Below are 144,179 nucleotides of genomic sequence, written 5' to 3' on the forward strand. Positions count from 1 at the left end.
TCAACAAATTCCTAATGTTATTGTCAACTGTATTTATTTACATGAATACGAAGTAATATATTTATCCACGCACAACGTTTTTATAAAAAAACACATCGAGTGATAAAGGCTGCTGCAACTGTGTGGAGCTACATACATATGTCATCAAGCGAAAGTTACTGGCCAGCAATTAATTCACTATATTTACATATACCTTACGTAATTATGGAAAACTTGGTGCACGAACTTTGCCCTTCATGTAAATTTATATAAATTTGCAGATTAGTTGGCACATACATATGCCTGACGGGTTTCCATCATTGTTCAGGTTTTCCATCGCCAAAATTTTACTTTTCATCTGCCAATAGATGACCCCTCGGCGTTAATCCCGAATCAGAATTATTTAGTGGTTTCCATCCGACATACATAGTTCACCTTTACCTTTACCCTACGTGATACAAATTAAAACCCCTTCAAGTAATCCGCAGATAATGTGAATCATCACGGTGGGAATTTTATTGACGAGGTGTGAATATGACGGAGCAATAAAGTCTGGCCACCTGGTTATCTTTTCACTTTAATGGGATCTCTGCTGATAAAATTACTCTGTATACATATCAAACCGTGTAAAAATCGTATGTCGAATTCTACACAAGCTGCAGGAACAATGGTTTGTGCAGAAAAAGTATGAACGATTGTGCATAAAACTTCTGACAGGTATATTCCACAGAAAGGTCGAGCACAATTATGCATAATTTTGCATATTTGGTGTGCACAAATTGTTTCGGCATAAATTTTTCTGCATAAACCCCAGCCAAATTTCTTAAGTTTTTCGCCCGGGAATAACATGTAAATTTTGTGTGCATATTTACATACATCAAATGGTTGCAGTGCAAATAATTCTTTACGCCATTTTTGTTTCTTATATTGCTAAATATTCGCTTCAATTGATTCGAGAATATGTAATAGATGAGATGAGAATTGGATAAGTGATGACGAAGTCTATCTACTTTATGTACATATATCCGTTCCATTAAAAATTTGAAAATAAAATATTTTGTCATTAAAAGTTTCCATACCCACCCCTGAAGTACATATCCAGTTAGCTGACTTACATATATATGTACACCCCACCCGTCACCAAAATGGGCATAGAGTGACCAAATGTGACCAAGAGTGACCAAATTTATGCAGGGAAATTTTGTTACATTGCTGGACTACAATTAAAAAACGCGTATTTAGAATGTATATAGTGGAATTCCTGGGTCTATGACATACTTGCGTAATCTCCCTGGTTAGTACATAAACATAAAATCACCCTTGTGCAAAACGATTAAATTTTTTTATTTACCCTTTTAATCTACCAATCTTTATCTAACTTTTCATACTATTCCAATTTCATTGTTACAGTTGCATGGATGCCGTGATTACGTAGAGATTAAGAGTACTTTGTACTAGTTTAAACTACAGCATAAAACTTTGCGTCCCACCCACCACAATAAATACACGAATGACCTCGTCTTATCCCTTTTGGGTACACGAATTATTGAGCAAGGTGAAGGTTGCCATAGTACATAAATACAGTTTCCCGTTCATATGTACCACCTTGGTTAGCATTTGTGTCCAATAAATGCAACAATTATGAAAAACATTAATATTGAAATGAGATAACATACCGTGTCGTATTTGTTACCTGGTTTATCACATCCTTAACTACTTTTCGACATCATCCTTTTAGCGGATATGAATTGTTGTGGACAGAAATAATTTCATTCTTTTTTAAATAAAGGTCACACAAATACTTTGTCACGCCAGAAATGTAATTTTATTTCATACTCTACTGATAGAGCCATCATTGTATATAACTGCCTTGGCCGGGTAAAATCTTAACACGTTGCTATACAATTTTGATAAAATGTATACAACCGTAAATAAATAATGCGGTTAAAGGTCTTATTACCGGCGGTAACTATATCTGACCCCACCGTGGTAATAAATTGATTACCGACCGGTAGTAAATTTGTTACCAAATCTATAATATTTGGCATCCATAGGAAAAGATATTATCGGTCGATAATCAATTTATTACCACGGTGGGGTCTGTACATACATGCTCACATTCATTCATTTAATGATGAATGAATTAGTTAGTCATTCAATATTCAAAATTTGAATGAATCTTAAACGAATATTTTATTCTGATTTTTGACTAAATGAATCTTAAGTGAATATCTATTCAAGTCGTGTGAATTAATAATGAATCAATATTTCTTCATCGTTCATTTTTAACTCAATACTTAATACATAGTGAAAGTTGAGAAATTCATCCAATACTGAATTTTGAATAAAATGAATAATTAAGGAATCGTGAATAATGAATAAATGTTGAATAATTAATGAATATGTTTTTACAAATTATGAATGAGTGAATAATGAATGAATATTTTTTTCAAGGCTTTGAATGAATAAATATTTTTTGAACATGTATGGGTCAGATATATACACTCAAAATAAGGTAGTAATGAATCATTACCATGCGGAATGACTATGTGGCTCTACCAGGTCGGTTACGATTTGTCGTAGAAATGGTAATAATAAGTTCAGGGAAATTCAAATTTAATACATAATGGTATTGACTTCCTTATTATTTGGTAATAAATTTGAATTTCCCTGAAATTATTATTACCATTTCTACGACAAATCGTAACCGATGTGGTTGAGCCACATAGTCATTCCGTATGGTAATGATTCATTACTACCTTATTTTGAGTGTATAAATAGTTACCGCCGCTAATAAGACCTCTGACCGGATTATTTTATAAATTCATCACTTTACGCAAAAATCTTACGGTTCGTCAGGCACGGTGGGTTTGTCCAACAAATCTTTCGAATGACTCCACACCATCCAATAGCTGACCACATCTTCCACCAAGGTGACGTAAGGGTGGTTTTCTTGCTGACCCCAAATCCCGTATGAATGTACCAAAGGGACCAACTCGATGGCAGTTACGGACACGTGGATCACCATCCAAGTCGACATCGTGATGGTGTCCCTCTGCAAAATAGTTTGAAGGTCCCAGTAAATATGCTAAAATTTACAAATGTTTAAATGTTTACATGCATTGGTAGGAAAATAATTCGTCAACTCGAAAAGCGAAGACGCCAGCGGTCTCGCTCGGATTTTGACGAAACGTCGATAATTTTGTAGCCTTAGATAAGTAATTAAACACGTGTTTCAGGGTTTTTCATCATGCGCAGTTTAAACGAAATTAGTGAGCGCGAATTCGCATTTTTGACGTGATATTTTTCCCGCGAGGCAGGGTTTTCATACCCTGCCCGCATGTAAATAAACCGTCGTAAACGCACATAAGGAAGTAGCTACGAACTCATTTCGCCCCAACCACTCCCACGACATCGCGGGAACACTTAGTTTCCCTGTATTTCATGTATAGGTTCAATTTTTGGTAAAATCGCATTTTGCCCCAACCACACCCCCTGACGCCAAGGGGTGTGGTCCGATTGGCCTCAAAATTTGATAGGATCCTCCCCCTAGGGTACGGTTATGTATGATGGCGAAACCCGATTTCTATTATCTCGATCCGTTCTCCCGTTTTATCCTGCTGACAGACGGACGGACAGACCGACAGACGGACAAAGTCCTTGCATAAAGTAGCTGAAGCTACTTAATAAAAACGAATAAATATGTTTGGATGGTGCCAAGTGAAGGTAAGTATGAAATCGAACCAACCCCCAAATTAAACAATATCAATAACACTATATTCTATGAATCTATAAAAATCTTACCTCATACAATGCTCGGGCCAATTGAGTTAAACAAATAAGCAAATAGGAGTCCTATGATAATCGTCACCTAGGAAAAAAATGTATTAATTATTGTTACCAAATTTTTCACTATTTAGGAAATGTGTACATAGTATTTGAATAACAGAAATTCAGGCATTATTATTAAGGTCCATGAGGTTCAAAAAATACTGAAAGTGGAGGTCTCCCAGCGTATGCTCACCGATTTGGACCAACTTAGCGTCAATCGATCACAAATATAATTAGCATGAAATTTGCAAATGGAACTATCTGCCAATGCGCAGGTTTAGCCGAGATATTTGCATAAAAAGAGGACAAAACGCACCCCCAAGGCTGGCAAATTTTTCATTTTCCAAATTTGCTACGCAGTTTTCCCGCTTTGAATGCAAATATCTCCGCCAAACCTGCGCATTGGGAGATAGTTTCATTTGCAAATTGCATACTAATTATATTTGTGATCGATTGACGCTAATTTGGTCCAAATCGGTGAGCATACGTTGGGAGACCTCCATTCTGAGTTCACCCCTATATTTCTTTGAAGTCTAATAAATAAATTCCTGTTACTTGGTATGGATCTTTTCTAGAATTTTGTGTTTTACTCATTACAATGGTACATATACTATTTGTTAACATTTAACAATACAGCTCTGCCGCGTTGGCAATAAATATATTACCGACATTGAGACGACAATTTGTTACTATTCGTAAGTAAATTGCTACAATACGTATTATGTACCTGCGATGATAAATTAGTACCATAGCTGTGGCAGTATAAGAATCTCCAAGGGTAACAATATTTTCCAAAAATTATTAAGAATTGTTAAATCTATCGCAGTTTAATACAATATGGAATATGTAAAATTCATAAAAGAATGTATTCTTCCATAATCGAATATTTATTAACACCGATAAAACATTTATATTAAATCCCAAACCCTATTAAATATCTGCTATTTGGGGTCAAGAAATTTCTGTAATTTTTTATTTATTTTGGGTTGGATTTAATTATTAATCTGATTTTTTTACACCATGCATATCTATGTACAGGGTGGTTAAAATGTCACGCTACAATGGAAAATTTTTCGATGGGAAAAAATCCTAAATTTCTATTAGTTACCGAAATTTTGTCTCTAAAATTCAACATTTCAAGATTTTCGTCATCAGTGTTCCATCAGTTTTTAATAAGTTTACAAAAATCTCAACCAAAAATCTTGTAACCTAATGGAGATTTAGGGATTTTCCCAGTGAAAAATCTTCCATTGTAGCGTGACATTTAAACCACCCTGTATACCGGAACTAAATTTTATCAAAAGTTTAAATAAATTCTATTTGGTAATGAAGGAGCAAAAAACAATTACCACACGTTTAATTGCCATGGTGATAAGGACCCATTCCATTGGGGTAAAAGGGGGGTCATCATAGTGAGCAAGTGGAGCGTTACTTGCCCTTAGTGAGAAATCCATCGCACCGTTTCCGAATGGAATTTATATTATTTCTCAAGTTGAGAATCTTTCCTGGATAATCTGTTTTGGTGAAGTTCCTCTCAAAGACTGTTAACGAAAGTTAGGCTGGCACAAATATTTAGGTTATTTTTTTAAAATTTAGGGTCACTTTTGTCAATAATACGAAAAATCTATATTATAATTTTGAAAAGCCCGTCCCGTGAAATTTTCCGTGACATCCCAGCATTCTGATTGGTTGTCAGCTTTATGAATCCGCCAATCACAGCACGCATATATTTTCGGGTACAATTTATGTAGCTTACAACCATGCTACAACCGATGTTACAATCGATGCTACAACTTATGTTCAAACAAATTCCTTCGCAACGTAAAAACATTACCTTCGAAACGTACAAAAAATCCATCATCAACGCCTTGAAAATTCCATCGTAATACAAAATTTCCTTCGCAAAGTTCAATTCCTTAGCAACATAAAAAAATGTCCCTAGCAACATAAAAAAATTTCCTTAGCAACGTCAAAAAATTTTCTTTGCAACGTCAAAAAAATTCCTTAGCAATATCAAAAAAATTCCTTCGCAATGTCAAAAAATTCGTTAGCAACAAAATGTCCCTAGCATAGTCAAAAAAATTCCTTAGCAACGCTAAAAAAATCCTTAGCAAGGCTAAAAAATTCTTTACCAACGTCAAAAAAATTCGTCGACAAAATTTAAAAAATTCCTGTGATACGTCAAAAATTTTACTTAGCAACGTGAAAAAAATTCCTTAGCAACACAAAACATTCCTTAGCAACATAAAAAAATTCTGTAGTACCGTGAAAAAAACTTCCTTAATAACGTAAAAAAAACTCCTTAGCAACATAAAAAGATGTCTTGTCAACATAAATAATTTTGCTTAGAAACATAAAACAATTTCGTTAGCAACGTCAAAAATATTCCTTGGCAACATAAAAAAAATCCTTACAAACGTCAAAAAATTCTTTAGCAAATAAAAAAATTTCCTTGGCAACATAAAAATTTTCCGCGGCAACATTAATGAAATCCTTATAGGAACCTCAAAAATCCTTAGCAGAATAAAAATTACTGGATCATTTTGGATGTCGATAATAAATATCAAACGACTTTAGTGACTTACTGACTTAACTACATTTGCTGTTTCTTTACTTAGAATTATAATTTTCTTCGAGCTTAGTGCATCGCGTCTATTATGTACTGGCTTAGTTTAATATTCTTGCAATGATCGTGAATAATAATTGATGTGGCCCGTCTTGAGGACGGGCTTATAGGCTAGTATGTATATAATATTCACATTGTGTCGGAATTTATTGCCCACTTCTAACCTTTTTAAGTTATTTTTTAAGAGTTACTTTTTACCAATAATTTTGGTCAGGTTGTAAAAAACTTGAGTAACCTTTCCACCAATGGTGGAAATACTTAGTGGGGGCAGGCTAAGTGTTAATAGAATGAATCGCAATAACTTCAACAGTTTTGTGCTACAATTTTCAAGTTCCTTTTATTGAAAAGCCAGTTAATTTCTGAGTAGAAAGCAATTTTTAGTTTTCGAAATTTCCTCTCCCCGCACTAACGCAGCGCTGAAGACACCGCCTGCAGTCCCCTTCCGAAGCACGCACTCAATTTGTGGACATAGTGTTCCATTTCGTGGTCAAAAATTTTTTTTGACCTCTACACTTCTACGAGGCTTAAAACACACATTTGCCCCTAACTTTGACCACATTTCATATTCCGGGGATTTATATCCAGCAAGGAGGATGATCATTCCTAAGTGGAGATAAAGTACGGAATTTGGGTTTTCAGTCACGCTTTGGTCATTTTTCACTATAAGCTCGTGCTGAATCCTACTGAGAGGTCTACTCGATTCCATTGAATTGGATCTCATTTAGGGGACGAACCACAGACTCGAAACATATTTTAATAAATTTTATTCCCCCACCTTCCCCCCATTTTCAACAAAATGTAGAGGAATTATCCCAATTAGCTCCAACTTGCCAAAATCGTCACAAAAGCTGGATAATTTGACTTTCTGACCTTTTGACTATAATGGGGAATGGCTTTGACCATCTCGCATAGAGTAGGCCAACTCGTTTGTTAAAAGATTCTTCCTATGTGAAAATCTCCTTATCTGAAAAAAGAAGCCTCCTCACTTTTTTTCAGCGTACCGCTTGAGGTGACTCCTGCATTTCTCTAATCTGGCTTTCCTTTGAGGGATGGTCACTTTGTGACAAGTACCAGATTTCAAAGCCTTATACCTAAGCTTTAATTTGAGCACTCGTTGGATAATCTACTTCTACACTGTCAGCTGTTAGGCTGGTTTCCGTTGGAATTTCGTGAATTTTTTCGGATTCCAGCCTTCAGCGCCTTCAGCCTGGGTGGGGTTCTTGTAGGTGTTTGCAAAAATGTTTCTTCGACTGTCATTAGTCTATCCAGTCCCCATGAACATTTTAATAATCCATTGGACTAAATTAAAGTTCCCGTTAGATTCCTGTCATACTTTTCAAATTCGTTATTTTTCTTAGCATTTTTATGGTGAAAAATTATTGCCGCCCGCGTTCTTTCCATATTTTCCCTGCTGGTATGCTTTTCAAGTAGTTACAAATTGATTGGTGTTACTTATGCAAAATCGCATGAGGAATCTAATGCGCTTATCAGATTTTGATTATCTCCAGCGGTTGTAAAGTTATTTGCTACTAACACTTAGCCTGCCCCCACTAAGTAATCCGGTAAAAGGTCTTCTTACCGGCGGCAAATATCTGTATGTATCTTCGACTCCACTGCTACGGCAATGAATTTGTCAGCGCTGGTAATATTTTTTTTACCAAGCTGATAATATTTGCAACCAGGGAGTAAAATTAATTACTAGAGTGGTATTTTAATGTATCTATTTAAATATGTAGTTGCCGTCAATTTTTCATCTACGCGTCAGTGTAAAATTTTTCATACGATCAAATATTCCGTCGTTGAATATGTCAGCCACAATTTGATTGATTTATGTACACTCTAAATAAACTAGTAGAATTCAAATACTCAAAGCCGACTAAAATTTCTTTTGTCCAAAAATTTAATTTACACAAAGTTGCAGGATTTTTCGCTACATAAAGCTTATGAAAATTTTGTATGTATAAGCGCTGTTTCGGTGCAAATTTTAGTTAACCTAGAGTAAATTCGACCCAAGTTGATTTAGAGTGTACGTATATTCCATGGTATTCGTTCTTTTGGACTACGTAAAATAATTTGAGTATGTCAAATTTCCTTGATATTCCACGCATGAAATAAGATGGTAAAATATGTATTTTTAAGGGAGTGCATTCAAAATTAATCAGTAACCCGGTCAAGGTCCAACACCGGAATGTGCGAACCTTTCTCATGTAGAATTCAAGTGTTTCCCTTAGTTCATTGTTTATGTGTGACCGATCCTATTGTTACTTACTGACTTACAATGGAACCTTTTTTCAAGCTACACGAGATAAGCTTAGTGACCTATGCTAAAAAATCAAGCTAAAAATTAGAAATGACGTGGTACTTATCTTTCCGTTGAATGGGCACTTGGAGGTCAAATATTTGAGGGCAAAGTTCACAGTAGCGGCCTGTTTTTTTCTCAAGCGGGCGGGCGGAGGAGTGAAAATTTTCCCCTTCGAGGTCACTCCTCTCTCTTCACTCTCGCGTTAGTTTCGTTACTAGTATGCAATCAATATCCATTTCCAAAAATATACAACGAAGTGTGGCAATAAAATTAAGTCAACTTTAAGGATTATGATTTCTAATTAATTAGACGCACTAAAAACTTATTGAACCCATCGTGACTTTTTATTACGGATCGGTGGATAGTAGGATTTTAAAATGCAAATATAAAATTATACGAATGTATACACCAATTTACCAGATTGTGAAATTTTATCAAAAATAATATGCATTGAATGAAGTGCGAACGTGCGAGAGTGAAGGGAGCGGAGTGACTTCGAAAGGGCAAATTTTCACTCCTCCGCTCGCCCGCTTGAGAAAAAAACAGGCCGCTACTGTGAACTTTGCCCTCAAATATTTGACCTCCAAGTGCCCATTCAACGGAAAGATAAGTACCACGTAATTTCTAATTTTTAGCTTGATTTTTTAGCATAAGTCACTAAGCTTATCTCGTGTAGCTTGAAAAAAGGTTCCATTGTTAATGATAAAAGGTTAAAGGTCCAAAAAAGGTTAAAGGTTAAAGGTCCAAATAAGACTTGAAGTGGACTTGAAATTCAAGAAAAGACTGACTTGAACAATCGATCACAAAAATCACTTCATTTTACACTAAATCTTAAGCCCACTGACCACTCACATTGCTAGTTATTTTAGCCAATTAGAAAACGAACACGTACACAGATTTCTAGAACTTGGAGAGACTTTTTTATCAATAAATTAACATATTCACAATAAGAATAAAATCATAAGAATTCATAAGAATAAAATCAGACACACAAAATCATGAACAAATTATCCACACAAGATCATGAACAAAATCGTAATTTAAATATTAAATTCTGCTACGAATACATTCATAATTTACAAATCACTTGCGATTGAACGAAATAAACAACGCATTTCAAATTACCTGCGACGACACCAATTCCACACGAACCTTATAGATTTACAAGTAGAGGTGTTACTGCTAAAGATTTTTACATCCATCCATTCGGAATTTGCCCTTTTTATCCTATGAAAATACTTGCAAACCCATATCTCAAATCTGCAAAGTGTTTTGATCAGAGGTCAACGCCGCCGATTATACGCCGCCGCGCCGCCAGACGCCGAACCGTTTTGACGCGCCGCCGGCGCGCCGACTTGATTTTCGCGGCGGCGGCCAATATTCGGCCGCCGATTTGCGTTTAAATCTGATGAATTTTTTCATTTAGTGTATTTTTTATTACCACATTATTACCACATATTTTTTTTAAGTTTCTTAAAATTTTAAGTTTTTTTAAAATATTATTTTTGTTTAATTTTGAAAATTGATATTTTAAAAATTTTCGTATTGAAATTTACCAGATCACATTTACGATACCATCAAATTCAAGTTAATTCAAATTCAAGACTACTTGACGTTCTAGGCAAGAAATACGGACAAAGACTTATTACCAAGTTTAAACACCTAAAATAGGGATGCATCATAAATGATATTATGTAAGAAATGTTACAACCAACTGCGTGAAATGAAAAAGCCGTGATCTTTGACACAGTTTTAATGAGCACCTAAAATGGTCAAAATTTGACCGTCAAATATAACATGTTCAATTTTTCTCTAATGCTTGTCTAAAGTACATGAATAAAGAGTTATTGAAAAGATACATTCTCCAAGAAATATTGCAAATTTTAGATTATTAGCAATGCAAATTTAGCGTGTTTCAGATCCTTCCTATTTAGCGTAGATACGTTTAGTAATATATGTAGGCGCCGCCGAAGATATTTGATCACCGCGCCGCGGGCGCCGCCGCCGCCGACCAATATATATTTTCACGCCGCCGCCGCCGCGTGAATCGTCGGCGTTGACCTCTGGTTTGGATTCTTTCAAGGTAATGAATAGGTCGAAATGGGCTAGAAGATCTTGATATCCATCGAAGTTAACACTGGGAGAGATGAAAATTACTTTGATAAAACGACTTCCCTCGTAATTTCGAAGAACATTGTAGACATTTTTGGTGATGTAAATAAGTTTAGTAATTAAAAATTATTAATGTTGCGAAACCGGAGGATTTGTCGAAGCTTCTAAGGGGACGGTCGTGTCAAGCATTTTAAGCCAAGATGAATTTATTGTAAAAAAAATTATGTGCACATACCTATGTATGCATATTGTTTTTCGATATAATAAACCTCCACACCTTACCCGACCAAGATACATAGCTATGAAACTAAATATGTATTCTGTACCGAAATGGAACACTCGTCGTTATGAGCTAGGTACCGAAATACGAGTATTAGGAGTTAGAATTTGGCACCTACTATTTAGTTACCTGGTACGCATTTTTCACGTTGATTATGGAGAGCGAACATGCCATCCTAATAAATTGACTTTGGTGGAAGCTAGAACCATGTATTCCTTGAACTCCCAAACTGCTTGTCATTTACAAGTGTTTCTTTTCGTAGCAAGTAAGATGAATCCAAGATCCATAATAGCAGACTTAGCTATTATTATTGCTTTCTAAAGTCACTTCATACATTTGCAATGTGTATTAACAAATATACATATATTATTTATCAAAATTTAAATAAATACAAATCCTTGATTGGTTTTAAAATATAAAAATTTTACTTCCTGTCAACTTGCTCCAGATTCCCTAACTTTGTTTAGAACACTGGTAAATATTAACTTTACATAATTCTTCCCCTATCAAGACTTGTGTCACATATTTTTAACACTTGCAACAATTCAGCGAATGGCATAGAGGGTGTTCCGGAAGTAATGCAACTTTGGTCAAATGCACATATAAACTCAACGAATGAATTTTTTAAAGCGAAATTTTGGTCAGAAAGGGACAAAGGTTAAAGCTAATTAAGTTTTACTTCCAATGGTCCGTACACCCCTTCCGCCAAATTTGGAGACGTTTTTGTTGGGCGCTCACAATTAGTGCTTCGCCACTGTTTTTGGTCACCTTTTTTGAGATTTTTGGCCACATGTGTTGAAATAAGTTCAAATTTTTGACTGAAGTTTTTCGATTACAATATTTTTTCTAGGATAGGAACTATAATTTTTCAATAGGTCTTGTATTTGGCAAATTTGGGAACGTTCACCTCTCCCATGTTAATTGCATTTGATCCGTTTTAAGGCGGAGCGTGATACTTTGGCTTATATTTAATTTCCAGTTTTGCATAAATGGTTTTCTTGAAGGTGGGAGAGTTGTACTATGTGCAAATAAAAGCATTTTGATAATCTGAGCAGTAAATCGTCTTGTACAGGACGATCAATTTTGGTTAATTTTAATTACTTCAGGTCAAGGATTTTTTCTGCCCTCCTGCTTGCTACTTTTATTTTACTCTTGACTATATTTATAAGGTTCTAGAACCTTCTAGGATTTGATGTCCAACTTCTAAGCTTTCAAATAATGTATGGTGTTCGGTGAGAACTTCAAGTACTTCAGCGAATTTCGCTCCGACATAACAAATTTCTATCTACACGAAGTTTATTACTTTCGGGGCTGCCACACGAATGTACCGACCAGATATTTTTTGCGATTAGTCGTTTTTTGCAGCTCATACCTTAGTATAACACAACAAATCGTCACTTTTGGAATTTCTTATTTTTTAAAGTGAACACAGCTCAATTTCTTGGAGCGCGTAACCACTTTTTCGAGGTAGTGGCAGACGATGGTTGCGAGTTGCTTGGTGGTATTTGACCTCATTTTGGAACGGATAGAGATATCGACTTCTGGTTTTCGGATTCTACTAGATAAATGTGTGGACTACAATATTCACCCAATTTCGAATTTGGGGCAAATTGATACCCTTGCATATATGCATTTTACCAAAGTTGCATTACTTCCGGAACACCCTCTAGATGTCTGTCCATTAGCAAATTGCTAATAGCAATACATAAACTTCATAACCCCCCAAAATCCCCGTGATACACATCGCAGCGCCCCAAAGAGCAAAGAATTTGGTTAAACTTGTCAAAAAAATAAACTGCTCAAAATTCTGGTTATTTTGTTTTTCTTTCTCCAAATAAAACATTATCCTCATATATTCAAGGTAATTGTAAACCTCCGTCCTCCATCCCGTCCTTAGGCCAGATCCCCATAATAGACGTTCCATAAAACCATCAATCTCCCTCAAGTAATCCGCAGAAATTATGCTGTACGCGTGAATAGTACCGCCAATCGGAAACGTTCCGCACTTAATGTCTTCCCCTTGCTCGGCCTCGAAAGAAGTTTGAACCCGCGCCTCAATTGTGGCTCGATATATCTCCTGGGTCTTGTATCCTTCCTGTTGAGAAAAGAATATTCCTGCAGAGGAATTTCGCCATGTATGAATTTTAATTTGATCCAGTAAAATTAAGGTTTCTTTAAAAACTTTGGGCAACTCATCGATAAGATTGTACTTGATAAATTCTGCCCGAATGTCTAAATCGTTAAGTGTCACATCGTAACCAGGGTATGCTACCCCGGGTTTTTGGAGTATTGGGGTATTGCGGATTTTGGTGGGTTTTGGGGTAGCAAATTTGAGCAATACCCACGGGTAGTCGGGGTAGTCGGGGTTTTCAAATTTTACAAAATGTGATAACAGGGCATTGCTAGCAATTCTACATATTAATTACTTATTAAAATATAATTAATAAGCAGTTTTGTTGCGAAATTACTGAAGAACTGAGTTTTTCAGTCATTTCTGAACTTAATACATGAGACACTGACTCAGGTTGCCCCAAAACCCCGACTACCCGCAAAACCCAGGTAAAACCCCGGGGTATGGGTTTTCAATAGCAAAACCCCGGGGTTTTCCTTACCCTGATCATAACCGTGACCGTCTCGGGATCCGTCATAAGCAATAGTGCTGTAACCCCTGAGTTTGAAAAATTCGTGGATATTTTCTATCTTGAATAATTCCGTGGGTAGAATTAGCTTCATGGTGATGAGGGATTCATACCCGGACGATAAAATTATCACGGCCATGACAAATCCCAGATATTTATAGGAATAAGATCTAATGGGTTGTCGGAAGGCGAGAGACGTTAAAAAATAAATTTCATTGAGATAATAAAACAACCATTTTCTGAAATTTAGCCGTATCATCCAGAATATCGGGAGGAGTGAGACCGTTATTCCGACAGCCGTCCAACAATGGTAATCGTACGGGGTGAACCATACGGTCCAAGTGGATTCAAACTTTTTAACCGTCCTACAATAAAAGATGTGATTATGAATTACCGAATCTAGGAGTGGAATCCTCAGGGTAAGGAAAGCCCCAGGGTTTTGCTATTGAAAACCCATACCCTGGGGTTTTACCTGGGTTTTGCGGGTAGTTGGGGTAGTCGGGGTAGTCGGGGTTTTGGGGGCAAACTGAGTCAGTGTCTCATGTATTAAGTTCAGAAATTAATGAAAAAATTCAGTTTTTCAGTAATTTCGCAACAAAACTGCTTATTAATTATATTTTAATAAGTAATTAATTTGTTGAATTGCTAGTAATGCCCGGTTATCATATTTTGTAAAATTTGAATACCCCGACTACCCCGACTACCCGTGGGTATTGCTCAAATTTGCTAACCCAAAACCCATCAAAACTTGCAATACCCCAATACCCCAAAAACCCGGGGTAGCATACCCTGGGAATCCTTTCAAGATAACTCAGGTAAGATAACACCTGCACATTCACGTAGATCGTGTTGTATTCTGCTTTCCAAAACTCGTCATAAGGGAGACTATAGGATATCGAAATATAGAAATGTTTTTCAAGAAGGAAAGAAAAATTCTTGCTTATCATCACAAGGATAAGTGTATTCCTCTACTGTATTTAGATAACCGCATTTCATTCTGCTCCATACAGACCTCGGGATGCAGGCATGATCAAAATCATTCACTGCAAACATGGTCCATTTAACCGGCACCAAGGTCAAGGATGGTCGCCACTTTCGCTGAAATATGTCCCAAGTTTGAACGTGGGGTGGGATTGGGAAATATTCGTAACCCCCACCGCCATCTTTGGAGAGGAAACAGTCCACCATTTTGGCAGACGAGAAACTGAGGTACACCGAGGCGGGCGATTTACCTCAGGGGATTGACACGTGTGGGTGCAAGCATATCAAGAAAACGCCATCCGATGATTTGTAATAGTGCGAAAATATGGTTTGCTGATCGACTCGGAGGTTAGGGTAGGATCTGGTATCAGTTAGAAGTAGGAAGATTATGAGGCAATTGTCAGTGGCGCAACTATATTTTGGGGGCCCCTAGGCAAATGACCAAAAAACCTTTGTTTTTACATTCGTGTCTTTTTGCATTTTAGCATGTACGATAATTTTTTTTGACATTCCAAAATTCGGAATGACATATGCAGATTTTGGCAACAGAAACTAATTAAACGTTTTAAAATTATGCTTCAGATATTTTTTTTACATAAAATATGTCAAAAATCTGCATACTTATGTAGGTATATAATAACCGTTTGATTTAAACTTCAATCATATACATATATATCAATTTTGACAAAATACCATAAAACTTACAATGAAAAATCTAGGACCAATTAAATTTATCGATTAGGAGTTTCGTTAATTGATAAAATTTTTAGATTTGAAAATTATGTATGATTAGCAGCCGTGGGGGCCCTTAATGTCTCGGGGCCCCTTGTTCTTGCCTACCTTGCCTATATGCTAATTGCGCCACTGGCAATTTTCCCCATGGTGGGGTTGGTTTGTAAGGAGGGATGTTTGATTTTGGGGAAACGTGTGGGAAGTTATGTTCCAAGTGATAAGTCCATCAGCAGTTTCGGGTAGTTGTGATGTTGCCGTGAAATAAATGAAGGAACGGAAGTTATCGTCGGGTTTGTAATCGCGGTATATGAAGTGGCAGTTTTGGTATTTATCTTGGTTTAGATTAGCAGTAGATATTTGAAGTAATGTAAAGTGGGTAAGAACGAATGTTATGGCTTGGCGAAGGTTCACCATTTTGGAGAAGTTTGTATTGAAAAACAAATGTATGAAAACAACCAGTGATGTACTCTGATCAAAACGATAGAAAAATACAATTTACAGTTTAAACTATGGATGTATTTATTAGTGAAACAACATTTTGTATCTAGCACAGTGTATCTAGTGTTGAATAAAAAAATCCTATTATATTTAATGCAATACAATAAATAATTTAGGTTTGTGAAATACATATTATGATATTCATCATATAACATTTCATATTCAACAACTTATATAAGTAACTTTTAATGCACTAATGGTATCCAAATTGAAAATGTTGATGGTCACGAAGTCTTTTGTGAAAACAGGGTTAACTACAGTGTTGGTCATAAGTTCGGCATTTGTAATTCCACCCCCACCCCCGCCCCAATCCACCACCACTCCGACCCAAAGCCTACGTGAGTGGCGGACGGATTTGTTTTCAAACGCTGTTTAGCGGTTGTTTTTGATTAGAATTTAAAACGCATCCGTAACATTCTGATTCTGCACAGGGGTACGGATGAGTTTTAAATTTTGTTCAAAAATGACAGTTAAGCATACTTTTGAACAAATAAATGTTTTCCCATCTCCCACACCCTCTGAACGCTGAATAGTATCAAATTGTTTCCATAATATCATGTAGAGGACGTCAGAGTAAGACATCATAATTGCATAACCCTGGCAACCCTGATTTTATGTAAGTACGCGTCAAAAATATGTACATTGAATGTATTCAGTATCCTCCCTCAATGCCGACTTCATGTTCTCGATCATGCTAGAAGAAGACATTTAGAAGCATTTTAAATTTCAATATGCGTCCATAATTTCCATAGGAAACATTCAAATATTACGTCATCAAAAAATCTCCTATTTTCTATCACCCACACCCCCTTCTCCTATCCTACCAATGTTAGGTGTAAAATGTGTAGGATAGGCGATCCAAAACCACCCAACTCAATTTTTGATTACGTAATATCTGGACGTTCCCATACAAGTCATGTAAATTTAAAAATAACTAAAATTTTAGTTTTGTATGCATCCGATGCTTACGTATGTACATATCTCCTTGTTTATCAGACTTATGCATCTCGTGCACTTATGTTTAAGTCTTTTCTGAATTAAGTGTCGATTGCACTTTTCATAGGTAAATCCTTTTCATAATTAATAGGCAGTTTGCGTAGTTACGTTTTTAAAATTTCCGTAACTTTTCCGTAGCTTTCCCTATCTTCTAGTTTGAAAGGTAACGCAAATATTGCACATAAGTGATAAAACGTTTGACAACATATTGCCGTATAGCAAAATTGATGTCACTCTATAACTAAAAGTATGAGAAAAATAGTAATTAAGGTACGAATCTAAGGAACCAGGGGCCCGGTCAAGGATAACGATGTAATCGGGATCTTCATTAAATGCTGCCATTCCCCACATTCTTGTCAATGGGTTCACAGGTGGCGAAAATATAAGGGCGACGTGACAATTGGAGAAAATCAGGTTAAAGTTGTCCCCTTTAAAGGGGAAATTCGGAATAATTCCGAATTCATCGTGGCGGCTGGCTTCGGCCATAACGTATCTGTTGTTTGTGGCGTCTACTTCGTCGATGACGAAATTCAGGTTGACATTTAGATTTTGGAGGTCGGAAATAATATGCAAATTCTTGTAGTCCCTTCGAGCATAAAATACTTGGATGGTACAATGTGGGAGGGTTTTTATAAAAGAAGTCCAGGTGATTGTGGGTGTGGTTTTATCAGTGTCGTTTGCCATGCAAAACTTGTTATGGTTCGAGAATATTGTAAGTAGTAGAATTATTTTGGCGAACATTTCGAGCTTTAACTTTTAAACAATAGTTTTGTTATACTTATTTTGTGAATGTGTCAAGAATAAATATTTGACGAATGTGATATGTTTATTTCCAAATCAAACATACACACACTGTATTTGGAACGTTGTATCTAAAAATTTTGATTGCTTGAAATAGTGAGGTACAATTTATTGAGAGGAGATTAAGAAGCGATGCTTATTGCAACTGGCGACATTAACGATACTCAACCAACATATGTATTTAACATACATATGTAAATACTTGTATAACTGGACAATTTTCAGAAGTTATTAAACCGTATTGGTTTCCTGTCTACATTTTTCATAAGTAAACACTTCGCCATAACGTAATTCAAACGTAACTGTCTACATACCTACACGTGTATCGATACATGAGTAAGTAGAAGCAAGGTTGTAGATCTACAATCTGATTGTAGATCTACAATCAGCATACAACCGTGCTTAATTTTATAAAATATATTACCGGTGAAACTAAAGAAAAATGCATTATGGCATAAATTATGCCGGATAATGATGTGAAATAAATCGAAACAGATTAACATTTCTTGAGAAAGTTCCTTAAATAGATGCATATGTATATATAAGTAAATACATAAACATAATACGTGCATATTATGCATATTATGCTTATTTTAGGCATTTCTGAATATTGGAATTTATTGGCACAAATAATATTTACCAGGCTGCTTATATTGTATCATGTTTAAATGATAACGAGATCAGATTGTGAATATGTATTATCTAAATATGTATGTATATATTAAATTTCATATGTAGTTATCAATGAGAACTTCTGAAAAATTTGGTTCGCATTTTGTAAATATGGTTTTCTGTAAGTATGCAATATGTACGTACATATATATGTATATGTATTTTATGGTAAAAAAATTATTAGATGAGAAAGTATCACATACATACATATTTATCTAAGGTGGATAAAAAACACTCATGCAAAACGTAACAAAAATGTTTATGATTAGATATATTGATTACTTTATACAAAAAGTAATTTGCACAAAAATCTTCAAGAACATACATATTTAAGTATATGCAAATATCATTTTTCTAGGTTCACATAATGGTGCTAAACATTCTATCTGGTTTTAAGATATTTGTTCCAATTTGATATTTTACTACTTCAGTGTTGACTAAACTTGCAAATACTGTAGCCCGAGCATTTCTTCTATATTTACTGATATTCTTAATGTATGTAAATAGGTAATTTCTTAATGAAGAAATCCTGTAAAATATGTCCGGCCTTATTTTTTGTGAAACTGGTAAATCCGTTAAGTCATAAGATTGGAAACCGTGGAAATTTAGAAAATTACACGTTACCTTCACCATTTTTGTGTGGTCACAAAATTGTAAGTGATTTGTCCTGCCTCAGGTATTGCGTTACTTTTAATATCAAACTTATAACACATGAATACGATATAAGCCGAAACTTATTTGTCATGGATGGATGCCCACGTATCCAAATCAATAAGTCAAGATGAAAAAATTATGGACAAACCAATTTCCTTAGCACAAACCGATTTTTACTAGATACATACATGCCATCCATCAATTTCGTAACTCAAAAATCTCCAATTTCCAGACACCTTCCCCTCTCCCGTAGCGTAATTTATGGGCGTCGCCTTATCCAAAATTTTTTTTGACTCGTTTGACGAACGTTACATATTTAAATAGTTGCAGCAAATATTTATATCGACAAAAGTCCAGTGAAACAATCAGTCTGTCGACATTTATTTCCAAATTTTATCGCTCTTACAAGGGACACTCACGACCTGTCGTTTGAGTCCAGGGTACCCACTATGTTTTTTAGAATCTACTAGGACCCCAGATGAAGGATTCATTCATATTTCCGTGTAAAACTCATATTTGGCGACGTGGCGTGGCGCCAAATTCGCCAAAATTGAATGTTTTTATTTTTGAAACCGCCATAACTTTTGAAATCCTGGACGGATTTTCAAAATTTTTGGCAGAAATCATGACAAAGAGTTCAACTTTCTTATTCCATGAAATTTTTTCTAAAATTATCGCTTTTAACTTTTCGCAAAATTTCGTAATTTTCTTCGAAATGGGGGTTCGTCGAAAAAATCCTAAAAATATTGCAAAAATTAGAAATTTTTTATTTTTATTTTTTTGTCAAAAATTTCGACTTTTGTGATCATTTTAAGCATAAAATTTTGAAAATCCGACATAAAATGCAAAAGTTATGGGGGTTTGAAGTTGGTCGAAAATGCAAATTTTTAAGTTTGGCGCCACGCCATGGCGCCAAATATGAATTTTACACGGAAATATGAATGGATCCTTCATCTGGGGTCCTAGTAGATTCTAAAAAACATAGTGAGTACTCTGGACTCAAACGACAGGTCGTGAGTGTCCCTTGTTAGATTTTTTCAATGGTTTTGCTTGCAAAAAAGTAAAAAAAACTCCAAAAAGGCAAAATTACAAACAACTGAGTAGCAAAAAATAATTGATGTATTCTTCATATTAAGTTGCATCTTTTACTTTTCAGAGTGCGTACACACGACAAAGTCTTATTCCGCATCGCAACTCATTTAGCAAACTTACGAAGATCAAAATACTTCTATCTTCTATCGTTCGATTCGCAAAATATGACTTCTCAAATCTTTCCAATCTCGCAAATCTACTGAATAACACATATTTTGGTACTATTTCCATGGATATCTTTAATTTCCCCTCCTGGCGATGGTAACGATGAGTTTTGCGAAATAAGAACATGAACAATTGCTGGGTAAATTTGCGAAAAAAATCCCATGGTTTTCCACTTAAATTTTTGCGAAATCTCGCATATCTCGCAAAACGTCGCAAGTTATGTTGATATGCTCAATTTGCGAGATATGCGAAGGTCGACGTGAGTACGCACAGAGATTAATTCCTACATTCAATCCGCATATTTCACATTCGTTACGTTGGTAATTACCTTATCAGTTCCTCCACTAACCCATTTTTTATTTAGCACGTATTCATTACAAAATTCTGAAGCAAATGATACACACATGGATACAAACTCTAATCTCCATTTAATTCAGTCCGTGCATACATAATTTCAACATATTCCAATTGAACTCTGCCCGAATAATGGGCCACATCACAATGGAAGGACGCATGAAGATCCAGGTGTCAATCATTCGGTTATCTTGCAGATATGTATCCCATTCTAAACATTATCTTCCAGCTTAAACTTCAGATCGTACCGTACATCATAAATCTTCGCACGTAAAATAATTCGCATTCGTAAATTTCTCCACAAATATTGCAATTATAAAATATTCGCGAAATGGGTTTGAAACAATTTTTCCGAGACGGTTCCGTCATCAAAGGTGCGGCAGGTTTCATCATTGGGAACGCGTTCATAGATGTCGTCGCCGTTTTCACGTCCGCCTTTGTGATCCCGGTTTTCGGGATATTTGGCGGCATCCCGGAATTTAAGGGGTCTACCTTCACCATCAACAATTCAAAATTCTATCACGGCGAATTTCTTGATGCCATAGTAACCTTTGCGATCGTTGGGTTGGTCCTATACCTTTGTATCATCCTTCCATTTGACCTGATAAGAAAGTACGTCATCTCTGAGGATCCCCCCGAGGTGCGAGACTGTCCTCGATGCTGGGTCGAAATTAATAGCAGGGCCAGCAAGTGTCCCTTTTGTACGGCGGATATTGAACCACTTTGGGTAGTTGGGGATGAGGAGGAGGTAATATTTCGTCGTACTAATTAATAAAAGACCTAAGTACAGTCGATGCTTAATTCAGAAAAGACCTAAGTGCAGTCGATACTTAATATAGAAAAGACCTAAGTGTACCGAAAAAAGTTGAAAAAAGACCTACGAACAAGTATGTATTTACTTACTTATGGCTACATCGTGCGATATATAAAGAATCGTTTTTGCAAGATATAGCCATAAGTAAATACATACTTGTACGTAGGTCTTTTTTTACTTTTTTTCTGTATACTTGGCTCTTTTCTGAATTAAGCATCGACTGCACTTATCTCGTTTCTGAATTAGTACGACGATTTGTAAAACGAGCGTGATTAAGAGCATGCTACTAATGAAAGTGTTAGTTGGTTTGTTGTCTGTAAAGTAATGAATGGTATGTAACAGGAAATTTAGTGAAATTTAGATGGGTAGTGTAGCTAATTAAAATTGTCCAGTATTCGGTTAATTGTGTTCCGAAGCATTCCTCAATTTAGAAAAAAATTGCGAGTGTTTTTTCGATCCTTGAAAATTTGTTTTCGTACGTTTGGAAAACACGTTTTACGATTTATTGCTCTCATTTTAAAACAAATAGAGATAACAAATGTTTGTTTTCGGATCCATTAAGCCTATTAAATTCCGGATGAGTCCTTACAAGATTTCAAAATTTAACATTGTTCCTAAGAGAATTAAGCGAGCGGAGATAACTGACACTTTCATTAGTAGCATGGTCTTTCTTGCCATATCCAAGTTAATTAAAGTAACTTTTAAATTAACGATTAATAATATTTAATAGGAATCCACCAGTAAATGTTCATGTCATAAGAAATGGGATTGTAATTCTACGTCGAATTGCAGCAAGTCTTCTGCGTTATGCTGCTCAAGAATTTTTCTTCTTGAGGGAAAGGATTCCACTCTGGCGACTCAAACCAATCTGAATCCAATTGTTCCAAGTTCCCAAGAAATGGCGAAAAATCAGGATACGAAGGAACTTGAATTCCGTGAAGATGTTGACCCTGCGTCGTTAGGACGTAATGAGATTAGAGGCTCAAGCTCGAGTGATGAGTATTCTGTATAACTATTCATTGGGTCAGTTGGAGACAAGTCGAGGCCCGTTATACGATTTTGTTTGGATTATCGGTAGTTTTATTATTTGCAGTACAAAACATTTCGGAACATACATATATATAAATTACCAGATAAACATGTTGTATTCATATATCATCTCTAAATGTTAACTAACTTGTGCACCATATCGATAAGGCGATAACCATACCATTTGTTATACAATAAGTTGTGCCACAAGTTGTACCATTAGTGGTACCATAAGTTGTAAAGTAAATTATAAATGAAATTGTAGCCTAAATCGTAGAATGCAGGAATGTCACGGAAACTTTGACCGGACGGACTTTTCGAAATTATAATATAGATGTCTAAACTGCACAAGTGGACCGATCTAGGGCATGTAATATCGATATCGGTTTCGGTATTTCGGTATTTCGGTATTCGATATTCAAATACCGAAATATCGATATTTCGGTATCTAAATACCGAAATTAAAATCTTGTAATTTATGATTGTAAATAATTAAGCAAATCTTCGGTTGGTTAGCAATGATATATAATTTCAAATTTTTTACCCCATTGACGAAGCAAGGTCACAATGTGATAAAATGATGACATCTCTATACTTCTTTAAAAACATCGTCTCAAACCTTATTTGAAATTTCGAGACCACATAATGTTTACAGTAATTAATTTCGAGATCACACGAGTGGGGGAGTTACAAAAAAGACCCTGAGGTCACGAAAAACATTGTGGGCGTGGCAGTGGGTGGGGAAAACTTAACTTATATTCAAATTAGTGAGGTTTTCACCCTGTGGGTCTGCCAGAATCCCAAGGTCACACGCTTCGGGCATGGCTGCATTACATGACAAAATACCTCAAGCCCCACCCATAAGGGGTGTGGCCATCGGTGCTTTAAGCGTTAGGCAGTCAAGTCAATTACATATCGCGAGACAGATAATTTATCGGAATAGAATAGGGACTACAAATATGACCCCCAAATACAAAAAAAGCATAGCCTCGAGTGGGCGTGGCCTTCACCGCCTTGGTAGTCTCCTCACATAGGATGTCATGCGACACGAATAATTTATCGGAACAGAATAGAGACCACAATTATGACCCCCAAATACACAAAAACACCCCCCGAGTGGGTGTGGCTTTTAGCACCTTGGGTAGTATCCGGATATAGGTCATGCAACACCAATAATTTATCACCAGCGAAAGGTACTTTGGAAGGTAACCATACTATGGCATGTACATAATACCCAATATGTTTTACAATTAGATATTTCAATGTGGAAATATCTAAGTTGGAATCGTAAAAATTATGAATTAAAATAGTTAAGAACTATGAGTAATGCTTAGAATAACATCAATAAATTGAGTAGTTTTTTAATGTTAAAATTTTATTCTCCGTCACCTGTTGTTCTAATGACTAACAAGTTTTATGTGTTTGCTTTAAATTTTAACATTTGGTAATATGATCTCAAAAAACACAAATTATCAATGGTATCATCGTTTAGACTGGCACGGACTTTGCTAACCAGATACCCGGCTGAAGAGAATGCTCGCTCGGATTCTACGCTTGTTGGTCTAATTGTCAGCAAACTATCATACACAATTTGAAGATGAACTCCCCTTGTTCCCCCATTTTGAAGTAGAGCAAGTTCCTTCTTGATCGTGGACAACAAATTTTGTTTACCCTGCGATTTCTGTGAGTGTGCAGAAGATATAGCCCTTTGTATTGCTTCTTGAAGTTCCATTTCCAACGCTGTTTTTTCCTTATTTTTTTTCTTAGGCGAGGTTAAGTGAGATGAGGTGTCTCCATCGAAGTCATCCCGAGAATCATCTTGTGGAATTTCATGAAGCCGTTGAATTAAGTCACGAACATTGTTTGCAATCGAAGTGATGGACGGCATTCCGAATGGATTATCTTGATTTTTTGGGACAGATTCATGCTTCCCCGTATGTAAAAACTTCAGCATACCAGAGTAATTGGTTCGACGCTGTTGTATTCGTCGTGTCAATGCTGCAGCCAATTGCGCTGCCACAGTTGAATCTTGGACTGCAATATAGCGTCAGCCGTATGCAAATTCGTGTCTCTTCGACATAAGGCTTCAACTGCAAGCTTAACGGGCTCAAGTGCATCTGAGAGACTTGAAAGTGTTCCCCATTCTTGTTCGGAAAATGAGATTTCGGAATTGATGTCAATCAAAGATTTTAAAATTGAAACTTTCAGGGTGACAAATCGCTTAATCATGTCGAATAAACTGCTCGATCGAGTCCTGGAATCAAGCTGCAAATGTAACCCTTTTCCTATATCGTCCAACGTGTGCTTTTGTAAAACTTCGTCATTTTTCTTAGGTGACTTTCTGAAAATTTTCACGATACGCCGAACTTTATCAATTAAAGGTCGAAAATTGTCGATTAAGTCCCTTGGCGTATCTTCATCCGCTTCGCGGGCGTCAAGCTCAACGGTGAGCAAATCCATCTCTGAGCCTTCCCCATCATCCACCTCCGGAAGATCGATATTGTTGCTCTGTTGCTCTTCATTGCTCTTCTTAGGCTTCGTATAAACAACGTCCATAACTCCTAACTGGATTGCATGTGCCAGACACTGCTGCTGAAGAGTGGGGGACATATTTCCGACTTTGGTCATTACTGAAGCTCCGTCCGTGCAGATGCAAATGACATCAGTTTTCAATGACAATCCGAATTCTTTCAGTCAGTCGGCGACTAGCTCCAGACATTTCTCCGCAGGTGCACCTCCGTGAATCCTGACCAATCCCAAACTCCAGAAAATGTCGTCACGATGGACGTTCACATTTATGTACTTACAATTTAAGTTTTGTTTACTGAACGTCAGATATATTTACATATGTATACACATAATTAAGAGGGGAATATTTACAAACCTTCTGTTTCGTTTACTCGTCCATTCATCGAAAGTTACAGAAAATTTCTTGCCCAAATTTTTAAATTTCCCGATCTCACTTGTTACATGGCCACGGATTTTTTGAGCGTGCTGGATAACATTGTTTCGAATAATCTGAGGTGTTTTTGGAACGTCTATGTAGCCGCTGCTTGTGAACAGGTCGCGTAAATCCACTGACGTGGAAAAAACAGCGAACGGTAATCCATCCAGGGAAATTAATCGAGATAGCACAGCCTCCAATGATTTGTCTTCCAATGTAGGAATCAATTCAGAAATTTTCTGCTGTTTACTTCTGGGAATGAGGTCACCATTTTCTGTGGAGGTAAATGTAAATTTAGTAAAGCTCTGATTTTATCTTTAAGAAATGTGATTACCTGTACTTTTGTCCCCAAGCTCCGTTCTTTTCTTGATAAAAATTTTGTGTCTGGTTCGCAAGTGGACATGCAGTCCAGAGGTTCTTCCTCGTGTATTTTTTAAAACTTGGTCGCATGTCAGACACTTTGCGTCTTGAGTTCCCTTTATTTTTGAAAATAAATCCCAAAGTGATCGGGTTTCGGCAGTTTCGTCGGACGGAGATGTTTGTTGTGATTGAGATGGCGATTGTTCCTCCATTTTAGGGATAAATTTAAATGTTGGGAAAACTTATTTTGGAAAGTATTTTTAGAAAAAAAAACACGTATGTATATGTGAAGCAAGTTCAACTTTCCCGCTCGTTTTCACGATGCTGGACAAAGTAAGACTTGTGTTAAAATTGCGAATGTTCGATTTTATAATGTCGATTTTATAACAGCTATGACCACTTGGGGGTGTGGTTCTTGGTCGTTGGAGGTGACGATAAAGACCTCCATTCCACCCCAATATTTTTATTGTACCGCACGACACGCATATTAGGATCTTACCCAAAGCGCCGTAAGTCACACACACCTGGGGGGTGTGGTTTTCTTGTAATTGGAGATTTTCATCGGGGCCCTCATTCTACCTCAATAATTTTTTTGTGTCGCACGACACGCGTATTAGGATCTTACCCAAAGCGCCGTAAGTCACACCCACCCAGAGGGGTATGGTTTTTTGAAATTGTAGATGCTCATCGGGGTCCACATTATACCTCGATAATATTTTTGTGTCGCACGATATACATTATGAGGATAGTATTCAAAGCGCCGTAAGTCACACCCACCCGGGGGTGTGGTGTTTTTGTAATTGGAGATGTTCATTGGGGTCCTCATTCTACTGTTACGCCGATATAAATAAATGAAAGAGCATAAATGAAATTTTGGGAAATTTCGTTTTTATTTTTTATAAAAATTCGTCTTACGTTGAACATATGGATAGTAAAGTGTATCAAAGCCGTTGGTTATGCTGTAGCGCAAAGCTAATGGTTATGAGGAGGAAGAGGGATTCGTTGTGTACGTTTTCTGGAAATCTTGTGGGTTTTTATACCCAAGATTTCTGCTGCAGAATTTGGGACTTGAAGGGTCATCATGCATCCGGTGCGTGACTGTCCAAAGTCCAGAGTTTCTGTGAAGAACTCTTTCTTGAGAAGTCCTTGAACTTTTGTTATGTGTATATTGGAATATATCTATTAGTTTTTATTTGTACATACATATGTACCTATTTGAATTATTGGATATATTTCTTAACAATATCACCTATTAGTTTAAACACACATGTACGTATTAAATTATGTGAATTATAAAATATGCATAACAATGCGTAACATATATCTCCCCTCCTTAATGAAGATTTGGTAATCGTTGATATTTTTACATAATTCATTATTTTAAAAAAAATTTTAATCGTAATAACTAGCTAAAAACTTCTAACCTATTATAATTATTATAAATGTTTTACAAAATTTTACTAGTAATAGCCTTTTTAATTTCTTTTCGAATTTGACACATGTCTTTCTCTTTAAAATCAAAAGTCTTCTCTCTTGAAAGATAATCCACAAATGTACATACATACGGTCCACAATCATAAAAATTATATTGCATATTCTTTTCATGTAATATGTACGTATTATACTTCCATGGCTGTTTTGCTACGTTATTATACATATTATCGACACGATTTAAAAATGTACATATCAAATCTAGATCATTTATGTCCTGGAAATAGTGTAGAGAATCATACAAAGTAATCATATTCTTTTTTCGATCTGCTGCTATTAGTGACCAATGACCCCGGATGCATCTTGGGAAAATCATAAATCTAGCCATTGAGCTGTTCTCATATTTTTGAATATTTTCTAAACCCTTTTTTAAAGAATATAAAAAATAAGTACCGAAATTTACAATATTATCGTTACAATGTTCCTGTCTTTCGGATATTAATTGTATATAACCATCAATAATTGCATCTGAAAACCATTTTTTAGGTAAAAGTGTAGTAAGATCGTTGTCGTATATACTTACATTTCCAATTGTAATCACATTCTTTTTAGGAATTATTGGATGGCAAAGGGATGGAGATGAGATAACTGGCGGAGATGTGACATCAACTGGCGGAAGTGTCAAAATTGGTTGTTGGGTTATATTTATCCCTAATTTAGTTCGCAATTTTTCTTCGAATTGCCGAATATAATCGTTTTGCTCCAGGATTTGTAATTCGATAGATTCCATTTCGGTTGAAATCGGAATTAGTTCCTGATCGGGTCCAGTTAAATATGATGGGTCAATTTTATCTATTTCGCTAAAATTTTGCGCAATTTTGTTGTCGTCGTTTTCTATTGGATTATTAATTTCTGGTAAATTAATTGCATTATTCATTTCTGGTAAATTATTTTTATTATTCAATTCTAGTAAATTAATTCGATTATTCAATTCTGGTAAATTGAGTGGATTTTTTGATAATGGTGCTACTGGAATTATGTAATCAAAACTGTCGTTGTTTTTAATTGGTTGCAAATTCACTAATAATTTTATTCTAGTTGCGATTGGAATGATTTCTTTATTTTTTTAAATATGGGGTTTAATTTTTTGTGGTGCTGGAAGCTTTGGAGGATGTCTTGATGGGTCATCCGGATATTTTTTCTTCATTTCACGTGTGTTCCGTGTATATAGCTCTCTGTCAGCTTTAGCCTTGGTCATGGCAATTGAATTACAGTCAATACTTTTTAAGTTGGGGACAAAAGGAGGCGGTTTTATTTTTTGAAGTTCACTTATTTTGTAATTGGTATTGTCCATTCCAATTTTTCTCACATATTTCATTTGTCCATACGATAGAGGTTGAGTTTGTGCAGGGATTCCCAATTTTATTTTGGGAAAAGAATTGCAAATTTTTTGATACGTTTCCAGGTTTGAAGGACGAAATTGATTTGGGGCCGGAATCATAAATTTGTGTTCTATCGGGGTATTCATAATTAATGGTCGGTTCATCAAGTTCTTCTCGTGTTGTCTTTTAAGTCTTTTTACCGTACTTGCCTTCTTCGGTCTTTTATTCCGCTTTTGAGTTTGCGATAATCCAGTTTTGCCATTACTTGGGTTTGGGGACATTTTGAATGTGATTACTCAACGAATGCAAATATTTTACTTATGAAAGGAGACTTTGTTTATTTTAATTTAGAAAAGAAATTTATTTTAATTTAGAAAATTAGAAAGTTTCTACTAAACCAGTAATATTATTTTGGGCTAAAAATATATATACAAAAAGGAAAAATTCTTAGGTGATAACTTTTGCTTATATTCTTAAAATTAATATTCAAATAATAATAGTTAAGTTAAATTGGTTAATTTATTTTAAAAATCCTCTCAAAAGTTTACTAATTGTTGATAAAATTTCCGAAATCTTAAAATTAGTAATTTGCAGTATAATATATTATAAACAAGGCCCCAAAAAATGGGAAATCTTAGCGAGTCAGCGCAATCACAGTTAATAAATAATTTTAGATTGAATAATTTTTGCATCACCGCTCTCGGTATGATTTTTCCTGGAAGCATTAATTAATCATTTAGAATAATTGCCCCCCCCAAAGGGTCCAGAATAAGAATTAATAGGATATCCAAATTTATATGTCGAAATTGTAGATTTTCAACTCTTTCTAAATTTAAAATTCGCAGTTCACAATTATATTTCATACCGATTAATTTAGCCAACTTCTCGTTCAATAGTAAAAACGTCATCTTGTAATCTCAATTAATTTAATGAATGCAAGCGTTCATGCGTTTGCAAAACTAAATTTACAGTGGACCCAGTAAAAATTATCCCGAGAGCGGTGATGCAAAAATTATTCAATCTAAAATTATTTATTAACTGTGATTGCGCTGACTCACTAAGATTTCCCATTTTTTGAGGCTTTGTTTATTTAAAACTTGTTGTCAAAGACATTGAGGGTATTCATTTTGAGTTCGCATCGTTAGCAACGTTCGCAAAAAAATAAAGTTCGCAAGTTCGCAAAAAAAATTGGCTTGAAAATCATTTTGCGAACTTGTGCATCTCCAGGGCTAGTATTTAGTTCGCAAAATCATTTTCACAATTTTTGCAATGGGAAAAACTCGTAAATCTCCATTAGTTACCGAAGTTTGGCATTTTGAAACTGTGAAATTTTGTATTTGGTAAATTTCAGACGCAAAACTTCGGTAACTAATGGCGATTTACGAATTTTTCCCATTGCAAAATTAAAGGCATTTGAATAAAATTTTCCGAACTTTTTCATTTGCGAAGTGTCTTCACTTCGTTGCTTCGCAAAATTCGCAATTTCGAAAAAGTTATGTTGCGATGCGAACATGCGAACTCGTAATGAATGCCCTCATTATTTTTACTGCACAACCGCCGTTATTATCGGCACCCTGAATATTTTCATTAAATTTTTGATTTTCAAACTTGAATAACGCCGTTATTTCTCAACCGATTTAGGTCATTTTGGCTTAAAATGTCCGGAACGACCTTGACTAAAATATTTTCAATAAGCGAGCATGCTGAGATACACTACTTATAAATCATAAAAATAAATATGTTTTCAGGGGAAAATTTTTGCACATTTTGGCAAATAACTTGGGTAAAAATCAAAAATTCGCCAAGTCGACTAGCACACCTTTTCTAAATTACCTAGCAATGATCTGTGCAAAATTTCATTTAAATCGGTTGAGAAATGGCCGAGAAATCGACTTATGTCACTTTTTTTGAGTGGGGTAAATGCATACTTAGCAATTTTTTTCGTTGTCAGGTATTTGCCTCACTAAGAAAAATTAATAAAATTCGTAAAATTTGAAAATAATGTATATTTATATCTAGTTTAAGGAAGATTATTATTTAAAAATTTTTATTCTTAAGTAGGGCGCTAAACTATGTTAATAAACTTCTTATTTGTTAAGATCCTCCCAATATTTTTCTTTGCTGCAATTAAAAATAAATTTGTTTAAAAATCAATTTTTCTCAAGTAATGTATTTCTTTTGCGACCTGTCGCGAAGGGTAAGAAGGAGCAGAAGCATTAGAAGTGGTAGCATTAGTTTCAATAGTGATTTGATTTAAATTATCTAAATTCTTATTTTCTATAATCTCTGAGTAAGTTGGGTCTTTCTTCATTTCAGTTGTATCTAATTCAATATACGAGTCGTATTTTTTGTCATTGAAGTATTTTCCGAGCAAGAATAATTTACGTAATTTAGGAAATTTTCGTCCAATAAAATGTCGATTTTGTGTGATGAGAAAAAAAGTCAATATAAGAAATGCCGATAAAGTTATAAAGAATATTGCAGTGTTTTTGTATTTAGAAATTGGATCCCATGTAATATCTTGTAAGAGTCTAGCTAATCTTAATTGCTCTGAATTAAAAGATTGTCCGTTTTGTTTTAGCCTTATCATTTCGTCAATTCTAGTTTTTTGTTGAAGTTGCTGCATTAAATTAATTAATGTTGATTCTCCTGATATGTCTGATACAGAATAAACTCCTGCTTGATCAAATGCCAAATCTCTAATTATGTATTGAGAATCGGTTTCTCTTGGAGACGGTAGATATGGGATGTTGGAGGCCGGAAGAGAATGGTTGGATAGTTGAATCACTTGTGATCCCATGTCAAAAAGCCATATAGGCGGAGGGCATGCGCTAAATGTTGGTTTGTCTAAAATCTCATGGCTGAGCCCTTGCAGCCAGCCTTGTGATTGAACATGTTGATACATGTAAACTACTGGATACTCTAAAGTACAGTTAGTTTGCCTCAAAAACATGTATTCCCATATTTCAACACATTTTGTCACACTTACTAAATCTCCACGTAGATTGGATCGGTAGCGTCCATCACGGGTAAGAGCACGAACTGTTATTGAACTTGATCCTGTTTCAGCCATAGCACGCAACATCTCGAGGTCTAATTGCTGCGATCTACAGGTATCTCTATGTATAGTCTGTAACGCGTACGTAACATCATCTCGAAGCACATCATATAAATATTGAAGTTCTCCATTTATTTGTTCGGAACTTTTAAACTTTGGTTCTTGGAGTTCTGGCATTTCACTTCTTTTCAATCGTTCTGTTCCACGAACCGCTCTTCTAAGTGTCTCTGAGACCACGGTTAAAAATTCAACTTGTCCTTTCTCAGTCGGGGTAAACGGAAGTCCTTGATCTGAATAACCAACCGTTCTTTTGCAGACTCTAGTTGAATACGGGTTAGAAATGGCTAAATTCACACCAGGACACGAAATTCTCGTATCCGTCATTACACATTTTGTGGTTTCACCTTCAGCTAGTCTACAATAATCCACTTGGCTTGGTATCCAAATCAAAATTCCCTCGGAAGTTGTACAGTGTCCTTGATTAGCTTTGCACGAATCTGTCACTTTTGTCATAGTTATTATCGTGTCATCTTTATTGTTAATACTAATCTTCATCGCAGTGTAGTGGTAATTAACTGTTAACACTTCCGTAGTTTTCGGCCAAGAATAATCTGGAACAGTGTGCTCGTTATTTGTCCAAAAATGTCCATCTGCAAATGCTTTGAGAGGTTGTCCATTGGGTGCCTTATCTTTGAAGACCATGTTGTGGCAATCATGGACAGAAACAGCTTCCCTGGTTGACCATTTATCACTACTATAAGTTCCAAAGAAGAAAAAACTACGTCTGTCGTAATTTGTCTCTTTGTAGCACTCATACGCTGATATTAATTGTTTAGTTATGTCTTGCCACCAAAAAGTAAACTCAATCACTTTAGAAGGTTTAGTAACGTTAAGAAGTGGACATTCTATTTTAGGTGGTAATCTCCATAAAACTCCCTCGCTAAAACCATTGCATAAGATAAGTGGTACTTCTTTTCTGTCCATGTTCAGAAAATAGTCTTGAATTGGCACTTCCGCTGTCACATTGTTTATTATGAAGCACAAGATTCCCAATCGGATTAAATTCGTCATTTTAAAGGTTAAATTCATAATCGTTATGCCAAACTGGTGTATAACGTATTCGTTTAGTTCGTCGGGAAGGAGTTATTATTGGACTTCGTTCTGCCTGTTCTGTAGTCTCGTCGTCGTCGTCGTCAGATTCAGTTTGTTCGATTTGTATTTCGTAGCTTTGTCGTATTTCATGTAAGATATTTTTTGAAATTTCTCTCAAATCTTTAAACGAAAATTTAAAATATTGCAACCACGAAGCCAAAAATAATGTTAAAACGGGGAATAAGTGAATATCAGTGTAGATAAAAATTACATATTTACATAAAAACTCCAAGATATCGAAATCAGATCCGAAAATTAGTAGTTTTGTCTTATTTAGTTTGCTTTTTAATTGCAAAATTATCTCTTTCGAAAAAGGGGAATTGATATTCATCTGCGTAATTTTCTTTCCCTCAATTTCTGTAGATGATTTTGAAATTAAGTCGTGAGATGTATTTGTTTTAGCAAATGTAAATACAAGAATTTAAAACTAATAAATAACTTGTCGGTTCCTTTTTTACAAAATTTAAAACCTCCTCTTCGCTCATCAAATTACCGATACAAATATCAAATGGAAGATATGGGATTGTGTTAAATTTACATTCCGTAATTGGTTCTATATTCAAATTTTTTAATGTGAAAATCATATTATCAACATTTTCTAATTCTTTCATAAGCAGATTTAGTTGTTGAAAATTTTCGACATCCTCATCGTCCTCGATTAAAAATATCTTTACAAGACGCATTCTATTTACACCTGCCTTAATTATTCTATTTGTTTGTTTACATTTTACAGTGTAACTGTGGTCATTAATTTTTCCGATTACTTCGTATTCGCCCAGATATATTGGAATAAATTTCATTGATTGACCGATCCGTTTAGTCTTCTTGGGATATTTTAATTTAACTATGTCTCCAACGTTAAGTTCGACTGGTTTTCTGTACTTATCTTCTCGTAGTTTATATCTCAATTGTTCTTTTCTTAAAATACGTAAAACATCAGTTCGTAATGCCTGCAATTCTTCATATTTTAAATGAATAGAACTTGAATCATCAGGATTGTATTCATATAAAAAATTTGGTTCTCTTCCATTCATAATTTTAAAAGGAGATTGCTTAGTACTTTCTTGAGTAGTTGTGTTGTAAGCCATATGAAGTTGGACTAATTTACTATCCCAATCGTCATGATATTCATTTACGAAGTGAGAAATCATTCTACTAATTGTAAAATTTAGTCGCTCTGATAGACCATTACTTCTTGAATTATACGGGGTTATAAATTTGTGCTTGACTCCAAATAATTTTGTATGAGTATCTAACAATTTTGAAACATACGACATTCCATTATCAGACAATAAATAACTTGGAGCTGTGTGTCGTGAAAATACTTCGTCCAAGAAACGTGCAATTTCTTCAGAAGATTGATTAGGAATTGCTTTGCATTCCATCCATTTTGAAAACATACAAATACAATTAACTATGTATTTATTGCCTGATTTTGAAGTCGCAAAGGGCCCCAAGATATCTGTAGATACATAAAACCAGGGTCGATCTCCCGGAGGAATATTCATTAACATTCCTGGTCTTTTATCGTAATTTCGTTTAAATTTTAAACATGAATCACATGCTGAAATAAAATTGTACAAATCTATTTTCATAGTTTTCCAATAAAATTTCAACACTAATTTATTGTAACAACGACTGAACCCAAGGTGTGCGGACATCGGAATTGAATGTATATCTGACAAAATTTCAGCTCGTAATACTTTGGGAATTACCGTTCTTGAATATCCTTTCGAGACATTACATAAAATATTATTTTTTATTGAAAATTTTGATTTTAATTCTGGCATATTTTTTATAATGTCCTGGCATTCTTTATCGTTGTGCTGTAATTCTGTGAGATGTGAAAATTCAATAACTAATACGGGAATATCTAATTTTTCGTCATTAACAATTGGTAAACGAGATAGTGCATCGGCTAAAGTATTGTCTTTTCCTTTTTTGTAAACAATTTTATAATTATAGTCCTGGAGAATGAGTGCCCATTTAGTTAATCTGCTGGAAATTCTCTCAGTATGTACTGCGAATTTTAGTGCTGTCAGTGGTTCGTGATCAGTGTGAATTGTAAATTCTTTTCCATATATATATGGATGAAATGTTCTTAACGCGAAATAAATTGCAAATAGTTCTCTTTCAATTGTACTCCATTTTTGCTGACTTGCGGATAAGGTTTTGCTCGCATAAACAACTGGTTTTAATTGAGCTTGCTCATCTAATTGTAGTAGACTCGTACCTATGCCGTAGAGAGAACTCTCCGCAAAAATATGACAATACTTTTCTATAAAGTAAGGACGGGAGGAGAACAAATAGCTTGTTTCAAGTTTAAAAAGGCTTGCTCTTGTTCTTCTCCCCAAATATAAGGCTCACTTTTACGTGTTAATTTTGTCAAAGGATATGCCAAAAAACTATAATTTTTGATATATCTGGACAAATAATTACACATACCTAAAAATGTTTGTAATCTTTTCATTTCAGTGGGTTTTTTAGGCGCAGGAATATCCATAATTGGTTTAATTTTCCTAATGTCTGCCCTAATTGTACCATTTCAGATATAATGACCTAAAATATATGTTTCAGGTTTTAAGAAATCACATTTTTCTATTGACAATTTTACTCCATGTTGTCTGAAACGTTCAAAGGTTTTTCTCATGTTTTCAATATGTTCTGATATAGTATTATCAGCTATAAAATATGTCATCTATAAAAGCTAACACATTCTCCCATAGTAACCCACAAAGAATAATAGACATGGCCCTTTGATAGGCTGCCGCCCCATTGCAGACTCCATAGGGTAAACGTGTAAACTCAAATAGCCCCAATTGTGTAATAAATCCAGTAAGGGGAATAGATTCCGGATCTAATAACATGCTCCAGAAACCACGCGCGACATCTAACGTTGAAATAAATTTTGATCGTCGACCAATCCAATCAATGACCGTGTTTATGTTGGGCAAAGGAAAAGAATCCTTATGGACCTGTTTGTTAAGGGGGCGATAATCTATAGCTAGTCTGGGGGAGGAGGAGGGGGAGGAGTCATTTTTTGACCTATGACCATCCAGAACGATGACCACACCGCAGCCCCAAGGCGAATGAGATGGACGTATAACTCCTTTTTCTAATAATTCTTTCACTTTTTCGCGTTCAAACTGTTCTAAGCTAGCTGGTTTTCTATATGGAGACTTCCTAACAGGTATAGCCCCTTCTAGTAAAATAATTTTGTGTTTATAACAATTAATTTCACCTATCTCGCCTGGTTTTGCAAAAATATCGTTATATTCTTTTAATAAATCTGCTACTAATTTTTTATTTTCTGTGTCAGCTTCTGAATGTATTCTAGATAAAATTTTCTTAATATGTTCCTCATCATTTGATGTGTTAACGTGTTCTTGTTTAGGAGTTTCTGTGTTTAAGTGTAAGGCAGTTTCCTCGATTGGCAAATTTTCTAAACATTTTATTTCTGCAACATTTGTGTTTCTTGGAATTATAATCTTTTTATTGGACAAATTCATAATTGGAATTGTAATATTTTCGTGATATTCTTTTCTAACTAGTATATCGGGCATGTGCAAATTTAATTTGATTAATTGATGGCTCATTTCAATTATATTTAGTTGGTTAAGTTCACCCTTAAATTGTACTTTGATTCTTTTAATTGTATTTGCTGGGATTCGTTCATCCTTCTTTGAAAACACTTTAATTAATATTTGCGGGTTTTGTTCCTCGCCTTCTTTTTGTAAAAATTCTGATTTAGTTTGACCCCCCTCTTTATGTGAAAATTCTGTGTTAGGTTGAGCACCCTCTGTATGTAAAAATTCTATATTAGGTTGATCACCCTCTGTATGTAAAAATTCTAAATTAGGTTGATCATCCTGTGTATGTAAAAATTCTCTATTGGGTTGATCATCCTCTGTATGTAAAAATTATCCATTAGGTTGATCACCCTCTGTATGTAAAAATTCTGTAATGGGTTGGTCCCAATTTGTGTAACTGTTCATAAAATCTAAATTGTCTTGGTTAAGTTCGTTATGTTGTACTGTATTTAAAATCTCATTCATTTTAAAATCTGCAACATTTAATGAGTTGTCCTGGTTCATTATACCAATATCAATCGGCTCCATGTTTACGTGTGCATCATTAATTAAAATGTCATCGTTTTTGAAATCTAATAATACCCCGTGCAATTTATGAAAATCAGTTCCCAATAGGAGATTGAGTTTAAAATTAGGAACTACATATACTTTAAAATCTATTTGTTCAGCGTCCGGGCCAATTGTTTTAACATTTGAAAATCCTATTGTTTGCATGCTTGATTGAGTCACTCCCGTGATATTCACAATATACGGCAATGGCTCAATTGTATCGCAATAGGCCGCATCTATAATAGAGGCACTGGAGCAAGAGTCTAAATGTATATATGCAAATTTGTCATTAACAAGACCGGGCATTTTAGTTAATTTATTTGTGCCGATATTCATCGTGTATTCATCATAGGTGGGTTCCTCCCTTGATTGTTCATCGATTGATTCTGTGGGGCTGAGTGGCTCGTTTGACCTGAAGTCTGAGTATTGGGATTGATTTGCGAAGGCGAAGCTCTCTGATTGACGGTCGTCGGAGAACCCCGCCCCTCGGCGTTTCCCGATCTACAATTATTTGCATAATGTCCATGTCTTTGACATTTATAACAAAGAACTTGAGCTCTGCATTTACTTGCAGTATGACCTTGGCGTCCACATGACCCACAATTTCCTAAACGACATAAATCTTCTGTGTGGCCAAATTTGGCGCAATTTCCACATTGAATATTTGCCCTGCAAACATCAAATGTGTGGCCAATTTTATTACACTGAGTGCATTGTGCTCTGGGAATTGGATTTTAAAATCTTTGATTTTGCTGATTTGGTACAAAATTATTATTTTGCAATCCTTGCCTTGGTTGGTTTTGTGAATAATTTTGGTTTGAAAAATTTTGATATTGATTATTTCTAGGAGTAAATTGGGGGTTTTGAAATTGTGGCCGGTTTTGTGGTTGAAAAATTGGTTTGATATTATTTTGAACCGATTTTAAATCCAAAATTTGCTTATTTTGTATTGCCAAAACCTCTAGAAGTTTATCCAATTTCACTTCACTTTTCTTGCTTTGCATATCTAATGCGTTGGTAAAATCGTTCAATGCCTTATTTGTATGTGATTCCGTAACATTGATATCTTCAAATTTGGAAATTAAAAATTGCGTATCTGAAATACGTCTCACTTGGTTTAAAACTTCGTCTACAGTAGTAAACGCCATCGGATATATTTTTTCGAAAAATTGATTTTGATCCAAAACAAATGCTTGTTTTCTAGCTAAATCTATTTTGGCAATTTTTGGTTCTGCTTGTTTTGATGTGGATGCTGTGGCCTTCCACATTATGAAAAAATGTATGATAAAACACAAAAATTTACAAAAATGTATAGATTTTATTTAATTTCATCAAAATAATGTATCATTACACCATCCCATTTGTTTTCCTCATGAATTAATAACTCAATAGTATTATATGGTAATACATTGATATTCACCAATTTTCTTCAAATTTTGAAAAGGAATTGAAGCTAACTTTTGACAAAATGAAATGGGTATTGATCATTCTTATTCTCAAATAGTTGGATTGAGATTAATAGTTGATCAATAAAATATTTAATACAAATATCATTAATTTTAGAATAAAAATCCCTTGATTATAAACTAATGATATTTGTGTGATATCCTCCTTCTTGATTTCACAAGCTGGGAAGATTATATTCAAAGTCTGCATTTGAATGGTTGCAATATTTTTGAGATGTTTGTAAAATATCTTATAAACAATTTGTATTTAAATTTATAAAGAAAAGTAGATTTAAAGTTGAAATATTAGGTTATTTGGAAATAGGTTGATGAGGAAGTTTAATTGTTAGTGCGTAGAAATACGTTATTGCGTAGAAATACGTTATTGCGTTTGTGAAATATGTTTAGTGTCAAGGAATATACAAATATTAAAAGTTTATTGGCTGCATATTGAGTACGTCGAAAAATAAGAGAAAGTTGTAAGTAAGCTATTCAGACATATGTATAAAGGTATAGTGCGTAAATAGGAATATTGGCTGGTTGAAGGTTGTTTTCATTAATACGCCGTTCCTAAATAGTTGAAAGTTTCTGAAAAATATAGTGTTGTTGAAAGTTAAATTCCTGAAAAAAATGTTTTTGAAATTATTGGTAAAGTGTGAAACAAGAGTGCATATATAGATTTGCTGTTATTTTAAGCAAAAAAAAATTTTGAAAAAATTAGTGGGAGTTATATTTTTAGGAAATATTAGACTGAAATTTGGTTAGTAAATCCCGGGTTTCGGCACCATTTTATGTTACGCCGAAATAAATAGATGAAAGAGCATAAATGAAATTTTGGGAAATTTCGTTTTTATTTTTATAAAAATTCGTCTTACATTGAACATATGGATAGTAAAGTGTATCAAAGCCGTTGGTTATGCTGTAGCGCAAAGCCAATGGTTATGAGGAGGAAGAGGGATTCGTTGTGTACGTTTTCTGGAAATCTTGTGGGTTTTCATACCCAAGATTTCTGCTGCAGAATTTGGGACTTGAAGGGTCATCATGCATCCGGTGCGTGACTGTCCAAAGTCCAGGGTTTCTGTGAAGAACTCTTTCTTGAGAAGTCCTTGAACTTTTGTTATGTGTATATTGGAATATATCTATTAGTTTTTATTTGTACATACATATGTACCTATTTGAATTATTGGATATATTTCTTAACAATATCACCTATTAGTTTAAACACACATGTACGTATTAAATTATGTGAATTATAAAATATGCATAACAATGCGTAACATCTACCTCAATAATTTTTTTGTGTCGCACGATATACATTATAATATGAGGATGTTACCAAAAGCGCCAGAAGTCGCACCCACCTGGGGGTGTGGTTTTTTGTAATTAAAGATGTCCATTAGGTCCCCAGCCAATTTTAATTAGTTATTTATTGATTATATTATTGAATTACTCTAAAACTAATACTTGGGAAAATTTGATATTATAATACCGAAATTTCGGTATTTCGAGATCTCGAAATATCGAGATTACATGCCCTAGACCGATCGTCAGATAAAACTTCAGTATATCTCAAACATAATTTGAAAAATTATGTACGGAGACATCGATTTCAAAAATCAATCCAAGGGAAAGCCTTGCATTCTCTGTCAACACGTACATAAACACGGATCAGAAGGTTTGGAATTCAATTTTTTAAATTTAAATATGTGATATTTTCATGCTGTTTCTGAATTTAAAAAAATGCAAAACACCATAATTATGTGAAAGTTAAAAGTTAAAAAAACTGAATTTCTATACTTTCAGGGAAGTAATGGTGAGCAAAAATAGTGTTTAATTTTTGAAATCGGGTTAAAATTCGAAAAGTTACAGCGTTTTTAAAGCGTTACAGCGTTAAGAATCCGGATTTTGGCTGAAATTTGTTTTGAAAATTCCGATACAGTAATAAATATGTACATACGCCCTTTCAGAAAAGCGCAATTATACGGGTTCACTCATTTGTGAATGTAAACAATTTAAGATTAGTCCGGTCGATATGGGCCATAACCACCTCGCACCATCGCATTGTAAGTACGCTGTGGAGGGAGCATCCATAAATTATGTCCCGCAAACATGGTGATTTTTCAAATATCCCCTTTGTAACTTGCTATTCCAATTTTTTCAATGTAGCGCTAATCTGATTTGTACGCAAAACTTTGATATAATTTATGCCATGAATTTTATGGACGTCCCTATTCTTCAAAATTACGAATTGTCGTACAAATTAGTGCTTACCGAACAGACCTAAATTAAGTAGCACGCTATTTGGCTCTCCTTAATTTGCATATTCACTTATGTATAAAATACATATTCATACAGTAGAGAAAATCTCATTTCCTACAGGAAGTAATTTCGACCCATCATACACATGCTCCGAACTCGATACATAGCAAAAACTGCTTTCCCTGAATGCATGCTAGCTGAAGTGTGGAAGTACTTTGCCAACAGCTCAGCACATTTATACATCTCCAGTATTCAAGTAGTCATAATATGTACAAGTTTTCATCTCTGGTAATGTTACACCAGGTGGTACTGTTTTGCAAGAAGTGGTGAACACTTATTATGAAATAGGTAATAAACGAAAACACGTTGTACCACCCAATTTCCAAATTCCCGTAGGTAAAGAATCTATCATAACATGCAAGCATGCAAGCATGATTATTTGCATACTACATATAAATACGGTTATAAATTTTTCATCCACAATGTATTTAAAATTTGTCTTCTCTCTACTACTACTCCATGTGTCCTCAAGTTTCTGCTGGAAGAATTTCCCAAACGGATACTTTGGACACTTTGGACCCTGCATTTTGATATTTGTAACAGTCAGAAATACCTTTGAGGACGCCGACCTAACTGAAAACCTCATCCACGCGAACAATCCCAACAAGCTCGTCTTCACAGTCACCAGTCGATTCAACTTCTCCGACCAATCCTGCTCGATGAAAAGAACGCACTTGATTTCACATTCTATGAAATCTGCACGGTCACAGTTTTTGTAAATTTCGCCCTCAAGGATAACACCTTCCGCATATTTTACTCAACTTATACTCGCGACGCACACAGGGGGAGGGACCATGCAACATTTCTCCTGATCTGTAAACAGCACCCAGAAAAAGTAATATCGCTCCGATATGTAACTGACCTCCAGGGGTCGTATAGGACTTTCGTCCTTCATTTAAAACAGGATGGCCAAAATTCCCAATCGGCAGAGATCGAGTGGTTTTTTATCTGCTTCTACTGCACAAATATCTATCACATGGTCAGGTACACCGACAAGATTAAGGGTTTGACCATCAGCATGCTTCAAGAGGATTGGCGCCCTCGCATGCGTATTGCAGTCGATTTGGGGCGGAATTTATGGAAGGTATACCATGTTCCAAAGGGCAATACTATGTGGCACACCAGAGCAAAGAATGTGATCCCGAGGAGACTCAATATCTAACCATCGCAGACACCGTCAACGTTACTCAGCGACAATTTGGTTGGGGCTTTTACCACCAAAATTTGCGCCTATTACGGTATTGGTATTCTCATATTAGTGTTTTGTACTCTTTCCGGTACCATGGGTATCACTCGATATATTGTAATTTCAATGTGTGGTCGGAAAATTCGGATGCTGATGTTTGGATGTCTCCGTTTACTTGGGAGGTTTGGCTAAGCAATCTAATAATCGTCCTGAGTGTAGTCCTCGTAGGGTTAGCGAAGAATATAAGTCAGCGCGACAATTCTACTAAGAATTTTTATAATTTCCTAAAAATCATTGGAGACTTAGGTTTTTCGATTTGTGCGCAGTATTTAAGACAGTCGTCAGGTAATAAATCTCTCCCCGTGTGGATACTGGTATCCCTATTTTTCACAGTTTTCATGCTTCTGGCCCAATACGAGTTCTACTTGGCCACCAACGTGATAGCGCCACCGCCCTATGTGGTGCTTCGCACTCTGAGCGAATATTTTGACAACGGTTACACCTTGGTGTACGAGTCTGAAGATATTTACCGTGGGATATCTATTAAGGACGAATTGGAGATGGAGTTTCGTCTCAAATCATTAGGCAATTTCCCCCATTATAAAACCATCATTATTAAGTAAGTACTGTATTGATTTATGAGTTTTGTTCTTGTGTGACTATGCATATGTATTATGGTTTATGTTTTAAATGGATAGCCTTTTCTGTAAGCACTACTTTTGGACGGTGGCAACACTTTAAAATACAGATTATAGTAACATATCTTTTAATATATTTCCTGGGAAAAGATTACAGATACTGCATACGGTCTACATATCTAATTCTACCATGGTGGTGATAATTTATGGCTGAAGCGTAATACGGACGTGGAGAGTAAATTCTTCAATGATTGCATTATCTAACTCGCCTAATAAAAATTTTTATACTTTCTACATTTTTCTACACTTTGGCTAATTTATTACTCCCGGCATATAAATTGTTACTATAAAAGCCACCTGCGTAAAAATTGATAGTTTATCTAGGTTAGTAATCTTATCACTGGGTAGGTTCTCACTGGATAGTCTTTCCGAACATATATGTATACCATTACCAGCGATTCTTAATCCTTTTGCAAAATATGAAAACACTTATTTTTTATATTTTAAGTCCCAACTGGAAGAATGAATCCGCCTACATCAGGAAGCATAGCCCCAGGAACGTCGCCTTAGTTGGAAACAAGCTCCGTGTTTTGGTATTATTGGTGCAATTGGAAAATCAAGTCTTGAAAGGAGAGTATAAATGCTTTGCCATTTATGATATTGCCTTGAACGAAGGAAGACTTGCTATTGTAAATAACAAGTTAAGATTTGAGATCGGGCAGACCATTGAAGCCCTTGCTCGGGGAGGATATCCCACTTTGTGGGAACGACAATTAAAACATTTCCACAAGTTAAAATCGAGCAGGTGGCAATCATTGAAAGAGGCATCTCCATACATATCTATAAACACACTGTCACCTTTCTTCAATACGATGGGAATTACGATTATCGCTTTTGCTGTTATTTATTTGCTAGAGATCGTGTCCAGACAGCTTTAACCATCTGGTGAGAGCACGTTTCTCAAACTATCGTAAGAAGTGCCTTAATAGGGATTCGCTGCTGAGTTAGAGCCGTCGACGGATTTATGCCAAGAACATTCTCTCTCCTCACCCCTCTAATTAAAGTTCGCTGATCGTGTCATGCGGTCAAAGAGCATGGGGATGGCTGAAGTTGTGACACTCTTGATAAACGTAAGCTCGGCTGTGGATATTCTAACTTGTGCAAGTGTTTCGAAAGAAGGAGATTGAGTGGTGAGACCAAAGCTGGGAGCATATGTGATGTCAAAGAACGGATGTCTTAATACATGTGTAAAAGGAATTTCTGTACAAAGCATTGCTAGTGATATCATTTATTCAAAAAATTAATAACATTCTCAAAAGTAAAATGAATGTCACCATCGACAATATTTGTTCCTTTTCATAATAAAACAGGCTATTGAAATGCTAATTAGATTTTACTGCATACACCGTAAACGCAACAGGGGGTAAATAAAGCGGGTTAAACTTTCGAACAGACGAGCACATTATCTTCAGAAAGGTGTGTGCAAAAATTCAACTCTCAACTTTCAAAAATGGCTTCCCCACAGCCTCTAGAAGTTGAGTCACTCGATTTAACACTTTCCAAAGTCCGTCTAAAAAATAGGGTATTCACAAAAAAATACTTGTTTTCGAGTATCCGACCCAAAAAAAGCCCATTTGACCTACATCGAGGCTTTGTACGGGTATTTCTCTATATTCCAAACTATATTCAATTATTTAATTCTCAGTAATAAATTAAATGCTATTCGCTCCCCACCATCAGAAATGACATTCATTCATCAAATAAATCGTTAAATAAAATAATTCTTAATTCTCCATTAAATTGATATTCCGTCCATAATAGCAGTGGAATTTTAGAATTTCGCCTAAACATTCAATACAAAATAATTTTGCTTAGGTAAATTGCTTTTGCCTACATAAGCATTGCCTGACGTCAGGGTATGCTACCCCGGGTTTTGGGGGTATTGGGATATTGCGTGTTTTGGTGGGTTTTGGGGTAGCAAATTTGAGAAATACCCACGGGTAGTCGGGGTAGTCGGGGTTTTCAAATTTTACAAAATATGATAACAGGGTATTAGTAGCAATTCAACAAATTAATTCCTTATTAAAATATAATTAAAAATAAGTTTTGTTGCGAAATTACTGAAAACCTTATTTTTTCATTAATCTCTGAACTTAATACATGTGACACTGACTCAGTTTGCCCCCAAAACCCCGACTACCTCGACTACCCGCAAAATCCAGGTAAAACCCCGGGGCATGGGTTTTCAATAGCAAAACCCCGGGGTTTTCCGGTAGGGCATCAAATTGACCCCGTCAGATTGACCCGCGACAGATTTCCCCGGTCATATTGACCCCTGACCATATTGACCCCTAACCATATTGACCCCGCGACAGATTGACCCCTGACCATATTGACCCCTAACCATATTGACCCCGCGACAGATTGACCCCTGACCATATTGACCACGCGACAGATCGACGCCTGACCATATTGACCCCGCGACAGATTGACCCCTGACCATATTGACCCCGCGACAGATTGACCCCTGACCATATTGGCCCCGCGACAGATTGACCCCTGACCATATTGACCCCGCGACAGATTGACCCCTGACCATATTGACCTCATACTAAATTGACCTCACACACTACATGAATTCCACTCAATAGACAACCTGTTCTTCTTGTTCTAATTTATCATTAGTATGCAATTTTACTTAGAATTAGTTAGAATGTGTGTGAATGTGTTTGACTGTACCTAGTAGGGCCAATTGAAATGACCAACGCCTTCCGCGCGCCAAAAAAATTAGTAGGAGCTATGCTAGACAATTGTGCTATTGTTTATTGAAATCCTCATGCAATTCTCTATCAGAAACCATGCTTCGAAAGCTTTTGTGACCCAAGGTTCCAAAATGACAGGTCGACCAAACCGATGTGTTGCAATTTTACATAAACATTTTGGTAAACATAAAAATCCGGCATTTTTCAATAGTTCATTAAAAATCGGAAATAATCGCAAGATGGTCGACCGCACCATAAAATGATCCACTAGGTCTTTACAACCGACAAACGGGTTGAAGGGAACGGTTAAAGAGGTCACAAATAATCACGAAGTCGCGCAAAACCCGAATTCGGCGGAATTCATGCCGGACCCAAAGAAAAAATTTCCCTACAAATGAACCGGCCAAGTAAAACTACGTCCCAGGCTCCTGAACTCGACCTTGGACTCATGTCTTTAAGATATGAAGAGAAACACCTGTTAAGTTCACGCCAAGCAAAAATAGAACCCTCAAAAGCCGGGCACTGATCATGCGGTACGCGCTTTAAAAATCGAAATAAGTATTTTTAAAAGATAAGTAAACTTTCACAATTGAGGCCATATTAAATTAGCAAAAGCACTTTGTCGACACCTCACCAGTCCATATTATTCATAAAAATTTCAAAAATAGTAATCGGATCCACCATCCAGATTCTGTGATTTTTTTACTCGGCATAGATTGGATTTGCTCGAAAACGTGATTTTTCTTCCTCTGGGGGTGAAATGTTTTGTCAAAAAATATTTTGTGAAGTCATCGAGCGAAATGGAAAGCCACTGGACCACACCCCATTCAAAAATAGCTACTAGATATTCGAGTAGGGCTCAGATCCTCGTCATAAGGCCAAAATAGTAAAGTGGGGGTAGAATTCCAAAATTTATGACTCCATTTCGGACCAAGAATAAAATTCACTGTCACCGAACCTCTACCTTCTGGAATACGATATATGGTCCAAACAGAAGCTAGATACATGTGTTAAACCTAAAGCAAGTTTGGTATCCTACAAAAAATCTATCGCCTAGAAATTAGACCAATATCCCTTGGAATGAGTGCGTACCGCGAGCGAAATGAAGATATAAAGACTTCGGGATGGTTCTGCTTCAAGAGAAGGAAATTTTGAAAACTGGTTGATATATTTTGAATGGAATTTAATGAGCTTTCTCGTGATATCGTTAGTTTTTCAAAGTTCCATAAACTGAGTTCGCTACCTTAATTTGTGTGTTGGTCATAACAATTGGCCATACTAGGTAGGACTAGTTTTGTTGGTGAGTTGAAAAGTTGGCCCTAAATGCATTATGAATATTTCCCAACTTGTTCAAAATTTAATTATTAAGAATTTTTGGTCTCCCAGATAAATCTGGGAAGAAGTGGTATAAGTTTTAGATAACAGAAAAATTATGACTTTTTATTTTAGACTGTGAATCAGTTGTAAACGAGTTTAAGGCGAGGTTACCCTAAAATTACGAATTTACAACTTTTTTTCCTTCGTTGTTATAGCATTTGTACGAATGCATCCGAAATATATCTGGGAGTCCAAAAATACTTATCGATTAAATTTTGAGTAACTTCATCAATAACTATGTATGACCAAAGTCCCGTTTTACCTAGAGGTGAGCTGGATCGTCATTTTTTGAGATCCAATCCGTCCAAATCCATTTGGCCCAAAAAATTTCAGATCCAATCCATCCAAATCCATTTGGCCCAAAAAAATTCAGATCCAATCCATCCAAATCCATTTGGCCCAAAAAATTTCAGATCCAATCCATCCAAATCCATTTGGCCCAAAAAAATTCAGATCCAATCCATCCAAATCCATTTGGCCCAAAAAAATTCAGATCCAATCCATCCAAATCCAATTGGCCCAAAAAATTTCAGATCCAATCCATCCAAATCCAGTTGGATCGGATCAGGGCATGGATTATCCAAAGAATTATATATATAAACTCATGGTTAGTGTTCGGGATAAATCTGATTGGACAATATATATGTCACAGTGTGTGCCATGCAACAAAAGTATGGCCCAGTTACTGTCAGGATGAGATCGGAGTGTTAAAAAGAACACTTCCTGATATTTTTTATGGTGACGAAATTTATCCAATTCGACCAAATCCAATCCACCCAGATCCTATTCATCCAAATCCATTTCACCCAAAAAATTTCAGATCCAATCCATCCAAATCCAATTCACCCAAAATTTTTCAGATCCAATCCATCCAAATCCAATTCACCCAAAATTTTTCAGATCCAATCCATCCAAATCCATTTGGCCCAAAAATTTTTAGATCCAATCCATCCAAATCCATTTGGATTGGATCGGGCCATGTATTATCCAAAAAAATGGATATCCAGCTCACCTCTAGTTTTACCTCATGCTTTGCGGGCCACCGCTTCGCGGGGGCCAGGTTTCAGCTTCCCAACCTTCCCAACTCACGCCGCTGCTCGGCGAAGCGTAGAGTAATATAGTCTATGCACTACAATGCTCGACTAACTTTAAATTTGTGATTATTTCATACTCTATCCAATCAAATGAAAGGTGGTTTACAAAATCCAAGTAATTAAATATCTGCAGTTATTTATCTTGCTTTTTATTTGAATATTGATAAAATTGTTTACACATTGTGTACAGATTGTACTGGGGATACAATAATTTGTGTTCATTTTTATATTCTGTTTTTAATTGATGCTGATGTCCGCACAGTTCCGGAAGGTTTGGGCTGGAGCTGCAGTATAGCAATTGTTCCAGTCTGGGGAAATACGGACAATTATACAAAAATAAACTCACACTTAAAAACATACAATTTATGATTTTTTTGTAAATTGATGGGAAGTACATCAGTTAGAATGATAATCTTTCATTCTTTCTAATGATTTGTTGTATAAGTAATTTCATGAATTACCTGGTGCTCCATTAGGATACGAGGTCCTGAAAAAATTATGTGATTAGTATTTTTAAAATTAAAAAATTTATGTGTCCGCAACATGGATCAATTTAGGTCTAAATTGACTCATGCATATATACAGTTCACGCTAATTAATACTGCAGTCTAACATTTTTGACCCTTATGATAATAATTTTTTATGTTATTTTCGGATTTATTTAAGGGTGTTCAAACCTGTAGGTCCACCGGAGGGTACACCTACTGCACCTAACTCCGGCTGGGAGCTGGAGGCGGACGGTGACAATGTCATTAGGTGGTGCAGGGTTGTCGAACGGGATGCAGACTTGGTATTCTCCTCTCAACGGCTGCGAGGCCGAGACGACTGGAAGGAGGTTGAAGCAGTTGTTGGTCTCTTGCTCCTGGGCGCAAAGCTCCATTTGAAAGTGACCTAAACACAAGAAAAAATGATTGCTAAACATTAGTCCAGGCACCTTGCATTTACGTATTTGCATACATAAGGTGTTCACTGATTTTGTGGAATGACAAAGGCACGGGTAACATGCGAACGCGTCGCCCAATTTAAGCTAAATTTTAAGTACACTATTTCGAAGTCATTTTGTACCAATCAGGCGAAAGTTTCGGGTTCAAATATATAAAACAGAAGGCAGGCTAATTTTGAGAAACTTTACTTTTAATAGCGTTATAACATAATGTTCTTACCAAAATGGGCGTTGTCAAGGCCTGCTTTGATTTCAATTATCTAGAAAAATATGTTCGGTGAACTTATGATCGTATGGTATTAGTTGAATTTGCTAAGCTTAATTTTTAACCGGCTTTCGCTAGCTATCTACTATAAATTGAAGTTACTGCTTACAGATCCCGAAGTGTAATTGCCGGTAAGAACCCCTTTGTCGTAAATACCACCTTGGGAAGCGTCGTAGTTACCAGCGGCCTCTCCACGCTAATTTTTGTTATACCAATATTTTCAACAGATTATAGAACTTCATAACCGGAAGTTTCTTATTTTAGAACGAATGTTCGATAAGCTCCTACTCACCTTCCACACTGACTATATTGGAGATCTTGATGAACATTATTGCACCAGACTCCTCTGAGAGATAAATTTATTAATTAACCAAAAATATAGTGAGTACAGTTCTGACTCAGTAATTCAAATTCAGCGAAAAATCATTGCGACTAATGCAATTTATTTTAAATAGCATAATTTGTCACTAGTTTACTTACTTGTTGTCATACCAATAAGGTGGGTTGTATGGTTGATTGGGGTCCAAATGTATGGAGGTCCTGGCCAAGGGTTCCATGAGGTAGCCATGGGGTTCCACAAAGCCAAAGGCAAGAACGACAGCAATTGCAACAAGCTTCATTTTTGTAGTATTTAGTCACGACGTTTTTTTCTATTTATTTATGATATAGTACGAAATTTATGGTACGTATGATGCAGTATTTATACCAGGTTGTTTTAAGTGGTTGTTATGCATATCTGTAAAATTTATTATTCTTCTGTCATTCATCATGTTGAAAGTTTATTCCGATGTTTCTTAGGTGGAGCTTTGGTTACGAAAAAAGGAACCATTCAGCTACGGTTCCACCACTTTGCCGTTGCTTGACAGATTTTTATTAAATACGTGTCCAGACTCAATTATGAGAATGCTGAATCCGAATCGGCATTCGCACACAAGGAATCCTCTCCGTTCCTGTGCTATGTTTTAAAAAACCTCATTGAATTTGATTTATGCTTGATTAGTCAAAAATTGGGGGTTTAATTGAAAATTCTGTTCGAAAAATAGATATTTTTAGCTTCACTAAAAACTTTACATGACCAACAATGGATGAGAAATAACAACGCTCCCTCGGTAGTATGAAACCAGGCAGCATTGCTGTGGGGTTGAGTGTTTAAATATGAAAATAAATCACCTCCCCAACAATCAGAGTAAGTATTCGAATTCCTGGCGTCGCAGCCCTGGGATTAATTTCTTAGTGCAAATCCTAAATAAGTTATAAATATAAATAAATAGTTAGATGACTAAACATACAAACAATCAAATTTGTAAAATTTCTCAGCTTGCTTAATATTCCCGTTATTTTCTAACCATTAGGTAATCATAACCAAAAAATTTAGTAAAACATTTTCTTCATACATACTATTAGATTCAAATTTGTATAATTACGAAACCCAATGAATTATTCCCAAGGCGGTGATGTTAGGAATACGAACACTTTCTCTGATAGTGGAGGCGACGGTTTAGTTACAAATCTTAATCGCAATTCTAGTCTCACCTAAGCAATTTTTTAAGTTTAGTTTATAATTATAACTTGCACTCAGTGAATTTGCACACGGTGCAATGTTTACAAAACTCAAATGGCGTCATGATCTGGCATTATCAATCTTGTACCAAGTTGTCATTTGGCACTTGCTTGGCACGTCGTGTCGGACTGATAAGTATTTCAACACTTGGTTCACACTGCCTTATTGGTGCAAAGCCGTGTGCAAATTTGATTATTTTTTTATAAACTCATCCATCAATCGAGGAATATTCCAATCCAGCATACTGCGGAATGCTGTTGTGGCACTTGAATTAATTGAAACGTCAGAAATAATCATTTACACACTGCATGTGTGTGTACTGCATTACATACTTGTTTAGATTAAATATTTGTGAGTTGAATCGCAATTTAATTCTTATCAAGTACCTAAACATCAGTTTAATTGTGCCATGTATATTTAACCAACTGCAAGTAATCTTTAGGGAAGTACATACGTACGCGTAGGGATTAAATTTGCATGATCACACTTTCCAGCAGTGTAATGACAGGTATAAAAGTACGGTGTTGAGTGTGTATTACACCATTCGTTTGCAGACGGTCCTCCAGCTTGCCTACATACTTATTTAGACAAACTAATTGGAAAATGTTTTCAGGAAACATGAAGCTCTTGGCAATTGTACTGCTAGCCGTGGTGGGATCTGCGTTGGGGGGAGTCGTTAGCTACGAGAGATGCGGCGGCGTAGGAACTCTTACGCAACTAAGGGTAGAAACATGCAATGGAACAAGTTGCCGTCTGGTAAGCAAAAGGGCAGTCCATTTATGCAAATTTTGGCAATTTTTTAACTTAAACAATAGCTTTGAAATTTTGCAGTCACTTCACAACAAATAAGAAGCGTTGAAATTTGTAATTTAACTTATGGCTTTCTAGTTAATTAGTCAATCTAATTAATTATCTAATGAAATACCATCTTTAAACTAACTATTAATTACTATAATTAACCTTAACTGGTAATACCGAAGCTAATTTTTTAATTCATAATTAATTAGAGAATCACTAGAAACCACCAATTGATTGGTCAATGTTCTAATTAATTAGCTAATTTAATGGGCTGAATTACCAACCTGAGTTCAATTAACTAATTACTAGGGTTGCCGCGGGTAACGGGTCGGGTACCCGTTACCCGCATACCCGCACGATTCTTGCGGGTACCCGTTATCTGCGGGTAGCGAGAACTACCCGCACGGGTAACGGGTAGTTCAGTTTTTATTTAATTTTCGTCAAAACTCAGTTCACAAAGAAAGTTAGCAGCTAGTTAGTCCATTTACCAACAAAAGCGGCAATTTATTATTTTTCCATTTCAAAATTTGTCATTTGTCAGCAACAAACGTTTATAGCCGGAGTCTCTTTTCGGAAGCCACAGAAGCCTATGCTAGCCTCAAATATATTTGACGTCCAGAAACTGCGGAGCAATTATTGTTTCTCAAGCATACTTTGCCTGCTCTAAATATAGTAATAATTTGACTTGTATTTGTGTGTATTTATGTATGTAAGACTGACGAGATTTTAACATGTTCGAAGGTGAAAAACCTGAATCCGATTCAAAGCAAAAAATTTATTTGTAGATAATATTTTCGAATGAAAACTTAATTCAAATCAAAATTTGAAAAAATCAAACTAAAAATTGAACCTTTTTCAAGCCATACCAAGATTGCCCAGCGAGTATATAAAAAATTCAGGCCACAAATTAGGAATCGCGTGATACTTATCTTTCCGTTGAACGGCCCCTTCGAAGAAAAATATCGGCGGCAAAGTTTAATTTTCAAGTAAATGTTCCGTATTTTTTCCTCCATTAAACAAATACCATGGTGGACTTTGAGCTCTCTATCCCATCCCAATAGTTTCCATTAAACGGGTCCTTCAACGGAAAAATAGGTGTCATGTAATTCCTATTTTTTGGCTCAATTTTTTGATATATGTGCATAAATCGGTTTAGCTTGAAAAACGATTCAATGCAAGCCAAAATTGTTGGTTTCAAAAATAACGAGTGATATTTACGAGCAAATTATGGCATGCGTTACTTGCATAGCATTATCTTAAAGTACATATCAACCCAAATGAACAAATAATTGATCAAATCATATTTATTCTGAAGTTTGGTTAGTTTTTAACCTAATTCTCATAACGGGTAGTGGGTAACGGGTACCCGCACGGGTACCCGTGCGGGTACGGGTAGTTGTGCTGCGGGTAGCGGGTCGGGTAACGGGTAGCATTTTCGCTACCCGCGGCAACCCTACTAATTACCAATTAATTAGACAAAATATTTTCTTTGTAATTATCAATTACTAATTAATTCTGCTTTAACTCTCATTCCGTTAGAATCCGGGCACTCCATACCTAGCTGAAGGAGACCTGATCCCGAGCACCGCCTCAAGCCAAATGCACCTCAGGGTCACAACTACTTATTTCACTGGAGAACTAGTTATTATCGATACCGACCTGGACAACTCATCCGTGCAGCCGGGACTAACTTACGTAATCAAATTCACAATTGTTCCAAATGATGTCTTGGCCGGAAGTACGCTTCCCATTCGTGCGTCAATTTCAGACGTAGCTTCTGGCCGTGTGGAGATTTGTGCTCACTTCCAAGTCTTTATAAATTTTCCCTAATAAATACATATGTACCTAAAAGATATCATCCTGTTAGTACTATTAGTTATGAAATTCCAAAATACCAAATGCCTTATTTTAATTAGTAATTAATGTATAAGTAATGCATGTTATAAATTTAAATTTATAACTATTAAAATATTTCTCGACAGAACTAGTTCTCAAATTGACAAACTTGGCTCCCTTCGATGCTACCACAAATATTTTACTTCTGTTATTTCACTTATGTTAATTGTGCATAAAGGCCATGCAGGTACTGCTTATGTATTGCTAATGGTGGCATAGATTTCAAAACTGATATCTTTTGACACATATGTAAATAAAGGCCGAAATGAAATGCTTGTGGAATTTGGCAAATCTAATGAATAGTTGGCAATGAAAATAACGAGAGTAACGATAAATAATGAAAATAATTAAGATTATTACTACGTTTACACATATCCCTTTCTTGTAATTCTTGTGAGCCAACCGAAGTTCGTATTCACATGGGGTTTTGATATTTATTATCCTCATAATATTGTTTAAAAACGATTTGAATAAGAAGTCGAGACGTGCCCTCTTTGACCTAAAATTTGACCTTCATACAAAATTTAAATCTAACTAGTTAGATTTTACAGCATGCACCGCATACGCAACCGGCGTAAATAAATCGTTCCAGTGCCACACGTTAAGGAGCGGGTTATACAAACTGCCTCGAATCTCCTTTATCTCGCAGTTATCTACAAATAAATATTAAATTCTATTAATTTCAAGATTTCAAAGTAGGAATTAAATTGGATGCCTTACTCTCTCTGAGCATTGCTAGGGTATCGTTCAAATCTATTAATTTATCGTAGTCATGGGTTCCCACGGGAAAGATTCGTAGCACGTGCTCCATCAATAGGATCAAAGTCATCCAAGAAAATACTGATTTTCCTGGAGTTGACAAATATATCGATCCACCTGGCTAAAACACACGTGCTCAAATTAATTCAATACAAAGCAATCAGGGTACGCTGCTCCGAGTTTATAGGGTATTGGGGTTTTGCGGGTTTGTGGTTAGCAAATCTGCAAATTATATTTAAACAAGTAATTGATTTACCAATGAGTGAAATTAACAAACGCAAATCTGTACATTAGACATACACCGAGTACCGAAAAAGTCGACTCGGCCGAGCACCGAGTCCTCGGCTTTATTTTTGCCGAGTACTCGTTTCTGCTCATTTGCCGAGCACCGAGCAAAGCCCGGCAATCGAGTACCGAGCAAGGCTCGACCAGCGAATAAATTGTTAAAAACATCATCAGTTTATTAAATAATATAACCACAGGTCTCAGAACTGCTTAACAATTATAGGCGAACTTTATTATTTTCAAAACGGGAAACTGTTTACATTATAAAGCTTTCAAAATTGCATTTAAATTAAACAATCTGTCAAACAAATAACCCAATATCAACGTATCAAAGTATGTTCACAACATTTTTACATACAGACGTGACCTGGTTAATATAAGAATTCGAGAAGTGGCAAGTTGTAGTATAAGAAAATTAATGTTTCAGCAATTTCCGTAGAAAGTCTTGATCGATTATCTTCGAAAACTAACCCGGCTTCAGAAAATAAGCGCTAACTAAATACATGCTGTACTAGCAGGTTCCTTTAAATATTTAAACCTGGGTCGAGACAATTAGAATTAACAAATTTAGTGAGTATGTTTTTAAATTATGTATATAAGTATGATTTTGATTGCAAAAATTGCATTCTGGATAATTTGAACTGTGTAAGTACCGGGGAATGTTGTACTGGATCTATAAAAAAAAATTTAAAAATACTCGGTCGAGTCCGAGTAGTGACAAGACGGCCAAAACCTGCCGAGTACTCGGTGCATGTCTACTGTAAATATGCACAATTGAAGCAGAATCTCAACTGCTGAATGGAAATATGCATCAAGTAGTTAAATTATTCAGGGGTGACAGCCCTTTATAAGATCGTTATGTTCGTCGGTTCGTCCGTCCATACGTAGCTCCGATAACTCTTGAAAGGAAAGACATTTTGAGACTCTAATTTTTGAACGTAAGCTCCCAACCTCAATAGAGAGGACGAGTTCTAAGAAGGATATTGTAGGTGACACCCTTCAAGGTGAAAAGGTCACCAAATATCATTTAAAGGTCAGATTGCATACATTCATGAATTGAACAAGATTTGAATGAATTTAACTGATGAATTTAACTGATGAATTTAACCCCTAATTGAATGGTGACCTTCATTTTGGCCTAAAAGGTCCGGAAGGGTCACAATAAACTGTTAAATTTGACACATCTTTGATACATAAGAAGTGTCAATTTTAACAAATTTCCGAACGTAATATGATTCACTTTGACCTATGACACACTTCTTTCACCCCTTGGTTACATCAGCTGCAACGGTTGATTTATACTGTAAATAATGCAAATTCAAATTCCTACTTTAGTAGGAATTTCAGGAATTTCAGATTTTTTAGAAAAAAATCTGAAATTTTAGTATCAGTAATTTACAACCATCCCATATTCGAATTACGTTACATTAAATGTTTATATAGAATTCATGGCATGCAGGGATGTCAACGGGCCAGCCGGACTCCACCAGTCTGCCGATAATTTTCCAAATTTTTCCACTTCTTCAGGATTTAAAGTGCTTATGGTTGTTTCCAAGTTCAGATGATTATAAGGCTTCGTTTGTTACGTTGTTGTCGTCCTTGAATAATTATTTGCTTGCACTGTTTCCTACAAAATAATCAATACACCAACACGGCAATGATTGTTGCCTGATTTTTTTGCTAATGTGATAAAATTGGCTAGATTGCCCATCTAGTTACATAAACCGTTGTAACGTTAGAAGAAGCTCACACTGTAATATTAAGTAGGATATGTGCAACTCTGCCCTAAAAGTGCAGACTAAGCGCACAAAACAAGTATAAAAATTACTATAATATGCTAATTTAAATATTGCACTAATGTTGCATTAAAATGGGAATATGTAGATATATATTTACTTATTATAGATTTAAGATTATGTGGATGCTGAGCTGGAAATTACTTTAAAGCTAATTATTGTACTGGGCTTATTTCCTATTTGTTTTATAAATACTTATTTATTACGTCTACAAATCGGAAATCGTTTCATAAATTAAAATCGAAATTCACTAAGCGAATAAATCAATATTCGTAGAAAGGATTTTTAAAAACTCTTACCATAAAATATCGAACTTGGAATAGTTGTACGACTGACTTTAAAAAATTGGTGCTTGATAAGAATTAAATTTCACACCGGTCAAGCCAACATGTTTTTGCAGATATGCGAAATCCCAGGTGAAAATCGTATGTCGAATTTGACATAATTATACAAGTGCCCGGAAAAACTATTTTTGCAGAAAAAGCATGAACTATTCTGCATAAAATTTCTGACAGGTATTTTCTGCATAAAGGTTTAGAACAATTATGCATAATTCTGTATATTTTGTTCACAAATTGTTTCGCCATAAATTTTTCTGCACAAAATACAGCCAATTCTCTGCATTACAGTAAAAATTTCTGCATAAAATCCCTTAAATTTTTCACCCGGGATAATTGCATGCTTTTTAAATAAAGGTTACAAAAATATTTTGTCAGACGAGAAATGTAATTTTATTTCATCCAGTATTGATATAGCCATCATTGTTTTATATTATCGCCTTGGACGGTAATGGTTTTATTAGGTTGCTATAAAATTTTGATAAAATTTAGACAACCCTACACTAAAAAGAATGCCGTAAGACATAGTTATTACCAGTTGGTGATTATGTTTATGTGACTTAACCATCATTTTAACAAATTGATTACCGACCGGTAGTAAATTTGTTACCGAATCTATTTATAATATTTGGAACCCATGGGAAATTTTTTTTACCAGACTGGTAACAAAGTTACTACCGGTCGGTAATCAATTTATTACCTTTGAGGGGTCCGATATAGTTAGATATAAATTAAAATATCTCTCTAGTAATTTAGTTTACTCCCTGGTTGCAAATTTTAACGACTACGTAAAAAATTTATTACCAGCGCTGACAAATTCGTAACCATAACAGTAGAGTCGCACATACTGTATGTAAATACTTACGTCTAACCGGATTATTTTGTAAATTCATCACTTTATGCAAAAATCTGTGAGTTTGTGCTTTTCCAACAAGTCTTTCGAATGACTCCAGACCATCCAAGAGGTGACCATATCTTCCCCCAGGGTGAGGTAAGGGTGGTTTTCTTGATAACTCCAAATCCCGTATGAAAGTACCAAAGGGAAAAACTCGATGGCAGTTACGGACACGTTGATCACCAGCCAGGTCGACATCGTCTCGGTATCCCGCTGAAAAACATTTTTAAGGTTCTAATACAGGCTCAAATTTACATAAATACATGGGGCGAAGCAAAAATGAGGTAAGATAAATGAACTGAAATTAGCTTGATAAAAATAAGTGACTGAATGCGAATGATAATCTTCACTCGGAAATTTGGATGATTGAACTGTGTATGAAAAAAAAAGTTTTTTTGAACAGGTATTACTTTATATTCTATAACTCTTAAAAAATCTTACCTCATACAATGCTCGGGCTAATCTATAATTCCAATACAGCATTACTCCTTGATAAAGCCGAGATGTTTCAAGGTTTAGATAAATATCGTGATTAATTTGAAGAAAGCGGGGTGCACTATCTGTAATTGATTATACATTCAATTAAAAATTTAAATCTATATAATCTTGACTAATTTGGGAGCGTCCATAAATCACGTGATCGATTGGAGGGTGTAGGGGGTCTGAAATTTGTCACCTTTTATAACCAGGGAAGGGAGGGTGATGGTCAGAGGGCACGTGACCTAAGTAAGTTTTTGTTTTAATTTTTGGATGAAAATAAACGACAGGGGCTAACAAAAATGAATTATCTACTATTTGTGTGCTATTACTAACCTGAGCCACGTGACGCAGGGGGGGAGGTATATTTCATTAGTCACCAAAGGGGGGGGGAGTGGGCTAGATTTTTCAAAATCGAGCACATGATTTATGAACATTCCCTTTGGGATAAATTGTTCCCCTCACGCACATAAAAGGGTTGCCGTACAGCCCCTCACAATGCACGGGCCGCTAAAAATGCCTCCGCCAATTGAGTTAAACACAAACGCAAACAGAAATCCTATGATACTCATCACCTAGGAAATTTAAGAACAAATTATTTTTACTAAATGTATCACTATTTATGAAATGGTACATATTTGAATTTAACGAAAATTCAAATAACGTGGGTATTGCTCATATTTGCTACCCCAAAACCCACTAAAACCCGCAATACCCCAAAACCCCCGATACCCGGTAGCATACCCTAAATCTACATAGTGGGATCGCTGTACACTCAAACGACTAAACTAGTAAGATAAAATTACATTTGGTAATAAAGCAACAAAAAATAATTACCACACGTTTAATTGCCATGGTGATAAGGACCAATCCCATCGTGGTAAAAGGATCCCCATAGACTTCTTTGTTACCAAGTGGAGCATCGTTTAGTGAGAAACTTTCCATCGTACCGTTTCCGAGTGGAAATTATATTGTTTCTCAAGTTCAAAATCTTCTCTGGATACTCTGTGTTGGTGAAGTTCCTCTCAAAGACTGTCCACCAAATCAGAGTGGTACCAGGTTTTTAGGTTATTGTTTAAGGTAACGTCCATATTTATATTACGGAGTCATTTTTGATTTAGGTCTTCCTATCCTTCGCATGTTAAAATTCCCTATCTCTTAATGTTTACGTTGAGTTGGTGGATGCTAAAATGATGATGCAATATGTGGATGAACCCTAAATCTTTCTGTCACTTTTGTCAGCATATATATATATATTTAAATACAAATAAATAATACATAGTAGTCACGTTGTTTAGGAATTTATTGCTCACTTTGTGCCTGTTTAAGTTATTTTTTAAAGGTTACTTTTACCAAGAATTTCGGCCATAAGGCATAAAAACCTGAGTAACTTTTCCAATCACCTCCCTACATAAATACACCAATGGTTTACACAAAAAATAATCCGTTAAAAGGTCTTATTACCTGCGGTGTGACTCTACTGCTAGTTTAATAATTTTTTTTACCAACCTGGTAATATCTATTTGCGAGCAAAGTTAATTACCAGAGTGGTATTTTCCTTTGTTTCCGACTATTTTTCACCTATCCGTGTGCCTGTCATTCTATACAGGATGGTATTGTATATAAGTATATTTATTTCTAGATTTTCTTAACCTATTTATGTTTTTTTTATTAAGAATATTACTAAACTCGACGAATATGTATAAATAAAATAAAAACTCTGTATTTATTTGTTTCATTGTAAAGTTTTTTTTATTTTAAAATTTAATTTGTACATACACAAACATAAATTAAGATACCGAACAACTCCCACTTATTTTTCTAGGGTGTGCATCCGCCCAGAATGACCAACCAGATCAGAAAAAGAGAAAAATTTCTTTCCACAGAAGTAGCATTCGTTGGTCCTCAAACCCACGTGCACCCGGGCCACGTGTCTAGCTAAGCTTTTCTTTACTCTATTTGTGTACCCGCATTGGTCACAGGAATAAATCGGCATCTCATTGGTCGGATGTTTCGCCTCCACGTGATACTTTAAACTGTATGCTGTCACTAATTTCTTGTTACAAATCGTACATTGATAGTCCCTCCGATTTTCGTGGTAAGTCCTCTCGTGATACCGAACCCCGGAAAATTCAAAAAATCTCTGAGGACAATACTTAAACTTGAACGATTCCCGTGAAGATTTATCGTCATGTATACGCTGAAAGAGGAAGGAACATTTTAAATTAAATACATAAAGATATAAACCCTATAACGTTTATGATAAACAAGAAAATGCAACAATTCGGGGACGCTGTAAGAATGGTGTGGTCATGGCGAAAGGAGGAAGAATTCAAGAATTCAAGAGTTTTAATAAAACTCTAAAAACTGAGAAATCAAAAATTTAACATTGCGTTAGATATTCGAGTCCAAAGTTTGACCGTGAACGTTTCTTGCATTCACTTAGAAAATTTGTGATAACTTTAGACACAAATATCTCAAAATGGGGCAAACGAAATGACGTAGTTAAAAATTCAAAAATTACAAATTGTTTGCTTTTACCTTGTGAATTTTCAATGTCGCCTCGTCTACGTAGCTATGTCCACATACTTCACACCTGAAAGTTCTCTCTCTCGTATGCGTGGCAATGTGTCTGTTGCGGTTTTGTTTTTCTTTAAATTCCCTTCCACAAAGGGTGCACCGAAATCGAACAGGGCTCTGGGCATGTTCCACTTTAGCGTGTCGGCCAACTGCGTACTTGCCAAGAAACGATTTATCACACTGTGGACAAGGGTATCTTTGTCGTACTCCGGTGGTGTGCACGCGGCTCATGTGTACCTTAAGGTTTTCTGGGCCGCTAAATTCTCGAGAGCAAATTGTGCAGACTTGTTTATTGTGCTTGCGATAGTTATGCCGGGACAAGGAGCTGGGATTTTTCAACGTTTTCGCGCAGATCTGGAAATATTTTAGAAATGGATTATAGCTTCAATTATGTACAGGTAGGGTTGCCGCGGGTAGCAAAAATGCTGCCCGTTACCCGACCCGTTACCCGCAGTGCAACTACCCGTACCCGCACGGGTACCCGTGCGGGTACCCGTTACCCGCTACCCGTTATGAGAATTAAGCTAAAACCCAACCAAGCTTCGGAATAAATTTGGTTTAATCAATTATTTGCTCATTTGGGTTGATTAGTAGTTTGAGATAACGTGAAGCAAGTAACGCATACCGTAATTTGCTAGGTAGATGTCATTATTTATTTCCATTTAATACATAACATTTTTCTTACAATGGAACCTTTTTGAAGCTACACCGGGTTTCTTAGCGAGCTGTATCAAAAAATCAAGCCAGCAATTAGGAATTACATACACTTATCTTTCCAGTTAATGGCCCCTTTGAAGAAAACTATGTGGGGGAGGGCAGGTCAAAGTCCAGCATGGTTTACGTCCAGTGAAGGAAAAAAAAGAACATTTACTTAAAAATTGAACTTTGCAGCGACATTTTGCTTCAAAGTGACTAGTCAGCGAAAGATAAGAATCACGTGATTTCTAATTTTGACTTATCTTTTTGATATAACTCGCTTAACAATCCTGGTGTAGCTTGAGAAAAGCTTCCATTGGTAGTTTGATTTTTTGAAATTTTGATTTAAATTCAGTTTTCATTTTAAAAAATTGCCTCAAATTTTGCCTTCAATATTATCGACGATTTTCACCCGAAAAAATTAAGATATCGTCAGTGTTACATAAATACGCAGAAATACAAGCCAAATTAGTACCGATATTTAAGAAAGGATGAATTCTGCTTGAGAAACAATAATTTCTCTGAATTATCTGAACGCAAAAAGTGTTTGAGGCTGCCGTAGGCTTCCGAAAAGACACGCTCGTTACAAACTCTAATTGCTGGCAAATGGCAAATTTTGAAATGCATAAACAATAAACTGACTGTTGTTGGTAAATAGACTAACTTGATGCTACCTTTCTTTGTGAACTGATTTATGTCCAAAATTAAATAAAAACTGAACTACCCGTTACCCGTGCGGGTAGTTCTCACTACCCGCAGATAACGGGTACCCGCAAGAATCGTGCGGGTATGCGGGTAACGGGTACCCGACCCGTTACCCGCGGCAACCCTATGTACAGGGGCGATCAACTTGCAATTCGTTGGTGTGAAGCGTAACCCTTCGATTTGGTTGAAATTTTGAAATTATGTGGTCCAAGTCAATACAACCAACGTTTCTTCAGGCAGTTTGTGTGATGGTCAGAATTTGTCAAAATATTTGAGGTTAATGTTTAAAAATGGGCGATTTTACCAGGCGGATGAAGCAAACTCTACTTTCATTCTTCTCGTGCTAAAAATTGGATATTTTTTAAACACTAACCTCAAATATTTTGCCAAATTCTGACCATCACACAAACTGCCTGAAGAAACGTTGGTTGTATTGACTTGGACCACATAATTTCAAAATTTCAACCAAATCGAAGGGTTACACTTCACACCATCGCATTGTTAGCTTAAGGCACCACAAAAATTTTAGAGGAGGGCTGTGGTACACACTTCCGGCATTCTCTAAATTTAAATTTGCATATGTCGTACATAACTACTTAAAGAAAATTTAGCACTACTGTTCATCCAGTATTAAGTATTAGTCGCAAAAAATTCTGATAGGTTATCTAGCAGGTAAAATTAAATTTTGTGAATAGAAATTTGTACACCGTCTCATTCTATTAAATAGAATCTATTTATTTTCCAATAGTTTTACTTTTGTTGCCAATGACGAAATTATTTAAATTATATATTGCCAAATAACTTCTCAGACACATTTACATACACCTCCTGTAATATGGATTTGCTAAAGACATAAGTACAGATATTTTGAATTTATTCCGGCCCTGTCCAAATGTGGTTTCACTGCGAAAATGATGACAAAATGTGTAGGATTTTGCAAAATGTCGATCACTTACCCCGCACTTAAATACTACATCCGGTTCATGAGTGTGGATATGCTTGTCCAGATAGCGCTTCTTTTTGAAACTTTTTCCGCAGTGGGGACAAGCTAAATTAGTGTGGGAGCTGGAATCCATTTGCAATTAGGCTGATTTCCTACTCCTCTGATGACGATTTCCCCTACGTAAACTAAATCAAATGTACTTTTAGGTTCCTGGTAAACGATAAAGTAAATTTGAATCCATGCATGCACTCTAAGAAACCCGGTAACTAAGTTATTACCAGGCGGAATATCTATGTGACTCTACCGCATGGTAATTAATTTCTTATTGAGTCGTAGAAAATTAGTTACCAACTGGTAATATTTTCAAATTTCACGACCGGGGTTATTGCCGGTTTGGTAACAAAATGTCTACCACTCAATAACAAATAAATTACCTTGCGGTAGAGTCACATAGATACTTCCCCTGGTATTAATTTAAGGGTTACCGGGTTTCTTAGAGTGTGGAAGTATTACATATTTATTTAATACCTCGGTAATTTAAAGAGGAATATATTGACAGGATTTTTCACACGAGTTTTACAAAATTGTTGAGTAACTGGATATTCTTTTTAATACATACATTTCCGAAAACACGATTCGTTTACAAATATGGGGAAATAATCATAGTGTATTTAGGGTGGCTTGTGGTGGTTTTACTAATAACCATTCTGCACTTCGCTGGGAGCAAGACTGAGTCAAATGAATTGAGTCAAAAGTGTGGAAGACAGGGTTTACCTGAATTCTAAGAAGGGACGATTTGTATGCTTATAAGCACTGTAGCAAACAGTCGAACCCTCGCCTTTAGCGTATGCGTTTGTGATTCGCTTGTTCATGTGTCTTGTGGTAGTCATTTATAATCTGAATTCTAGAAAAAGGCTGGAAAGGGTTCGATCCTATGAATGAAATATATGTACATACAAATGTATTTACTATGGATTGGTGACGTAACATAAGCCCACTGGGTACAGCATAGTTTCCTATAATCTTTATCATATCCTATGTATTACCGAACTTAGATAATAACAGTCGACGCGTTATCATCCTCGTGCTTACAATGCAATGACGCCAGCAGTCTCGCTCCGATTTTGATGATACTTCGATAATTATGTAGCCTCAGGTAAATAATTGAGCACATGTTTCAGGATTTTTCATAATGCTCAGTTTAAACAAAGTAATGTATGATGGTAGAAGTGGCCGAAAATTCGCATTTTTCTCGTGAAGTTTTTCTTTTTTTGTTTTTGAGGGAGAACAATGCGAATTTTCGGCCACTTCTACCATCATACATTACTTTGTTTAAACTGAGCATTATGAAAAATCCTGAAACATGTGCTCAATTATTTACCTGAGGCTACATAATTATCGAAGTATCATCAAAATCGGAGCGAGACTGCTGGCGTCATCGCATTTTTAGTATCACCTCACTTCTCTGATAAATAGATTACACATACATATATAATCCACCAACTTAATGAGTAAATATTGTATAAAGCCTATTATAAAATCTCCAGAGTTTACAATTGATTACGAATTTCTCCTCAGGCTCGAACTTATTTCAATATACAAATTCCATTAATCATTACGCTCAATTTTACACACGTGCACAAATACACATGTACAGCGTATTTAGCAATGCTGTTGCTAATTTTGACACGATTTGGTTGATAAAGTATCAAAATTGTCACAATTTTTCATTTGATATGTGCACATCTATGAGATCTTCTGTGGACAATTGATTTATTGATTTTAGGATTTTTTTGTCATTTACATAATTGCCTTGTGTTAAAATATTTTATTACCTCAATCATCCTGGAAGTTTTTGATTTTTCTACCCCAATTTTAAATTTTAGATTAAATAAGATGATTAAGGCTCTGTACCAACTTTAAACACCCAAATATATTTTTGACCTTAGTTACCCAATTAATTCTAAAATTATATGCAACCTCCCCCCTCCCCCTGGTAAAATTGGAGAAGCAAATTTGGAAAAATTAGCAAGTTAAAAGTCAATGAACTAGGAAAAATAAATAAGAAATAGACCCAAACTTCCTTTTTACCTTATGAATACGAACATTTTGATGAATTTAAAGTTTCAAGGTTCGAAAATTCGAGGTTTTTTTAAGTACATAAATCTTATATACTACTTGACAACTAGCCGGATGTAACTTTTCCAAAGACGTTCCTGCCGATACTTCCGTATTTTACACGAAATTTTGAGTTAGAAGTTGTAGCTAATATTATGACCGAGGTGGATTAATCAGTGAGAGACTCCAAAACACTTCCAAAATTTTGATATTTATGAAATAAGAGTGCGTAATTGAGTCAGTGCTACGTTTTCTGAAGGAAAAACTGTCCACCACCATTTTTCTGGGTCTATGACCTATTATACCATCTGCGCCACACTATTCTCCACCGCTATAAATAAGAATTGTTAAAGTAGAACTGCCCCCAAAATTGTGAACGTCTTTTGAAATCTCTAAAACATTAATCACGGTTTTATTTTTTTCGCAAAGTTGGTAGTACTGGGTGGCTACATTTTTCATTAAAAAATATGTTGATAAATTTACCACCAACGGCTTTTTTCCAAAACGTGCTATCGTGCTTCAGTCCCAAGAAATTTGGGTAGTAAGGGTACTTGAATACCTTGGTGAATTACTGGTACAGAGCCTTAAATTGGATGAAAAATGAAATAAGTGGTACAATGATCTGCAAATGACGGATGACTGCTACTGTAAATATGTTTAAATTGTCTCACTTTTCGTTTAATGATTGCCCTTATCTGTTTGAAATGATTACAATTAGGGTTTCGTTTTTCTCGTGCAAAAACCTGCAAACGTGCAAAACTACTGTTTACCACGGCAGGTGGGAAAAAGTGGGAAAAGCGGTTTTTACCTTGCAAAATGGGAAAATATAGGGAAAGCTAACGACTTTAATCTAATCATAAATATTTTTCTAATTGGACTTCATATTCATCGTCTCCGCAAATTTATGAAAATTTGGATATGTAATAATGGCACTTTTGAGTCAAACGTTTCAACCAATTTTGATTGTTTTGCCAATTTTTCCATATATGTAAATACACCTTAATTTCAGGGATTGTTCGAATTGAACCATATCACCAACTTGTTTTCTCAGAATTTGACGCAGAAAACGAATATGAAGTCAAATTTTGAAAATCTTAAATTTTAAACAAGTTATTTCGAATTGCTTCAAACCAGAGTTTTTCCCATTTTTCCTACTTCCCAACTATTTGTGTAAAAAGTGCGTTTTTCGCACTTTTTCTCGCTGCCTTAGCCAATTTGGTTTTATTTTTTACTCGAATATAGTTGTTTTCCCATATCCAATATTAAACTCAACTTTTTTTTAAATTAAGGTATTCCTTTGGTAACAAATTTTCTAAAATATTTGAAACATCTAAAAATTGAATTTTGATATTGGGTATGATAAAACAACTATCTTGAACTACATAAATGCAAGAATTTTGCATGAATGATTGAGGTACATGCTAAATAGACCAAATAGTAAGGTATCCTTGAAAACAAATTGGCCTTCTTGGTTATACCCGTAGTTTCTAAAAACGAGCATTTTCCTTTTAGTAAAAAACGTGATCGAATTAAATCAACACCCTTTAAATACAACTCTAAAAAATGTGACGCAATTAAAAGATATGTAAAAACGCTGAAATTATTCCCCACAAATTTTATTACTATTACCTAAATTGTTCCATATTTATTTAACCCTTCCTAGTGTCAGTACCGCTCTAAAAGTTCCCTTGATCACGGCTCTCATAAATTTCAACACGGTCAACCGCTTGATCGTGAAAACGCCCTCTTTTCCAATCTGCAGGGGGCGACATCCCCTCCGAAACTTGGCCATGTACCGTTTCTCTTCAGAATTTCTAAATTTCATCATCTTCCAAGATTTCACCATTTTCCCAGCATCGGCCTGAATTCTGCCGAATAACTCAAGCCCAACGGTCCAAATGGCCTGGGAAGAGAACGACCAGACGACCAGGATTAGCTAAAAAGGTAATTATTAGTTAGATTTATTTATTTATTTAACTACACTCTAATAAACCCGGTAATAAAGTTATTACCAGGCGAAGTGTCCATGTGACTCTGCCGCATGGCAATTAATTTATTATTGAGTGGTAGACATTTTGTTCCCAAACCGGTAACAACCCCGGTCGCAAGATTTTAAAAAATATTACCAGTTGGTAACTAATTTTCTACCACTCAATAATTAATTAATTACCAGTGTGGTAGATACTCTGCCTGGTAATAACTTAGTTACCGGGTTTCTTAGAGTATAGAACTGTTCCATAATTCTGAGAAAATTACAATCACATGAATTTCCAACGATTCTCGGTACAATATCAGGGTCACATTAGCAAATAAAATTAATTGTCCGAGAGCTGCATGCAATCCTAGTAATAATCCACCAAAACAATCCATCATTTGGCGATGGATCAGTTCCAAACATCTTAAAATAAAAGTTAATTATGACAAGGAAAATTAAAAATTCTGATAAATGTCAACCTGTACTCTCCCGGTAAAACCCACGCGGTCTGGAAAGACGGCGCACATTTTGAATTTCTTGCACCGATCCGAAATTCACCGTTTATCAAGCGCAGGATCGAAACTGTGAGAGTATTGCGGTATTTAACACAATAACTGACAATTTAACCTTTTTTCAAGCTACACCGGGATCGACTAGGGGATTATTTTAAAAAATCAAGCCAAAAATTAGGAGTCACGTGACACTAATCTTTCCGTTGAATGGCCCTTTGAAGAAAAATATTAGAGGTCAAAGTTGGCACTCCTCCCTGGTTTTAGTCCCGTGGAGGAAAAAGCGAGAGATAATTTGCTCAAAAATTGAACTTAACTGCCCATATTTTTCTTCAAAGGGGCCAGTCAACGGTTCAATAAGTGTCATGTGACTCCTAATTTTTGACTTGATTTTTTTCAGATAACTCTCTAGTCGATCCCGGTGTAGCTTGAAAAAAGGTTCCCTTGTAAGAGAGAATCTTAAATTTGCACTTACAAATATACAACGTCACCAGGGTGAGAATCAGCAGTAAGTTGTGCCAACAAGCGTTGCAGTAATACGCGACGACTAACGAGTATCCCCAGTAAATCAAGGTATGATTTGCCCATGCCGGCGGAAAAATGGTCGGGAGATAGATTGGCGTTTGCGGATACACCAAATAATGCAGCACAGAAAACCAAGGTCCCGTCGAAAATGAAAGAATCCCCAGAACAAGCAGACCGTCCATAAAAATCCCAGTTAATGATTTACTTGGGTCATAATTTTGCATCCATTGCCCTACCAGAGCGAATTTTTTTCAGATAAGCAATCACACATAAAATAATCTAGGACAAATTACAACCCAAATGGTTACTCTACCTCAAGGATAACAAGTTTTTTACCGTTCTGGCTACCGCGAGGTTAAAAATTCTAACCAAAAACGAATTACCATGGAGGTTGCGCCACATATTTTTGCAACCTAACCAATTACCGCATGCGTAAATCGTGCTACCAGATTATATTATGTGGATGCTTTAATTATTCAAAACATCGAAAGACCCGCAATTTCAAAACAGTAAGGATTGAATAATGAAAAATTCCTCCAATTAACCACATATCGTCAAACTAATTCATAAAATACCAAAGATAAAAGATAAAAGTGCAGTCGATGCTTAATTCAGAAAAGACCTAAATGCACAGAAAAAAAGGAAAAAAGACCTATGTGCAAGTATTTATGTACATATTTACTTATATATATATTTACTTATTGCTATTTCTTGCTAAAACGAGCCTTCTTACTTATATCGCTCAAATAAGCCATAAGTAAATACATATGTACATACATTCTCGTATCGAAAGTCTTGTTTTTTTTACTTTTTTTCTGTACGCTTAGGTCATTTCTGAATGAAGCATCAACTGCACTTAGGTCTTTTATGAATTAGTCCGACGATATGAATGTATGTACCTTCAAATTAGCGACAATATCGCACCAATCTGCACCCCACTTGGCAGAGATCACTCTGATACAGGTTCACGAACACGAAAGCCCCACAACACACGACAGAGATATAACTGAAGGCGTATGAAATGTGGAAATATTCATTTGAATTGGCCCCTCCGCATAAAAAGATTTCCAGAGTTCTCCAAGAAATAAAAAGTCCTATGAAAACCATGATAACGGTCGCAATTAAAAGTCTCCATCGTGATAGTTTGGTAGTGTAAAACGTTTTAGTTTCTGGATTGAAATAAATACTATTCGATCCTAAGAAATATGATGGGATGATGGCGAAATGGACGAGTTTTAGACCGAATTTTGAATACATTTCTGAAGAAAAGTTTCCTTTCTAAAAGAACTAAAGTATATATTCTAAGTTATATGAGCAATATTTTGCTTAAGTTGCAGGTTAAATATATTTACAATCTAACTTCTAAAATATGTTGTAAAATAAGCTGGTCCGCTATTTTCTAACGTTCAGTGCAGGAGTAAAGTATTTGAATTAAATGGATTTCCGTACTCTGTAAAAATTTAGGTAAGCGAACAATAATTTGTGGAAAAGGAAATGCCATAACATTTTGCGATAAGTATATGTTTGTTTCAGATTCTCGAATCGAACCCAATTTTGTATAATTTGTATCGAACATGCACAAAGCATAGGTTTGAAACCACTTATAATTTTTGCAAAAAAGAATGGTATCGACACAAGCAATTCCACTCCATTAAAAACGTGCCATTTTGTTTAAAATACCAATTTCCTGTATTTACATATACCTAAAACTCGTTGCTATTTATTAAATTTTGTGCGCAATACTGGTTGGGCTTATGAATGTAATTGCATATCGTGCTACTACATAATTCACAAAATACGGATACCTAAGTACAGTCGATGCTTAATTCAGAAAATACCTATTTACATAGTTGATTCATAAGTTCCCGCACAAAGATTTCTGATTATAAACCCCGAAGTATTAGAGCTATCGGTTAGAAATTTTTATGGATGAACAAGGTTTTAATATGGTTTAAAAATCATAACTTCTTTTTCAAGATTTCCTCCAGGGCCACTCTCAGAGCCCCGCTTAAGCAAAAAAATCGACTTTAACATAATCCGATTTTTTTCCGTCCCAGAAAAAAGTTTAAACTTTTTCCATTGTTAAAATCCGCTTAAAATCTAATCTGATCCGAAATTTAGCCGGGGCACTGGACACGGATTGAAATGGTGTCCCGGGGCTTAAACAGAAGATATAAGTCGTGACGACGGCTGCTCGATCGCGGCACGCTCCGTTTTCATGGGAAAAGCGCCCAGATCTTCAGTACGAATGACCTCCTGCCTTCCTCGCTTTTATGAAATTTAGGACATACTTGTATCTCTAATTTTTACCACCAGTCATGACACAGGGGATTAATGTCTGCATATGCTGAGGACTGTTCTTTCAGCGAAATAAAATTTAAAAAATGCATCCAAACTGTTTTGGACATTTTTTGCACTATACTCACAATGGAGGTCTCCCAACGTATGCTCACAGATTTGGACCAAACTAGCGTCAATCGATCACAAATATAATAAGTATGGAATTTGCAAATGGAACTATCTGCCAATGTTCAAGTTTAACTGAGATATTTGCATAAAAGAGGAGAAAATGCACCACCAAGGCCAACAAATTTTTCAATTTCCAAATTTGCTACGCATTTTTCCCGCTTTTTATGCAAATATCTCTGCCAAACCTGCGCATTGGGAGATAGTTCCATTTGCAAATTTCATACTAATTATATTTGTGATCGATTGACACTAATTTCGTCCAAATCTGTGAGCATACGTTGGGAGACCTCCATTGTAAGTAGCAGAGCATTTTTGAAAGTCAAATCCTGATTTTCGAATAGTTCATGGTCCAGGAAAAATGTGCAATTTTTAGCACGGAAGAAAAATTGAAATTGAGTCTGCTTCCCTCGCCTGGTAAAAATCGCTCGTTTTTCACCTTTAACCTCAAATATTTGGACAAATTCTGACCATCGCACAAACTGCGTGAAGAAACGTTGGTTGTATTGACATGGACCACGTAATTTCAAAATATCAGCCAAATCGGAGGGTTACACTTCACACCATCGCATTGTTAGCAGTTGCTTTATGAATAAATAATGCCCCCATCCCTCCTTCATCATGTTTATATAATTTATTACTTGTATCCCTAACCAATTAAAGCAGAAGGACAATCAAGTTCATTTTCATTTTAACAACAACAACCATCAATTAAACACATTTTAGCCCAGGATTTAATTCACTACTCCAATTACAGGGTTCACCACATTATTTAGTGTATTCAATACTCTGCAATAAGCATCATACTTCAAAATTTTGCACGCCTGTAGTTTATATTTCAAACTGCATTCGCCCATGACCAGGTCACACGAGCGTTCGGCTTCCATATCCACGCAAACAGCGGTCCAACCCGCGCATATGCAATCTGCCCGTATCGCAGCCTCCTCCGCGGTTAGTTCTCGATAGCAGTACCACTGCTTGATGCCGTTGGCCTTCTCTACCCAACGTCCACGAAAACCGTCAGGACAATTGTTATTCCAACCAGTGCATGACACCTCGATAAAATCGTGGTCAATATCACTGCAGTCATATGCAGTGGATGCTAAATAAATTTTAAGACAGTACATTTACATAATTTACTTCAAGTTATGTGGTTTAAATGTCAGGTTACAATGGAAAATTTGTCAATAGGAAAAATTCGTAAATTTCCATTAGTTACGGATTTGGGATTGCGATGTTTAATAATTTTTATCAAAACTTTTGACAAAATTGTTAAAATATTGAATTTCAGAGGCAAAATTTCCGTAACTAATGGAGATTTGCGAGTTTTTTCGATTGAAAAAATTTCCATTGTAATCTGACATTTAAACCACCCTGTGTTTAAAAATGAAGCCCGTTTTCATAACCCTTGCCATTCTATTCTAATTAGGCGATGAAAACGAATCTGATTTTAAGTAAAATATGTACAATCCCTACCTTGCAGATTAAAGCCAAGCAGTAGCACGATGATGAAATTGGTGTATCTAAAATTGAGAAACGACATGATTAGTCTGATTTAAACTAAATGCCGAGTAATATTCAGTACAAGTGGTTTGATTCTCTTCTTGTTCAGTTTGAGTAGAATTCTGCAGTTTATAAATGGACATGGAGCGTGACTTTGTACGAAAATTGGACAAATCTTGACATTTAATTATACACTGAATAGAAATAATTGATCTCTTGCCATACCGGGTGGCCGAGCGGAGTGTGGTTGTGCATGAATTAATATTTCTGGAATTTCTCCAACAAAATGTTTCCATGTTTCGTTTAAACAAAACTGAAGAGTTCTGCTTAATTTATTCCTTGAAGACCGCACGGGATGATATCCTTATATTTTATTGAAGTTTAATCAAATCGCATAATAAATTAAATTATTGATGGACAGCATGGTTGAAAAACAAGCGTCATCGTTACACAACCACATCGTTACACAAGTTAAATATTAACATTAATTTACTTATTATTCCAAGCAATAAATATTCTTTTATGCATCGTAGATTTTAAAATTTATTATCACAATCCAGCTCGTGAAAAAAATCTGGGAGAAATTGTTTCCATCACGAATTGAATTCTGAGATCATAATTCAATTATATATAAATCAATTAATCAATCAATCAATTTATTAAATAAAATACGGCCTTTGGCCCTCATCATACGTAGAAAAATATTTCATTATATTTCAGATTTAAGGTATTTCGCTAAAATAATTACATAGGTCGAAGAGTTTAAAAATGTTTACAAAGGTGATTAATATATTTTTATAGAATTCTGTATTGTTATAATTCTCGTTAAGATTTGCACAGTTTGTCGAGGTGATTTTTGTTTTTGCAATGGTACCAATACTTTGGTTCAACTCCGCCCCTTCCCCCTAGGGGAGGGGTCGAAAGTCGCAAAAATTGTAAACGGGGCAGCGCATTTCACCTTGATGGGTAAAGATATCGAAATGCCACTTTCACCAAAAGATTCGTATTTTTTTTTCTCTACAACCCAACTCATACGTTTTTCGAAATTCGAAAAATAAAATTTTCAAAAAATAACTTTGCATAAAAATTTCAAGTCTCACATCACCGCATAAATGTAAAAAAAATTCCTCGTTCCCTAAAACATCTGGGGTGGTCCCCGACCCAACAAAGTATATATATTCAAATTCCACTAGACGAGAACTTACCAGCGATACCCAATTTATGTGGTCCTGTGAGAAATTTTCATCCAGAATTTGTCAGTTTTTTTCGAATTTTCGGAAACTGTCGATTCGGGATGTGGAGAAACAAAATTAGGAATCCTTTGGTGGAAGCAATATTTCTATATCTTTTTCCATAATCTGGAAATCCGCGGCCCGGTTTACAATTTTGGCCACTTTCGGCCCCTCCCCCTCGGGCAAGGGGTGGAGTTGAGCGATACCGTTGCACTCACAAAAATCACCCCTACAAACTATGGAAATCTTAACAAAATCAACTTTTTTGAGATTCCGGTCTTCATTATTGTGACTCTGTAACCGATGGTGACGATTTCCTATAAGAGGCCCCATATTCCTAACAAGATGAGGAAAAATGAGTTTTTTAATGCGACTAGGCATGAAGCCCGTCTTCGCAAAGAGCGAGGCTACAAGCGTACAAGCTGAAAAATGTTCCTAGTCTAAGAAATTTCTCTTTAAGAATTTATTTTTTTAAATCAGGATATAAATTCAGGCAACAAAATAAATAAATCCTTAATTTCCCTGCAGTAATGGTTAATTAATACTTGATTTGTAAACTAATATCTAATAAATAACCTAATAATTTAATAATTGATACATGGTATAGTTTTGATCAAGCTTTCAATATACATTTTAATATTTTACGATTCTCCAACCCCACATGTAAAAATAACAAATCTTTTATACAATCATTAAGGATAGATATCCTAGATTTAGAAAATTTTGAAACAGAAACCTTCACAAAGTTATGATTCCTAAATAGTTATAATTAGCGATATTTATTAAATCAGTATATGTATAATTAATTCACGCAATGCGCACAACGTATTAAAAAACCCATTCCAGACATTTACATTTACAATTTTCTTTTTGATTGCCAGTATTTAGAATATTGATCCATCAATCTGCTAAGTTTCGCGAATAAGAGGTTTCTCGCGTCCCGATCGACGTCTCCCAAATCTTCAACTAGGCGCAAATACGGAATAATATCTTCAAATCTCAGCGCTGCTGCGTTGTGCCACTTATAATTTTTTTTCTGGGTGTACAACCCATTAAAATAAAACCTCAGGTTTGGGTTCGAGGTTTCAGCCTTTAACCAATTCGTGACAGCGTCCCGTCTCAAATTGTGTATCCTGATAAAAATAATCATATTTTTTGTTACTATTACATATTTTAACTCTTCCAATTTTCGAAATTCTTACCATAAATAGTTCCCGTATAGATAGTAAATCGTCCCGACTTTCATTTTCCCCCAGAGATTTTCTCCATATTCTGTACAATACTTTTGGAAAATTTCGTCAAGTTTTTTTTCCCTATCGGGAGAGCTCATCAGGCGAAAAATAAGGTCGCTGAGGGCCACGCAATTCGTTTCGCTGCACGTAAATGCTTCCTCCAAACACTCCAAGCCCTCTGGGTGCTGCTTCAGCTAGGAAAAAATTATTTTTATTGGAATTGTTGAAATATATGCAGGGTAAGGCGGGGTTAGTGTGGACATTTTTGAGCGAATTAGTGTTTTTTGTGCGAATTAGTTTTTTCAAAGAAAAGAAAAATTGCTATCTGTAAGAAAAAATTATCTTCACTAAATTGTTAGCTGATCCTAACTATTCAGAATTATTTTACCACAAGAATACTATGAAAAATATAATTGGAAATTTTTGAAAAAATTAAAACAGGTATGCACACTAGAATCTGTTAACATGAGATTCTACCGTCCACACTAACCCCGTTTTGATAAAAAACAACATAAAGTTAGAAAAAAATCTCTCGAATTAATTCGGGATGAAGGTGATTTTTCTACTTTTTTCAAATTTATACATAACTCAGGACAAGCAGGACGTAAATTTTTTTGTTTCGGAAAACTTTGATATTTTCTGGTCGAAAGGTGTACTGCCCATAATTGCTTCGTGTCCACACTAACCCCGGAATTTTTTGTGGGAACTCACCTTAAACAAAATTTTTGCTTTGCGGTGCCACCCCTTGCTGTAGTTGGGGTACTGTTGCAGGGCTTTATTAACGAGGGCCAGTGGCGTCACTATGTCTGGCTGTATTGCAAGCTTTGATGGAAGAAGGGACGAATGTATCTCGGCTAGCTTGACGTAAAGAGGGGCAGCATGCAGGTCCTGAGTCCAGATTTCTCTGCCGGATAAATTTGAAACTAATCAATATTAATGTCGAATAATGAATTTTGAAATATTCTTTGTAGGGGACAACCATCGGTATGTGTTGCGCTTTTATCGACAATTATAATGAGCCAAAAATATAAAAATTGTTAATAATGTTTGTTTGTATTTTGCGAGGAGGACTCCTCCTATTGGAGGAGCCCACTGCTCAGATGGTGTGCTGATCTGTGCCCCCCATTATAAGCTACCCACGAAATGCTACCCATTACATGCAACCCGAGATGATCTGCCCCCCATTATATCCTACCCCACCAATTTTCACTTTCTTCCTGCAAATTAAACTAATACCCCGTTTTGCGTCGTAGTGCAACATAACAGTTACTGTTTATTAACGCAAAATTAGCCAAACAATAAATTCTCAAAAAATGAATCAAAACAAAATCTCAGAAAATCAGTCAATTAATAAATTCTCAAAAAACGAATCAAAACAAAATCTCCTTGTCATTTAATATTTTAATTTAATACATTTTTATCCCTTCCCAATGAGGATCTAAAAAAATTGGTATATTTTTAGGGACCCACAATCACCCTACAAGTTCCGTCAATGTCAATGTTTTGATTCATTTTTTGAGAATTTATTATTTGACGAATTTTACGTTAATAAACAATAACTGTTATGTTGCACTACGACGCAAAACGCAACTTTTACACCATATGAAAGTGGCTACCTAGTTGCTCAGGTATAATCCCCATCTCTATTGATGAGATATAAGGATCGAAAAACCATTTAAGGATAGTAAGATCAGAAGAGAAAACAATGTATGGGAAATTACGATTTTTTTCATTTCTTGCGCTGCAGAGCAAGAAAGTAAATGTGATAGGAGACAAAAAAACGAAGAAAGTATGAATCAACTGGCGATGTGCCTTATAAATAAACTATCTGTAACGGCAATTTCCTGCCCGTTGAATTTCTTGTCGTCTCAAGAACTGAAAGAAACTACGTTCTTTCTTGCAATTACTTCTTATTGATTTTTACTTGTACTTGAAACAGCCCCTATGCAAATGACTTGTACAAATTATTACTTACTAGAAGACTTACCTAGTCCGTCCATTAATAAAGCTAGAAATGACACCCTCATCGTCAAACCACATTCTGTTTTGGTGCAACATTAATGGATAATTTCCTTTCTTCTGCTTATCAGCATTTTTTACAAATTGTGCCAAACAGTAGCACAACTCGATAGCGCTGATATGGTCCTCTTTATTTTTCAAATATCCCTCGGCTAACAAATCCATCTCTTTATGACTTGGGGCGGACATTTACGTCTCCTTTTTGCGTTTTTGTCCCAGGGTTTTGGATAAATAAAGGCTCGCCCAGGTATCACTAGGGTTGAGGCGGCGAATCTGTAAAATTATAGGACGTGTACAGGGTGGTTTTAATGTCACGCTACAATGGAAAATTTTTCAATGGGAAAAGTCCTGAAATCTCCATTAGTTAAAAAGATTTGGTATTTGGAGAGATTTTTGAAATTATTATCAAGACTGATGACAAAATTCTTAAAATGTTGACTTTTAGAGACAAAATAAGGGAAATTTAGAAATTTTTCCAATCGAAAAAATTTTCATTGTAGCGTGACATTTTAACCACCCTGTATGTATAATTAATCAATTTAGTATCATTATTTTGCATAAATTCAATAAGAATAAATAATCCTTTTTTAAATAAAACAGTCCTCTGACCTCCAATAATTCGATACGGTAGTCAATGGCGTCGAAAAATGGTCGAAAAAACTCCGGTAGTTCAGTTTTATTTAATTTTTTGCCATAAATTGACTCACAAAGGAAGTTTGAAGCTCATGAGGCTGTACATTTACAGAAGTATGATTTTCTTCTTTATCCACTTCAAAATTTGTCATTTGCCAGCTGCAACGTTTATATATCGAGCGTGTCTTTGAAGCCTATGGCAGATTCAAATACTTTTCACGTCCAGAAAATGCGGAAATTTATTGTTTCTCAATCATAATTTGCATGCTCTAAATATAGCACAAATACTACTTATAAGACTTGTATTTTATTTGTGTGTGTGACACTGACGGTATTTTAACTTGTGCTCCTCTATCCGATTGAAGGAAAAAATTGTAGTTGTGGACATATTTTTCAATGAAAACTTCATTTAGATCAACATTTTAAAAAATCAAACGAACAAACAATGGAACCTTTATTAAAGCTTCAAATACACCAAGATTGTCTAGCGACTCATATCAAACATGCAAGCTCAATTCCAAATAATAATTCCAAATTTTTGTCCTGATGTTTGCATCAAACATTGCATCAAAACCTTGTTCTGACCTAACAACTCATGCCAAACTCGCTAGGAACAATCCCGGAATAGCTTGAAAAAGGTTCCATTAAAGCCAAAAATTTTGGTTTCAAAGACACCTAGTACCAAATTATAAGTTGCGTAAATCGCATAGCATTAGCTCAAACTACTTATAAGCAAATAATTGATTAAATCAAGTTTATTCTGAAGTTTGCTTAGTTTTTAACCTAATTCTCATGAGTCATGACGGGTAGCGGGTAACGAGTACCCGCACGGGTACCCGTGCGGGTACTCGGGTAGTTGTGCTGCAATATTTATTTGTAAGAAATTGATGCAAACTTTAACCACTCCCACATGCCTTGGGTGTGGTCGGAGAGCATAAGCGATAAGGACTAAAGTTGAAGCCCTTGATATTATCGTTCGAATGACACTATTTTTGAGGGGGGTAAAGAGGACACATTTGTCGTCCATATGACCTGTGACCTTGAAGGTCATGACCTAAGACCTTACACCAACATTTTCTTACAAGTTAGTATTTTATATAAATTTTGGAAGCAACTTCAAAAATACGAACCCTTATGATTGCTCCCACGTGGGGTTTGAGTCATGTAGTACATGAACGACCAAAATTTGGGGGTTGCTTCGTTGCATTAGGACTGAGTCCCGCAACACCCATGGAACCAAGTCAAAAACGGGGAAGACAGGGTTGACCTGAATTCTAAAAAGGGAAGGTTTGTATTCTTGTACTGCAAGCAGTAAACCCTCGCGTTGAGTTTGTGGCTCGGTTGCTCATTTTCTTGTGGTATTCGTTTATAACCTAAATTCTAGAAAAAGCTGGAAAGGGTTCGATCCTATGAATCGAATACAGTAAATACCTACTCAACATATTTAAAGCCCTATTCTAATTATAACCGGTCTCCAAATATGGCGGGTCAAGAGATCAAGATTCCCAAATTTTAGACTGGTCCCTAATTATAATTATAGCATGTATTTATTGTTCACTATGTCCCCATTCAGAAAAAATGCTGCACATTCGGTTAATCTAGACAATGTCCCCCTGCTTCCGTTGCCAGTGCATATCGCATCCACCTCCATCCGCCTCGTTTGCGTGAGCTCACCAATTGTGATAAATTCTTTACAAAGACACAAATAAATACCATGGGAATATGTTTATCTCCTCGTTATTAATCTTAACCATTCAAGGGTCTTCTAATTATGGTTTGTTTTTTCCCCTAAGGATAATTTTGGTTATGGATTCGTGCTTTTTCGCAATCATAAACAGACAAAGAATGCACAGCACGATTTCCTACCATCTTTATCATATTCATATACATTTATTTACCTACGTATTATTACCAAACTAGGGTAATAATCGTCGACACGCAGGACCTCGTGCTTAGTACTTACATATATCACCTCACCTCACTTCCACTGATATGTAGATTACACATGTGTAATCAACCAGCTTAATGAGGAGAACACAGTTAAAATTTTTGCATTTATATGAGGTAAAAAATAACTTCAAACGGAGTAATAAGTGCAGTGATGCTACATAGAGTATATTTAGGGAAAAATATCATGGGGTAATCCGTTTTACTACATCTTTTGAGGTCGGTGTGCTTTATATAACGTTAGTTGCAGTACCCGGTATAACCCACATTTCGTACCCCACATGAAGTAAAAAGATCTAGAGCTTAGTTCATATAGTACAATATTTATTATCACATATCATGCTGGAGAGTAACTATATGAAGTTAATAAATTGCATATATAGGGTATTGCTTTTCATTTGTATTTATTGTAACAGCATATGTCAATTCATCATTACAATTAAACCATATTTATATTAATAAGATTATTTAGCTAATTATTTAATACAAGTCTGTATACGTCCTAAGAAATTCTTGACATAATTTGCCACTGAGTGCCTGCACCACCGGAGGAAGATGCCCAATCTCATACGGCATGCCACAAACTCCACTCAAAATAAATTTCCAGTGATCGCAAGATTCCACTGGCGGTGGGATGTTGAGAACCGTGAAGCACTTCATGCCTTCGTGTCTAACGCCTTGAGGAACTTTTGACCGCATGGAATAGCACACTTAGCGATGACAACGAAAAATTCTGCAAATTCCATGTTGCATGTTGATCCAACGGCCAGAATAAATGGTGCAACTTTGCGATTCCCTTGCATTACTTCACTAACATGAGTAGCTCGCTGAAATATAAACAAATTGAATACATAACTGATTTAAAAAAATATAAGTTTAAAATGGTACTGGGAAATTTGCACTCACTGATCGAAACTGAATCATGCTAGCCATTGAATCCTTATCCGATCCTTTAACAACTTTCGCTTGTTTTCGCGTTCCCTTCTTCGCGGGCGCGACTGCATCAGATTCTTTGTCGTCAATAGTTTTTAACTTTTTTCCACATGACGGTAAAATGTATGGCAGCAAAGCGAAAGCCAACAATTGAAAATCATCTTAAAAATTATAATCAATCATAAATTTTCAAGAATATATTGATTAAAATAATTCCTTATAAAATTAAACATTTGCAAGTTTCAACAACGTACCATCCAACAGTTCGTATCTTGATTTTTTAACTCCAAGCTTGTCTGCAAAGTCAATGCCACACTCCTCAGCGTAGTCCATCAGTAGTTTAGAAACCTTTGGCCATTTATCGTACAATATCAAGGCCAGTTTGGGATGTCTCACGTCGAAATCTTGAATTATCTATAAATGCATGCAATAAAAAGGAAACTGTTTTATTATTTCAAAACTGAATGTTTTATAGTTCGAAAATGGACATTCCTACCATTCCTTCCGTATCAACCAATCTCGGCATACATTTGATAATGCTCAACAACCCGTCCACTCCTGTCTGTTGGCGAATGAAAGTTCTTCTTTGAAAAACTGTCTCTTTCATCTTTATTTTGATTTCCTGGCCGTGATTTTGACGCAGGAACTCCAACTCTTTCTCGTCCGGCGTAGGATTTTCTAAGTAAGCAAGTAAAAAATCGTTCATTAAATAAACAACCGGATAATTAATATAATTAATAATTCGAGATATGAAATTGCTAAATATTTTGGTTACTAAATATTATCTTAAATAACACCATCTTACCATCTTCAATTTCTGAAGACCAGTCTAAAAAAGTTGCGTCCAACGACTCAGTATTTAATTGAGTTTTCTTATTGGAAGTAACCTTTTTCCTTTGATTCTTGAGCCGGTCTTCCAAAAATCCTGATGCCCCAAGTCCGTGATGGGAGTGGAAAAACCACATCTCATATCCACGGCCTTCTTTTCGAGGGTCCCCTAGGCCAGGAAACAAAAGAACCAGGTCCTTCGCCAGTTGCTCTAAAGCCACTTTACTTGGGCTGGCATAAAATAACACATAAGGACATTCATTATTTGTACATTAATTAACTTGCAACATGTCTCTTTAATCCGACTCACCTTGTTCCAAGAGTTGAAATAACTTTATCTATTAGGGCCGCAGCAATTGCTCGACGGTCGGTTGAAATGATTAGTTTCTTCTGTGGAAGTTTGGTCGTTAACACCTTTGAACCAGCAAAGCCTTTGAGAAGAACCTCCTCGATATTCTGCAAAATTAATCAGAAATTACATTTTTTTAATTTATTACATTGCCAAAGAAAAAGTACGGAATAAAACGACGAAACTTACAAATCCGTAGTATTTTTTTCCCTGTACTTCTGTCAACCTATCTGGCTCTGGTTGCGCCGCGGCCCCAGTATCTTGAATTATTTCGTAGTGGATTACCTCATGCTCGTGGCAATTCGCATTTTCACTTAAATTGTCCCCAGCAATATATATCAAGGGCTGGACCGGCGTGCCGTCAATCTGGGGGACCTAGGCAGTTTTAATTTAGTAAAATATTGACCTCATTGAGGAAAATCTTACCTGCATAAATTTTGATTGCGGCGTCTGAATAGTTGCAGGGTTTTGTTTGAAGCTTTTCACAAGTTCCGGAGGAAGTTGTAATCCGCGACAACGAGCTTCATTACTGCTTATCAATGATCCCTCGAAAAGCGATTCCACCTCTTCACCGCTTTCACTGCTTGGTACATTCCCTGTCTATACTCATAAAAACGTATGTATAATAATTACATATTTCAGATTTACATACGTAGCTAACGGAATAGAACGTATTAAAAATCTTAATTAGCTGCTAAAATATTTAGATAAGTACACTTAAAATTATATTTATGCATATTTAGTTGGAGGGACGACATATTTGTTGACATTATTGAATTCGAAGGATTCGTATGTATATAAAGCTTGATAAAATAACAGAGAGCTAAAATCAATACACAAGCTTTCGCCATTTTTCCCAAGTTTAAAACTATAATATTTTTCACAGAATTCACTCTCATAAGTCGTTACTATAAAATGACACTCATCATCCTCTAAAATAATATTCTCTATTACGCCAAATGTCGGAAAAAGTGGACAGTATTTCAATAAAACTAAACTTCCTGTTCTGAATTCGGAACCATTTGAAATAATACAATTCGACACTTTCACTTTTGCTTCAGCACTAACGGAAAACCGGTTGATGACGACTTCGGGAAACTTCGTTTTCATAACTTCAATGTATTCATATTGTGGGATTTCGAATGACCACTCAGTAAAACAATCTTTTGCCAAGAGCCGAAAACATTTTAAAACTTGATGTCGGTAAGTGACAGTTTTTGGCAAATTACGAAAGTTGCAAATCGCATGAGCTGCGGTTTTAAAAAATTTATGTCTGGATTCAAATGCCATACTCCAGTATTGCTTTAAAGGTCCAATTTGCTCAATGGATTCTGAATAATGTAACAAATGATGATGTTTTGGTTTTAATCGCTTCGAAAAAACTTGCTGATAATTAGAGCAGAACTCGGAAATCAGACTATTTAATAGCGTTGTTCCTCCACGCGATATTCTATTAGATAAAACTAGGTCGATCAAGCCTCGAAGTGTTGCCAATAATGCAATGACAGGGTCAGTTTCCTGTGTTAAATCTCCAACGAGGAGAGGTAAAAATAAAACTAAACACAAATTTTGAGATGCATTCTGGCATGATTTCGTTTCTCCTTTGAGAAAGGAAGTTTTAAGCAAGGAGGGTTTGCTCGCCGCATAATGCCTTCCATAATTAAATGACTCTAACCGGAAATTAAGCGTATCTAATGTGAAATACCTTTTTTTAATGCAATGGTTAACAAACAAAACTACAAAATCTGGAACAACGCCTTCAAAAATATCATGCATTATGTCAAAAACGAACATGTTTGTCACATGATGGTACGGGAGCTGATTAATTACAGTTTCGAAGTTTATCCCCGTTGCAGATAGATTGCCAACTTTCACGTCAAGATCATAGTTTTCTTTTGACCTAAGCTTTGTGTCGTCGCACACAAAAGCCTTTTGGCAATCAACTTTGCGCATTCTGCACCTGCGACAAGGATAATTCGCTGTAAAGCCCTCGGAAAAGCCTAATATTCCATGCAGGCCTAAATTATCGCCAGAGAGTTGGGCAAGTGCAACTTTGACATTTATAAGTGTGCCATTGTAAAAAAAAGTTATGCCGTTATCCCACAAATCTTTCAACTCATTTACAATTACCTGGAGTACGGCATTTGCAGAAGATAGCTTTAGATCATCATGCTTTAGCGAACATAGTAACACGACATTATCGACGGACGACAAATAATGTTGCGGCATGTCTAATAAAGTATAATAAAAATTTGCTAATTTATGTTTACCGCTTTTGGAACCAAGTGGGTTCGCCATTTCGGCATCGTCATAATAGATATTCAGAAAAATCGTCTCCTTTGGAAATTCTGAGGATTGAAAAAACTTTGAATCTCTAAAACAGCTGAAAACCTCGTTATTACAAGAAATATTTGTTTTTAGCATCTCATAAAATCCTGGTTTCGTCAAAAGCTGCGTAATGGAATCTTTGATTGGCACATAGTACATTGGCTAGAAATTGGTTCGTAAATTTGTCTTTGGTTATTTTCCTTACCGACTCGGAAACAAATGTCAGTATCCAAGACTATTTTTTTCCCAGGAATCAATAATTTCTTTGAAGAAGAAATTTATCTAGCTTGTATTTAGAGCTAAATTTATCGAAGCATGAGCTAAGCCGTTTTACTTGTAATAGTTGTTCTATCTTGTCATTTTTGTCTCGACTGGGATTTAAAGTGTCTGTTGCAGTTTCAAATGATTGCGATAAGAACTCACAAACTAATTCTTTAACCTTAGCCATTATTTTATCACAAGTACTATACGGAACTTTGCCTGACTCTAAGGAGGGGAGCTTGCGAGGTTGATAATAACAGATCCTGATGCCCTTTGGATATGTGGTAGGGTCCTATGAGTGTACTAAAACCCTGAAGTGGTTTGACTCCATGGCCACATTTGCGCCCGCCACACCCACTCAAAAATGCCCAAAAAACGCTTTCACTCCAGTTTTCACTCACTCAAATCCACGTCAAAAATCCAATTTTACTCGGATTTTGAAATTTCTTTCATCATTACACTCCCAGATACTTGCTTTCTTCAATCCAATATCAAACCCAATTTTTTCGAAATTTTTAGTATTTTTAAAATTTGAAATTCTGAATGAGGATTGTTGTAGTAATCAACAACTCAAATTACGCCTGCGAAATAATCATCAGCAAAATTGAGTTTGATATGGAATTGAAGAAAGCAACTATCTGGGAGTATAATGGTGAAAGAAATTTCAAAATCCGAGTAAAATTGGATTTCTGGCGTGGATTTGAGTGAGTGAAAACTGGAGTGAAAGCGTTTTTTGGGCATTTTTGAGTGGGTGTGGCGGGCGCAAATGTGGCCATGGAGTCAAACCACTTCAGGGTTTTAGTACACTCATGAGACCCTATCACATATCCAAAGGGCATCGAGATCTGTTATTATCAACCTCGCAAGCTCCCCTCCTAAGATAGTCCCAAATAACTCAACAATTAACTGATCTAACTTTGAAATCGATGAATTAGCAGTGACGTCATTATTTAAGTCATCTTGACATGTATCATCTTCGCATGCCTCATCTACTCTAGGTTCCACATTATTAAGACAAGGAGCTAAATTTTTATGGAATTTGAAAACATTTCGTAAATGATGGAGGTAATTTTTCCTTTCAAACAAACTATTACAGTGGCAACATACATATTCATCGTTTCCCTTCAATTTGTGACTATTAGTTAAATGTTTAGCGAGACTAGACAAAGAATTATGCTTATCATTACACATAAAACATACATAGATATCCCCTTTCTTTATCTTGTCGATGGCGGCACAAAGTTTTATCTGGTCTCCTATTCGAGGAAGGAGTTCACGAACGTGGGAATTGTCCAGTTGTAACAGTGTGTCGTAACTTATATTGTTTTCTAAATCAAAATTATAAGTACGTTTTATTAGATATTTGATAATTTATACATTTTAAAAAATAAATGAATACCTTCAAATGTTTTAATATACTCATTCAAATCCAGTTGCGTTAAAAGACGCTTGACCTCCGCCGAGTCCATTTTTAATTAATAATTGTTAGCGTTTAATTAATTTTACTAAGATTTATATACAACACTGAAATCTTGGATGAATTGGGAAGGAAACTGACTGAAAGTAAAAAATGCTGGCGTTTAACTCAATGTGGGTGATAGACCATGCCGAGTTCTGACTATATGGGGTAGCCTTGTTTCATGTAGGGTATTGCGATCTGGCATGTACGCTATGTATGACATCGCTCCTTCATATGAAGTTAAACGTGCACAATGTTGGGGTACTTTGCGTCACTTTCTTTATCTAGAGTTACTTTTCCCAATTACTTTGTGATGGGGTAGGGTGATTTACGTAATATGCAGTTAATAAAAATTTTACTTGTCGAAGAGTAAACGTCTTTTCTAACTGAAAAGCCAATCATAAAATTTCCAAAGTTTACTATACAAAGTTTACAAAGTTTAGTATACTTTACTATAAAGTTTCCAAAGTCCAATTGATTACAAGTTTCTCATCAGACTTGATCTTATTTCAGTATACAAATTCCATTAATTATTACTACACTCTGAGAAACCCGGTAACTAAGTTATTACCAGGCGGTGTATCTAGATGCAAATGTGACTCTACAGCATGGCAATTAATTTACTATTGAGTGGTGGACATTTTGTTACCAAACCGGTAATAACGTCGTTTGCGAAATTTGAAAATATTACCAGTTAGTAACTAATTTTCTACCACTCAATAATAAATAAATTACCATGCGGTAGAGTCACATCCATATGTAGATATTCCGCCTGGTAATAACTTAGGATTAGTTACCGAGTTTCTTAGAGTGTAGAAATTTGACACACGTTACGTACATAAATACACATACATATACAGCTTAATTGGAAATGCTGTTGCAAATGGTGACACGCTTTGGTTGACAAAGTACCAAAATTGTCACAATTTTTCATGTAATATGTACACATAGTAAAACGCTTATCAAGCAGTCTCGTCTTTACATACTTAAGAAACAATTCTCTCCTAGATCTTCTGTGAACAATTGATTTATAGATTTTAGGATTTTTTGTCATTTAACTCCCTCCTGTTAAAATATTTAATTGCCGCAATCATGTGGCAGTTTTTGAATTTTCCACCCCAATTTTAAATTGTAAATTATCTAGATAAGATGAAATTGGATGAAATATGAAATAATACAATGATAATGTATGCGACCGATGACTGCAACTGTATGTTCAAATGGTCTCGTTTGTTCGTTTAATGATCATGCTTATCTGTTTGAGATTATTACACTTAAATAAGTAAGAGCACCTTCACCACATCATTATATGTATATATCAGTATATAGAAAGGGCAGGTAAATCGGCGTCCTTCTATAGATAAAAGCTGAATAATGATTGATATGATATCTAAACATTCGTACCTTACGTGGCATCACAAATACGCATTTGTAACTGTTTTCAGACTTCATACATTTTTTATCCTCAGTGTTATTCATCGCCGATAAGTTTGCCAAGAACATATGTACGCCCATCCACAGAAATATTCCCTTTCCCATATTTTTCGAAGCGTGTTATTGCTTGAGTAATTTTTCGCAGGAAGAAAAATGGAAAAAGTTCTTCGTCGCAAAATAAATCAAGGAATCGAAGTCGTCTTGTTGGAACAGGACAACTTCATGGCAGAGGAAACGTGGACTAAAACTGGAGTCAAAATTAATTATGATGAGACTTTTAAAGGAAAATATCAACTCGATTCGTACGTACTTAGGGTGAGTATCGTCTTGTTAAAACGAAATTTACTAGTTCCCCCGTAATTAGGGTTTGCTACCCCGGGTTTTTGGAGTATTGGGGTTTTGCGGGTTTTGGTGGGCTTAGGGGTATTAAATCAGAGCAATACCCACGGGTAGTCGCGTAGTCCGGGTTTTCAAATTTAAGAAAGTGTGAAATTAAGAAAGTGAATTTCAAATTGAATTAGCAAGCAGTTTTGTACCTAACTTGCATACAGAGAAACCATATTCTTTCACAACTTAACACATAAGGCTCTGACTCAGTTTACCTGACTACCCGCGAAACCCAGGTAAAACCACAGGGTATGGGTTTTCCTTACCCTACCTGTAATTCTTTTTTACATTTTTAGGTAACCGAGCATGCCTTGGTGGGCCCGGGAAATCCAAAACTTCGAATTGCATCCAGTCTTCATATCGATGAAGTCACAGCAGAATACCAATTTTTCGAGTCTTGGTTCCTCTGTTTGTCAAAAACTGGTGAATTTAACTCCAACTTTGATCAGGCGTGGAATAAATTTAAAGATTTGGCCAGAACCCATAAATCTGGAATATTCTCCGGCGACGAACTTGCCCAATGTTTCGCTGGGATTCGGAGCTACACCAAGGTCACGCAATTTGCTATTGGTGTCCTGACTAAAGCAGTCGTACTAAAAGATCCTGAAAGACAGAGTGTGCCATTTTCGGAGGTCGCAAATTTGCTAACTTTAGCCATAACGGTTGTAAAGAACAGGTTTATTTTGTGAAAGTGATTGTTGCACATTGAGTGCAACACAATCAAGGAGAAGGTTTCCTTATGTGCAATCTTAATCAGATACATTTGTCACATTCTAGTTTTATATCGTGATCGCCTCTGGGCAGTGAGGCAATTATTGCAAGTCATCTCATTGTTATCTCTCTCACTCTCTCTTTCAATATGTAGGTTAGAAATAGGTATAGCAACCATATATAAACACGGCAGTCACGGCAGTACACGACAGCAATTGGAGAACAAGTCTTGGGGAGCCTGAGAGATGGGCTCAAGACGAGTCTTGTTGCTGCTGCTGCTGCTGCCCTTACCTCGCACAACCCTGCCAATCTGAATTGAATAAAACCTGTCCTGACTTTGTCTCACCAAATCTCACCTTGCCTCCAAGACGCAATTTATTTCCATGTACAACAACGACGACGATCGTCTCATCTGCCTCACCACCACCATCAATGCAGTGAACCCCCCCCCCCCCCATAAACGGAACTTCACATTGGTACCCACGGCGGGACAATGTGATGTGAGTCAGGTATGAAAAAAAGAGCTATAACTACCAACACGCTAAATGAAACGGAGGATGCCCTAACGGCTGGAGAGAACAACGGGGTGCGTACGACTTACTTTCACAGGGTAAATGATTTTCAAAATATATCGGCGCCCCCTCGGAGCGTGAACCGATAATTAGAAAAATTATTTTTTTTTTTTTACTTACCTTGGTGATAGTCTATCACACAGGCGTCGTGAAGATGGGGGGAAGAGAGGGAATGGGGCGTTTTTGTCGTTGTGACACTTCGTCACACTGCAGTCGTGAAGATGGGGCGAGTTGAGTGAGGCGTCCTTCTCTCCTTCTGACAAGGAGAGGCCGCCGTGGGTACCAATGTGAAGTTCCGTTTATGGGGGGGGGGGGGGTTCACTGCATTGATGGTGGTGGTGAGGCAGATGAGACGATCGTCGTCGTTGTTGTACATGGAAATAAATTGCGTCTTGGAGGCAAGGTGAGATTTGGTGAGACAAAGTCAGGACAGGTTTTATTCAATTCAGATTGGCAGGGTTGTGCGAGGTAAGGGCAGCAGCAGCAGCAGCAACAAGACTCGTCTTGAGCCCATCTCTCAGGCTCCCCAAGACTTGTTCTCCAATTGCTGTCGTGTACTGCCGTGACTGCCGTGTTTATATATGGTTGCTATACCTATTTCTAACCTACATATTGAAAGAGAGAGTGAGAGAGATAACAATGAGATGACTTGCAATAATTGCCTCACTGCCCAGAGGCGATCACGATATAAAACTAGAATGTGACAAATGTATCTGATTAAGATTGCACATAAGGAAACCTTCTCCTTGATTGTGTTGCACTCAATGTGCAACAATCACTTTCACAAAATAAACATGTTCTTTACACGGTGGTCAATGTTAGAAGAAATAAGTATGAAGAGGCGAAAACAAAAAATCGCGCGGATGAAAGACACAAGCTTCAAATTAGAGATTGGGCAAGCATTGTTGCATATTTGGGAATGTTGTTACAAATGTTGACACGATTTGATTGATACAAATGCCACAAAAGTGTATAAATGTCACAGAGCTTTTTAGTTAACCACATTCCTAATTAATTAGTAATTGATAATTACAAAGAAAATATTTTGTCTAATTAATTGGTAATTAGTAATTAAACTGCTATTTAAACCAATTAATTAGCTAATTAATTAAAATATTGACCAATTTATTGGTAATCTTTAGTGATTTTCTAATTAATTATTAATCAAAATTAGTACCAGTTAACGTCAATTAGTAATTAATAATTACTTTAAACATGCTATTTAATTGGATAATTAATTAACCCTGGTATATCATAATCTTGGCATTGGTTATTGTTTTGCTTAGTTGTTCTAGACATCTTATCCGTCGATGTGGTACTGACGTGCACACGAATTTAAATATATAGTTGAAAATATATCATAAAAATATATTTTAACACTTTGATGTGTCCGTGACGTGCGTAATGAATTATAGCTTTGCTGAAAATTTATTTAACAAATAAAAGCAGGAGCCGGATAAACCTTCCAGATTTTTATCTGTTCTAGCCGCATGAGTAGCAATTAATCACTAGGAGTAATTAAAAAAAATCAAAATTGTACATTGATTGACACCCTTAGCGTAATAAATACTTAATAATAAGCGAAACTTAATTCAAACATTACGAGGCCTACTTAATAACAAATTGAAGTTGTTAATAACTCGCATTCATGTGCATTTTTGCGACAGCATGAACTCCACGCATATTTACACTCTTAGGCAAGTGGTATTGAATTATTACGAATCATTACCGGACGGAGTACATATATGACTCTACCGGCATCGGTAATATCGATCGTTGCGGCATAGTAATGATAATGGTGGTGGTGGTAATGAAATCGTTACCACTCATAGTCCAACTATGGACTGTTCGGTGAAGTTAAGTGTCAAGCAATTTTTGACTGCAAATGATGAATGCATGAATCAAATATAGCGAAACTTTTGTGGAATACTAACGTTGAGCATACCAAAGTTTTGTAATCCTTCAGCTGCCCAAATACCCCTTACGTACCGGTGGAGGGACGACTTTGTCGATAACCTCTCATGAGCGATTTGCCACTCGTTTCACCAACTTCTATGCTGACTTTCTCCGTAACCTGACGAAATTTTTTGAAATTTGTTGGTGTGCTTTTTTCTAAGTATATTGTTACGCAATTAGTGCCCAAACTCTTTCAATGGGCCAACATTGAGGTACGTTTGGACCGATGTCTTTTTTCTTGATGAAATCAGTTTTTTTCCTTCTATGGCACCCTGTCAATATTTTGGCATTCTAGTACATACCAATGTTAGACCAAAATAAAACACGTTTGTTTTTGATAGAGGGGTCAATCTTTTGATGATACACCATTTCAAAGAAACTTCGGAGATCGTATTCTCGGTGGAAGCGAATGGATTTGCGACGTTCCAATTTTTGTCGATCTCCGGCCATTTTGTGCATTTCATTGGCAACTTTGCTTGGTTTTGAATTTATGTATATTTCGGACGAACGTCATTTTTACTTCAACATGAGTAGAACTTTACCCGATTGATGCTTCGAGGTCCACGGGGCGGTAGTTTTCATCCACGACGACAAACTTTTGGGAGTCGATCTCGACATTTTCTCGACAAGTTTCTGACAATTTGTTTTAGTTCTGCCATTTTTATCTTTTGCGTATTTTGGTGCGGTTTTAGTGTTGTAAGTTTTAAAGCCCATCTTATTGGCTTTGATCCTGCGAAGATAGGTTTTTGAAATCTTTGGTTGTCTGGGTGCAACCCTCACGGATATGTTAGGGTTGTCTCCAAAAGATTTTTTCACGTTTCGCGTCAGTATATTGGTCTCCTAGCGGACAGGTTGAAAAGACTAAATTTTATATTTTGCATTTTCACGATCCCTAGACATGTCTAGTGTATGACTAATTTTGTACGGGGCATCCCTTCAAGAATAAAGTGGTCACGAGCCCTTTTCCAATTCGAGAAAAACACTTTTTTTGGCATAGTGGCAAACTAATTTTTCTATCTCCTCTACATTTTGTGCTGTAATTTTCTTACGAAAAGAGATAATCAAATTCTGTTTTCGGTTATAAGAAGCTTATCAAATGTGGCATTTTTGATGCTTTTTTATATACCAAAAATTAATTTTCAAGTGGTTGAAAAAATAGGGGGAACCTTAGCACTTTTTTTCACCGGACAATCCATATAACCAATCCGGTAGAGAATTATTACCAAATAAATACCAGTACGGTGTACATATACCGGATCTAACTATCAATGTGGGCAGATGTATTTAGTATGTCCCTAGTAAGGAAATTTATCAATTTGCCATGACATTTTGCAATACACGACATGCTTAATTGTCAATAGGGCGCCGATATTATCCGTTACTTGTAAAAAAATATTTACATACATGACGAATATTTGCAAATGACCGGTTACAACGCTAGCATCAAATTAAATTGTTAGTTCGTTCAGATAATTGAGACATCGTTCTAACAGGATGTCGAATATCTAAAAAAAATATAGTTTACAATTCTCCAGAAGCCATTATTTGTTTTCATATGTAATTTCACCCGGAACGCGTGAAGTTAGTGTGTGGGAGGTGTAGATTTCGTTCTATGCATGTTCGGTTATGTTTTGGGCTTTCTACAATTAAAGTAATTACCGAACTTTGAAGGCTACAAACAATCGATAAGACCTGCTATGTTTATGTAACTAGATACAAAGTTAAGTTATAATTGCTAAATTGTGCTATTTACTGGAATTCTGGTGGAATATAATTTACCTTACAGCCTACGTCATTTGGCCAATGATGCGATAGTTTTTGGCCAGCTAACCGTATAAAAATACAGTTGAACGAAGATTACAAAAAATATATTTCGATTTGTTTTTACTGAAAATATGGAAGTTATTAATTAGATAGCAAGCCTACAACTCGTAGAAAAGTTTCTCCTCTTTTTCATAAAAATTTGATCTAGGTCGATAGATTGAATACTAAACAAATAATTGGAGATTGACTACTCCTTAATCAATTCTAATTCCAACTAAATCAAAGACAAACAATAATTACAACCATCTTTTTAATTTAAATCAACATAATTTAACTTAACATAATGGTACCAGGTAACCTAGTCCATACCATACTTGCCATTACTGCACAACTTCTGGCAAAACCCTCCTTCTCCAATGCAGCTAACTCGGCAATCATCAATGTTAAGGTTGCAGACTACTTAGTTCCATTTGAGAACTGTACAACAATGGTTTTCGCGCCCAACAACTTTACCCGCGTAATTTTTTCCGGGTCGCCGACTAACGGCCCAATAATATCATTAGTTTACGATCCCAAGATAAGTTCCGTGACCGGGAAGATGCTGCAGGACAAATTTTCGATGGTGCGAAGGCGCAACCCTGCGTCGCAATGTTGGGCTACATTTGCCATTCTACCAGAACCTAAGGGCTGGTACACGAGGGGAAATAGAAATAGAAAACGTTTTACCCTGGTTACGCAACCCCACTTCATTAACAATACTTGGCAATCGCATTACTTCATCGTGATGTCAAGCTTTAAACTTGACCCCTTGAAGACCCGCAATCTTGCCGACGATCTAAGTTTAACTGAACTTATCCACGTAAACGTTGCCAATCAAGACAATTCAATATTAAGGTTTGAATACCTCAATATACACCACATTAAGAAACCTGCCATGGGCATGGAGCCCTCTGAGGCTTGGTACCACATAGATTGCTCACCAGCTGATTGTTTTGACATGTTCATCCAAATTGGTAAATATGTGTCTTCGCTGGGAAAATACCTTTGGTCCATGTATCGAATGGATCCAAAGAAAATAACAGACTTTGAAGACTTCGTTGATCAAACTAATCCAGAGAGCTTAAGATATTCCCGACTTGCGTATCAGCGACTTGCCAATGCAATCACGCTTCATCAGTTCGTCTCCGTTCTGATTTTGAGAGACCTTTTCCTTGATGGTTTTGCAGGCCATAAGCCATATCGTCAGTTTGAACAACTGATTAGAATGCGCTACTATGCACGTGGTGGAATTGGTTTATATATGCGTGATGAGCTACGGTACGCCTACGTATCATGTTACGGAATTAGGACGAATTCTGCAATTCTTGGCTCCCTATACAGTCCGTTTGATAAGATTAGCTGGACATTCATCTGCCTAGGTTCTATCATGGTGGTCTTAATTTTGACTCCAGTCCTTAGAAGATATCATTCCGATGCGGTGTACTTCATTGCTGCAATATCTCTGGAGAACTCTATACTTTCTATTTACGAAGTTAGATTAAGGCGATTGAGGAATCCTAGGATAGGTGTTTATATGATAATCGCGATCTGGATTATTTTGCCTGGGACAATTATGACGAATTGGTTCAAAAGTTTATTCACAATGGAAATGATCGTCCCAACAGCGTACAAATCACCATGGACAAAATTGATGGGTGTGGAAGGGGTACGGGTCCTTATGCCGTTTGACTTCGTTTTGGGAAATGCGTTTGACGTAGAACCGGATGCGCTTTCTCGATATAAAACGTTCTACCGTGTACTTCTTAATATTTTGAAACATATTCGCAACGATACTGTTGCTGACAGTTTAGTTAAGAAACTTAACCCACATTTTAGGAGAAACGGGGGTTTAAACACCGGACGAAGAGGAACCTTTTCATCTCGGCTTGGATTAAATGTAGTAACTTTTAATAGTAACGTTTTGATAGATTATCCTATTCAGCCAGTGGAATATGATGAACAGGATAGCTATGGGGTGCTAAATAGCTTGATTACATGTGGGAAAGTGGCGTTGATGGACAAAAAGGAAAAAATCGCGGCAATCACAACTTTCTTGAACCAGCATCAACAAAAAGTGACGTTCATTCAAGGCGATGGAGACTCCTTCTTTGCGAAAAGAAGGCCAGACGTTAGGGGATGGCCCGTAACTCCGATAAGAAACAACTACTTTGAGAACCGTCTCAAAGCGTTTATATCCTCGGGTATCTTGTCGCATCTGAAATTAATGTACAACATATGGAGACCGCCAAACCTACTGGGGCACGGTACAAATTGGACGGGTCCAAAAGTTGACACTGTTACAGGACTGGATTTTAGCTCTAAGGTCACAACTGGTTTTTACATTTGGGGGATTTGCGTGATAGTTTGTATCTTACTACTGATTGGAGAAGTTGCTCTGCCTCACCTAAAATAAGTGTTGTCTTTTCTAGTTTATGTCTAGTTTTCTAGTTCTACTATATGGGATGTTCCTATGCCCACCACTGGAAAATCTCCCAAGAATGTCCCAAGCGTTCCGCCAATTTTTCCAATGCATTGCTGCATTGCTATTCAGATTGCACTTTCTTTAGGATGTATTTTAAATATGCATGGTTTGTTTAGGAATGAATTGAACAAATTGCATACGCATAGATAAAAAAGCGATAATTTAAAAAAAACTATGGTCAAAAGTGATAAAGATAAACTAATCTTTTGCTTTGAATGGTCCATACACGATAAACCTTCCTACGTCCCATCTGGAGAGGGTCTTGTAGAGACTAATATCCCTTGCTACGTTCTAAATACAAAATCGTACCATAATACTGAATCTAAGAAATCCGAAGCTAAATATGTTAGGGATAATTAGCCTCACACTAAAGTACCACATAAATATTAGGTGTGCCTTTGAAAATTTTCAAGAATGCTTAGTTTGAGCTAAATTACATTAACAATATGTCAGCTAGAATTTTCGTTTTTCTCATTGCAAGTTTGTTGCATGCCAAAAGTAAGGTGCTGTTCGCTCTGGCATCTCTAATCGGAAGGTGCTGTCAAATAGACCTATGTTTTCAAAATCTGTCGATGATGAATTATACGTTAATACGCTTATACCTCCTTGATTTGCGACAACTAGAGGACCAAATAAGGCATGGTTGAGATTGGGAGGAATTCTGTTTACCGAATATACAATTGCAGCTCCATGTTGAGGTGGATGAGCGGCATAAGTTTGTATGTGCAGGGAAAGTTCTGGTGCGTCTAGTTCGACACCACATCTACCGCATTGGTGTTCTTTAATGTGCAGCATGCATGCTGCCACTGTACTGAATCCGATTTCACAATTTGAGAATATGCATACGAATACTCTTGACGCTGGCGCGTTTATTTGAGATGGATCGAATGAAGTCTGTATTGCCGGAATCCGACGATACATGGTTATTGTTCAATTGATGACACCCACTCCTCGTGTAAAGCACCATTAATGCCACTATAATGTAATGCTTTAATAACCTGGAAGGGGTTTAATTACCCATAGAAAAGGATGCTATTGTCTTGAAGCACTGTACGCTTTAACGAGGTATATTCTGCGGGCATCTATAAATTAATTTCTAGTCTTTAAAATGTAACGCGTTCTTCCTTTATTTGCCTATTTCGCAATGCATTGAAAAATTTGTTAAGGTCATTGACGTGTCTGTAATTTGTAATATGCAATTTGTCATTTCAATTCAGTGAAATGGAAGCATCTGAACGTGACGCCCCTCTTCGATAGTCTGCTAATTCAGATAGGCTGGTGTCAATAATAATGCTAGAAATTGGCCCGAACTGCCCCAAATAACCAGCTATTATTACAATCGGAACATAACCATAATGAACGTTAATTTTTTCGAAGAAATTGCAATGGTCTATCCATGAAGCTAAATAGCTCTAGAGATCTCATCTTTGAATCTCATCCAAGACCAACACTTGTATTGCATTTTCCTTTTGTTTAAGTGTTTGGCTAGCATGGCGAAAACTGAGATTGCCAAAATCCTTTCCATTGTATTTGCTTAGCTCGGATAAGCTAAAGATTGTTTGCCCACCAATTAGAAACGACGCAGTTCCATTGAAAGAAAGGACGACAAATTTATCGTTCGCAGATGTTATCCATATGCTAAATTGTATGAAGTTGAACAGTCAACAAGACGTTCCCGAAACTCATTGTAAAAAAAACCTCTCTGTTCCACTTTTCCACATCGGAATCCATCTGAAGATTTCTAATGAATGAGTAATGAATTTCTGCAGAATGAGAACATGCACTCCTAATTCTCCAGCAACAGCGCTTGCAGCAATATTCGTTACTGTTGCTTCTGCTGTCGTCTAGTCATCGTCTTCGTCCGCGTCGTCATCTGAGCAGTCGAAATCTAAATAACTTGTCTAAATTTGTTATGTAATATAAATATGTTGTAATCTATGCACTCCTAACTATGCACTCATAAATTCATTTTTAGATGCGACGGGGACGATCACGATACCAGCGCTCTCTCTTGGATAGTCTCATCGTGGTGTTTAATAAATAAATTCTTGTGCAGTAATGAACATGTATCGTGAATTGCAATGTGAGCTTTATGTGAGGATAAGTCGTATCTTATTGATATTATTAAATGTAAAACCTCGAATAGTTAAAAATTAGATTTTAACATTTCCAATAAAGCATTTGTAGCTGTTTAAGTTCAATATTGGGTATATTATTGTAATCATTCACAATGAACATGCAGCAATATCTTTCTTTACATAGTTTGCATGTGTCATGCCGCATTTTACGTTGGTGGCATTTTATTTTGTCAATTTGTCCGTATTGCAGCTTTAACCCAAATAGATATATGGACAAATTGTATGTAGATATTATTTAAATGGCTAAGCTTTAAAATCCGACTTTTAATTTATTTTAAGTATGTTTATACACGGCAAAATTGCTACATGATATGGTATTAAAATCAAATTGAAGTACTCTACTTGAAATCTCCATCCGTGGAAATAAAAATTTGTTTCAAATTGGTAGCTGCTGAAATTGGTTTGTCAGTCCCAAGGTCACATTTACCTCAAACAGCTTGTAATGTTTGGCATTAGTTATATAGAAACGTTTGGGTTGGCTAAACTTAAGAAATACGGGAATTAAGATTCCTTTCATCTCAACGAGCAGCCCTTTAAATAGATCCGTCTCACAGTGCTTCATATCGCGTCCGGTATCGTTTTTTCTGTGCGTGTTGATTACCAAGCTTGAAGTTTAAATGCATGTGGGAATAAACAAATTAACATATTAGTTAAAATATGTAGATGGATACTTTTCCGAAAAGTCAATTAAACAAGTACTTGTCGAAAATTTGTACATTTTCGACACTTTTAATAATATACTGCCATTTAACAGAGCTTAATAAACCACCCTCTATTGTTTTATATAAATAGTTATGAACCATTACCAAGGTTTTTGCATAAATATATGCATACTCAATCTACATGATTGATGTAAGCCTGCACATGAAAACATACCGGTCGGCATCTGGCGAAAGACTACACGAGTTGTGGCTCTTGGAGGGCAATTGGGGAAGCATTTTTGAGGTCCTGCATGCTGGGCGCATTACGATTTTGTCTTTTCTTCAGAAGCGTAGATACTTAATTCTTAATTCCCCTTCCATCTGAAGCATTCTCTACCTATCTACCCTGCGAATGATTCAACCTCTTCTCATCTCCTGGCATGCATGGCTTGCAGCGAGCTGAATAACGGAAACATTCACATTGTAACTGGCTACGTCATCATTAAGAGCTGGATGGGGAGTGGGGGATGTTGCTGGTGGTGGTGGTGACGGTGGGATCACATTCGGATTTCTATACTTTGCAGTTGTCGTCGTTTTCGGTCTACACGGGATGAGAAATTCAAAGAATTAAATTCTGCATAAGCTGCTATTATTAGATTAATTTTAACATGCTTTCGCTAATTTTTAATTGACAGTAGTGGTATTGTCGGCGGCAGCTGCTGTGCACTCCTTACAGTTGTGGTAGTGGGTGCGGCTGCTGGTTGATGTTTGCATCAATTATAATCACTTATATGAAATTAATTAAACTACTATTTTTGTATTAATCTTTTATTGATCTGAGGGTGATGGTGGTGGTCGTGGTTATGGTGACATACATATAATTTATTTGAATAAAATACTCACATGGACATGTAAGTATTTTCTTCAAATATATATGTATCTCTCCCATGCATGAGAGAGATGAATGTTGGTGATGGTAATAAGTAGAATAGCATTGCCCAGTCATTTTCATCTACACTATCATGGATACTCCAGGTTGGGCGTGCTTCAGAAATAAGAAGGCACTACATGGTTTGTTGACTGTCTTTACATAACTAGATATGTACATATGCAAATAAAATGTTGCGAATTTATATACTTACAAATTCCTTTAATTATCTGATTATTTAAGCATCATTGGCAACAAGATGACTCCAAAATATATCCCCACGATTTAATTGGAGGAAGAATATAATATACATAAGTAATATGCATGTTTGCTTATGGTTTTACTCACAAAAGGTTTAAAAATTCTTCATCGTCGCACCGAATAATTCTAAAAAGACTAACAATGGAGGTTTCCCAGCGTATGCTCACAGTTTAAACCAAACTATGTAGTATCAATCGATCACAAATATAAGTAGTATGAAATTTGCAAATGGCTGCCATTTAATGGCACTATCTGGCAAAGTTCACGTTTGGCGGGGATACTTGCATTAAAAGGGGAGAAAACGTACCCTCAAGATAGAAAAATTTGTCATTTTCCAAACTAGCTGCACATTTCTCCCGCTTTAGATGCAAATATCTCCGCGTAACCTGCGCATTGGCCGATTCTACCATTTGCAAGTTTCACACCAATTAAATTTGTAATCGATTGACGCAAGCTTGATCCAAATCTGTGAGCACACGTTGGGAGAGCTCCATTGTAAGTAACAATACTCTATACAATAGTACAATATAGTATTATAGTGAAAAGAAACGATTGCACTTTCAATTAATATCTCCTACAAATTCGGATGTCTCTTAATCAAAACTCAAGAAAGTCATTACAACTTAGTCAATTCCAGTGCTAACCTAGAAGAACCAGTTTCTTATCATAGGTACATAATTTTCGAAAAATAGGAAACCATTTTATACGTACGCTTATATACGTGCTTCTCTATTAAATAACCAAGCGCAGAAATACCAGCACATATTCCATAGCACAAATAGCATTCTCAGTTTGTCCACTCCAATGGGCTCACCTTCCTTTGCAAGTTCTGCTGAGTTACTTTCTCGTCCTGAAGAAACCGCTTTCTGGAAATAGGCTTTATGATTCTTCTCTGGGATCCCAAGTTGCGCTCTAAAATCATGAAGCAATTTCACCCCGTTAAGAAAGTTATATTTTTGAAAGTTCTTCCCCCAATAATTTAAAATCCCACTTTGTGTCAAGAAACTAATGATTTCTTCGAATATCTGTATTTTGCCAAACGGGTTTCTTGCAGTCACCCAAGGTAAAATCTCTGCATCTGATCGTAAGTGCTCCTCCTCGGCATGTAATTTGCATTTTGGGAGAATGTCGTGCCTACTTGGGCAAAATGGCGGGGGAAGTCGGGAGATTGTGCGGTGTAGTTTTCACAGGGATTAGAATCACGGTAAAATTATAATGTGGTAGAAATTAAGTAATAAAAATATTTAATATGAATAAATATCTCTAGATATTCCCACGAGAAAAATGTGTGCTTCCTCTATCTTTTTAAAACGCACAGGTACTGAAAAAGTAAATTTTTGTTCTTAAAGTGTGGAAAAATAAATACTTGATATTATTATAACTTATAGAATCCAATAATTATACTTTTCCAATAAATTATGTGAAAATGTCACTCTAAAAGCTTTTCCAGTCAAACCTATTTAATCATGCACTTTATATTCACAATTGTGCATTTATTGTCCAAGCGTTAGTTTATTTGCCATGGAAACATGACAAGTTTTGAAGTTTCCAACAGAAAAATAATAAACAAAAAAAAATGTACAGGCAAGGGCAGATTTTGCCAACATGTATTTACGTACATAATTTCCTTTATAAATATTTAAGAAATACTGGATCATTTAAATATTTATGTGCCTCGTGATTATGTAAGCTGAGAGTTGCCTAAGGTCCCATGTAAAAAACAAATTATATAAAGTCACCGTATAATAGTTTTTTCCGTCAGCAATTTGCTAAGTTTTATTCATCCGTAACGTATGTACTGCATACTAAAAATCATCCGGTAATATGCATTTCCATGCGGTGGCTATATATGCGATTACCGAAACGGTACTAACTTGTTTACAGAGTATGAGCCCATACATATTTTACCAATTTTGTTTGCTCTGGACTGCCTTTTTTACCAACATTGTTCAAATTCAAAACATGTCTCGGTAATATATTTATTACAAGTGATGATTTTTGGGACCATAATTTATACACGCATCCTACCGAAATGTATACTATTTCAACCGTGTGTGGTAATATTTGATCACTCAATCGAATTGCTATAGCTGTAATAATGAATCAAGACAATTTATGTTGATTTATTACTGCAGCTACAAAGACATTAATCTTGTCTCGGACTTACATAACTTTGCTGGGATTAAACCACAAAACATTTATCTGCTGTTTGGTTAACGACGAAATGATGGTATTAAATAAAATAAGTTTTTTCGTGTTACTGAAATTAATGGCGTTTAACTACATATTTCATACTACTAGTTCCGGCCATCGTCCACTAAATCTTTGAAATTTATAAAATTCAGAAACCAAGTTGTGATAGGACGGATATAATTTAAGTTCTTTACATACATTGGTTTTGAGTTGCCAACAAAGTTTTTGTCTGCTACTTTGTAACGCTCATAGTTTAAAAAATATAATCCGAACATTTAGAGGATCTCCCTGAGGGACTGCAATTGGACATTAGCCTGTAAAAAATCACAATGGCGTCAAGATGCTTGACTTTGATGACCTATGTTGCAATCTCCACTGTTTCAGCGAGTATTGATGTTTTGCAGGAGGCTGATCTAACGTTCCTTTTCACTTCTTCGTGCTCCGATTTGATAAATTCTGAAGTGGTGGATGTCCCTTATTTTCACCCAATACGAAGTGTCAACTCCTACACTCCGCTCCGCCATCTACTCATAGTCTTGAAATGCAACCCGTCAAGGGACATTGAATTACCCCATGTGCTAAAGAACAATTTAGGGAATCCGAACTTGAAAAAACCGTCCCGGCCTAACGCTATTTTTATTCCCTTAGACAAATCAATAGGCTTCACTAGTGAAACTATTTCAAGTGTGAACGTCTAATCTATCACAGTGCGCGAGTATTTCGACCAGAGTTTATCTTTGGTCATACCGCCCTTAGCCGAGATGCGGCATGCTACGCACGCGCCGCGGAACTAATAGGTACCGCGAAACTAGTCCTTTTTGAATATAGTTCCGGCTCGGCCAACTTATTCATTCCATGCTTGACCTGCTACCCGATAACATTTCTACGACTGTACGTTGCATCACTCCTCCGTATTCGACAAGCTTGGAACACCATAAACAAGAATATGCACAAATATTTTCTTTACTATTCAGTCATGGAAGAAGCCACAGGAATTTGTGGCTTACTTTACCGTGCCTTCGGTAACATAGCTGATTCAAATTTCTGTCTCATGACAACAATTGCAGAAAAGTATAATCTAACCCTATCGCTAGTAAAGATAAAAAATCAGCAGGATGACAGAAATCATACAGTAACTCAAAGTTTTGGGCGCCATTTACACCATACCACGTCCTATAACGGTTTAAATGATTCTATTTATCAAACTGACTTTGCCCCTCTCAACTTTCTAACAATCAGCAACCCAGCGTCTCATGCTAGCGGCGTGGTAACCTTTATTTCCCCGTTGGACCCGGCGACTTGGACTTTGCTTTTGATTAGCGCGTTTGCCGTAACTGGATTGTTCTTGTGGTTGGGGCGAAAGGAGACAGCCATGCCTGGAAAGCTTATCCTTGTGCTCGCTGCTGAAAAGGTGATCACCGTAATATCCATTTTTCTCGGCCAGGTCGGCGAAACTACAGGAAAGACTTATCGCACAGGAAAAGCAGCCATGCTTCTCATTATCCTCTGGCTATTCGTTTATCTCGTCCTAACAGCTAATTTATATCAAGGATCAATCTATTCATGTCTTGCGGTCCTCTTTCCGCCAAAAACTCCTCACGGATTTAGCGATTTAGTTTGCTTGGACATCCCAATAATAACAACGGATTTAGGCTACAACCTTAAAACCGGTGGGTACGAATCATTCCTACGTGAATCCCTTATCCCTCAACTACTCTTGAGCCATGAAAATAGTCCAAAATTCACTAAAGTTTTAATAAAATTGCAACAAAAGATTCTTATAGCTGATCACCTCGTGTTAGCCAAGTTGAGAAAAATTACACGCGAAAGTTCTACCCAAACTAATCCTACGATCGCCGTAATACTGCCGGAAAATATGTTTCCCTTCTTCCTAAAAACCTCAAGACTACGGACAAACCGACATTTGGCCCCGAGCAGGGAAGAATCGCCGTTTCGTGTTATAGAATTTACGGCCGGGTTTAAAAATTTGATGTACCCTTTCATTACAAATGATTGGAGGCGCTTGCACGAAACAGGAATGACGTTAATCTGGCAGAAATATATTATGATTGGTAAGCTACTCAGGGGAGTTCGTCACATCGGGAAACGGACATATTTTAAGGTTGTTCAAAACTCTTTTGGAAATGTGAAGGAGACTGCACGATTTCATGAGTCGACGCAAGTCACTGTAAAACTGATTCAGCCTAGCTTTATCATTTGTGGTGTCGTGATAGGTCTGGGGGGAATGGTATTTGCCGCAGAAAATTCGAAGTGCCTCATATTTGCGGCAAAATACGGTGCTCATACCATAATTTTTTGGTGTTACAAGGTTTATTGGTACTGTCAGAATATCTAAACCAGGTTTGGGTATGTGATTACCCGAAAACTAGATTTACAAATTCAGTTTACGACGGTAATAGGAAAATTATATTGTTTTATAGCTGGTGAATTTTACATTGGAAACCTAACTTCTTTATGATGGGGCCCCTCAGACACGTGGCGAATATTTCGCTAAGGAAATTATTTCCATTAATATATTGTCGTCTCCTAAAACTAACCGTAGCCACGCCACACAATCAAGGATACAACAGATCACAATCATTCTTGCAAATCGAACGCGCCATTTACCTCTTGTAAGGCGCAATTTACCGACGGAATAACCTTTTTCCGACGGCTCCCAATCAATCGGAAATGAGTATGAAAATTGACCCCATTTCACAATAGCTACATACACGAATTTCGGTCCAATCTAAGGAGCTCAAGGTTCAGATTAATTGTGCAAAAAATAACTTTTTCTCGATGCCGAAGAATTATCATTTTTTTGCTAAAATACGATCAACTCGCGATCAGTTTATAAATATTCATGATATAAGTAATATACATGTTATAAATTCTAGAAAAACCTTACGGTTCAAAACTAAGTATTTTTCAAGGTAAAAAGAATAAACAGGTAAAAAGAAAAAGAGATATTTAATTGAAGTCAAATAAACGATTTGATTACAGGCAAGTTTGATACCGATAATGAGGAGGTGTGAGGCGATTATCGCCTATGTCCACCGGACTAATCTTAATTCGTGGCAATGGTTGCCCTTAGTTCATATTATGACGCATTTATTACAACCGATATAACGTCACCTCCCCAGAGATATGTGGTTACGGGTATTCACGAACTTTTGACGGGATTTGGCTACAAATTGTACTCCTACCACCTACCAAAAAATTGGACCCGCTGGCGCCTTTCGATTCGAAGCGATTTCCCAGATTTTGGGAAATGCACTGCTTATCTTTGGGACGGAGGTATGCATGCTAACAAAAATACTTTCATGCTCTATGAATTTTTACCTTGTTTCAGAAATCTCTAACTCGCAAGCACACGGACGTTATTCGGACGCTCCCACGTTCGCAGACCGGGCGGGTTTTCTAATAGACTCTTTTTGGGTGGAGTTAGCTTTATATTTTCTAAAAGTAAACTACTTCAACGCATCTTGCCACGCTGTTAAGGAAATATTTCACCGTGACACGATGATCTGGCAGTTTAGGTATTTTGGATCAGAAGGTCTGTACCTCAATTTAAAATGGCTCGGTTCCAGCGGACTCTGGCAACTGTATGCAGGCCTATGGCAATTTATCAGCGAGTTTGGTCTTCGCCAACGTAGTGTCGCCATACCAAAGGGTTCTTTGGGATTGGAAAATTTATTAATTGGCTTTCAACTATACTTGCTTTTTGGTGCGTTTGCAATTCTTTGGTTCGTTCAAGAAATCGCATTGCACAAGTTTGGTCTCGATTATAAAATTTATATTATACTTCTGAAAGTACGAATTCGATTCTATAAAGTGGGGTCCTGGATTTGTTCGACTTTACTTAAGTTTGAAAATATATGTGCGAAGGTCAGCGTGAAGTTTAGAGAATGTGTGCGTAGAGTAAACTATACTTTTCACGCTTATGTGTCTAAATCGATATATTACTTTTCAATTAAAGTAAGTAACATAAGATGCAAAAGTTCTAGAATTTCAGCCCGACAAATTAAATGAGGTAAAGATGAAGCGCAATATATGTACGCACTTAATACATGCAAGATCTTAGGAAAACGGCAAAAATTACCAATTTCAAAAATCCACAAAAACCGTAATTTTGGTCGGATTTCAAATAATAATTAAATATGTCTGGTACAAAAAATTATATTTTAGTATTTAAATAAATAAATAAATAAATAACCCAAAAGGAGGTGAGAAGAATTATGAACCCGAAAAAACACATGAATAAATGTTCATGTTTTCTTAATTTCGTAATTCTTAATTTACCCTTCATATTACAGTTCATACTACAGTTAATAAGTAATAAAGCCAAATATTTAATTGCTGCGTGCCAATAAATTTTATTAGACGAAATATAATAAATTGTGCATATGTCGTGTAGATATATCGATAGAGATGTTGACCTAAGCTAGAGTAGCCGGGATGACAACACAGAGTGGTTTCCACAGGTTTTGATAAACCTTGAATCGTATCTCGGACTCAACCTGAAATTAAATAATTGCATGTACATCGTGGCCATAAAGTTTCTGATGACCCTCAAAAATCCCATTCCCGCGCACAAAAGTTGCTAAAACTTTCTTCCTGTTTTGTTTTTGGTACTACTTTTTTCTGACAATGTCCACCAGACATTTATCCTCATTTGTGGAAAAAATTATAAAAATCCACCCACTATTGGATGAAGGAGAAGGCATATCCCAAATCGCTCTAAAATTTCGGGTTCCCTGAAATACCTTCAAGTTGTGGAGGCACCAGAGCTCATCCGGGTACGGAATTCATCTCAGACCACCCGACATACACTCACAAGGGACACTCACGACCTGTCGTTTGAGTCCAGGGTACCCACTATGTTTTTTAGAATCTACTAGGACCCCAGATGAAGGATTCATTCATATTTCCGTGTAAAACTCATATTTGGCCCAATGGCGTGGCGCCAAACTTAAAAATTTGCATTTCCGACCAATTTCAAACCCCCATAACTTTTGCAGTTTATGTCGGATTTTTAAAATTTTATGCTTAAAATGATCAGAAATATCGAACTTTTAGAGAAAAAAATAAAAATAAATAAATTTTAATTTTTGAGATATTTTTAGCATTTTGTCGACGAATCCAAAATTTCGAAATTTTGCGAAAATTTAAAAGCGATAATTTTGGAAAAAAATTCATAGAATACGAAAGTTGAACTCCTTGTCATGATTTTTGCCAAAAATTTTGAAAATCCGTGCAGGATTTCAAAAGTTATGGCGGTTTTAAAATGAAAAACCATCAAATTTGACGAATTTGGCGCCACGCCATGGCGCCAAATATGAGTTTTACACGGAAATATGAATGAATCCTTCATCTGGGGTCCTAGTAGATTCTAAAAAACATAGTGGGTACGCTGGACTCAAACGACAGGTCTTGAGTGTCCCTTGTCAGTTGTTATTACGATTACGATTTTAGAAATAATCTGCCGAAAATCTGGTAGTTCGACAATAAAGTGTACAGGGGTCCTAAATCTCAACAATCGATTTAACGATTTTGGTAAGAAATCTCTCGTTCCATTCTTCGGAGTCATATTAAAACAAGTGATTGGGGTCACATTGCTTCCAGAACTATAAGGCAGGCAAAGTCGTTTTCGGACAAAAATATTCAAGGTCTAGCGGATTTTGGTCCCTTTCTCGATGAGAACGGTTATTTGACTGCTGGTTTAAAGGGTCAGGAAATTTTGTGTACGTACACGACCAAAATGAGTGGTCATCCGGTAGCAGATCCTCACTATACGAGGTACCAAATTGTGAATAGAAACGAGGTTCACGAGACGGAGATTAGAAAAAAATGACTACCATTAATGGTTTGTGTTTGGCTCTGCTCTCGAGGCGCGATGGAACTGGATGTCACTTTGGTTGCCAAAATGTGGAAGGACCGTTTCACCGTGACCAAATCTTACAAGTGTACTTCGATACTGTAGGGACTAATCTACTTTTTCCAAATTCGAAAGAAATTCCATCTCAACAGGATGGGTCACCAGCCTGCAATTCAAATGCTACCAATTGATTTTTCGAGTAACGGTCGTTTATCATCTTAGGGAAGTGGGTGTGGCTCGGAAACTGCCCGGAACTGAACCGATTAGAGCATTTATGACCTAAGCTCAAAAGCAACGTGTGCGTATAACAAGTTCCACGCGATTGAACCTCCCTACTCGAACGTTTTTTGAACCACTTTTGAAAAAATTTCCAAAATTGTTTTGGAAAATATGTGAGAAATTTTCAGGACAAAACATCAGAACATGTAAGTTTGTCTGGAGGATACCTACAATACTGATGCATAAAACGCTATAAAAGATTTGGTTAATAAAATTTGTTTCTTGTGAAAATAACGATTGTTTGATACCATGCTTCGCCTCATCAGAAACTTTATGGCCACGATGTACATAATTTTAAATTTCCTAACTTTAAAATTCTATCAACTTACCCCACCAAACGGGGTGGATGGAACGATTAAGTCGTAGTCAAAGGTATAAATCTGCCCAGGAATCAATCTCACACCGTGTAAAGTAACGTCATTCGTAATGGTTTGAATCTGGTTATCCTTCAGTGCAAGCGATTTAAAATTGAGGTTTCCAAAGTCTCGAGTTCCCGCTACAATTTAGTCGAGTTAATTAAATAATTTCTTAATTTCAAGTAAAAATATCAAGATTCGTACTGTGCAGAAAGTCCACTTGGATATTGTACGTCTGGCCTCGATTGAGTTGACAAGGGGCTTGGGTGCATCCAGTCATTCGGACATCGATGAGAAGTCCATTTCCTGTAAAAAAAATGAGGCACTATAAATTATTTGTTAATATTTGAACCCACTCGCGGTGGATCCGCTGAGAGAAACTTTTATCCATAAGATTTCGTTCAATAAGATTTATGATTCATTTACGCGTCATTTTATTATAACTACGGTGTCCACCTTTTTACCGACATCTACTTACCGACATTGGTTTACCGACGCATTATTTACCGACCAATTATTTACCGACCTAATTATATACCGACGTAATTATTTACCGACTAATTATTTACCGACTAAATATTTTCCGACACAATAATTTACTGACTTAATTATTTACCGACCGTGCACACTATCCAAAAGGCCAGATTAGAGGAAAAAGTCCACGAACATTTTTCTCATAAAATTTTTGCATATTCTGAGCCCCAGGTGACCAGGTCACCGTGACCATGGACGTGTTCTTAAAAAATTCGACGAGCCACACCCACTTTGGGTGAGGTTCTTTCCTAGTTGGTTTATGGTCAATCGCCCAGGTGAAATATGTAGCCCAAGCGATTATACACCTTCAGTAAAAATTTCAACCAAATCGGTCCATAAACCGAAAAGTTATTAAGGGTAGAACTTTGGCGAAAGGCAAGAAAGGCCTACTTTCGAAAACCGATATCTAGCTTCGGCAGGGCCTGCAAAGTGCGTAACAAGTAAAATTATCCCATGTCGAAAGGGAACGATGTCGTCATGTCGAAATTTCGACATGGTCGTAGAGATGCCGACAAACTTTCGACATTATAAAGTCCATGTCTCTCAAAATTGGATGTCGACAAGGTCAAAAGTGTTGATATATGTATTTTGAAGCGCAGAAGAGTCTAGGTTATGAATTTCAAGTCTCTACGACCATGTCGAAATTTCGACGTGACGACATCGTTCCCTTTCAACATGGGATAATTTTACTTACGACTCACTTTTCAGGCCCGGCTGAAGCTAGATATCGATTTTCACCATGTTTACTATGATTTCTGATCTTAATACGTCTATTTATTGCATTACGTCGGTAAATAATTAAGTCGGTAAATTATTGTGTCGGAAAATATTTAGTTGGAAAATAATTAGTCGGTAAATAATTACGTCGGTATATAATTAGGTCGGTAAATAATGCGTCGGTAAACCAATGTCGATAAGTAGATGTCGGTAAAATAACGTGAATCTATAACTACATACATATGTATATATACTAATTATTTTATTGAATTTCTAATCAACTGGCTTTGTGCCTGTCAAAACGTTTTTAGTTTTTAAAATATGTGAAGAATTGCAAGAATGGCTCAAACTCAAAATTAATAAAAATTACAGCGTGCGCCAAATAACCTTGTAGAAAAAAATTACGCATTTTTAATAGATGAACCATTGCAACCCACCGTTCCACTGGCCAAACATATTTGTATCCGCGCAAGATTTAACTCCTTACCACAATTTCCCACCCCATCCAGCTGTAGAACTCCCGAGCTCTCCTTCCCATTCTTCGACAACGAGACGGATGGGTTGCTCTGAATTGACGCCGCCGAAAGCGACCCAATCGCCATCGCCAGGATGAACAACTTTTGGAAAAACATTACTAACTGCCACTGCTTATCCAACAAAGAGCATCGACAGGTAAATATTAAATGATTTTAATTCAACTCTTGTCAACTATGTTTATATCGTCGCAGCACACGATACCTCACCTTTCGCACACGATACCACATTTAAGTACGTTGAGACAATGGGCCGTGAAGCAAGTCCCATTTTCCATCAATCAGTCTGATTTAGATATCAACGTGTCGTATTGACATTTTTGGACAATTAAACATCCACAAAAACATCCCGATCACCCACCCAACTCAAGGATCATGCATCAATGTCAATTACAAATAGACTTGCAATTAAAATTCCAACTCTATTTTAACTTCGCAGTTAATTAATCACTCTGCCCAACGTTTTGCACAATCGCGTTAAACATTCCAATAATGAAGTCATCCATCACGCCAGTGCCAATGTCAGGATAATTTAGATTACCTCAGAAGCATGTGCGACATGTGACATTGAGTCAACTGTATATGTAAACTCCAGTGTATAAAAGCAGATCGCATCCAGTCGCAGAAAATTATTGACAGCTTGAACTCCGCTGGCGTTACGATGGCCAAAATACTCTTTGTCCTGTCTCTTTTCATTGTTGCCTGCTACGGGCACGGTCGCGTGCAGGAACCCCCAAATCGGGGCTACTTGTGGCGACTTCCCGAGTACCAGTGGGCCAATCCGGGCCATATTGGGGATGACACGGAACTCCATTGTGGTGGGGAAGGGGTAAAGTCAAAACTATCTAATATAATTATGTATTAAGAGCTAAAATCAAATAGAAATTCAAGAAAATAAAGGGATTTACGAGAATTTATTTACGACAAATTTACCAGATAAATTGTGAGATAAATTTACGAGATAATTTACATAAACAACACTCCTGCATTGGTAGCATAATAGTAAAAGTGTCAAGCATGTATTCAAACGTCGCAGGTTCGATTCCCCCACGGGTTGTAATTTTTTTCAAAATTTCGTATTTAATTAAACATTAAATTAAGTAATTTAAGAAAACGACGAACTGCAGAGGACTATGTATATATTATAGCAATACTAATTTTTCAAATATGCATATGCACAGATAACCGATCCCAACATAAACGCGTGCGGCTTCTGCGGCGATCCAATCACCCAGGCAAGGCCGAGACAACATGAAATCGGGGGTGCGCACGAGCGCGGCTTGATCGTTCGGAACTACACGGTCGGACAAACCATCGACGTGCAAATCTACTGGCAGGCCTTGCACGGCGGGTGGAACGAGTTCCGTCTGTGCGACTACAGCGGGAAGGGGGCCGAGAGCGAGACCTGTTTCCGAGAAAACCTGCTCCGATTTAGCAACGGGGAAACGAGATTGTGGGATATTGACGATGCCACTGGGGACGGGGGGATTACCCATTTGCAAGTCCAACTCCCTCAAGGACTTCGGTGTGACAGGTGCGTCATGCAATGGGAGTGGAGTGCGGACAATGGACAATTCTACAGAAATTGCATGGACATTTCAATCCATTAAGAAAACTACAGTTGGAAAGTAAATTATGTCGCAGTGTACATTTAATTGTTCATTTAATTAAATTATAACATTTAGCAAGTATATGCCTCACATTTCTTTGTACACAAAATTGATTATAATTTATTCATTCTATTAAATTATGGTAATGCCCGCCGCACTCATTGCATGTAACGTACAAACTCAACAATATTTAAATATTTTAAACAACACAACACTCACATTTGTAGATTGGTTATCTCAAGATAATAGACTCTCATTTCCAGAAATGATTAAATTTAAAAATTCTTGATTCAATTAATTTCTAAGAGTATTTACAATGAATATATAACCCTTAATGTAGATACGGATATGATCCTTTAATTACAAGTGCAAAATGTTTGCAACAGCTACAGCCTATTGAAATTTGTATCTTCAATCTTCCATGTTAATGAGGGACAACAATATACACGTAGTATTGCACACATTTTGCCCCATGCTCTTCCAGCCAACACCTTAATTCTCGAAATCACCCGTTTTCTCACCTCAATTAGAAACAACACAAGCCCGCCGCCATTTCCAATGATGGAAATTAGAATGGAATTTATGGGTGAGTCTGTCTCATCTCCGTTATCATCGATTTTTACTCCTTGTTCCAACATCGCGTCATACTTCTTCCTTGCCCTGCTCCGACCAAGAGCAATGTTCGTAACGCCCCATCCTTCCCACCATTTCTCCATGATCCTCGGGAAAAAGGATCCTCGCGTATATTGTTCGAATCGAGCTGAAAAAATAATACTTGCATTAAAGGTCTCCATTACGAATTTGCATATTCGATTCGCAACCAAATTGCAGAAAATATTTCTGCGACGTAACAATGGAGGTCTCCCAACGTATGCTCACAGCTTTGAAGCAAATTAGGGTCCATCGATCACAAATATAATTAGGATGAAATTTGCAAATGGAACTATCTTCCAATTCGCAGGTTTGACGGAGATATTTACATCCAAAAGGGGAAAAATGAGCAGCAAATTTGGAAAATGAAAAATTTGAAAGCTTTTGGCTGCGTTTTCTCCTCTTTTTATGCAAATATCCACGCTAAACTTGAGCATTGGCAGGTCGTTCCATTTGCAAATTTCATACTATTTGTGATAGATTGACGCAAGTTTGATCCTAATCTGTCAGCATAACTTTGGAGACCTCCATTGTAAGTACTCGTCTTGAAGATGCGTACATAATTAAATTTCGTAAATAAATTTTCAAGCCAAAACTTTTGTACAATTTTTGTTTCCAATTTGTTTCCAAAATTAGGAATTTCGGAAGTTAGAAAATCTTCCTTACATTGAAGATGCGGCATCTTCCTCGAGAAGTACATGACCATGGGTGACTTGGCCAATTGTTCGGACGCCTGTCTGAATCTGGGTTGACCAAATCTGTCCACCAGGTTTTGCTGGGATGAAATAACTCCCCAACTGTAGGATCCCATACAAACATTGTTTTCCTTGATATCTTGAGTAGCCTTAACGCAAGACACCTAACAAGTTAAATTGGACAATTTATAACTATTCAGATCAGATATGCACTTATAACTTCTTAAGGTTCCCATGGATGACACGTTGGCGCGTAATCTCACTCTGCCCCTATCCCATGTATTCAAATGCAATTTCTAAAATTGAATTAACTCCATGAGTGTTGAGATAAATGCAACTTTTGATATTTCAATATAAAGTTAAATAATTTTGATACTAAAAACAAGTCGATTAGGAAAAAATAGCGAATTCATTTGGGAGGAAATTTAGTATGAAAAATTGCAAACCAGAGGGCACTTACCGAGTCATACACGGAATACTTTTTCACCGTCATTTTCTCCAATCTCGAAATCAACACGGATTTATTCCTATTCTGATACGGGGATTGTCCCTCCGTCCCGTAGAATCCGGTGAAGTGAACTTTCACATTGGAGGCGGACTTCATCAAATGTTCGCGGCGGGGTGTAGAAAGGGGGGAAGGTGAGACAGTCGACCAGCCTGGTTTGTAGGTCGGCATTTAACAAAATCAGAGCCACGAGCCAGGGTCCGATCATCAATTTAATTTTGCCATATAGTAGCAATCTATCGTAAGTAAAATTAGTAAAAACTAATTAATTATAATAATTTTATAATTAATAATAATTAATAATAATAATTTTATAATTAAGTTTTAACTTAACAAAGTAATCCACAAGTCGATCACGTTTCGCGGATTAAATTGTAATCAAATTATTAAGATTTCGCGCTTTAATTCTCTGAACACCACACTGTTAAAAATCTAATAGATTCACACAGATCCTGGTATCGATTTCGTAAAAATTTCCTACCGGATTTTCCTGGTAGTAAATTGTACCTGAGTTGTAAATTTTTCATCACCACAATATTACTGAACGTCATTAATACAAGCGCCGGTTGAGTCACATATGTATGTAGTCCAGTCGGTAATGATTTAATACCAGTTTTTTCTACGAGTTCAATTAACTTACTGTTCCTGCTCTGTGGAAATATTTTGCTGCGCGATTAACCGAAAAAGCCCACACGTGGTCCCCACAATTCTTCCATAGTTCCATTTCCCTTCTTTTTGCTGCACCGTTGCCATGATGACCAAGATCATAAGAACAATTGACCCAATCTCGTACGCCCAGATGCTCGGATCCAGCGCCAAAAATACGAACGCTACGGGATTCCCGCTACTAATTTTGTGCGGGAGGCCCGTAAAGAAGGAGAAGGAGTCCCAGCCCGCCAACGAGGTTGGTGTCAGAGCCTCCGCTCTCTCGAAGGATAAGCCAAGCCAGCCCGAGTAAGATATCGCCCGCCCCGCCAGTACTTCTCCAAATGCCCCGTCCCACCTTCCCGTGGCGGGATTCAGATAGCCGGGATGACTCGTGCGGAAAGATACTTTCGGCGTGGCGTTAAACCATTGCGACACCGTGAGGACGGTGGGAGCCATCATATTCTTCATTATTGTGCCCACCCTAAAAATTAGAGGTAATTTTTACTTGCTCAAGTAATTATGGGGACGTCCATAAAGTATGGAACGCGACAGGGGGTGTAATAGGACCCGATTGATATCATTCCTGCGTGGTGTGATGGAGGTCCAGAAAATTGTGATTTTTACATGACGCACTTTTGGAGGAAAATGGCATCGCGAATACAGAACTATGCACAAATCCATTTCATAATCCTTTATGTTGAACTCCACCCGGGTAACATTCTTATGTCGAATTTGACATAATTCTACACAAGGTGCCAGAAAAATGGTTTTTGCAGAAAAAGTATGAACGATTCTACATAAAACGTCTGACAGGCATATTCTGCAGAATGGTTTAGCACAATTATGCATAATTCTGCAGAAAGGTTTAGCATAATTATGGATAATTCTGCATATTTTATGCACAAATTGTGTCCGCATAAATTTTTCTGCATGTGTAAAATCCAGCCAATTCTCTGCATAAAACCCAGCTAAATTTCTGCATAAAATACCTTAAATTTTGCACCCGGACACTGTATTAAATAGTTTGCAAAATCCTGCAGATTTCGATGCAGTAAATCTTGTCCAGACACTTGCATATGTGGAGGAATTTATTAAAACTTACCTGAATTTTGCCAATTCCACATCCGACAGCATACCCTTCAACCCTGCCGTGCTCGCCCATTTAAAATTCGAGCCAGCAAAGTTCCAGCGTTCTTTAAACTCAATCCCACCCGGGATCCCGACCCGATACCCGTGTACATCAATATCGTTCCATCCGCACCCACCAGTTTCCTCCTCCTCCCTCAACATCACATTAACCAAGGATCGATACGGAAATCGTAGTCGACCAGGGTATTTCCGGGTCTCAAAACTTTTCAGCTTTCCCTCAAGCAGAATGTGATACGAGTAATGGATTCCTCCCGGCAAAATGGAACCCCAGTCTCCCGGGTATTTCCCCCCACCACCATGATGAATAGCTAGACTTGTATGTACACCGAATTTCGGATAATTTATGATTATACTATAATTAGCCGAAAAATTGAACGCCATAAGTTGCACGGCCCTATTTAGCCCTACAATATCACCATTGATTCGAACAAGGGTGCAATCAGAACGAGCCAACAACTCGGCCAATAGTTGATCTACAATGCTGCGATTACAACCGGAAGAAGAACATGTCCAGACGACGTGGTAATTATTATCACGGAGTAAAAAACCATAAAAAATGTCGGGGTTTTCTGCATTTCAACTCTTTTTTCGCCTAGCTAAACCGAATGGCGAAACACTCGTTACAGGCTTTCTTCCGTTTTTAACCTTTGGGATTTGATATTGCAAACGAAATTGATCAGCTCCACGTGCCGGAAGTATATTTGATTACGTGCTGATACATTTTTTGGTAATTAAGATTCTACAACTGAAATGAGAGTGTAAATATTCATGGACAAATAATTAAGAAAGGAAAACAATCAGAATGCTGTATGTAAATATTGATGCGAGGCCACGGTTAAATTATGATTTCTGGTTATGGAACATCCTGTTGTGTACATACCACTACCCACGAAATTAGCACTCTCCTACGTGTAGTGTAATCGTCGAAATATGTAAATAAAGAAGAAATAAATATATAAAATTTAAACCCCTTAAAATCCTGCATATCCCTCAGTGCTGAATAAATGAAGGTAGGATAACTTGAGGAAGAATTTCAGAACATTTAAGAAATGTAGTTCTACATTCACTTGAAAAAACTTAACAATTTTATTTTGCTTTCCTTGGAAAAAGATTTCATTAAAAAAATGCATTTCATCAAAAATATTCCATTCGAGAGCCTTAATCGGAATAATTTGAGTGATGATACGCAGTATAAAACAACGAATCTAAAAAAAGTCGACCAACTTGACTATCCCGTCATCTTTGTTTGACCATGTAGCAATGCAATGCATGATACTTTTTGCTCTGATTTGACTGAATTACTTACATATTTACAAATTTAGTTTGAAAAAATTTCATTTCCATTCAATCCGGGAATCAATAAAAGATGAGAGCAGCATCAATCAAGGAAAGTGAGCGTTAAATTAACGGAACTTTCTCAATATCTCAACGTCAAGTATTATATATACAATATCTCAAGTATTTACACTTAAAAACTTACTGAAGTCTAATAATATTGGTTTAATTAATGGAAGTTCCACCACCAATCGTGTCAAAAACGATGTGGAAAATCTCCCACAACTTGAACATGATCCTAATTTTATTTACGATACATTTAAATTATCTGACTAGTGAGAGGAGAATCAGATTTTTGGAAACGGCAATCTTCCCGTATACTTAAGTTGTGTCCATGCCCTGTATTTTTCGACATTTCCAAGGTTTATTAAACTTGACTTTATTCATATCCTGAATTAATGAATGATACATACTAATTGACACATGTAATTTGCTAATTTACTTTACTAGGTTGTCACCAATTAATGATAGCTACATCTTTCGACTAAACTTTTTTCGGCATTCTCAGCCGAATCATACATGAATTCGGAGTTGTGTAGGTTTTCCAGCAAATTGGTTGACAAGAATGGTCAAAAATGAGTTGGGGTATGACTTAAACTTGTCATTTTTCGGACCTTGTCCCGTTTCCGTTCCCCTTCCGGAATCAATTGGAATAGTCAGCTCAGCTGGTTTCTCTGATGCTGTCGTTACTTTTGTTGGCCTTGATGTTGAAGGAGTTGTAGTCGTCGTCGTCGTCGTAGTTGGTGTCGTTGGATTATTCTCGGACAAGACTTGCTGCACGAGTTGTTTTATAGCAGCCATGCTCCAAAAGGGGACACTAATTGGGTGTAGGCGTGTGGGTGTAGTCGTAGTAGTTGTGGGTGAAGTAGTAGTAATTGTCGTGGGTGTAGTCGTAGTTGGTGTCGTGGGTGTGGTGATTGTAGGCTTCATAGTAGTAGCTGTTTCGTTAGTCTCCGTTAGGAACTTGCCTCTAGCAATTGAGAGCATTGTGTACCCCTGCCGAATTAGATAAATACATAAGTGCCTCATCAATTCATCTATTCTTGCATTACTTAGAAATTTTTATACATCATGTAAGGGATATTCTACACAGTACGTCACAAATTGCATCACAATTTCCAAACCTACCTTAAACTGGCTCGCGATATGGTCCAAAATAACCAATATAATGGGCGATACCCTTGCAACTAACTCGGTCTTTATCAATTGATTCATTGCTGCTGCCAATTGCACCCACGCCTCATCCTTAGCCGGCTCATCCACTGCGAACCAGTTTGCCAAGGTTATCCCAGTACGTCAAGTTCAAAAATTCGGAAGTGTGGAATTCCAAAAACCCCTTGTCGTCCAGTCGATAATTTAGCAAGAGTTTTGCCGATATCTGGACGCTTCCAGAAAATGCCCCTTCCATAAAGAGCTTGTCCCGTTGAGTGAATAATCCCCGCTAACTTGGAACAAAAATAACAGTAATACTTTCTCGGCTAACAAGGGACACTCACGACCTGTCGTTTGAGTCCAAGGTACCCACTATGTTTTTTAGAATCTACTAAGACCCCACTTGAAGGATTCATTCATATTTCCGTGTAAAACTCATATTTGGCGTCGTGCGGTGGCGCCAAATTCGCCAAATTTGAATGTTTTTATTTTTTAAACCGCCATAACTTTTGAAATCCTGGACGGATTTTCAAAATTTTTGGCAAAAATCATGACAAGGAGTTCAACTTTCTTATCCCATGAAATTTTTTCCGAAATTATCGCTTTTAACTTTTCGCAAAATTTCGTAATTTTCTTAGAATCGGGGGTTCGTTGAAAAAATGCTGAAATTATTTCAAAAATTAGAAATTTTTTATTTTTTGTCAAAAACTTCGACTTTTGTGATCATTTTAAGCATAAAATTTTGAAAATCCGACATAAACTGCAAAAGTTATGGGGGTTTGAAGTTGGTCGAAAATGCAAATTTTTAAGTTTGGCGCCACGCCATTGGGCCAAATATGAGTTTTACACGGAAATATGAATGAATCCTTCATCTGGGATCCTAGTAGATTCTAAAAAACATAGTGGGTACCCTGGACTCAAACGACAGGTCATGAGTGTCCCTTGTAAGTTTAAAAAACTCGGGTAGAGTACAATTTTACATTTTACTAGTCTTTCTCATATTGTTGACCAAATTTTCTCTATAGTTCTAAATTTATTTACAACGATTGTACATATATACGCATAGATCGGATATTTTGCGTACTCCGGCCTCCGGCAAATTTCGCGTACTCCGGCCTCCGCGTACTCCGTACTCCGGACAAAGTCGCGTACTCCGGCCTCCGGAGGCCGGAGTACGTACTCCAAGCCCGGAGTACTCCGATCTATGTATGTACGTACACCTATAAGCCCGTCTAAAGGACGTACCACATTTCCAATTTTACACGAACATATCAGAAGTACGTTGCTAAGAAATTTTTTACGTTATTACGAACTTTTTTTACGTGGCTGTTGCTAAGGAATTCCTTTACGTTGCTAACGAAAAGTTTTACATTGCTAACAAAATTTTCTTACGTTGCAAAGGAAATTTTCTTACGTCGCCAAAGAATTTCTTTAATGTTGCTAAGCAAATTTTTGTAAGTTGTTAGCAACGTTTTTACGTTGCTAAGGAATTTTTTCAAGTTGGTCTGGAATTTTTAACGTTGATAAGGAAATTTTGTTATGTTGCTAAGGAGATTTTTTTACGTTGCTAAGCAATTTTTTTTATGTTGCTAAGCAATTTTTTGACTTTGCAAAGGATTTTTTTACGTTGCTCATAATGATAATCATTATTGTAATCATAAACTTCTATCCCTTCTCTGATTGGTGGAGCTGTAATGTCAACACGGTTGACACAACAGTCAATCAGAATGCTGGGGTGCCACGGAAAATTTCACTGAACGGACTTTTTGAAATTATACAGGGTGTCCCATTTATTCGTGTGAAGGTTTCAGACAACCGTGCTCACTTGCGGGTAAATTAAATTCAAACCTGAAGCCAAAATCGTGTAGAGCAACTTAAAAAATAGTTTCTGATTTTTTTGCAAACTTATTTTAAAAAGTGCGACCACTGTGATCCACTGAAGCTGAGGTACGAGTGAAACACTTTTCCAGATCATTTTTTACGGGAATCGTTATAAAACTTAGCTCAAATTATATTGCCATCAAATCAGTTTGCATTTAAATTATACAATAATGCATGGTAGACATATCCCAATTCAATCCAATCGTCTAACGGTATTATCACCTTCGAAAAACTACCGACTGCAGGACGCCGAAAAAACTGAAAATTTTTTTTGGCTTACTAAACCCACCACCAAGATCCGTTATCCCAATGCCGCACGGTCCAACTGTGAGATTGCAATAAATCAACTATCCAGAGAGAAATTAAAATTGATTTGGGAAAGATTATAACAAAAATGACCTACTGTAGGTCGACCCATTGAGAGAAATCAAACTTTTTTCCGCTAAGTGTGGAGAAATCTCACCAGTTCGCAAAAACGGACGACGATAATTTGGCTACTGCAGTCATAAAAAATAAAGACCCCCCTGGGTGGTTGTCAGACATCGATCGATTGGATTAGTTCGGATTTTTCATTGTGGAAAGTTAATTTTAACATTGGACGATTTACGCATTTTCACGTACTTTGGAACGCTTCAAATAATGAGTGAACAAAAAACACCCTAGAAAATGCCTGGAAGTATTTTCGTCGGGTAAAAAGCGATGCATTCTTAAAGTTAAAAACTAGGGCCGTCATATCGAATGAATTTCGCCTTTGACAAAGATCCGCTTGTGGCGTAAAAAAGTGCCAAACCTTTCCACGAATAAATGGGACACCTCGGTAGTATTTACTAATTAATTTTAGTTTTAAGTTGCAAGATTTTATTTTTCAAGGTAATTATAATTATAATTAATTCATTATAGATACTTACTTGGTACAGCTTTCCCGGATGCGTCTGGCGGTATTGACGAAATTATTGTATAGATGTGTCCATACTTATAATAGCTGTTATAAGGATGACCAGTTGCAACGGCTTTTGATTTTTCAAAAATATTTTCAATCTTGACATTCCTGCACAAAATTATAAGTAATTTACTAATTATTAATATTAATTACTACTTATTTTTTTCTAAGTATGTATTAAATAAATGATTCCAAAACCTTAAAGTGACCCGTTGAACGGAAACGAGCCAATTAGTATAGCTGGTTGTCCACGTGACGGGTCCCTTAATCTCAAACATCTCACCAGCTCGCACCAAATCGGGGAATACTGATTCCACACGGAGATGTAAGAATAGAAGGAAGCAGTCCTCTTAAATACCCAGATTATTTCCGTTAGCACAAATTTCAAATTTACAAATGTCAAGTTGAATAAATATCGCTCCAAGTAGCACGATGAGGAGGTGTGAGGTGGTTATCGCCGATATCGACCGGACTAATTTTAAATTGTTCACACTCAGAAATAAGCGCACCCGAAATTTGCGCGTTCCTGAATGGGCATGTTTACGCGGTTAGCAGAATTTCCAAAAAATGAGCCAAAATCAGGATTATTAAAAATGCTATAACTTCGAATTTCGAATTTTAACCCCATTTTAAAAATTAAACCCAATTTGTGTTCAGAATTATATATGTACATCTCTGAAAATATAAAAATTTATTTTTAAAATTTTTAGAAATTTGATATTTTCATGCTAGATATTTCTGCATTTTTAGAAACCCAAAAAACGAGAATTTTTTTAAAAATTAAAAGTAAAAAAAAATGAATTTTCAAATTTTCAGGGATGTAATTCTCGAAACAAATTTGGTTTAATTTTTGAAATCTGTTTAAAATCCTAAAAGTTACAGCACTTTTAAAAATCCTAATTTCGGCTGAATGTTTTTTTGAAAATTCTCCCCAAGGGCGAGAAGATGCCCATTCAGAAAAACTCAAAAATACGGGTCCGCTTATTTCTGGGCCTGAAAAATCTAAAGTCCGGTCTCGATCGGTGGTAACCACCTCACACGTCTCCATTGTCAGTATTGGGTCACATTTATGCTGTAGAAGAATGTAATATTACCAGGCGTGTTGCACTTCGGCGTGGGAGCCACTGACCATTCTGCCTGACAAAAGTGGAGCAGGGCAGAGAGCACAAGAACCACCGTGATGCCCATGATTGTCCTACGACTGGTATGCAGACCAATTATTTTTTTCAATCTGACTTTGTGGCAGGAGTCACTCTAACGCATACGGCTTACATACATCACCGCTGGACAGAAAAGGTAACGAAATACTGACTCCTCAAAACGGCGTCGCTACGTTTAAAAGGAGATGCATAACTGTGGCCAATTGGCCATTACACTATGTATGCAACTAACACGTATAGTTATCAAAATTAATTCTATTGATTCCATGACTATAAAAGACACCGGCGGAACGAGCCATGGAGAAATTGGGTGCTTGATACAAAACCTATTTTCTTATATAATCACGTATGTATGTACAATGCAGAGGTCAACGCCGATCGATTTGGCGGCGGCGGCGGCGCCAATTTTGGGGATTTTTCTGCGCGGCGGTGCGGTGCGGCGCGGCGTCTCAATGTTGAAGGGATAGGGAATTAGATTTATCGGTGGCGGCGGCGCCTAAAATACCATCGGCGTATGGCGGCGCGGCGGCGTGAGATCGGCGGCGTTGACCTCTGGTACAATGCAAAATAAGGCCGATATGATTATATCCGAAGGATATCGTCATCCCTTATTTGCAATAACACGGATCCAATCAGGTTAATAGGTAATACGGAATGCGGATTTGATACGAGTTTTCCAATTTTTAGGATCGGGTCGATACTATAATTAATGATTGGGAACGGGATTACCGGCTCCACTCCGAAAATGTACGTGCGATTTAATTTCTCCCGCTGTGGTGTGTATGTATGTGTGACTCCAGCACCGTTATTGTAAACTTTGCACCACATTGTGCTAATATTGACACGGAATATTATTAATCGGCCCAGTAAAATAGTAAAAAGTACCCAGTAAAGTGGTAAAAACCAATAATAGTAACTGTTGCCCAGATAAAAAGTTTTATGAACCCAATATTAAAGTAAAAAGGTCCAATAATCTTGTTCACCAAATTACCTTATTAATACAATATTAAGCGTGATATGCAAATACATAGTGGTATGTAGGTATCTTTTACTCAGAGCTTGAAACTTAGCTATCTAAACAGATAAATAATTGCAGTCAGTCACCCTCTTGTTGTTCATAGTTCTTGTCAGTTTTTTGCCATGGCCTCCCAAACATTGTGTTTCGAGTTTCGACACAGGTGATTCTGAATCCGATTTAGAAAATAAACCCGAAGTTAAAAGGCGCAAATTAAGCACGTGGGAGGAGTTGAATACATTTTTAGACATTACTGATGCCAAAAAATGCATTAAGGATCGCTCTGAGTGGGTGTATACAACAAAATATTCTTCGTTTGAGGGAGACATTCTTCTATACAATTGTCGTTTCTCAGCGACGTGTTCCTCGAAATGCAAAATAGTTCTGCGAAGCTCGACATTACGGTTGACAAGTCTGTCGAGAATCACGATCCTGTACAAAAGGATAGTTTTAAAATATTGAATGAAATGTAGTTATGCAGCACTTTACAAATAATACAGAATCTTTACAAATAATACTGTACCAATAGACGATATCAATAGATATTTAATTTACGATTAAGAGAACGACGAAGTTGGAAGACTTTTGACACATACAAGAGTTGTTTAGGCAGGCTTTGGTTAGTGAAATTTAATACTCCTCAGTGGATTAAATCTTCATGCTCGTGCCCTGTATTCTTAAAAATGTATGTCTGTAAACACATAATGGGCATTACGATTGTACACAAATTGTTTGAAGTCTGTCCAGAAGCTAAAATGATTCCAATTGGAACTCGTCGCGGCCCTGGACGCCCTTCCAAAGCCAAGAAGGCATTAATTACTATGTAAAAATTTATCATCGAATAAGGTGGAGGAAATAAATATTTGATTTATGTTTGTAATTCTCCATTTTGTATCGTTTTTATGTATTACGACATTATTGGACCTTTTTACTTTAATACTGGGTTCATAAAACTATTTATCTGGGCAATAGTTACTATTATTGGTTTTTACCACTTTACTGGGCATTTTTTACTATTTTATTGGGCGTGTTAATTGTATGCCTATTGACACCAAGGGGTAACAATTTATTCCCACGAGTGTCATTACACCATGCATTTATAAATATATCTGCGGTGGAGTGTATACACACCGCTTGACCCAATATTTTTTTAGTGTGCCAGTCAGATGAATGACATTAAAAGTTTAAAGAAATCATGCAATACATCAGCGACGACTTCAAGTGAAAGTATTATTCTAAATATTCTGGGATTTTGACACGTTGCTCAATTACGAAATTATGAACACATTGCAGTCACTACAGAGAATGGTCGGAATTAATTATATTGTTTAATCAGGCAGGTTTCCGTACACTGTAAATAATCTGATAATAAACATTGTCGAAAAGCACAAGTATATTTATGTATAACTCTACCAAAGTGGTAATGATAAGTTGTACCGTGTGGTAATGCCTTGATAATAGAGTTTTAACATCATGGTAACATCATCAAAATAACGAATTTTTACCACCTGGTAAAATATTATTGCCAAATTTATTACCAAGAAATCACTACCTACGTGACTTTACCGGATTATTAAGAGTGGCATGCTTATACATAAATAAGTTAAGCTAGGTTAGGAGAGCTCCAAATTCCAGCGACATACGGATTAAAAATTTTAATTTCACTTATGTAAGTTACATAATGTAACTAATAAATTCAATACGTGCTCGTACATAATATCTGTGCAAGCTAAACAATATCACACACAATAGAGATCAAACTTACATATGTACGTTAAAATTCCAAAGTCCTTTATTAATTCACTACGTTTGTCATCCAGTAAATAATTTTATTACCAAATTTTACAAAAAGATTAAAGATGTGTTCGCAAGAAATACGAATTTTAGCCCGAGTTTCTTTCATAACCTTTGCAAATTGGTTGAAATTGTTAAGTTCTGCGATTAAATTATCATTCACCATTTAAAATGATCTTCTTTACAATGATTTTCGTTGAGCCGGAATGCGACAAAATTCGTGCGGATGTTTGTAACTCAGTTTGCAAATTTTTTGCAAAATAAATACGTATTTACAAATTTACTAGACTTGTAACCCAATTTTTCTTCACAATCTTTATAAACTTGACGATGCGTTCGTAATTTTACAAAATTTACTACACGAGACCCTCACCAATTATACATTTAACGCAAAAATTTCGCACAGATGTTCGTAAACCAGTTTGCAAATTTTTGTAACGTTCTCACGTTCTTACAAATATTTACGACAGATTTGTAAACACCTGCAATTTTCTGGTTTTTAAACTTTCAGCAAATATCGGTTGGTATAAAATGGTTTTCAATCCATGACATGTTGCCTACAGACATATCTTAAGCAATTGCGAAAATATATGTATTCAACAATGGAGGTCTCGCAACGTATATGGACCAAACTAGCGTCAATCGATCACAAATATAATTAGTGTGAAATTTATGAATGGAACTATATACCAATGCGAAGGTTTGCGGGGATATTTGCATCCACAACGTGACAAATGTGAAGAAAATTTGGAAAATGGCAAATTTTACCAGCCTTGGGGGTGCGTTTTCTTTTCTTTTTATGCAAATATCTCCGATAAACCTGCGCATTGGCAGATAGTTCCATTGGCAAATTTCATACTGATTATATTTGTGATCGATTGACGCTAGTTTGGTCCAAATCTGTGAGAATACGTTGCGAGACCTCCATTGTTAGCGTGTGTCAAGTTGACACACGCTAATGTTTTCGTGATGTCAGGAAAAAATATCTGGCCCGTGGCCAGCAGTCTCTGAGACCTTTTTTGGCTTGCAGGGTGTCCATTTTTGCCTTCGGTCAGCAGGATGTCCCGACACGCCCGACATTAAGGCGGGAAAGTATGGTGTCCACTATGATAAGACGCTTAATTATTAACTTTTGAGGTTATCTATGTATAACCCTGATCGGAGACAGAAATGGCAAATTTGGGTGATGTATATTTCCAGTTTAATTAAACTCTGGTGCGATAGCATTCGGGTGTCGAGTTTGAATTGTTATGTCTCAACTTTCCCATCCCCATATATTCAAATGGCGATTTTGAAACCACTTACCACCAACCACAACATGAAGATTTTAATGCCTTTAAAAATTGGAGAGCTTTAGTTGGAATTTTAGTTATGAATCATAACTTATGATACGTAAATTTAAGTTCTGTCCATGTCCTATATTTTTCCAAGGTTTATTCAAATTGACTTTATTCATCTTCTGAATTAATGAATGATACGTAATTATTGACAAATCGTCGGACTAATTCCGAAAGGGCCAAGGTGCCATCGATATTTAATTCCGAAAGGGCCTAAGTGCACAAGAACAACTATTGAAAAGACCTAACTGCATTTTCAATATAACTGCATATCGTCGTACTAATTCAGAAAAGACCTAAGTGCAGTGGATGCTTTATTCAGAAAAGACCTAAGTGCAGTCGGTGTTTAATTCAGAAACGACCGAAGTGCAGTCGATGCTCAATTCAGAAAAGACCTAAGTGCACAGAAAAAAAGCAAAAAAGGACCTATGTGCAAGTATGTATTTACTTATGGCTAAATCTTGCCAAAATGATTTTTCATATATATCGCGCGATTTAGCCATAAGTAAACACATACTTGCACATAGGTCCTTTTTTGCTTTTTTTCTGTGCACTTAGGTCTTTTCTGAATTGAGCATCGACTGCACTTCGGTCGTTTCTGAATTAAACACCGACTGCACTTAGGTCTTTTATGAATAAAGCATCCACTGCACTTAGGTCTTTTCTGAATTAGTACGACGATATATAACCGCAATACCTGAACCTGTGAATATTTAATTTTTTAAATTTTACCATATTTAGTTCAATACTAAAGGTCGGTCGTGACCATCGTAGAGTTAAAATTTAAAAAATTAAATATTCACAGGTTCAGGTATTGCCGTTATATATGCAGTTATATTGAAAATGCAGTTAGGTCTTTTCAATAGTTTTTCTTGTGCACTTAGGCCCTTTCGGAATTAAATATCGACTGCACTTTGGCCCTTTCGGAATTAGTCCGACGATATGTAATTTTCTAATTTATTTTACTAGGTTGTCACAAATTAATATAATTACATCATCTACTAAATTTTATTTCGGCATTCTCAGCTGAATAATTCATGTATACGGAGCTATGTAGGTGTTCCTACAAATTGATTGACAAGAATGGTCAAAAATGGGTTGGAGTATGACTTGAACTTGTCATTTTTCGGACCTTGTCCCGTCTCTGTTTCCCTTCCGGATTCAATTGGAATAGTTAGCTTAGCCGGTTTCTCTGATGCTGTGATGACTTCTCTGGGCGCTGATGTTGAAGGAGTTGTACTAGTCGTCGTAGTAGGTGTCGTTGGATTATTCTCGGACAAGACTTGCTCCAAGAGTTGTTTTATAACAGCCATGCTCCAAATGGGGACACTAATTGGTTTAGTTTCTTCCGGGGTTAGGGTTATAATGTCGTTTCCTTTATAACGGAATGGGTCGACGTCAATCAGTACGGTAGGCACTGCCAGTGGTAGTGTGACCGCCGTAGGAGCAGCTGTAATTCTTGTGGGAGGTGAAATGGTGACCGGCGTCGGTGAGGTGACTCTAGTTATCGTCGTAGGTGGTGTAGCTCCCGTTGGTGTCGTTGGTGTAGTGGTAGTAGGTGTCGTGCGTGTAGTTGTCGTGGGTGTACTTGTCGTGGGTGTAGTTGTCGTGGGTGTAGTTGTCGTGGGTGTAGTTGTCGTGGGTGTAGTTGTCGTAGGTGTGGTTGTCGTGGGTGTAGTTGTCGTGGGTGTAGTTGTCGTGGGTGTAGTTGTCGTGGGTGTAGTTGTCGTGGGTGTAGTTGTCGTAGGTGTGGTTGTCGTAGGTGTAGTTGTCGTGGGTGTGGTTGTCGTAGGTGTAGTTGTCGTGGGTGTGGTTGTCGTAGGTGTAGTTGTCGTGGGTGTGGTTGTCGTAGGTGTAGTTCTCGTGGGTGTGGTGATTGCAGGCGTCATAGTAGAATCCGTTGGCCTAGTCTCCGTTAGGAACTTGCCCCTACCTATTGAGGCCATTGTGTATCCCTGCCGAATTAGGTAAATAAATCAGTACCTAGTCAGTTGACCTATTCTTACATTGTCTACAAATTAGTAAATATCCATCCCGCATAATTTCCTAACCTACCTTAAACTTGCTCGTGATATGGTCCAATAAAATGGGCGATATTCTTGCAACTAACTCGATCTTTATCAACTGAGTCATTGCCACTGCTAATTGCCCCCACGCCTCATCCCTGGCCGGCTCATCCGCTGCGAACCAGTTCGCCAAGGTTATCTGGGTAATGGTGCAATCCCAGTACGTCGAGTTTGAATGGAATTCCAAAAACCCTTTGTCGTCCAGTCGAAATAATAGCGTGTGATGTGCCGATATCTGGACGCTTCCAGAAAATCCCCCTTCCATAAAGAGCCTGTCGTCTCCAAGTGTCCCGTTAAGGGAATATTCCCCGCTAACTAGGAACAAAATGACAGTAACATTAGCTCCGCTAACTTTAAAATAACTCGGGTAGAATAAAGCTTTACATTTTATTAGTCCTTCTCATATTTTTGACCAAATTTTCTCCATAGTAGTAAAATTATTTACAAGGATTATGCATAAATACTTACATGGAACAGATTTCTTGGACGCGTCTGGCAATATTGAGTAAAATTCTGTATCGATTCTTCCATCGATATTATACTTGTTGTTATAAGGATAACCAGTGGCAGCGGCTTTTGATTTTTCAAAAATATTTTCTATCTTGACATTCCTGCACAAAATTATGAAAAAAACAGTTACTACTTAAACTACTTAAATACCATAAGTTTGTAGCTATGTATCGTACAAATACGTTAAGCGGGCTTATGCACATATATTTGGCAGTATATATTCTTAACTGGTAGTAAGTTTTTACCAACCGGATATTCGACTTTATCGGGTTTTTAAGGCTGCATTCCAAAATGCCGATTAAATGAAATTTCGCACGGGGACATAAACCCCTTTTTGTGAGTGCAACATTTCTTTCTGGTAATTTGTTACCCAACCAGTAATTATTTACAACCCTGACGTGCTGTATTCCAAATTAAGCAGCTAATATCACAATTTGCCTCCCAGATACATACATTCACCCTCTAATTTTTCAAAAACCTTAAAGTGACCCTTTGAACGGAAACGAGCCAATTAGTCGAGCTGCTTGTCCACGTGACGGGTCCCTTAATTTCGAACACCTCACCAGCATGGACCACATCGGGAGGTACTGGTTTCACACGGAGGTGTAGGAAGAGAAAGAAGCAGTCCTCTTAAAAACCCAAATTATTTCAGTTAGAACAAATTTACAAATGTCAAGTCGAATAACGGAAGATTATCAGGGAAAAAATGGCCAGATTAGAAGGAAGAAATATGGATAATTTATGGATAATCGAGCGCGTAACAAATATCCCAGGGTAGACTAATCTAATGGAAATTAAACGGGAAATTTCGAAGTTTGTAGTTAATATAAATTACTGAATTATTTTTTGCTTTTAGTTTAAGAAAAGTAAGAAGTAAAAAAAATAGGAAAAATCCATCACGGGGTTGAACGCTCCTGACTTTACAATTTTTCTTTCGGAAGTTGAGGTTAAATTTTGTTTCAATGTACCTCAAACTGTAACCTACGCTGTAATATATGTCGTCTTCATCCTTTCATTTCTATGGTCTCACCTCAAATGTTACTTAATATTAGTTCAAATTTATGCTGTAGAAAGATGTAATATTACCTGGCGTGTTGCACTTTGGTGTGGGAACCACTGACCATTCTGCCTGACACAAACGGAGCAGGGCAGAGAGCACAAGGAGCAGAATTATGCCCATGATTGTGATTTACCAATTATTTTTAATCTGACTTTGCAGCTCGAGTCACTCTAAGACTTGTGCGAATACACCACCGCTGGACATAAAAGGTGACGAAATACTGACTCCTCAGAAAACTGCGTCGCTAAGTTTAAAAGGAGATTGTACATACATACAAAACTGTGGTCATGCCACTATGTAACTAACGCGTATAGCTAATTATGTATACTTGTTGAAATTAATTCTATTGATCCCATAATTAGACAAGACACCGGCGGAACGAGCCAAGGAGAAATTGTGTGCCTAATAAAAACCTATTTTCTTATATAATCACGTATGTACACGTGATCACGTAATCACGTATGTACACGTGATCACGTAATCACGTATGTACACGTGATCACGTAATCACGTATGCAAAATAAGGCTGGCATGATCCGATCCGAAGGATATCTTCATTCGTCATTTGCTATAACAGAGATCCGATCCGGTTAATGTGGAATGCGGATCGGATAGGATTTTCCAATTTTTCGGATTGGATCCATGCTATAATTAATGCAGTATCTCCGATGGGAACGGGATTACAGGATAGGATCGGATCGGATCCGGTTTCGGGTCGGATAGAAGTTTCCCAACATTTCGGCCAAGCAATAATTAACGCAGTATAAAATGATCGCTCCAATGGGAACCGCCTTTACGACAATAAATTCTTTGCTGCCGTGGTGTGTATGTCTGATTCCAAAGCCGTTATTGTAAACTTTACACCACATTGTGCCAATATTAACACTAGCATTATAGATTTTTGGGGCAAAGTGAGACAAATCTCAACTTGTCCCAAAAACCTATTTTTCGTGACCTAGAGGTCATGATTCGTGAAAATCAACAATAAAAAATTTTTCCCCCCAAAATCACAAAAAACTTCGCAAAATCCCGACGGTGTCGTTTCGACGCTATTTTCATCAACTTTGACCTCAATTTGCCAAAAACCTCTGTCTCAGATCTGACCAAGGTCATGACCTAAGTTAGTCCTATGATAGTACTTCAAAACGCAGAAATGATTTCCTGCGCAAATTCAGTATCAAGGATTTGGGAGCCCTTTAAAGATGGTCAATTTCAGGAATTTTTGCAGCCCTCAGGAAAGGCAAGTTTGACCCGCGTTTATAGGAACACTATTGCTTATAATGGAGCAAAGGTTAAGCTGTTACATAGTAGTGTGACCGTAGCCTAGGATGCATAGGTCAGTTGGTGATAATGTTTATCCTTAAGGATTTAGTAGCCCTTCAAAGGTCCCTTCCCATCCCCCTTTTTCGTGATGTTTTTTTCGTCAACTTTGAGCTCAATTTGCGAAAAACCTCCGTCTCAGATCCGACCGAGGCGGTGACCTAAGTTAGTCCTTCCAAATTCCGAAATAATTTCCTGCGCAAATTCAGTTTCAAGGATTTGAGAGCCCTTCAAACCTGGCCATTTTGACGATTTTTGACAAAAACACCGATCTTCCGCTACATTTTATTTTTTTGCGAGACAATGGTAAGAGCTAGGGGCATGTATGATACCTCATTTTCATCAGCGTTAAATTCTGAACAAAGTGGGTGTGGTTTTAGGGGCGATTTGCGACTTTTTGAAAATTCCATAGACACCCCCCTCCTGACCACACCCACTTTCGAAAATCAAAATGAACCACATTTTTATGTTCTCCGACCCCCATACGAGGATTTTGGACCTTAAAATAATTTTGGCAGGATTTTCAGTCTCCCAGGACATTGTGTAGCGGTATACTTAGTAAAAACGAGAAGCACTTTTTAAAGAGTTCTTTCTGCTCAGAAGCGTCCGCTTCTTACAAGGGAAACCTCCGAGGTGCCGGTTGAATCCAGGGTTCCCACCTATGCCAAAATGACCACAACATGCGATTTATGACGTAAAGTGAAGGAATTTATGTGCAAAAATAACTTTTCGTCAATATCTGACGATATTTGTGACGAGCGTGTGAGCACGGATATCATAGAGTTTCGTCGTAAGACGTCCGGCTGAACACATGATCGTGTTTATAAATATTTAATTTTTATTGCAAACCACAATTTTCATTTAATTTTAAAAATTTTTACTCATAATTGAAAACTTAATTATAATTTTTTAGACTGTGTTGAAGTTGGCAAAATGGTAAATTTGGAATCAACGGTAGACCAACAAATAAATCGTCCTAAATTTCAACATTTCAAAAAAGTGTTTTCATTTATGGAATAAATTATCAAATTCTGGGACTGATTTTTAAACGATAAGCACATTAAATATATAGATGGTTACTTAATTAAATACTAGTAAACATGTACATAAAACATTTTAAAATGTTCACGAATTGTTATTCTCATAAACAAGAAAGTGCGAAATGGATTTATGTATTTGCAATGGAAAGTTTCATCAAATGGGCAATTGTCATCTATTTAATTTGCAACTTTGTTTCGGCCACTTTTGTGTTGAATACCACCACCACCCACTAACTAATGACGACATTAATTGACGTCCACACGATTTTGTTCACAGTTATGAATAAAATGAAAATGAAAATTATATTAATTGAGAATTTGAATTATGCGAGAACTCTTTGCATTCTCCGAGTCGCACGCTTCGTCACTTGAATCCACTCTCAACCGTGCCCACAAGCCCGTCACAAATATCGTCACAGATTGACGAAAAGTGATTTTGCACGTAAATTCCTTCACTTTACGTCATAAATCGCATATTGTGGTCATTTTGGTATAGGTGGGAACCCTGGATTCAACCGGCACCTCGGAGGTTTCCCTTGTAAGATATTCTTTACTTAGGAGTAGGGTGTCACATGTTGTCAGTCTCAGATTTCGATCTACTTTAGGAGGGTTAGACTCCACGAGCCCATTTACGCAAGCCACACCCCCTCAAAGGCGCCAAAACCCCCAGAGTTGCCGCACTAAAATCATCGCCAAAAATCGAGTTTTGGTCAGATTTTCAAGAAATTTATATTTTCGTGATCCCAGAGAGTGGCTCTATCATATCCAATAGCAAACTCAACTTTTTTGAAACGAGTCACCTAATTGTCCAAGTTTTAAAAGGTAGATCAAAATGAAAGGTTTCGCCATTTTTGTACTCTGCATTGTTGCCGCGTCGGCCGGCGTTGTTACGCACGAAGGATGTGGTAGGTTTGTGAAGATTAAAAATAAACAGTCTGCTTTTGTATGTATCACGCAGGGTTCACAACTACATATGTTTTTATGGAATGAAAATTATTTACGTGTAATATATGTTAAGACTTTTGCTAATATTTAACTTGACACCATTAGGTAATGTTGCACTAGATTTTGATGAAGCATTATTATGTACCGACATGATGGAAACTTTTAACTATCTCTTTACTATGCCTTGTTATTTATAAGCTTTGCAGGGTCATATGTATGTGTTTTGGTAATAATTATTACCTAAATATTTGCAGAGTGAGTGATGTTGTGGTGTTTTTGTATGGTGTTTTAAATGTGTTGTAAATATGTATGTGCGCCATGAATCATTCAACACATCTACAGTGGGTGGTCCCGGACTTCACATAGTATACATATTCTGAATCTACTTGCCAAGATCTTTCCAATGATACCCAATTTATGGGGTGATGTGACGTTTAAAATTTTTGTTTTGAAGTTATTTTTTGAAAATTTTATTTCAAATGTCCAAAAACGCTCGATTCGGGTTGTAGAGAAACAAATTGGGATTTTTCCATCATGGAAAAATCCAGAAATCCGTTTCCCCGTTTGCACTTTTAGCGACTTTGGGCCCCTCCCCCCGGGGAAAGGGGCGGAGTTGAACATTTAAATTATTGGTACCCTTGCACTCACAAAAATCACCTCTACAAAATATGAAAACCTTAACAAAATCACCCAATTTTTTTCTGTCTTTCGAAATTCCGGTTTTCATTATTGCTACTTATTGCTACATTATTGCTACTGCGTTTTACCAAAGTTGCATTACTTACGGAACACCTTCTAAAACGAATTTTTACCACCGGGCAAAATATTATTGCCAAATTTATTACCGAGAAATCATTACCTGCGTGACTTTACCGGATTATTAAGAGTATAATGCTTATACAAAAGTTAAGCTAGGTCAGAAGACTTCCAAATTACTGCGACACATGAATTAAATATTTTAATTTACCTTATGTAACATTCATAATGTAATTAATTAATTCAAGACGTGCTTGAAAATAAGATCTGTGCAAGCTTAACAATTTCATGCACAAAAGAGATCAAACTTATGTACGTTCCAATTCCAAAGTCCTTTATTAAACTGTCAGCAAATATCAGTTAGTATAAACTTGTTTCAATTCATGACATGTTGCCTACGAGTAACAATAATGTAAACCAGAATTTCGAAAGACAAAAAAAATTGATTTTGATAAGATTTGCACCGTTTGTAGAGGTGATTTTTGTGAGTGCAACGGTAAAAATAATTCGGTTCAACTCCGCCCCTTTCCCCAGGGGGAGGGGCCGAAAGTCGCAAAAACTGCAAACGGGGACACGGATTTCTTCATGATGGATAAAGATATCGAGATGCTACTTTCACCAAAAGTTTCCTAATTTTTTTCTCTACAACTTGAATCGAGCGTTTTTTGAAATTCGAAAAACAAAATTTCAAAGGTGGTAACACTATGGTAACAAATTGTCTTCTGAGGGTAAGAAGTTGCCTCCTATATCGGAAACATTTTTATTACCTGCGCGTTGACATTAAAGCTGAGCAGGATTTAGCCTATGTATATATCCTACCCTTCGGCGATAAATTATTACCCGAGCGGTATAATTGCGTAGTACCTCCGCCGGAGACAATATCGTCAAAAAATTATTTAAAGTGTACTATCATTTCGTCATTTCATGACTTCATCTAATTTCATTATGGTTTTGATAGCTTAATTGCAAAAGCGTCTGACACGTATTCAGAGGATGCGGATTTGATTCCTCCCAGAGCGACTAAATTTTCACACGATGGCATTTCCCTATTAGAATTAAAATATTTAACTCAAGTATATAATTATGTAGCCTTTGTCGTATAAAATGTTATACATGATTCAGTTGTCATTGTACGTAATTATTTTGTTCCACTTGAGTTGGACCATGGTTTCAGAGTCATCTGTCACATAAGAAACAAAGGGATTTTATTGAGACCACGTTGGCGTGAGCACGCCCATTATATAGCAAATCATACCGATATAAATGGAGTAGTTTCATCCTCCAGTTTAACTTGACGTGGCTCTACGATTGTGTTATGTATATATGATTATACATAAATAAGTGGTACACAGTGAGAGGAGACAGAGGAGAGTATTTATTGGAAGAGAGTTAAAGATGGAGTGATGTACAGATTCAGAACTAATTACATATACATATCTACGTAGGCATACATATACCTAACACTACCCTCTCACGAAAAAATTTTTCTCCTGAAAAATAGTCTGAAAGAGTGTGTAGGTCTGCAAACTAAAAATTTCAGTACTCACAATTTGAATTAGAAATTTTGAGGGTTGGAGACATAGGTAAAATTCATGGAAGAATGAAGTATGAAATGACTCCGGAAAACAAACATGAACAAAGATTTTGCATGAATAACATTGAACAATTTAATACACATATCAAATGACGCAGTAAATTTGCAGGGCTGGAACTTGAGAAGATGGTATGGCTCGCAATCGGTGGTGGAAGTGTGTCATCTCAGACGTGGTGGTGGTTGACTCATATAAAACTTGCAGATTGGGACAAAACGATGAACAAAGAAAAATACATTTTTATGGTCGTGGTATGTGGTCCATCGGGACATCGGAGATACATAAATACGCAGACTTGTGAGGGTTTTATCTGGGTGACCCATAACCGGACAACTCGAAGACGCAGGGTTTTCTGTGGGTGACCCATAACCGTGACTCGTTAAAAAAGGGGAAGTATGTACAATGTGGATTTCCATACTTGAACACGCAAATAATATGTAGACGTTGCTCATTACAAACATTAATCTCAAGGCGTTATATTTCATTCTCAGCCTGGGAAAGTGGTGACAACGCAGATCGAGTATAAAAGTTCAGCAGAATTTTGAGACAAAGCGAATCAGATTACATTTTTGCAACAAAAACTGATAAAAAATTGGGACAATTTTCCAGACGAAATGAATAAAAATGAGTTTTTTGCATATATTTTGCAGAAGTTTTGCAAATTTTGAACGAATTTTGATGAAAATTTTTCAGAAATTAAACGGAATTTTTTAACATTTCTTTTACGATTTTTTTTACAATTTTTAAGGACAATTTTGCATATATTTTTTGACGTGTTTAAAACAAATATCGTAATTTTGAATTTTGCATAATTTGATTATTTGCTTGAATTATGAAATGTAAATTTTGGACTGGAGAGTTGGAAATTGTAAGAATGGGGGAAGATTTTCAGGGTGATTTAGAACCAATTTACAGACCTGATAGCATCCGGGAGGATAATCCAATTTACAGACCAGATGACGAAAATTCACAAAAAAAAGACACGAAGGTTTCACAGGAAAATCACACAGTTTGCACAAGATTTTGACAAAAGAGATTTGGGAAGTTTCCCTATCGGAAGCAAAATGACAAGCTCTAAGGGGCGGTGGTCAAGCTGCTTAATCGTCGCCGTCGTAGAAAATTTGGTAGGAGAGAGGGCTTACGAAGAATTTTGAAAATTTTAAAATCCATTGTGAGTGGGAGGAGCGAAAGAAAGTACTCTGCCGGTCCACCAATGTTATGTATATATGATTATACATAAATAAGTGGTACACAGTGAGAGGAGACAGAGGAGAGTATTTATTGGAAGAGAGTTAAAGATGGAGTGATGTACAGATTCAGAACTAATTACATATACATATCTACGTAGGCATACATATACCTAACAATTGACAACAACGCATTGTATCGTCTTGTTTTATGCCTGGTTTTATATTTTATCACCAACGAGTTGCCAAATGAGTTTCCAATTCTTGTCCAACCTCCAAACTTGTCAAGTTTATAATTCCACCAAATCTTTGTAATCAGTCTGTGAAATACTTATCCACGTTTATTATCCCTGATAAGGAAGGCAGAATTCCACCACGCAAATCTTGTATGCATTAACTAATGACTCATTAGCAATGAGCAGGTCCTAAGTTCTGAGAAGGCGCTAATCAATAGAGTGGACGTGATCGTAATTTAATGGGTAATTTAATGTTACCACCGTGTACACGTCCTCATTATAATTCTGAGAATTTGTTTGACCAAGAAATTCGAACATGTCTGCACCTTTTCAGTAAAAAATGCAGACTCGTGTCGATCTCAGTATGGCTAAGCATCAATGAGCACATGTGGCATAAATTAAATCCTGCATAGTGAATGAGTCAGAGTTCGGGGCATAAAACGTTGTGCTACATAATGACGAAAATTGTGTCCTATAATTAATACATATTTGCATACGCTTCTTTCCTTGCATTTAATTTCATCCGCAGGGTTTCACGAGTTTCTTTGTGCACTACCATACTCCCACGAAGGGAATATTTGACTGGGAACTTGTACATATGTATGAAAAAATGGAGTTTTTCCAGGAAGCAGGTAGGATTAATGGATAATTATGCCGTATCTGCTACATATTTATGTACTTCTCTCCTTCGTGTGTCATACATATTTGTATACTTATATTGTACCTCGTGGTTTTCCCCATTTCTCAATTACCTACCACCGGTCACCTACCAAGTTATTAAGTTTAAAAAAAAGCAGTAAAGAAAAAAATTCTGATTTTGACAAGTTTTCGCTTGCCGTCTTATCATGGTTTAAGAAATCATGGTTTAAAAAAGGTTGGGCAATCTTTACATGAAACTAAACATAAAAAAACATAAATTTAGTGAAAAAGATTTTCTGCGAAATACGCATGTTAGTAGATATGTAGACCATAATTGGCGTTGAATTTTTTGGCCTGAAAAGCGTTTTCCCGTAATTCACCGTGAGGTCTACCGAGTTATTGCGAATGTATTTATCTTTGCCTCCCGGAACCCTGTCCGATGATTGAACAAGCCCAACTTCTGTCACACGTATTGAATGATGGGGACTCTAATTATTGGTAATTTTAACACGAGCTCTGATGCCGAGTTGCCAATTTTTTTGCCTCCAACTCTAAATTTTATGTACATATGCACAATAAACCGTTACAGCAAATGTAATCAAGGGGCGAAAGAAGTTTCTCATATGTACGTTAAAATGAAGATCATATTGTTTTTGCCCTTTTCAAAAATTTTAACAAGGTCACTGAAGTGTCGCGGGTCAAAATTCTCAATGTTCAAAACCTGTTAAATTTATACACATCTAACGTGTTTTCGACATTTGTGGCAATTTAACATTTGCTAACCGTTTTGTGACCTTCGAGGTCAAAATGGAGGACACAATTGAATTCGGGGACAAATTTCAAATCGATGTACCTATATGCAATTTGACCTTTAAATGACATTTCATGACCCTTTGGTCTTGAAGGGCATGACCTACAGTGTCCATCTTCGAACTCGTCCTGTCCCTTAACGGTATGAGTTAACATTTAAAATTTCAAGTCTCTATGCCTGTCCGTTCAAAAGTGATCGGAGCCACGGACAGACAGACGGACAGACAGACACATCGATCCTATAAAGGGATTCTTCCCCTTAATAATAGGTGACAGAGGCACAAATGGCATCTGTGATTTCATCCAGAAGTATGAATGCTAAATAAAGCTTGTCAGTTTTTTGTGATTTTTAATTATGCAATTTTAACTCCTTAAGCTCCACGAATAATTTGTGTATGATGTCATATGCACGTTTTACAAATATTAAACTTGTTCTACACAACAACATCTCGAGTTTAGTCGTGGTTTTGGCACCCGTGCTAAACACAAAGTTCCTCCAACAAAAATATTGTGCACGGCTTTCATTACCTTCACCGCCTTTCAACTTCCAGGATGCCCGAACTCTCGCGATGTGCTCAAATCCCTTTAATAATATTCTTAAGCCTCGTCAGCATCGCTGCCATCCTGGGCAACGGTTTGGTCCTTTTGGCCTGGGCCTTTCACGCCCCTGTCCGAAAACCGCAGAACAGCTACCTCCTCTCGCTCGCCGTTGTCGACCTGCTCGTCGGCCTCATCCTGGCGCCCAGCATGATTGGGGAAATAGGGTCCCAAACGTGGCCCTGGGGGAGGGAATGGTGCCAGCTTTATCTCCTCGTCGACTGGCTGCTCACCACGTCGTCAGTCCTCCACCTCGTCGCAGTAAGTATGGATCGCTACCACGTGGTTTTTGACACCCTCACGTACGGGGTGAGACGCACGTTTCCCTTTTTCATGAGGAGGATCTGTCTCCTTTGGATCTTGACGGTGTGGCTGATTGCGCCAGAAATGCGGGACTGGGAGGCAATGGGGGATCGGAGTGTGGACAGGGGGATGTGTTTGTCAAGCGTGTCGAGAGAGTTAAGTGTTCACTTTGCGTTTGGAAGTTTTGTTCTCCCGGTGGCGTTACTGGTGGGATTAGGGTGTCTGGGGCGATGGGAGAATTTGAACGGAATCCACAACATCTTTATGTGAGGGGTATGTCCATTAAGGTTGGGTTTTGCTTGAGCAGAGAATGTGAGGGCTTTTGAAAATCGACACGGGGGACCTTGAGATTTTTGAGGGACCTGAGATTTTTGAGGGAGCATGAGATTTTTGAGGGACCTGAGATTTTTGAGGGACCTGAGATTTTTGAGGGACCTGAGATTTTTGAGGGAGCATGAGATTTTTGAGGGACCTGAGATTTTTGAGGAACCTGAGATTTTTGAGGGAGCATGAGATTTTTGAGGGATTTGAGTTTTTGAGGGAGCATGAGATTTATCTTCTAAATATAAGTTCTTGGACGGATTTTGAGATTTCTTATTGGGAAATGAGACAAAAATTATGATAAGGTCGGTGTTCGTTGTGGATTTATTAAATTTTCTCCCCTCGCCCCGAGTTCCCTAACCACGCTTTTTATTGGCCTCGACATACTCCGCCATTTACTACCGGTTGGAGCAAAGGTGGGAAACATTGCGGGACATTAGCAGCATCCGCTCCGAAGGGATACAGAGGGAGACAAGCATAACAGTTGGAACACGTGTGGAAGACGAGGTCTCAATTCTACAAAGGAACCGCCTTGCTTCGAAAATGCTGGGAATAATCATCAGTGCCTACGTCCTCACCTGGCTTCCCTTTACCGTGGATTATGCAATTAGCGGATTTTTACCCGAGGGGAAGAGACCCGCTCCGCTAATATCGGCGATTACGGTGGCAATCTGCTACTCTAACTCGGCCTGTAATCCGGTAATTTATGCCTATTGCAACCAAGATTTTAGAAAAGGCTTTACAAAACTGGTGACGTTCTGGAGGAGGAAAAAATAATTGTATATTTATCTAAATTTATGACTTTTAAATTTAAGTATTTGAATAACGTATTTTAATCCAACCTTATTTTAAGTTAAGTAGGATAAATTATTTTTTTTTCAATTACATAAATTAGAGTACTACATGCAAATGAATATTTAAAAAATTACCTTCGGGTTTTGTCACATTTTTATGGTAACGTCGTTAAAAAGAAAACTGCAGAACATGTAAACCATGAGAAACTAATGAGTAGAGAAAATTACAGTGAAAACCAATGACCTCTAGCTAGGGTAGCCGCGGGTAGCGAACATACTACCCACCCAACCCGCCACCCGCGGCGCAACTACCCGTACCCGCGGTATAACGACCTGTTATTTAAATAGGTATAAAAACACTATCAAAAGCGTAAAAATTTTATTTAACATGTCCACAAAAATGTAAATACATCATTAATGAATTACAACACAAGATAACAATTTTATTTAACCGCAAGCAACTAAGCTCCCTGAGCAACTTCGCCCCCGTTCCCCTCGTTCTGCAAGAAATTTGCGTACTGTTTCACCGCGAAGATACAAAAGAATTGAATGGACACTCCAAAAAATCCAAAAATTTGTAGTCCGTCCCGCGAAAAGGAAATTAGTGAAGGCACAAACAACACGTAGTTTATGTACAACCACGCCTTAATCATTCCCAGATGTTTCTATTTAAAATGAATAGATCAATTAATACAAATAATTAAAGAAAAATCCGAAAATTATCAACTTTTACCAACCATTCTCCATCCCGCCCAAAGCAGGCATGTACCGAGCGCGGTAAATATGTACTGACATGACTCCAAGAATTAAGAATGAAATGTCCAGATCGTGGTTCTGACCATCTGTAAAGCAAAATATATCGTATACCAACAGGGTGGTTTAAATGTGACGGTACAATGGAAAATTTTTCAGTACGAAAAATTCGTAAATTTCCATTAAATAGTTACCAAAATTTTGCCTACGAAATTACAAATTTTAGGAATTTTTAGCATCAGTGTTCCACCAATTTTGATAATAATTTTTAAAAAAATCTTGTAAGTAATGGAGTTCTAGGGGGTTTTCCACTTGTAAAATTTTCCACTGTAGCGTGACATTTAAACCACCCTGTAGAATAGAAATAAAAATAAGAATATGTAACATTCACTTACAGGACGCCCCATTCCAAGGGTTATACACCCAAAAGATCACCCCCCACAAGATTAGTACAGAAATCTATGGTACATAAAATGCAAGTCTAATCAAGTGAAATGAAATGCATTTTAAAGAAAATGACTGACAATGCGATGGTGTGAAGTGTAACCCTCCGATTTGGTTGAAATTTTGAAATTATGTGATTCATGTCAATACAACCAAAGTTTCTTCAGGCAGTTTATGCGATGGTCAGAATTTCCCACGATTTTTGAGGTCTAAGTTGAAAAACTGGCGATTTTTAGCACGGGAGGAAAATAGAAGTTGAGTTTGCTTCCTCCGCGTGTGCAAAACCTGTGTTTTTCAACTTTGACCTCAAACATTTTGGCAAATTCTGACCATCGCACAAACTGCCTCCAGAAACGTTGGTTGTATTGATATGGACCACATAATTTCAAAATTTCAATCAAATCGGAGCGTTACACTTCACACCATCGCATTGTGAATGTGGATGAAAATCTTCATTCAGAAATCGAAACGACTGAAAACTAAATTTTTGAAGAGGTATGTAGGCCCCTCTCGCCTTACGTAATTTATGGACGTCCCCTAACATGTAAAGGGTGTTAATAAAGTCCGATCCCATGAATTTTTTGGAGCGCGGTTGTTACAAATTCAGCTGGAACTTTTGAACCAGTGAAGTTATTTATTTCAAATTTTTACCATGGGAGGAACAACTAAACGTGTAAGTCATGAGCATCTTAGAGTTAAGATACAAACATTGCATCAGCAGGGGTTTAAACCTGCAGAAATTGTGCAAAAATTGGGCTGCAGCCGCAGAACTGTTTGGAAATGGAAGAACAAAAATTTTGTCCACGACAAAAAGCGACCCGGGCGACCCAGAAAGGTGTCACCTACCACAAAGAGAATGATTAAAAACAGACTTTACAAGAAAACCGGTAGTTCATTACGTAATTGTGCAAGGGAGTTAAATGACTCAAAACGCCATAAAGAGAAGAAGAAGCAAATTAACTATGTGACCGTGCAAAAATTTGTGAACTCTACGAGGTGGGGTCACACAGCTTACAAACTAACCAAAAAACCTCTCATGTCACAAAAAAATATCGATGACCGTCTGAAATTTGGAGAACTCCTTCAGAAAAGTGCCCATTTGAGTGAAAAAAGACTTGGTGAAGAATTGCGCAGTCACATCCTTTGGACTGACGAATCTATTATTGAGCTATATCCAAAATTGAACCAACAAAATGTTCGTTACAGGACAGAAAACAAATCGGATGTACCATCAAGAGCAGTCCCAAAATTCGGGCTTAAAGTTATGGTAGCGGGTGGATTTTGTGCACGTGGCGTGACTCCTCTACATATCATACCAAAAGGCCAAACAGTCAATGCAAAGTATTATATGGAAAAAATATTACCTATCTATTTCGATAGCATGGGGAACAAGGAAATATTTCCGAATGAAAGAAAAATAGTTTTCATGCAGGATGGTGCTATAGCCCATACAGCAAAAGCGAGTTTGAGTCTCATCAAGACGCAAGTTTCAACGGTCTGGAGCAAGGGGGTGTGGCCCGGAAACAGCCCAGATTTGAATCCCCTGGAGAACCTGTGGTCCATACTTAAGGAAAATGTATACAAAGAACCACAACCCCGGACGAGGGAAGAGCTAGTAAAAAAAGTTCAAGATGTATGGAATTCGATTCCCACAGACACATTGGAAAAATTAGCACAGAGCCTTAAACAAAGAGTTGAGGGCATGGTTAAAGTAAATGGTAACAAGACCAAATACTAAGGTAAATATGTCGAACATTTTTTATAAGTATCACGGGTAGTTTTTTTTATACTAGCCTTCACTTTTTTATAGGAAAAATGGGATCGGACTTTATTAACACCCTTTAGTTAACCTTATCATAATGTGCACCACATTTTTAACACGATTTTATTACAAATTGGTTCCATACCGTTTGCCAAATAGCCACCGTTAAAGTTCCGTTGCGAGGATTTGTGCACATTTTTCTGTCCGATAATGTTCACGCGAGCAGGACGGTTTCTCTTCATTTATTTCCAGCAGACTGAAACTGACAGTTACTGAAACTGATCAATTACTGACAGGAAGTCGGAGCGAGGTTACGAATTGATTACAACGAAAGAGCCAACACCAATCTGTAAAGCAATAAGATGTGGACAGGATGTGAATCACAGATTCAGAGAATTTGCAGCTGAGCTTCGGTTGATATGAGGATTTCGTAGCCTCAAATTTCTTAGTATTATGCAAATAAGAAGTTAATCATGTAACCACACATTGGGCTCGCGAGCCTATTTGAGTATTTTTAAATATATGAGTGTGGAATCATTAAACGTATGTTGTAGAGGGTGTTCTAAAAGTTTCTCCCGATGGATTTTCCGATTGTTTTATGTTGCTAGCTTTTACATCTGCAAGTTTTGTTGGGAATTTTTCTTTGCAATAACATACCAAAGGTAAAGTCTTCTCGCAACCACGAGGAATTGAGTATCCTTTTACTATCAAGTGCAGGGTTTGGGTTTATTTGAAAATGTGATAGTCTGGAAGAAGATTGGATTGCGGAGCAACAAAAAATATTTTAAACCAAAACGCAGTTCAGATAGTTTGAGGACACCGTCTCTTACAAAAAAATACTCAATCAATTACTAAATTCGATGGAAATTGGATAGTTCTAGAGGAGCCAAAATCTTGCATTACGGCACTTTTGGAATAATTGAGATACTTTGATCATTACTTTTGGGACTAACCTAGGATGACAAAGGAGGGTTGCCAGACATACAGGTTTCAGTTTAAAGCGCTTTTGAACCCAGGAGATATCGGCTAAAATTCGCCAAACTGGTTAAAAGCATAGATTTTCGATTATTTTGACCCCTGCGGAAGGCGCAGATAAGCGTATATACACAGATAACAGATAATTTTAATAGTATTGATAATTCAATCCACAACATTTGAGACTTAGGAAAACAAATTTGAAGGATCTCACATCCTTGACAAGGCCGAAACACGACTTCGAAATCCCGATCCCAGGTTGGTTTCGTAAGAACCGCATATTTTGCACCACAGTTTTGCGGCATGAATGGTAGAAATGGTGAACAAGGCCGAATTACGCACATCATATTACAGTACTTTCGAAAAATATACCAGTTTGAGCAATTCCATCTCCGTGTATTTGTCAGGTAACAAAATTCATCAGTGGTTAATAGGGAGAAACTTTTAGGACACACTACATATGTAGGTGCCGTACTACATACATACATAATGATGATCATAATCATAATCATAATTCGTATCCCTTCCCTGATTAGCGTAGCCGGAAAGCCGACAGCCAAATAGAATGCAGGAATGTCATGGAAAATTTGACGGGACGGACTCTTCGAAATTATAATCCACTCTAATAAAGCGTTAGTGTTAAGTCGCTGACTGAGTCCCTGTGGCTCTCAATGCAAGTTGCCCCGTAGAGGAGACAAAGAGGAAAGCGGAGCAAAAACTGCATGCATGAATTTTCTGCATGAGTCTCACTTCGCCTGCACGTGACTTTCGCGTACGTACACTTGCCATCAAACTCAAATTAAATCTTTTAATATATAAACACAGTGTGCAAGTAAATTGAGTGTGCAGTATACATACATACATCACATCACTCATCAATAATGGTTATCACGATAAGTGATCTTGATAAACACTATTAATTAATTATTTTAGTTTGAGACACTCCACCTGCATCGAGTGGCATATCAATTCGAATGTATTTTTGACGCTAAATCCAACGCCGTTAATGGTTTTGACCTCCGAGGCCCGCATGACCTTCCCGTGACCGTGGGGGGTAAATATGGCTTATTCGTGATGTCGCATATCAATTCGAATGTGTTTTTGACGCTAAATCCAACGCCGTTAATGGTTTTGACCTCCGAGGCCCGCGTGACCTTGCCGTGACCGTGGTGTCCAAATATGGCGTATTCGTGATGTCGCATATCAATTCGAATGTGTTTTTGACGCTGAATCCGAATCCGTCAATAGCTTGGCGTTAACTGTAGAAGTTAACGGGGTTTATGGAACTTAACGGGA

General features: G+C 36.7%; 13 protein-coding genes across 17 annotated transcripts; 5 read left to right on the plus strand and 8 right to left on the minus strand.

Moving 5' to 3' along the window:
• Positions 1 to 20,354: 20,354 nt before the first annotated feature.
• LOC118439029 (large-conductance mechanosensitive channel-like) lies at positions 20,355 to 23,190 on the plus strand. The gene is made up of 2 exons (XM_035860042.1): positions 20,355 to 21,462; positions 22,259 to 23,190. The coding sequence occupies exons 1-2, from the start codon at positions 21,046 to 21,048 to the stop codon at positions 22,538 to 22,540; spliced, it is 699 nt and encodes a 232-aa protein (XP_035715935.1). The 5' UTR covers positions 20,355 to 21,045; the 3' UTR covers positions 22,541 to 23,190.
• A 24,770-nt stretch (positions 23,191 to 47,960) lies between these two features.
• Positions 47,961 to 49,726, minus strand: LOC110860173. 3 transcript variants are annotated; one of them, XR_002548915.2, is made up of 7 exons: positions 49,533 to 49,726; positions 49,345 to 49,398; positions 49,162 to 49,248; positions 49,008 to 49,047; positions 48,522 to 48,735; positions 48,306 to 48,331; positions 47,961 to 48,152 (listed from the first exon to the last, which is right to left on the minus strand). XR_002548915.2 is itself a non-coding variant. In XM_035859942.1 (5 exons), the coding sequence occupies exons 1-5, from the start codon at positions 49,618 to 49,620 to the stop codon at positions 48,082 to 48,084; spliced, it is 453 nt and encodes a 150-aa protein (XP_035715835.1). In that variant the 5' UTR covers positions 49,621 to 49,726; the 3' UTR covers positions 47,961 to 48,081. The 3 variants fall into 3 exon arrangements, 2 of the variants coding, with proteins under 2 accessions (XP_035715835.1, XP_035715836.1); XM_035859942.1 differs by lacking the exons at positions 49,008 to 49,047; positions 49,162 to 49,248; XM_035859943.1 differs by lacking the exons at positions 49,008 to 49,047; positions 49,162 to 49,248; positions 49,345 to 49,398 and having other exon boundaries at positions 49,533 to 49,725.
• A 1,416-nt stretch (positions 49,727 to 51,142) lies between these two features.
• LOC110860149 lies at positions 51,143 to 53,586 on the plus strand. Its single transcript, XM_022109210.2, has 2 exons — positions 51,143 to 51,369; positions 52,951 to 53,586. Exons 1-2 carry the CDS (start codon positions 51,217 to 51,219, stop codon positions 53,239 to 53,241), a joined length of 444 nt encoding a protein of 147 aa, XP_021964902.1. The 5' UTR covers positions 51,143 to 51,216; the 3' UTR covers positions 53,242 to 53,586.
• A 3,330-nt stretch (positions 53,587 to 56,916) lies between these two features.
• On the minus strand, positions 56,917 to 58,978 carry LOC118439017. Its single transcript, XM_035860026.1, has 4 exons — positions 58,695 to 58,978; positions 58,327 to 58,432; positions 57,822 to 57,940; positions 56,917 to 57,593 (listed from the first exon to the last, which is right to left on the minus strand). The coding sequence occupies exons 1-4, from the start codon at positions 58,800 to 58,802 to the stop codon at positions 57,378 to 57,380; spliced, it is 549 nt and encodes a 182-aa protein (XP_035715919.1). The 5' UTR covers positions 58,803 to 58,978; the 3' UTR covers positions 56,917 to 57,377.
• A 648-nt stretch (positions 58,979 to 59,626) lies between these two features.
• Positions 59,627 to 63,495, minus strand: LOC118438962 (zinc finger protein 569-like). Its single transcript, XM_035859939.1, has 4 exons — positions 63,310 to 63,495; positions 62,795 to 62,966; positions 60,399 to 60,791; positions 59,627 to 60,057 (listed from the first exon to the last, which is right to left on the minus strand). Exons 2-4 carry the CDS (start codon positions 62,912 to 62,914, stop codon positions 59,671 to 59,673), a joined length of 900 nt encoding a protein of 299 aa, XP_035715832.1. The 5' UTR covers positions 62,915 to 62,966; positions 63,310 to 63,495; the 3' UTR covers positions 59,627 to 59,670.
• A 7,498-nt stretch (positions 63,496 to 70,993) lies between these two features.
• On the minus strand, positions 70,994 to 71,992 carry LOC110860158. Its single transcript, XM_022109218.2, has 2 exons — positions 71,851 to 71,992; positions 70,994 to 71,476 (listed from the first exon to the last, which is right to left on the minus strand). Exons 1-2 carry the CDS (start codon positions 71,915 to 71,917, stop codon positions 71,109 to 71,111), a joined length of 435 nt encoding a protein of 144 aa, XP_021964910.1. The 5' UTR covers positions 71,918 to 71,992; the 3' UTR covers positions 70,994 to 71,108.
• Positions 71,993 to 79,327: 7,335 nt separating this feature from the next.
• LOC118439040 lies at positions 79,328 to 85,679 on the minus strand. The gene is made up of 10 exons (XM_035860057.1): positions 85,039 to 85,679; positions 84,840 to 84,967; positions 81,477 to 81,650; positions 81,240 to 81,425; positions 81,012 to 81,157; positions 80,679 to 80,932; positions 80,370 to 80,551; positions 80,128 to 80,287; positions 79,847 to 80,034; positions 79,328 to 79,767 (listed from the first exon to the last, which is right to left on the minus strand). The coding sequence occupies exons 1-10, from the start codon at positions 85,106 to 85,108 to the stop codon at positions 79,597 to 79,599; spliced, it is 1,659 nt and encodes a 552-aa protein (XP_035715950.1). The 5' UTR covers positions 85,109 to 85,679; the 3' UTR covers positions 79,328 to 79,596.
• An 895-nt stretch (positions 85,680 to 86,574) lies between these two features.
• Positions 86,575 to 89,793, plus strand: LOC118439036. 3 transcript variants are annotated; one of them, XM_035860052.1, is made up of 3 exons: positions 86,575 to 86,847; positions 87,216 to 87,581; positions 89,025 to 89,793. In XM_035860052.1, the coding sequence occupies exons 1-3, from the start codon at positions 86,686 to 86,688 to the stop codon at positions 89,031 to 89,033; spliced, it is 537 nt and encodes a 178-aa protein (XP_035715945.1). In that variant the 5' UTR covers positions 86,575 to 86,685; the 3' UTR covers positions 89,034 to 89,793. The 3 variants fall into 3 exon arrangements, with proteins under 3 accessions (XP_035715945.1, XP_035715947.1, XP_035715944.1); XM_035860054.1 differs by having other exon boundaries at positions 89,028 to 89,793; XM_035860051.1 differs by lacking the exon at positions 89,025 to 89,793 and having other exon boundaries at positions 87,216 to 87,980.
• Positions 89,794 to 104,955: 15,162 nt separating this feature from the next.
• LOC110860067 lies at positions 104,956 to 109,059 on the minus strand. The gene is made up of 4 exons (XM_022109132.2): positions 108,856 to 109,059; positions 107,322 to 107,423; positions 107,091 to 107,257; positions 104,956 to 105,124 (listed from the first exon to the last, which is right to left on the minus strand). The coding sequence occupies exons 1-4, from the start codon at positions 108,998 to 109,000 to the stop codon at positions 105,044 to 105,046; spliced, it is 495 nt and encodes a 164-aa protein (XP_021964824.1). The 5' UTR covers positions 109,001 to 109,059; the 3' UTR covers positions 104,956 to 105,043.
• Positions 109,060 to 109,531: 472 nt separating this feature from the next.
• LOC110860172 lies at positions 109,532 to 110,668 on the plus strand. Its single transcript, XM_022109232.2, has 2 exons — positions 109,532 to 109,730; positions 110,083 to 110,668. Exons 1-2 carry the CDS (start codon positions 109,563 to 109,565, stop codon positions 110,509 to 110,511), a joined length of 597 nt encoding a protein of 198 aa, XP_021964924.1. The 5' UTR covers positions 109,532 to 109,562; the 3' UTR covers positions 110,512 to 110,668.
• A 5,339-nt stretch (positions 110,669 to 116,007) lies between these two features.
• Positions 116,008 to 116,481, minus strand: LOC110860069 (salivary glue protein Sgs-3). The gene has a single exon (XM_022109133.1). The coding sequence runs from the start codon at positions 116,479 to 116,481 to the stop codon at positions 116,008 to 116,010; it is 474 nt and encodes a 157-aa protein (XP_021964825.1).
• A 9,215-nt stretch (positions 116,482 to 125,696) lies between these two features.
• On the minus strand, positions 125,697 to 128,597 carry LOC118438994 (uncharacterized protein PB18E9.04c-like). The gene is made up of 5 exons (XM_035859988.1): positions 128,436 to 128,597; positions 127,828 to 127,978; positions 127,308 to 127,450; positions 126,829 to 127,154; positions 125,697 to 126,728 (listed from the first exon to the last, which is right to left on the minus strand). The coding sequence occupies exons 1-5, from the start codon at positions 128,527 to 128,529 to the stop codon at positions 125,823 to 125,825; spliced, it is 1,620 nt and encodes a 539-aa protein (XP_035715881.1). The 5' UTR covers positions 128,530 to 128,597; the 3' UTR covers positions 125,697 to 125,822.
• An 8,889-nt stretch (positions 128,598 to 137,486) lies between these two features.
• LOC110860070 (tyramine/octopamine receptor) lies at positions 137,487 to 138,104 on the plus strand. The gene has a single exon (XM_022109134.1). The coding sequence runs from the start codon at positions 137,487 to 137,489 to the stop codon at positions 138,102 to 138,104; it is 618 nt and encodes a 205-aa protein (XP_021964826.1).
• The last annotated feature ends 6,075 nt before the right edge of the window (positions 138,105 to 144,179 follow it).

This window comes from Folsomia candida, unplaced genomic scaffold, assembly GCF_002217175.1.
Source record: "Folsomia candida strain VU population unplaced genomic scaffold, ASM221717v1 Fcan01_Sc029, whole genome shotgun sequence".
NCBI lineage: Eukaryota > Metazoa > Arthropoda > Collembola > Entomobryomorpha > Isotomidae > Folsomia > Folsomia candida.

Excerpts from the sequence above, each read along its gene's own strand:
- LOC118439029 (XM_035860042.1), top strand. The coding sequence starts at position 21,046 with ATGGGTTTGAAACAATTTTTCCGAGACGGTTCCGTCATCAAAGGTGCG. Across the intron at positions 21,463-22,258 it reads TAGTTGGGGATGAGGAGGAG|GAATCCACCAGTAAATGTTC; the intron begins GTAATATTTCGT and ends AATATTTAATAG.
- LOC110860173 (XM_035859942.1), bottom strand. The coding sequence starts at position 49,620 with ATGGCTACCTCATGGAACCCTTGGCCAGGACCTCCATACATTTGGACC. Across the intron at positions 49,399-49,532 it reads CCTTATTGGTATGACAACAA|AGGAGTCTGGTGCAATAATG; the intron begins GTAAGTAAACTA and ends TTTATCTCTCAG. Across the intron at positions 48,153-48,305 it reads GTATCCTAATGGAGCACCAG|ACTGGAACAATTGCTATACT; the intron begins GTAATTCATGAA and ends GTATTTCCCCAG.
- LOC110860149 (XM_022109210.2), top strand. The coding sequence starts at position 51,217 with ATGTTTTCAGGAAACATGAAGCTCTTGGCAATTGTACTGCTAGCCGTG. Across the intron at positions 51,370-52,950 it reads ATGGAACAAGTTGCCGTCTG|AATCCGGGCACTCCATACCT; the intron begins GTAAGCAAAAGG and ends TCATTCCGTTAG.
- LOC118439017 (XM_035860026.1), bottom strand. The coding sequence starts at position 58,802 with ATGGAAAGTTTCTCACTAAACGATGCTCCACTTGGTAACAAAGAAGTC. Across the intron at positions 58,433-58,694 it reads CCATGGCAATTAAACGTGTG|GTGATGAGTATCATAGGATT; the intron begins GTAATTATTTTT and ends TAAATTTCCTAG. Across the intron at positions 57,941-58,326 it reads CTGTACGGCAACCCTTTTAT|ATAGTGCACCCCGCTTTCTT; the intron begins GTGCGTGAGGGG and ends AATCAATTACAG.
- LOC118438962 (XM_035859939.1), bottom strand. The coding sequence starts at position 62,914 with ATGGATTCCAGCTCCCACACTAATTTAGCTTGTCCCCACTGCGGAAAA. Across the intron at positions 60,792-62,794 it reads ATGTAGTATTTAAGTGCGGG|ATCTGCGCGAAAACGTTGAA; the intron begins GTAAGTGATCGA and ends AAATATTTCCAG. Across the intron at positions 60,058-60,398 it reads CGACATTGAAAATTCACAAG|CGTATACATGACGATAAATC; the intron begins GTAAAAGCAAAC and ends TTCCTCTTTCAG.
- LOC110860158 (XM_022109218.2), bottom strand. The coding sequence starts at position 71,917 with ATGTCGTTTCTCAATTTTAGATACACCAATTTCATCATCGTGCTACTG. Across the intron at positions 71,477-71,850 it reads GCTTGGCTTTAATCTGCAAG|CATCCACTGCATATGACTGC; the intron begins GTAGGGATTGTA and ends AAATTTATTTAG.
- LOC118439040 (XM_035860057.1), bottom strand. The coding sequence starts at position 85,108 with ATGGACTCGGCGGAGGTCAAGCGTCTTTTAACGCAACTGGATTTGAAT. Across the intron at positions 84,968-85,038 it reads GTATATTAAAACATTTGAAG|AAAACAATATAAGTTACGAC; the intron begins GTATTCATTTAT and ends ATTTTGATTTAG. Across the intron at positions 80,288-80,369 it reads TGGTTGATACGGAAGGAATG|ATAATTCAAGATTTCGACGT; the intron begins GTAGGAATGTCC and ends ATGCATTTATAG.
- LOC118439036 (XM_035860051.1), top strand. The coding sequence starts at position 86,686 with ATGGAAAAAGTTCTTCGTCGCAAAATAAATCAAGGAATCGAAGTCGTC. Across the intron at positions 86,848-87,215 it reads TCGATTCGTACGTACTTAGG|GTAACCGAGCATGCCTTGGT; the intron begins GTGAGTATCGTC and ends TTACATTTTTAG.
- LOC110860067 (XM_022109132.2), bottom strand. The coding sequence starts at position 109,000 with ATGTTTTTCCAAAAGTTGTTCATCCTGGCGATGGCGATTGGGTCGCTT. Across the intron at positions 107,258-107,321 it reads CCAAGTGGACTTTCTGCACA|CGGGAACTCGAGACTTTGGA; the intron begins GTACGAATCTTG and ends ACTAAATTGTAG. Across the intron at positions 105,125-107,090 it reads CATCCACCCCGTTTGGTGGG|GTTGAGTCCGAGATACGATT; the intron begins GTAAGTTGATAG and ends ATTTAATTTCAG.
- LOC110860172 (XM_022109232.2), top strand. The coding sequence starts at position 109,563 with ATGGCCAAAATACTCTTTGTCCTGTCTCTTTTCATTGTTGCCTGCTAC. Across the intron at positions 109,731-110,082 it reads TCCATTGTGGTGGGGAAGGG|ATAACCGATCCCAACATAAA; the intron begins GTAAAGTCAAAA and ends GCATATGCACAG.
- LOC110860069 (XM_022109133.1), bottom strand. The coding sequence starts at position 116,481 with ATGCTCTCAATTGCTAGAGGCAAGTTCCTAACGGAGACTAACGAAACA.
- LOC118438994 (XM_035859988.1), bottom strand. The coding sequence starts at position 128,529 with ATGGGCATAATTCTGCTCCTTGTGCTCTCTGCCCTGCTCCGTTTGTGT. Across the intron at positions 127,979-128,435 it reads ACCAAAGTGCAACACGCCAG|AGGACTGCTTCTTTCTCTTC; the intron begins GTAATATTACAT and ends TGGGTTTTTAAG. Across the intron at positions 127,451-127,827 it reads GTTCAAAGGGTCACTTTAAG|GAATGTCAAGATAGAAAATA; the intron begins GTTTTTGAAAAA and ends AATTTTGTGCAG.
- LOC110860070 (XM_022109134.1), top strand. The coding sequence starts at position 137,487 with ATGCCCGAACTCTCGCGATGTGCTCAAATCCCTTTAATAATATTCTTA.